Raw genomic sequence first — 119,296 nt, 5'->3', positions numbered from 1 at the left:
AAATTGTATTGGACCTTTAAGGCAGAAATGATACCCGTTCTGTACAATCTGTTCCAGAAAATAGAAACAGAGAGAATGCTTCCTGCCTCATTTTGAGGCCAGCGTGACCCTAATAAATCCAAACCCGGACAGAGAAAGAAGAAGAAAGGGAAACCGCAGATCACCACGGATCAGTACCTCTCTCGAGCATGAACGCAAAAATCCTCCCCGAAATATGAGCAAATCACACCCAGCGATGGATTACACTGCACCAAAGCATTCTATGCCTCTACCCGGTGGATTTGCTTCCGGGGCTGCAGATCGGTTCAGTATTTTAAAAATTAAAGACTGTAATTCACGCCTATGGGCTAAAAATCAACACATGACGTGACCTCATCAATGGATGCCGGAAGAGCATCTGACAAAACCCAACACACATTCCTGATGGAAACTCTCCAGAAACTGCAAAGACGGGGTAATCTTCAACTTGATCAAGCTCATCTACCGGAAAGCATACCGCTGACATCACACTTGAGGGTGAGAAACCACATGCTTCCCCCTTGAGAGCAGGAGCAAGGCAAGGATGTCCCCTGTCATCTCTCCTAGTCACCACCGTCCTGGAAGTCTAGGAAGGTGAAGGGAGACAAGGGAAGCAAAGGACATGTACGCGCTGGGAAGGAAGACATACAACTGTCCTCGTTCACACATGACGTGACTGTCTGCGGGGAAACCCGAGGAATTAACAAGAGGCCCCTGGAACGAGTAAGTGCTGACAACAAGGTTGCAGGAGCCAAGGGTGGCGCACAAAATCCGCTGCTTTCCTGCACACCAGCAGTGCCCTGTGGAATTCTGACGCTTAAAGCAACACCATTTACAGCAGCACCACAGAAATGGAAGCGTTCGGTGTACCTAACGGAACATGTACGCGGCGTCTGACGACAACCACAAAAGTAGGGTGAGAGGAATCAAAGATCTCCATGAGTGGAGAGGCGTCCCCTGCTCACCGATAGGAGCTCAATGCTGTTCAGAAGTCAGTTCCTCCCAACTTGACCTATCGATTCAAAGCAACCCCAGTTTAAATCCCAGCAAGTTATTTTCTCGATGTTGACAAACCCATTCTGAAGTTTACCGGAAGGCAAAAACCCAGAAGAGCCGACACCATACTGAAGGGAACAACAGCCTTGGAGGACTGACCCTGGGTGACTTACTCTCAAGCTCCAGTCATCAAGACAGCCTGGTGTTGACCACAGACCGGACAGATAGGTCAGTGGGACGGAACAGAGAGCCAGAAATACGTGCACACAAACATGGTCAACTAAGGAGCTAAGCCTGCTCAGTGGAGTGGAGTGTCTTTTCCAGAAACAGTGGTGGAACATCTGGACATGCGTAAATAAAAGGTGAGTCTAGACACAGGCCTTATGCCTTTCACAGAATTAGCTGAAAATTCATCGTAGACCTGCAAAACTCTCAACCTTGTCAAAGATAACAAGGGCGAAAACCTACATGAGCTTGGATTTGGCGACGATTTTTTAGCTGCAACATCATAAGCACCATCCATGAGAGAAAAAAGTCGATAAGTTGGACTTTATTTAAACTTTAAAATTTTACTCTGCTAAATATACTGTGAAGACAATGCAAAAACAAGCCACAGTTTAGGAGAAAATATTTCCTAAACATGTGCCTGATACGAGATAGCGTCCAAGATGCACAAGGAACTCTGAAAAGCCAACAATAAGAAAAACAACCCGGCGGGGGGTGGGGGTGGACAGCCCGGTGGCTCAGGCGGTTGGAGCGCCGCGCTCCTAACACCGAAGGCTGCCGCTTCAATTCCCACATGGGCCAGTGAGCAGCGCCCTCTGCAGCTAAGATGGTGAACAACAGTTCTCCCTGGAGCCGGGCTGCCCTGAGCAGCCACAGTTTGGTGTGGGCCGCCGTGTGCTGCGGTAGGCTCCTGTGTGCCGCCATGAGTGGCTGGTGGCCAGCAGCCATTGTGAGCGGTCGGCATCCGGCGAGAGCTGCCGTGAGCGGCCGACCGATGACTGGCGACCGACTGCCTCAGCGGCGGGGAGGCGGGGAGGGGGGGGGCGAGCGCAAGGCTCCTAATACCAGCGTGGGCCAGGGAGCTGTGCCCTACACAACTAGACTGAGAAACAAGGGCTTGAACCGGAGTGTGTGGGGGGGATGCGGGAGGAAGGGTGGGGGGAGAAAACAACCCAATTTTAAATCGGGCAGCATTTGAAACGATGCTTCACAGCATATGTCATTAGGAAAATGCCAATCCAAGCAACAATAAGCTATCAAGAGAATGGCTAAAACCCCAAACTCTGACAACGCCAAGTGCTGCCCAGGGTGTGCAGCCGCGGGAACTCCCACTCACGGTTTGGGGGGTGCAGATGGAGCAGCCACTTTGGAGGACAGTGTGGTGGCTTCTGACAGAACCCAACACACTCTCATCGTGAGATCCAGCAGTCGCGCTCTCTGGCATTTAGCCAAGTGAGTTGAACACTTATGTCCACCCAAAAACCTGCACACCGATATCTGCGGTAGATTTCTTCACCATTGGCAAAAACTGGGTGCAACCAAGATGTCTTTGAAGGGTGCACAGAATAATGGCCATACACTCATATGATAAAATAGTATTCCACAACAAAAAGAAAATGCCTATCTATCCACAAAAAGGCATGGGTGAGCCATAAATACACATTGCTAAGTGCTATAAGCTAGTGTGAATTGGCTGCATGCTATCTCGTTCCAAGTATGTGACATTCTAGGAAAGGGACAACTGACTACAGGGTAAGAAGGTGAGTGCTGGGGGGTGGCTGGATGGCTCAGCTGGTTAGAGCGCAAGCTCTGAACAAGGTTGCCGGTTCGATTTCCACATGGGTCAGTGAGCTGCGCCCTCCACAACTGGATTGAAGACAACGAGCTGCTGCTGAGCTGCTGGTTGGGCAGCCAGATGGCTCAGGTGCTTAGAGCACGAGCTCTCAACAACAAGGTTGCCGGTTCAATTCCCGCATGGGATGGTGGGCTGCGCCCCCTGCAACTAAAGATTGAAAACGGGGACTGGACTTGGAGCTGAGCTGCGCCCTCCACAACTAGATTGAAGGACGACTTGGAGCTGATGGGCCCTGGAGAAACACACTGTTTCCCAATATTCCACAATAAAATTTTTAAAAAATGAAGATGAGTGCTTGCCAGAGAATAGAGGGGCATGGGTGGGGTGGTTAGGTGAAGCATGAGGGGGTTTTTGGAGGATGAAACTATACTCCAGGGTGAGGATACTGGAATAATAGATACATCGCATTATGTACTTGTCCATAGCCACAGAACTTGACAACACAAATAGTGAGCCTTAATGAATGCAAATTTTTAAAAAATAATTTAGGAGGTCAGGGGGAATCCCAGGAAGGAATGTCCCCTCTGGCAAAAGAATGTCACTGTATTACACATGCTGGGTCACTGAGTGGCTAGGGAAAGGGGCCGACATCCGTCACCTGGGAATAAGTGGAGTCTGTAAGAAGAAAGGGAAGGGGAGTGTGCACAAGCCCTGTGCTCTAGTGGATGGAGATGTGTCCCACGGGGGCGTGGCTAGCAATGGTCATTCTGTCTTGTGTACTGAAACCAACAACTCAGGAAGTGGCTGGTGGATGGTGGGAACTAGGTTTGTCTCCGTCGGAGTGGGAGGCTACAGGTGAGCAAGAGGTGAGGTGAGGAAGGTCTGTGTGGTAATGATCAGAGCGGCAGCACGGAGAAGAGCTTGTGGTTAATGGATACACTGTTAGCAGAGAAATGCTTACAGGTCCCTGACCATGCACGTTTTGCCCACACACATTTATTTCTTTGCTTTGTCTGCTGGGAGGGCACAAAGAAACAACACCCCAGCAGCAATGAGTACACCTCTTCCCCAGAACTTGGTTTCTAAGACCACTCTCTAATACAAGGGAGGACCCAGAGCTCCTTGGGGAATTGGATGATTTTAGCACCAGGAAGGAAATGTACAGGATGAGCCTGGAGCATCTGTAATTCTAGAAAGCAAGGAGGTCCTCAACAAACAAACAAAGAACTGGAACCAAGGCTGGAACCATTTGAGCAACAAAATAAATAAATGGCAGTGAGTTATAACCCAAAGCATAAACACACATGTGCACATGCTGATAAATGACTAAATAAATGAATCAGCAGGGGAGAAGGGACAAATGTCCCATTGTGAGTAGGGTGCCATCAGGCTAGGCATCATCACTGGAAGTGACATGTATGGATGGCACTGGAGCAGGTCCTGACAACCCAGATAGGTTACATGAGGAGGTCCTGAACACACAGTGACAGGTAACTGTCCGCTGCCTTCAGCTTCCCAACCTGCACCCATGGTTTCATAGTGTGTGGGGGGGTCTCCTGTGACCCGCTGACTGGGAAGGAACAAAGGCAGACCAGTGACAGAGGCTCTGCACACGAGGACCTTTATAATCAGGTGGGCGGCACGACCCATTTCGTGGGCACGTCAGCCTCTTTCCCCAGCACTGCTGCCATCGGCCAGCAGGCTCAGGAGCCACGGCAGTGGGGCGGGGGGTGCCATAGCCTTGCGACCTGGACTCCGCCCACAGGGCCAGCTGGATGCAGTGGCTGTCAGGTGCTCAGCTGCCACGTGCAGAGCCTCACCCTGGCCCTGTCTTCTCCATGGGGTGGGGTGGATGGCCCTCCATTCTTACTATAGGGGACACTTGGGGTGTGGACCTACCTTCCTGCCTATGATGCTTCTGCCAAAACCACCATCGTGGCATTGCAGATGCTTTGTCCACCCTCACAGTGTCCCCAGGAGCTCGCTCCACCGCAGGTGAAGTGTGGCAGTGGGATCGTGCTTGTGGAGGTTGCGGGCCACACAGCTGGCCTGGCAGATGGTGGGAGGAATGGCAGTGTGGGGTTTAGACTAGCCTGGCGCCAGTGGGGTGGCGACCCCATGGAGCTGGGGTCATGCCCTCTGGGTGCAGTAGACGCTCCGAGTCGGTGATCCACAGCTTCTCCCACAGGGTTCCAGGTCTAGGTATCAGGAAATGGATGTGGCAGTGTTGCTGTCCCTAACAGTTCACTAGTAAAAAACTCTCTTCCTGTCCCACAGCTCTGGGCTCTGCAGACTGGAGTCAGATTCTGAGAGACAGGTGCTCTACAGTGACCAACTAACCTCATATGCCTGGGACTTCACGGGTTTCAAACTTCAAGTGCCACGTCCTAGGAATCCCCAGTCCTGGGCAAACCCGAGAGGGCTTCCACCTTGGGACACATTACACGGTAAGGTGAGGCTGCCCCATCAACTTTGGGCCCCTCACACCGGGGAATCGACAGGGTGGCTGTGCTGGCTGGGGTAACCAGTCCCAGATGGGAAAGCTGGGCTTTCATTGCAGAATGGGGCAAGGAGAAAGTCTGGAAGGCAGGAGGTCACCTAGGGTCTGTCTGAGTAGCCTCTGTCCCGGAGTAAATGCCAGTGGAAACTAGGACCACCAGACCCAGGCACAGCCCCCTCGGGAAGGAAGGTCTGAGTCACCCCACCAGAGAGAAGTGCGACCAGCTGAGGACAAAGGGAACATGGGATGGGCGGTGGGAGGTGGTGATGGGGGCCAGCTCCAGGCATGGCTGTAGGAGGGCCGGGTACCTCTCCTTAGCTTCCCAGGACAGCACTTACACTGCACTAAATTCTTCCCTCCCGGTTTCCTCTCCCCTTCTACCTACATAACACACTAATAACAGTGAGCCTTACATCTTAGCTTTGGTTCCTTAACTCTTCCAGAGCTTCGAGTCCAACACTCTTAGAGAGCATGTGACTCCGTCAGAATCCGTCACCCAAAGCTGGACAAAATGATGACTATAACTTTCCTTCAGTCTCGTCTGGAGCATTAGCTTGGGTTGGGTTGGGGTAGAGACGCCCTAGTTAGCAGAAGCGTGATTTTACCTGTTTTTATTTGGAAGTTAAATGTGATTTAAAATAAAGTGTGTGTGTGTGTGTCTGTGTGTGTGTATACGCACATTGGGTCATCAGGAGGGAGACTGTGCTGGGTGCGTCTTGTCAGCTTCAGCTGGAACTTGGGTGAAGTTGGGGAGGTGGAGTGAGGGGTGACCGTGGCCAGGAATGGTCGCAGACCCCAGCTGCTGGCCCTTAGGCCGACAGAGGCAATCACCTCGCCGTGGATCCATTTTCCAATGCTTGCTTTCTAAGATGTTTTTATCTCCGGTCAGGTGTCACTCCCCCAGAGTGACCACTCTATCAGGAGAGCCTCCCCTCCAGTCAGTCTATTCTGTTACCCCGTCTTATTTCCTTCACAGCACCTACCACTATCTGAAACAGCACGTTTTTAATCTCTGCTTAGAAAAATATCATCCCCATGAAAGGAGGGACCTTGTCTGTCTTATTTGTCACTGTGGCCTTTGGTCTCGGCTCACAAAGGCCCCAGGTGAAAACAGATTTGCTGAAAGAGTGGTTGCCCGACCAGAGGGGCACGCAAGATGCACACGCAGCAACGTGGGCGGACACATGTGAGCTGTGGAGAAGACACAGGCAACATTAGATTTATAGCACAATACTACGAATAAAATGTTTACAATACACACAACTCAATATATATTTTTAAAAACGTGCAGATAACATAATTATGGAAAGTGGACTGGAGGAGGGAAGGGGTGAGAATGGGAGGTGACAGGCAGGAAAGTTTGAAAAGATGCTGCTGAGGTATGCAGCAAAGATGACAGCATGACGTAAACAAAGGGACAAGGCCACCCAGATTCTCTGCCCCAACATTAAAATTAAAGGATGGAGGGGTGGTGTGGCAGGGTGAAAACAAGACTGCAATTTCCTGGACAATCCCAGGATGAGGTGGAATCCATGTCCCCTCATCAAAGATGGCTGGTCTGTGACAGCAGGTGACAGAATTGTGTGCAGTGACTCTCAGAGACCACTGCTGTAGGGTGCCCACGTCCAGGGGCTCTGGTTGGCCATCCACGCTTAGCCCAGCCTTCCCTACCAAGGCTGAACTCTCCAGATGACCCCCAGCCATTCATGTCTTCTCACCCGAGGCCCGTTGACATCAGGCAGCAGAGAAAAGCCGTTCTGTTGGGCCCCAAGCTCCTGACGCACAAAGCGTCATAAACATCATTCTGCAGCACTAATGCTGGGGCGATTTGTTACACAGCCAGAGCACACACACACAGGAGGGCAGGGGTGGAGAGGACAGGCAGGCTGCAGTGGGCAGAGGGGGACCAAGTGGGGCAAAGTGCATGGCCAACCCACACTCCCATCCTAAACTCATAGGAGCTGCTCCTCAGCCCCCACCTGGAACAGCTCCTCCTGCCCTTGTACCTGTGGAACTGCTCTCCATCTTCACTCCGCCCTCAGGGGACCACTTGCTGCCCGGCCCGCCTGGTAAGACCCTGACACCCCAAGCTAAGATCCTTTGGTGGCTCCTTGTCCTTCTCAAGGTGAAGCCATGTGCTTTTGACACTCTCCTCTGCCTGGCCTCTCACCAGCCTGTTGAACCTACACACACCAGCACCCCTCATTCCTCATCACCACCTACCCACACGTGGCTCTCCCCCAAACTTCCTCTTTCCTCCACTTTGAGCCCCATTCCTTCAGGTTGCATTGTTTTCAAGAGGCTTGTTCCAACTCCAAGACCAAGCTGTCCCCATCCTTCGGCCTTCCCCCCACATTCCCCAAGCCCCCAGTATTCCCCCATCACTCTGTTCCACGTGTCCACGCTGTCCCCCCCACGCATAGCCTGCACCGCCCACCGGCTCCATCCCTACCCACCCCCCACCGCACCCCTACCCCCGTCCCTGTCGCCGTGTCTCCCAGCGCTCCGCACCTCCCAGCCCCGTGTCCTGGCCTGTCCTCTCCCCACTTCGTCCTCACAGCAACTCGTGTTGCCGTGTCCTCTGTATCTCCCCTGTCCCTACGGCCTCCAGTGCACCCCCAACTGTGTTCCCGTGTCCTCGCTTCCCCGGTCCTTTGCACCTCCCCGTACTCGTCTCCCCTCCCCCCCATCCTCTGTCCTCCGCACGTCCTCATACCCTCCGCCCCCGGCCAGCGCCCCTCGCCCTCCGCGTCCCGGTCCTCCACACCTCTGCAAACCCTCCAACCCGGCATCCGCGTCCTCCTCCCTGCACATCCTGGGTTCCCGCGCCCCTGCGCGGCGCGGGTCGGCGCGCCCAGGTGGATGCGCGCGCGTTGCGTGGAGACGAGCGCCGGGCACACCCTAACACGTCGGCCCGCCTCCCGCGCGGCGGATTGGCTTCCCGCGGGCTGGCGGGGCCGGGATTGGCTCCCGCCGCGCGCCGGCCGGGCCCGTTTCACGGTGGGTAGCACCGCAGCGTGGATGCTGCTCGATCCCGCCGCGGCCCCCAGGAGCGTGGAGCCCGAGCGGCGGGGCGGGGCCGGGCGGGGGCACCGCCGGAGCCTCTCCGCCGCCCATCCCGGGCCCGCGGCCAAGGGCAGCCTGGGGTCGCGGCCGCAGTCGGTGGCCGCGGGCGGCGGACAAAGGGCCATGCGGGGCTCGGGGATGCAGCGCGGGGCGCGCGGGAGCCGGGGGCCGCAGCGGCGCCGCTGAGCGCGGCCCGGGGCGGGACAGGGCCGGCCGCGATGCCGTGGTTCCCGTTGAAGAAGATCCGCAAGCAGATCAAGCTGCTGCTCCTGCTGGTGCTGCTCACCTGCGCCGCGTGGCTCACGTACGTGCACCTGAACCTGGTGCGCCAGGGCCGCGCGCTGCGCCAGCGGCTGGGCTACGGGCGAGGTACAGGAGGGGGCGCGCGCCCTGGGGCGGGGGGCGGGGAGGACCCCGAGCAGCGCCGGTCAGGGCCCTCCCACTGCGCCCTGCTCTCGGCGTGGGCCAGACCCGCCCGCACACCCTGTCTGCCCTTCCCAGCTCGGTAATATTGGGGCAGGGGGCGCGGTTTGGCCCGGCCCGGACGCCCTATGATGTCACCAGTGACGAGCGCGACCCTCTTGGGGAGCGTCCCTGAACCTGAGTGGACTCGGGATCTGGCCTGGAGCCGGTAGTGACGGGGTTAATGGGGAGGGGGTCTCCTGGAGAGATCTCCGCCCCCACGCCCTGCGCGCTGGGATTTCCAGAGGCCAAGTCTGACTGCTGTCTCCATCACTCTCTTTGTACCTAGCAGAGCCTCAGTGTCCCCATCAGCTCTGGGGGAGGTACAGGGCGGTTGGGGGAGCTAACCGTGCAGTTGGAACGCTTCCTGGAGATGGTGCCCTAGGTGAACCTGGGATCGGGGACTGTGTGCTAGGTAGGCGTGGTGCTAGGGATCCAGCCCGGGGAGCCCTGAACTGCCTGGACTAAATTCCCAGGCACCCCTAGCTCACCCCAGTGCGGGCAGTGAACCCATGGAACAGATCAGGGCCCCGTGAGCACGGTGGGAAAGAGCCATGGGAGGTGTCCTGCCGCCTTAGCCAGGGGGATCTTGGATGTGGTGACCTTTGACACACAACATTTGGGGGAAGAGTGTCCCAACAGGAGGAACAGCATGATGAAAACCTGGGGTGCAAAGATGGGGGACAGAGTGCCTGGAACCTGGAAAGGAGGAACAGGAGAGAGGGAGACACCTCAGAGCAGGAAAGATCCCAGCTGGGCTGCCCCTGACCCTTATCAAGGAAGTGGAGTATCCTTAGGATGGGGGAGGGGTAGTCTTGCTTCCCAAAGACTCAGAAGGATGACTTTGACTCACAACACCTGGGGGGTCCGAACCTCCCTGTTCAGCCCCACCCATTCCCCACTTGCCAAAGCCCCTTTGCTTTCCCTCAATACCTGACACCTGGGGCTCCAGAGACCCCAGGCCAGGGGTCTGGGCTGGTCCCAACCCCCCAGAGTGCTCGCACCTCCCAGCTGCCACACCCTCAAGAGGCACCCAGCACTGCTCATTCCCTAAAAGAAGCCTCCGCCCTCCCCACCCCCACCCCCAGCTACCAGCAAATAAGGCAGGACCCCAGAGCGTGACTCAGTGACACAGAACAAAACCAGCCCCCCTCCTCAGACGCCTGTGTGGTTTTCTGAGCAACCACAGTCCTCCCCAACCTGACTTCCTGAGCAGTCAGGGAGCTGAACTCAGCAAATGGGAGGGGTGGAGGTGTGGGAACCCCACTTCTGAGCCCCCCTCTGGACCATTGGAGCTGGGAAACTGGTCACCTTGCCTGCACTGCTCAGGGTGCTGGAGATCAAGTCTCATATGGCACCTTCCAGGAGCTCCCCAGCTCCGGCTCTCAGCCCCCTTTCCTGGCCAGCCACCTGGACTCCCACAGGGCAGAGCAGCTGGACAGGCTGAGGCCTTCCTATCAGATCAGGGCTGTCCTCACTGCCACAGGAGTGAAGCAGGAGACCACCTTCCCTGTGCCAGCATCCTGTGCAGGCAGAGGTCCCCAAGGGAGACTTAGCTGGGAGGCAGGGAGCTGGTGTGGACCTTGTGCTGCCACTGAGCCCTGCCGGACCGTGGTGGCAGCCTGGGCTGGGCGCCGCCTGGAGGAGGCTGGTGGGGGTGAGCACCAAGGCCAGGGTGTGGGGATTTGGCTGGGAGCCTCCAGGATTCCCCTCCCAGCTGGGCAGAGGACAGTGCCTGGGGTAAGAACCCAGAACAAGTAGCAGGGGTATCACAGGGGGGAGACCATGGGCAGCCTCTCCCTGAGAGGAGGGCCCAGGACAGGTGTGTCACACAGGAACCCAGCTCCGGGGTCTGGATGTCGAAGCCCAGGCTTGACCCTGGGGCAGAGGGGCCTCCTGGGTGGGCTCAGATCCTGGGGAAGGGGTGTTCAGGTCCACAGCTTAGGAAGGAGGCCTGGGAAGTGGAGGGGGGAGGGGCATGGGGGTGGTCTGCTCCTGGCTAAGGGTTTTTGGGGCCACCAAGCACAGGGGACAGTCTCCCTCAGGGGCTGCCTGGGTCTCAGATCCTCCAGCAGCCAGACCACTGTGCTCATCTCTCCCCTGCCAAGGCTGGTGCCAGGGCTCCTGTGGTCCCAGATGCCAGCCTGAGGGGCAGCAGGGGTTACATGTGCCACACCTTGGGCTGGCTTAGCCTCCCACTACACCAGCACCACAAGCTCCAGCACTAACCCTTAGCTCTCAATTCTGGTAAGGGAGGCAGACACAAAACATTCCAGCGCCCAGGAAAATGCTGGGGGCACAGAGCAGTCCTAAGGAGCTTCCTGGAGGTGGAGCCACTGCAGAGGCTGGCCAGATGCGTGTGTGTGTGCTCGCATATATACTAACATGTGCACACACAAAACTGCTCCCTCACCAACCTGGACTGGGGAAAGCCAGGTAGAGGGCTCAGACAGGGGCTCCCCTACCACAGTGGGATGTCAGAGAAGGGCCAAGTGGAGAGGACTTGTGCAGCTGAAGGGTGGGCACCTGGCGGCACAGGGAGCGTAAAGGAGGAGACACCACTGGCCTTCCTGCTCCACCACAGCCATGTGGGAAGGGGGAGCCTGACCTCAGTAGCAGGACCTGTGGCTTTGGAGAGAGCATAGGCCCCGTCCCACCCCATGTGCCACCCACAGACGGTGAGAAGTTGACTGGAGTGACAGATGGCCGGGGTGTCCTGGCTGCACTGTCCACACAGAAGGCAGAGGACTCCAGTGAGAGCCATGAGGAGGAGCAGGCGGTGAGCAGGGCGGTGGGAGAGGCAGCCGTGTGGACTTTGTGAGTGGGGGCCCGGGATCAGCTGCAACAGGCACCGGCCCAGGCACAGGCAGATAGATGTCCTAGGTCTGCGTCAGGGTGGGCGTGGGTGTGATGTATGGCTCTGCCAGGGGCTGTGTCCCAGTGTGGTGTGTGTGGTTGTAAGATGCCCCCTCCCTGCCCTCACATTTCTCAGCTTTCACCCTGGCATCCTTTCTCTTCTGTAGCCAGGTCAGGACCCAAACATGCTGCTCTCTGGGAAGGTGGGAAGGCCTCCCCCGCTGAACCTCACCCATCAGGCGCCCCCATGGCGGGCTGAGGTGAGCTCTGCGCAGCCTGCAGTGGCTGGGGGGAGGGCGGGGTTTGTGCAGAAGATAAGGTCCCCCTCCCCCCCCCAGTACAAGGGCCAGGTCAACCTGCACGTGTTCGAGGACTGGTGCGGGGGCGCTGTGGGCCACCTGAGGAGGAACCTGCACTTCCCGCTGTTCCCTCACGTGAGTGTGGCGGCAGGGTGGGGCTGACCCTCCAGGGTGGACAGGGCTGTGCAGTGGGTGTTGACGTCAGAGGTTGCTGCCCGCAGACGCGTACCATTGTGAAGAAGTTGGCTGTGTCCCCCAAGTGGAAGAACTACGGACTCCGCATCTTTGGCTTCATTCATCCAGCGAGAGATGGTGCGGGGTTGGGGCCGGCGGGGGTGGGGCATCCTGAAGGACCCGCCCCCTGAGCCCCTGTCCTGTGGCCTAGGAGACGTCCAGTTCTCTGTGGCTTCGGATGACAACTCTGAGTTCTGGCTGAGCCCAAACGAGAGCCCCGCGGGTGCTCAGCTGGTGGCCTTTGTGGGCAAGGTACCCCCATTCCACAGCCCTGACCCCAGCTCCCAGCTCTGCCCTCCCACTCACCATCCACACCTCCCATCTGTCTTCACTGGGCGTCCTGCCGCCGAGGTCCCCTGCCCCCTCCAGTTCTTAGAAACTAGGACTGGATGGGGCTGGAACCCACAAGGAGAGAGGGAACCTCCCCTTCTGTATCGGGACCCAAACATGATACCTTCTGTATCGCCCCCCAGACTGGCTCAGAATGGACGGCACCTGGAGAATTCACCAAGTTCAGCTCCCAGGTGTCCAAGCCCAGACGGTGAGTGACTAGCAGGGTGTGTACATGAGTGTATTTGTGTGTCAGTGTATAGGTGACATCTTGCCCCACACACTAGAACACTGCACCCCCGCTGCCCGGCCACACTGCCATCCTAAGGGACCAGTCCTGAGCCCTCCACCTCCTCTGGGCTCTCCATCTGTTTGGGGTTCCTGGGGCATGGCGGGGCACGTCCCCCTGACTCCTTGTGTCCCCAGGCTCATGGCCTCCCGGAGGTACTACTTTGAGCTGCTGCACAAGCAGGATGACCGGGGCTCAGACCACGTGGAAGTGGGCGTGAGTGTGGCCCCCCCAACCTCGCCTGCCCTGCCCTCCCCCCCTCTGACTACTCCCTGCAGGACAATATGTGGACCCTGCCTCCACCCCCTTCCCCGCAGGAGCTTCTGGTCTAGTTGACAAAGCAGCTGCTCAGGGCAGGCCATGGCTGCTGGAAGCTCAGGGAAGCTTCCTCGAGGAAGCGGCCCTGGAGTAGTCTTGAGAAATGAGAGACATTCCCATGGAGGTCCAGTAGGGAGAGGATTTGGGGCGAGGGTGCAGAGGAATGGAAACACCCAGTCTTCCAGAACTCAGAGGTATCCAGTGGCCAGAGCAGGCAGAGCCTGCAATGCCACCTGGACAGCTGGGTTTCTCCTGAGAATGAGGTACTTGGATTTGCATTTCGGGAAAACCCTGTGGCCGCTGTGTGGAGAGAGCCTCGGGGGAGGCGGGAGTCTTTACAGGGCCCTGGGTCCCTGCACAGCGAGGTGGAAATGGAGGAAATGGCAGGGCAGACGGCTGGTGACTGCAGCGGGCCAAAGGTCCTCAACCCAGCCCTGTGGGATGTTGCACGTATATGGTGTGTGTGGTGGGTGTTACCCAAACTCTGCTTGGTGGAGGGTCCAGGATGGAGACCCAGGTTTGGAATGACCTTGCAGAAGCTGGGGGGAGGGGATAGCTGAGGTCCTAGGATGAGCTAGGAAGGAAAGAGGGCCGGGGACAGAGTCTGCAGAGACTGACAAGCAGCCACAGGAGTGGGTAAACGGAGGGGTTCCAGTGAGCTGAGATGGGGGCCTGGCTCTGGCCCTTGGAAGGCCAGCTGTGACTTCTAGGAGAGCAATGGCTGCAGAACCCCCCCAGGGAGCAGGTGGGGGTGGAAGCCATAACCAGCAGGTGAGGAAACACTCAGGATGTCAGGAAAGCCTTGAGGGGAGGATGGGGAGTCCTTACCTGCCACTGGGACCCCAGCCTTCTGGCCACCACCAGTTTCCCTGTTGCCCCCCGCCTCCCATCCACCCTCCGAACTTCTGGCATCCCTGAAGGGGTTTCCCCCACTAGTACCTCACCCTCAGAGCAGGCAAGACCCATTCCTCGTGTCCCAGCCATGTTCCTGCAGGAACCCAGACTTCGATCCTGACGGTGCTTTCCACCCCCCTCAGTGGCGAGCCTTCCTGCCCGGCCTGAAGTTCCAGGTCATAGGCTCCGCTCACCTCTCCCTGTACACAGGTGAGGAGCTAGTGCCTCTTTGGGGGGGGGGGGCTCCCGATGGTGGTCTCTTTGGGACAGTCTCCAGATGTGGGTGTGGAGGGGTGAAAAGGGGTCTGGACACTCCTGGGGAACCCACACATCCCACTGCCCCCAGATGAGTCCGCCCTGAAGATGGACCACGTCGCCCACGTCCCGCAGTCCCCAGCCAGCCACGTGGGTGGGCGTCTGCCGCAGGAGGAGCCCAGAGCCGACATGCTGAGGCCAGACCCCCGAGACACCTTCTTCCTCAGTGAGCAAGGGCCCGAGGGGGGCTGGGCGGGGCCATGGGCCGGCGCGCTGTGACCACCCCTCCCACAGCTCCTCGCCTGCAGCCTGCGAGTCTGGAGAATGTGCTGGAGCCCTGCGCCTACGCCCCCACCTACGTGGTCAAAGACTTTCCCATCGCGAGATACCAGGGACTGCAATTTGTAAGTGCCACCCGCCTATAGGGTCCCTGAGACCCAGGCCCTCCCACCCCAGGGTCCCCTGAACCCCTCCAGCCCCGCCCTGAGCTCTCTGCGCTGCCCCAGGTGTACCTGTCCTTCGTTTATCCCAATGACCACACGCGCCTCACTCACATGGAGACGGACAACAAGTGCTTCTACCGCGAGTCGCCGCTATACCTGGAAAGGTGGGTGGGGCTGCGCCCGAGGAGAGCGGGGCGGGGCCTCTGGGATCGGTCTCTGATGTCCCGCCCCTCCAGGTTTGGGTTCTATAAGTACATGAAAATGGACAAGGAGGAGGGGGAGGAAGATGAGCAGGTGCAGCACCGAGCCTTCCTCTTCCTCAACCCGGATGGTGAGTGTCCCCCCACTGCCCCCAGTCGGCGCCCACCTGGGCATGGAGGGCTTAACAGTGGGCGCTTCCCGCAGAATTCCTGGATGATGAGGACGAGGGGGAGCTGCTCGACAGTCTGGAGCCCACTCAGGCGGCCCTTGCGCAGAGCAGCACCCGACCCCTCGGCCTGGCCCGGGCGGCCCCCACTGAAGCCCCCACCGAGGCCGGAACCACCCCTGCCTTGCCCACGCCTCCCAGTCCCAGGCACCAACCCACCCCCAGGCGCTCCAGGGCACTGAGCTGGGCCGCCAGGGCCAGGGCCCCACGCCCCCTGCCCCTCTTCCTGGGCCGAGCCCCCCCTCCCCGCGTGGCAGCCCGGCAGCCACCCCCGAAAGTGTATGTGACACGGGTGCGGCCGGGCCTGCGGGTGTCTACCCGGGCACTGGCACCACTCAGCCCACGTGGCCCGCCCTGGTCACCCTTCCCGGGTGTCTTCCTGCGCCGGAGACCTCTGCCCAGGGTGCAGCTGCGGGCGCCCCCACGCCCACCCCAGTCTCGAAGCCGCAGGACCGGCGGCTCTCAGGCCACAGAGCTGAGGCCCCCAGCCCGGGCGCAGGCCACCCAGGGAAGCCGGGAGGACCAGGCACACCTGCTGGAACTCACAGCACCCACCGCGGACTTAAACTCGTCGTCTGAAACGGGGCCTGTGACCTCCTTCCTGAGCTTGTCTCAGGTGTCCAGGCCACAGCTGCCTGGGGAGGTGGAGGAGGAAGAGGAGGAGGAGGAGGAGGATGGGGCTCCGGGAGAGGAGGCCTTGTCAGAGGACAGCGAGGAGGCAGCTGGCCCGGCGCTCAGCCGCTGGCGCGAGGACGCCATTGACTGGCAGCGCACGTTCAGCGTGGGCGCCGTGGACTTCGAGCTGCTGCGCTCCGACTGGAATGACCTGCGCTGCAACGTGTCAGGGAACCTGCAGCTGCCCGAGGCTGAGGCAGTGGATGTGGTGGCTCAGTATATGGAGAGGCTAAACGCGCGCCATGGCGGGTATGGGGACGCATGGCAGGGGAGACCCTCAGACCTTCACCCCGGCTGGTCTGGGAGTGGCACACCCACCCCCTAGGGAAGTCTTCTCTCCTTTCTGGGCCTCCTTAGTGTCCAGGGACCCTGTCCAGTGCGAGGACCCTCACCTCCCACCCCAGGGCTGGCTCCACTATGCTGCACCTCCAAACCCCACCCTGTCACCTCAGACCTGGACCTAAACGATGACTCTGAGCCACCCAGGCCTCTCCTCCAGATAAACACACCCAAAGGTCATGCTAAGAGCCCCTAGATCCTTCCTCCTGACATTCTGCTGGATCTTCCTTGAGGGGTGTCCACCTGACTTGGGAGGGCGCAGCTTCTGTCCCATTGCCCCCAGTGGTCTCCCCCAGGTCGCAGGAATCCAGTCCCGTCTCCCCAAGCAGGTAGGGGGTAGAGAGTAGGGGCCCCAATTTGATCTCCAGGGAGGCACTGGGGGGTTCAGAGTTGTGCCAGCCTTGAAGGAGGGGCAGAACCTGCACTGACAGCAGTGACAAGCAAAGGCATTGGGACAGGAGGCCAGGGAGGCTGGTGGAGGACTGAGAAGGGAGGGTCGTGGCCCTGAAAGCCACACTCAGGACTCATTTTTCTTGCCTGCCATACAAGGTCTTGTGCAGGATAGGGGGTTGACTTGTTTGGGTTGAAGACAGGCATGCTGCTGCCTTGGAGGGGAGTGGTGGGAGGGGAGCCCCTGGGGACCGTGACTGAGGCTCGATGTGACCACAACGTGACCATGGCAGTGATGGGATGACCTGGACTGGGAGTGGGGGGGGATTTGATTCTAGGTGACAGAGGACAAGCCCGCCCTTGGTTCTGAGCTCCTGGAGAGCAGCTCAGCATCCCATGGGCACAAGGGGGGGTGTTCAGTGGAGTGGTCATGGCTGTGGCCCCATCTTCCCCGAGCAGTGCAAGGCTGTGGGTGGCCCCAAGGAATGAGAGTGTAGACAGACCCAGAGTGTTTGGGGCAGAAAGTCCAGGACTTTTGGGGAGAGCCTGGTGGGGACGGCAGGAGTCTGGAGCCCTGGGAGGTCACACGGGTAAGGGTAGGGGGCACTGGGTGCAAAGGGAGGGCCTGGTGCAGGAGGAAGACACCTTAGTCAAGGGCGGGGTCCTGTTTTCCCAGGATAATGAGAAGCCTCTCCTGAGGGCGCAGTGGAGGGGGAAAGTCAGGTTCTCAGCAGGGGCTGTGAGGGGCAGGCCAGGCGTCTTCTAACCTCAGGGATCAGGACAGCCCCTGGGCTAGTGCCAAGGGAGCCACCCAGGCTCTTACAAGGAACTGGGAGGATGGGGTCAAGCACGCCAGAAGGCCCCCCCAGGACAAAAATCCCACCGGAAAGGGAAGTGAGCTCCTGGAATGTGAGGAGCTGTTGAAGGCTGCAGTTAGAGACCGCCTTAAGATCCCAGAATGCCAGTTTAAGACACTGGAACCTTGTCAGTGTGTAATGGGTGCCACTGAAGGGTCTGAGCATGTCAGAAAGATGGCGGTGGACGAAGGCTGTGGAAGAAAACCTGAGAGGGCAGGAGAAGAGCACAGGGCCTGGGCTTGGACGTCTCCGGGCTTCCCTGGGAAGGGGATGAAGTGTGGGTCTGCCTTCTGCAAACCCCTGTGGGGCTTCCAGTGATGAGGGCAGTGCCTGGAGAACAGAGGGAGGGGGTATGCTCGCAGCCCTAGGAACTGACTCAACCTCTCCCAGGCGCTACGTGCTCTTGCGCATCGTGAATGTGGAGAAGCGCCGGGACTCCGCGCGCGGGAGCCGCTTCCTCCTGGAGCTGGAGCTACAGGAGCGCGGGGGCGGCCGCCTGCGCCTGTCCGAGTACGTCTTCCTGCGCCTGCCAGGAGCTCGCACCGGGGATGCGGACGGGGATGGAGAGAGTCCTGAGCCGGTTCCCACCGCCTCCACGCGCCCTGACGGCCGCCCGGGGCTCTGTCGGCCGCTGCGCCTGGCCTGGCGCCAGGACGTGATGGTACACTTCATCGTGCCAGGTGCGTGGGAGTGCTGGGGACCCGCACCTGGTTTGGGTGGGGGCCGCCCCAGGAGGCCCCCTGGGAAGGGGAGAGAGCGCCCCTGGCCCTGGACTGGGTACCGCTAGGTGCGGTGGGGGTGGTCTCAGTGGCCCCACCCTCCTCCAGTGAAGAACCAGGCGCGCTGGGTGGCACAGTTCCTGGCGGACATGGCCTTGCTGCACGCCCACACCGGGGACTCTCACTTCAGCGTCATCCTGGTGGACTTCGAGAGCGAGGACATGGATGTGGAGCAGGCCCTGCGAGCCGCGCGGCTGCCCCGGTACCGGCGCCCCGCCCTACCCCCACCTGGGGGGACCTGGCGCCGCTTCCCTCCTGGGGAGGTGTGTTTTCCTGCCCCGAGGGATCCGTACCTGTTCCCTCGCCCACAGGTACCAGTACCTGAGGAGAACCGGAAATTTTGAGCGCTCCGCAGGGTTGCAAGCTGGAGTGGACGCGGTGGAGGTGCGTGGGCAGGATGGCGCGGGAGGGTGGAGAGAGATGCTGGCTGAGGTAGGAACTCAGCTTAAGGAGGACAGGGCAGAGGGCGGCTCTTTGATCTCCCCGCGACCTCCAGGATGCCAGCAGCATCGTTTTTCTCTGTGACCTGCACATCCACTTTCCGGCCAACATTCTGGATGGCATCCGCAAGCACTGTGTGGAGGGCAAGCTGGCCTTTGCGCCTGTGGTCATGCGCCTGGCCTGCGGGAGCTCACCAGGGGACCCACACGGTAGTTCCCCATGCCCACCCCCACCCCACCCCAGTAGTGCCAGGAGTCCCACCAGTGCCAGGGTGAAATCTAGGCTCCCCGGAACCTCTCCCAAGCCCCAAGGTAGACCTGGGGCCCCATCAATGCCCCTATAATGCCTATCCCCCCCAGGGTGCCCAGGTTCCCCCCCAGGATCATGCCCAGCCACTAGGAACCTTGTCCATACCCCAGTCATGTGCAGGGCTCCTGGTTATGACTAACTTGGAAGGGTGAGCTCTGGGAGCCCCCTGATGATGGGACCTGCCCCAGACCCCTCTGAGGTCCGGGGGCCTCGCAGGACCTGGAGTCTGAGGGGCACCCTTTGCCCCCAGGTTACTGGGAGGTGAATGGCTTCGGCCTCTTTGGGATCTACAAGTCCGACTTTGAGCGCGTGGGAGGCATGAATACTGAGGAGTTCCGGGACCAGTGGGGCGGTGAGGACTGGGAGCTGCTGGACAGGTGACCACTCCCCCGCCACAGAGACTGAGACCTGTGTCCTCCTCCTCCAGGACCTGCAGGCCCCACTCCCCGAAGCCACATCCCGTCCCAGGGTCCTGCAGAACAGGGACAGTCCTTGAACCCGTCCTGCTCCCAGATTCCAGCAACCCAGTGGTGGCCCTGAGTCCCCATACTCCCACTGCACTCCTACAGTGGTGGAAGCCCTGACACCCCTAGCTCCTGGACTGGGGTCCTGACCACTTCCATCCCACTCTCCCCAGGAGGTTGCAGGCTCAGGGCAGCGCTGATCACCTCCCTCGCCCACCCAGGGCCCTGAGCACCCCACCCCCCACTCCCCAGGGTGCTGCAGGTTCAGGGTAGCACTGACTCCCTCTCCACCCAGGGTGCTGCAGGCGGGGCTGGAGGTGGAGCGGCTGCGCCTACGGAACTTCTACCACCACTACCACTCCCGGCGGGGCATGTGGGGTGCGCAGCGGGGCGCTCACAGCCGGAAGGGCTCCCGCACAGAGGGACCTTGAAGAAGGGCCACCCTGCCCAGCCCCGCCTGGTCCTGTACCTGCCCACTGAGGCCACCACCCCCTCCCCAGAGAGGCAGCCTTCATAGCGGGTCAGGCCCGGGCTCTGTCCCCACACTTTGTGTGATGATTTCTGTGAAATTTTGCCGTAGCGATGACATTGTTTTCAGGATTTCCAGGAGTTCTGTCTGTTCCGTTTTTTATTCAGAATGAAATGAAATGAAATATATTTTTTAGTTTTGACTCGCCATCTGCCTGGCTTTCTTAGGAGGACACAGATGGGCCTTGGCAATGGCCAGAGCCCTGTCCCCACGGGTGGCCCTGGGCACTGTCCCTACTCCTGATGCCCTTCCTGACTCACAGCTGCAGGTGCCACGCTGACCCCACCCCCAACCCCAAGACCACTGTCCCCTCCCTGTCCTGTCCCTTTGAGCGTCTGTTGAACCCCGTAGAGGAAGGGGCTTTGCGTCCTCCTCACCTCACTACCTGCACTTAGGTGCCACCAGACACGGCCAGTGCAGGGCCTTCTCACCTGTGAGCAAAGAACATTGGGCCATGTCCTTAGCCCTCTTCATGTGAAACCAGAACTTAGGTGTCAGTCCTACCCCGACCTCCTCAGAGGGGAAGGGGCGCTTGGCACCCTAGGTGGGGAGTGTCCAATAACGAGGTCCGGTGGGGGCTCATCAGTTAGATCTGAGTCGGCAGAAACAAAACCCGACTCAAACTAATTTAAACGCAAACCAGGGGCTTGTTTGACTTTTGCTCTTGTAGCTGGAAGTGCAGAGTGAAGAGGGCTCCTCAGAGAGTCTTGACCCAGAGGCTGGATGATGCTGGTGAGGACCAGCTCTGCTCTGGGGGTCACGGGAGGGAAGCTGGGACTCTGCCGGGTGCCTGCTTGTGTGAATTCCTTGTATCTGCTGTGGGATTTGTGATCTTACACTTCCGGAGGTCAGAAGTTCCTACAGTGCTGCGCTGCTCTGGAGGCTTCAGGATGCAATCTACTGCCTTTCCATGGGCCGCCTGGATTTCTTCTCATAGGCTCTTCCTCGGTCTTCAAAGCCAGCATCTTACCATTTTCATCCTCTCCTCCCCCATCTCTCTCTCACTGCTTCTTCTATTCTCACATCTTCTTCCTGCCTGACTCTTAGAAGGACTCCTATGATTGCCTTGGGCCCACCCAGGTAACCCAGGAGAGTCTCCCCATCTCAGTGAACATCCTTTCCTTAATCACAGCTGCAGAGTCCCTTTTGCCATGTAAGGTGACAGTCACAGGTCCAGGACTTAGGGCATGGACATGTTTGGAGTTGTCATTCACACTCAGTGGGGAGGCAGCATATCTGCCCAACAGCCCCAACAATCCTCTTGAGATTTACTCAAATTGTATTCTTAAGTCATACCTCACTTAGGTTCATGATCCAAGAACACAGAGCAGCAGGAAGGGTTTTGATGGACACTCCAATCCAGCCCCAAGAAGATTCTAGAGATGGCCCTGCTGGAAGGGACAGGGAAGAGGCATTCAGTTGTGGGGCTGTGATTAGAGCAGCCAGATGTTCACAGATGCTAAGTTAGCCGTGACATGTGGGCTTCACCACAAGTCCTGCTGGTCCATAGCGGACCCGTGCCCACAGGGCACAGGAAAGAACGAACATCCACAGAAAACTTCTGGGGCTAATCAGTTGCAGCAAGGTTGCAGGATACAAAGTTAATATACAAAAGCACATCCTTTCCTATATGCCAGCAATGAACAAGTGGAATTGGACATTTAAAACAATACTGTTTACATCAACACTGTAAAAAATTAAATACTTAGGCATAAATCTAAAAAAGTCTGAATAAGATCTATATGAGGAAAACAACAAAAGTCTGATGAAAGAATTAAAGAACTAAAGAAATGGAGGGATACCCCATGTTTGTCAATAGGAAGACTCAACATCGCCAAGATGTCAGTTCTTCCAAACGATCCACAGATTCAACGCAATCCTAATCAAAATCCCAGCACGTTATTTTGTGGATGTTGACAAACTGATTCTAAAGTTTCAATGGAGGCAAAAGACCCGGAACAGCCCACACAATATTGAAGGAGAATAAAGTTGGAGAACTGACATTACCAGTTGGACTGACACTACCACTACCCAAATTCAAGGCTGATTATAAAGCTACAGAAATCGAGACAGTGTGGTATTGATGAAAGAACAGACAACTAGGTCAGTGGAACAGCAATCAGAACCCGGAAATAGACCCACATAAGTACGGTCAGCTGATCTTTGACAAAGGAGCAAAGGTAATACAGTGGAGCAATGATAGTGTTTTCAACCAATGGTGCTGGGACAACGGGATATCCCCATGCAAAATAAAAAGAATCTAGATGCAAATCTTACACCTTTCATAGAAATTAACTCAAAAATGAATCACAGTCCTAAAAATAAAACACAAAACTATAAAAATTCTAGAAAATAACAGAAAACATAGATGACCTTGGGTATAGCAATGACTCAAACACAAAAGATGTGATACATGAAATAAATAATTGATCAGCTGGACTTCATAAAGTTGAAAACGTCAGCTCTGCAAAAGACAATGTCAAGAGAATGAGAAGACAAGCCACAGACTGGGAGAAAATATTTGTAAAACACACATTTGATGAATGTTACCCGAAGTACAAAAGAACTCTTAAAACTCAACAATAAGAAAACAAATAATCCAATTAAAAGATGGGCCAAAGACCTTACCAGACACCTCACCAAAAAAGATGTACAGACGGCAAACAGGTATATGAAAAGATGCTGCATATCATAAGTGGTAGGAGAAATGCAAATTAAAATGAAGAGACAGGGCTGGCCTGATGGCTCAGGCGGTTGGAGCTCCATGCTCCTAACACCAAAGGCTGCCGGTTCAATTCCCACATGGACCAGTGCCAGATGGCTCAGTTGGTTGGAGTGTGGGCTGTCAACTTCAAGATTGCCGGTTGGACTCCTCTACTGCCGCAAGGGATGGTGGGCTGTACCACCTGCAACTAAGATTGAAAATGGCAACTGGACTTAGAGCTGAGCTGCGCCGTCCACAACTAGACTGAAGGACAACTACTTGGAGCTGATGGGTCCTGGAAAAACACACTGTTCCCCAACATTCCCCAATAAAATTTATTTAAAAGAAGAAATAATATCTCCACACCTGGCTTGTACTGTAACTTCTGGAAACTTATTTAGCCTCACAGAGCCTCGCTTTCCCCATCTGTAAAGTGGAGATGTCAAAACTCCGCCCTCCTGGGGCCCAGAGGGTTAAGGACAGAGTATGACAAAGTATTTAGCATCTTCCTGGTTCACAGGCAGCCCTGGGTAAACGGTCCCTGGGACTCCTACTACTGCTTCTCTCAGGACCCCAGCGCAGGCATCCTGACAGAGGTGGCATCAGCTGACTCTCCTCCAGTGACAGGAACGCAACGCTGGGGACAGGGAGGCAGCTGCCAGGTCTCCGCCCTCCCTGCCCCCCACCTGGTCCACGCCACCACTTCCCCACCAGGCTCTCTGCTTTCTTTCATTCATTCTCCACAGAGAGGCTGTCACTCTTTTGAAACACAAATCTAGTTAATGGTGACTCCCCTGCTGCAAAGCCGCAAAGGAGTCCCATTGCTCCTCCCCCAAGCTCCTCCCATCGGCCCACCTAGCCTGGGTTCCAGCCACTCTATTCCATTTTGGGCCCTCCAGTGCAAAGCTGGTTCCTCTTTGGGGCCTCTGCCAGGCTCCTCCCTCTGTCTGGAGAGAAGTTAAAGGGACTCGGAGGCTCGCGCGGGCGCCACCATCCTGACAGGCATCAATCACTGCTTGTGGGTCGCTGGGTTCATGGTCTATGTCCCATGGGACCCCCCAAGCCCCCAGCAGGAGAGCTCCGGTGAGAAGCTACGTCTGTCTTTGTCACACACTTTCCCCAGAGAAGCGCCTGTGCACTGGAAGAGCTCAGTACCATTTGAGGAACCCACAGTGGGACTGAGGGGCAGATGGGTGTATGTGAAGGTGTGGGGGGAGAGTGGAGATGTGGATGAAAGGTACCACCCCGCTCCCTGGGACCAGTATCCCTTCTGCGTCACAGGTACCAGGCGGGAGGTGAATGGAAGGAGGTCGTGTTTGTCCCACCCAGAGTCCCCAAGGATTAGGGGCGGGGCCACCGGCGCAAACTCAGGTAGGCTCGGCTCCGTGGAGGAGGCCGGCACTGGGCCGGACTTGGCGGGAGCCCAAGACCATCCGAAGTATAAAGAGTTGCGAGCGTGGGCGCAGCACGAAGTGCTGACGGGCGGGGCTGGAGCCCAAGAGCCGAGAGGCCGCAAGTCCCGCGCCCCTGGGGGCCTCGCGAGCGAGTTGGCCCCCACACTTGGTCCCGCAACTCTTGCGGGAGCTGCGTGGTTCTATCTCCACCTCTGCAGGCTGTGTGGCCCCCGGGCGTCTACTTCTCGGTGCTCCAGCAGGCTTCTGAATTTTGTTTTGAATATTATTTTGCTGTTAACATCATCGAGTTTTTCCCCCCATTTTCTGCTCCTAATAGGCCCCTCCAGGCTCCCGATCACGGTGTGGAGGTGCCCTCTGTTCCCCTCCCACAGCTCCAGATCCCCTAAGCCCGCTCCTTCTATCCCTCCCCAACTTTGGCCCTGGGCCCTGAAGCCTCCCATTCCCCACTCTCTGCTCTTTATCCCCAACCCCTCTTTCAGAGACTTTTTTTTTTTTTAAAAGATTTTATTGGGGAAGGGGAACAGGACTTTATTGGGGAACTGTGTGTACTTCCAGGACTTTTTTCCAAGTCAAGTTGTTGTCCTTTCAATCTTAGTTGTGGAGGGTGCAGCTCAGCTCCAGGTCCAGTTGCCATTGCTAGTTGCAGGGGGCGCTGCCCACCATCCCTTGCGGGACTCGAGGAATTGAACTGGCAACCTTGTGGTTGAGAGCCCACTGGCCCATGTGCGAATCGAACCGGCAGCCTTCGGAGCTAGGAGCATGGAGCTCTAACCGCCTGAGCCATCGGGCTGGCCCCAGAGACATTTTTAACTGCCACCTGGGGTGGCCCCTCCTTCGGGAGGCACCGCAGCCCATCTGTTAGGCCCAGTAAGATAGAGGGGTATAAATGCCAACCTCCCCCTCTCGGGCCTCCCTATTCTTTTGGACTCCCCAGGGCAGAGTTCAGGCTCCCCCCAGGAAGAGAGTCGCTCACTTACCCTCAGAGGCCCTGGGGTTCCAGATTATCACCTAGATGGTACTCCAAAGCCACCTGGAGGATTAAATGCAGATTCCCAGGCCCTGCCTCACTAAGGGCCCTACCGTTTGTCTTCTAAGCTCCCGGGGTGATCCTGCTCCCTCTGCTACAGACCTGCCTCCTCCTGGAAACCCACCAGCAAGCCTTGCTGAATCCTCCAGCCCCCTCTCCACACACTGGATCTAGGGAGAGGAGGGAGGAGCAGAAACCTGGTGTTCAGGGGTGGTTGCTTTGGGGGGGGCGGGGTCAGTCGAGCTCTGAGTCGGACTGAGGGCAGTGGGCTCAGGTCCAGGCAATGGTGCTCACACTCACCCTACAGCAGTCAGAGGAAGTGCGTCCTGGATTCCAGGCATTCCTGGGACACTGAGGTAGGCAGGAGGTCCACCATGGGGAGGGGTCCACCTGTCCTTGAGGACGCTCATCACAGGTTTAGGACACCCACAGCCCTCCCTGCCAACAGGAGAGGGGAAGCACCACAACTGGCTCTGGGGACCCTGCAGGCTACTGAAAACTGCTCCCCAGGACTCCTCTCCCTCCCATGGCTGCTACCCCACCAAAACACCCCCCACGTGGGGCCTCCCCACAAGCCTGCTAGACCCAGGCCTGTAGCCTGTCTTCAACCATGTGCCAGGCTGGCCACCGAGGGCCCAGGTGCACCCCAAGTGGGCCTCCAGCAAAGGGCGGGTAGGCCCCAGGCCCTGGGCCAGGCGGCACCTCCAGGCTCGCTCAGCACCGCACAAACTTGTCTCCCAGGATTTTTCCACACAAAACCCGTCTCCCAGGAAAGCGACCGGTCTGATGAGCTGGGTGTTCGGGCGTTCCCACCCCGCCCTCAGGTGCCCCCACAGTTGTTTGTCCACAGTGAGACACCTTCCTGGATGAACTCACTGTGCCTGGGATGGAGCCCAGGATCCCTCAGCAGGCAGCAGTGGCCTCCAGGATGAGCTCTGGGGTCCCCAGTGTCCCGACCACTAACGGGGTAGGTCTCCACCGGGGCACCACCCCCTCCAGCCCAGGCTTCACCCTGACCTCTGATTTCCACCCATCAACCCCCTTTTCCCCACACTGACCCCACCCCTTCCTCACCCCAGGCCACCCCTTCCCCCATTCCCACCTGAGACCAAGTCCCTGCCAGGACTGACGCAGATTAAGGCACTTGTATTCAGGGGGAGGGGAGAGGGCGGTGGGTGTAGGGCCAACCGTGGGAGAAAGGCCTGGAGGCAGGCGGTAGGGAGAGAGCAGGCTGTGAGGTGGCTCACGGGTGACTTTCCGAAGGGAACCCAGAAGGTACACAAGTCCCCCACCCCTCCAGCCCTCCTGGGCTCAGCACTCAGCCCCATTCAGTACCAGGGGTCTCCTGCATCCATGCCGGGCCTACCAGGCCTACCCAGGAGGCCCAGAGCATGCAGGCCCAGCTGGGGGAGGGGCTCATGGAGACCTTCTGGGGCAAGCCTGGGCCTCTCCCTCACCCTCCACCCCCGACTCCAGCACCCCTTAGTCCCTGCTCTCCCGACTCTTGGGCTTTCCCCCAACACCCAGCTCCTGCCTCACCAGCTGAGGAGGGGGGCCCCTCTGAGTCAAGCCCCTGGGGCAGGTCTGCCTGCCCCAGTCCCCTCACAGCCCTGGTGAGCCCTGACTCATGTGCTGGGAAGGCTTCCCACCCCCATGGCCTGGGGGGCAGGAGCTTGGGAGGGGTACCAGAGAGGGTCCAGCCAGCCCTTCCAGACCTCTGCAGAGGCCACTTCCAGGGTCTTCAGGCTTGAGGTCTAAAGGGTCATACCCTAGGGGGTGAGATTCTGGGGTCTTGCAGGCACGAAGGACCAAATCAAGGGCTCCATAGGGCCTTGTTCCACCTTAAAGCTCCCCCCTCAGCCCTTTTTCCTCAGCCCTGACCTTTAGCACTGACCCCTGACTCTTAATAGTGGCTGTTGATAAGGACCCCTGCCTCAGGGATGGGCCCCTGGAGCTGCCTAGAATCCCCAGCCCCCAGAGAGGAAGAACCCTTCCCCTTCAGACTTCAGGAAGTGGCTGACTATAGGACAATGGGGCCTGGTTAGCCCACCCCTGCTCCAAAGGGCCCGGTGTGGCATTTACAGGCTAGGAACAAAGATGGGCCCGGACCCCTGCCGCCCTGTCCTGGGACAGACTGAAGGAAGGAGGGCCATGCGGCCTGTTCTTTCGCCCAAATTCCACCTTAAGCATGCCATGGCCCCTCCCTCCCACCTGGCCCAGGTGTCCCCGCCCCCAGGGCTGGGCAGGCCTCAGTCACCTGGCAGCTCTGGGCTCTGGGCGAGGCCAGCCAGGAGGGGACTTCTGGGGCCCGCAGGAAGAGTCAGTGAAGACAGTTCAGGCTGGAGGCAGCCGCAGCGACCCAGGCCAGGCGGCCCCAGCCCCACGCGCCTGCCGCCATGCAGGACGGTAACTTCCTGCTGTCGGCCCTGCAGCCGGAGGCCGGCGTGTGCTCCCTGGCGCTGCCCTCAGACCTGCAGCTGGACCGCCGGGGCACAGAGGGGCCAGAGGCCGAGCGTCTGCGAGCTGCCCGAGTCCAGGAGCAGGTCCGAGCCCGCCTCCTGCAGCTGGGCCAGCAGCCGAGGCACAACGGGACAGCTGAGCATGACGGTGTCTCTGGGACAGCCAGAGGTAGGCGGGTGTGGGCAGGGGGAGCACTGGGCAGGACACTGGGGATGGTGGTGGTGGGCAGAAGTGGCCTTAGTGGGTGTGGTGGTGCGAGGGCCAGAGGCCGCAGTGTGGATGGCTCAGGGGGTTCAGCCCTGACTCACCGAGGCCTGTAGTGAGTCACCCGCCCCGCCCCGCCCCACCGGGAGTGGGAGAAGCCAGGGTGGGGCCTCCCACCACCCCACAGGGACCCCAAGGTCCTCCTGGCTGAGCCTGGCTGGGCCCACCTGTCCCCTCAGCCCTGAGCCCCCGAAATGATTGGCACATGGCGGGCCAGCCAGGCCCATCTCTGGTGGCCAACCCGGAACATGCACACGTCCGGTCCCACATGACACAGGCTCACACACAGTCCCAGAGACAGGCAGACACACCCGTCAGTCCCAGTGAGACACAGACGCCCAGACTCCAGCGTCCCTCCCCACCCCCACGCCCCACGGGAATGAGCAGACAGGAACGGGAGGGGCGGGGTCTGGGAATCCTGGACGACAGCCACCCTCCTGCCACCCGCCTGCCCATCTGACCAGGGTCCCCTGCGGAATTGCAGGGGAGGTCCCGCTAGAGTGACCCAGATAGTGTGTGAGAACAGCGCGTGAGGGAGGGCCCCTCAGTGCCAGGCCGACCGCCCTGTGCAGGAATCCTGGCTCCACTGGTGTGTGTGAGTATATGCACGCATGTGAGTGTGTGTACTGTGTGTGCATGAGTGTTAATGCCATTTCCTCCCTTGCCAGGCCACAGTAACAGAGATCAAGGTTAGACAGTAAGATGAACCTCCCAGGATGTTGGCTGAGACCCCAGTCCACAGAGCTTCACATGAGGGTCAGCCAGCCTCGGGATGCCAGGGCAGCCTGGGTTCCTGGGTCCTCCCTGCTGGGCCTCAGTCTTGCTGATCGCCTAGTTGGCGCCTAGGGGTCATGGGGTGGTGGATGGACAGGGAGGGGTTAATTACCACCCTGGCCACCCTGCCAATTAGGGGAGGAAGTTATAATTTGGGGTGGGGGCGTGTCGCTCAGGCTGAGCCTCAGTAGCGTCAAAGGGTTAATAGCCCCTGCCCAGAAGCCTCATTAACCAGGGTGGGTCTGGGGCAGAGGCTGGGGGGGCCCTTCCCTTCACCCCACCAGAGTCCCTTTAGCTGAGCTGCTCTGCCCGGCCTTCTGGGAAGATGTGAGTCTTTGTCCCCACAGAAGTGGCCCCAGCAGGGACCCTGGCATCACCCGGGTGCCTACCCCACCCATCTGTACCACTGCTCTGCCTTGGTTTGGCCTTTACCTGTTATGTACCCATTGTCTGTCCAGCCACCCCTCTGACCAACCATAACCCACCCACCTGTCTGTCTACCCCATGTCACCCAGTTATCTGTCCACCATCCATCTGACCCTCCATCTTCCCTCCTTAACTGTCCCTTAACCCACCAGTCTGTGTGTCCAACCTTCCACCCATCCTCCCAACAACCAGGCCAGCCCACCCTCGTCTCCCCATCTCTCCACCTCTGTCCACTCACCACGGAGCTGAGCCACGCCAGTGCACTCCATTTGTGTGTGTGGCTGGAGGGGGTGGGTGTGGCTCTGCCAAGTGGGACAGGGGACTGCCCCTCAGGGCAGAGTGGTCCAGGGAGACTGTTCTTGGTGAGGAAAGCCCCCCTCCCATGTGAGCACAGCACAGGATGGGCTCCCAGGCGTTCAGTGTGGCTTCCTGGGAGAGGAGGCCAGACACTTCCCTGGCAGGGAGTGGAGACCTGATGCAGGAGTCCCTGGCACATTGCCCAGGGGCCAGGGAGGTCATCGGGGTGAGCACATGTGTCCCCTGGCATAGCTGGAGGAGCAGGGGGCTGTGGGAGAGGGACACTAGGGCTGACGTCAGCAGAGACAGACGAGGCAGTAGGAGGGACCAGGATCGAGAAGGGGAGGCAGGAGGCCAGTGTTTGGCCATCTGGCCCAGCCAGGCTACCACTATCCCTGTCCATAGGTGCATTCCGGGGCCAGTACCACACCCTGCAGACTGGTTTCAGCTCCCGCTCCCAGGGCCTGAGTGGGGACAGCACCTCGGTGAGTGACACCCACTCCAGCCAGGAGAGTCTGGGCTCTGTGGTCACATGGGGGAGGTCTTGGGGGAGGCTGGGGGCTCCGGGGTCAGGGATGGCCCTATCCTGCCAGGGCCATGCCTGACCCCGGCACCCCCTCACTGGCTTCCTGCCCTGCCCACAGACCTTCCGGCCCATCGCCAAGCCCACCTACAGCCCAGCCTCCTGGTCTTCCCGTTCAGCTGTGGACTTGAGCTGCAGTCGGAGGCTGAGCTCTGCCCACAACGGGGGCAGTGCCTTCGGGGCTATGGGATACGGGGGAGCCCAACCCGCCCTACCCATGCCCCCCCGGCCTGTGTCTTTCCACGAGCGCTGCGGCATAGGGAGCCGGGTGGACTATGACACCTTGTCCCTACGCTCACTGCGGCTGGGGCCCGGGGGCCTGGACGACCACTGCAGTGTGCTGTCAGACCATCTGGAGCCGGCCACCACCTATGAGCGCCAGACCAGCTCCAGTTCTGGCCGGGCAGGGGGCCTGGACTGGCCGGAGGCCGCTGAGGGACCGCCCATCCGCACCATCCGTGCTCCCGCCATGCGGACCCTGCAGCGGTTCCAGAGCAGCCACCGCAGCCGTGGGGGAGCTGGGGTGATGCCGGGGGGCATCCTGGAGCCCGTGACCCGAGCGCCATCCGTGCGCAGCCTCAGCCTCAGCCTGGGTGACTCTGGCCACCTGCCGGATGTGCGTGGGCTGGACAGCTACAGCGGCCACCGCACCCTGCAGAGACTCAGCAGCGGGTGAGCTTGGCCTGGCTCGGCATGGGAGGTGGGGTTCTGCCAGGGCCCTGACCCAGCCCCAGGGTCAGCCTGACCTTGGACCCCTGCCTCTGCAGCTTCGATGACATTGACCTGCCATCAGCAGTTAAGTACCTCATGGCCTCAGACCCGAACCTGCAGGTGTTGGGGGCAGCCTACATCCAGCACAAGTGCTACAGCGATGCAGTGGCCAAGAAGCAGGTGACTGCCTTGTGACACCCCTACTGGCCACCCTGATTGGCCCTCACCCCTTCCTGACCTCTAGTCCCTGACGACCCCTCCCTGATCCCCCAGCTGACTGAGCAGACCCCATCCTGCCCAGAGCCTTCTATGCAGAGGACAGGGGGCAGGGAATGGTTTGCATACATCTGTATACACCTGCACACATCTATAAATATCTGCACACCTCTGCATACCTCTGTACATACCTGCATACTTCTGCATACATCTATAGATACCTCCACACACCTGCACACATCTGTGTACATCTGCACACTTCTGCACACACCTGCACACCTGCATACATCTGTATACACCTGCACACATCTATAAATATCTGCATACCTCTGTACATACCTGCATACTTCTGCATACATCTATAGATACCTCCACACACCTGCACACATCTGTGTACATCTGCACACACCTGCACACCTGCATACATCTGTATACATCTGCACACCTCTGCACACACCTGCACACCTGCATACATCTGTATACACCTGCACACATCTATAAATACCCACACACCTCTGCATACACCTGCACACATCTATGTATACCTGCACACCTCTGCACACACCTGCATACATTTGCACACATCTGTATATACCTGCACACCTCTGCACACACCTGCACACCTGCATACATCTGTATACACCTGCACACATCTATAAATACCCACACACCTCTGCATACACCTGCACACATCTATATATACCTGCACACCTCTGCACACACCTGCATACATTTGCACACATCTGTATATACCTGCACACCTCTGCACACATCTACACACCTCTGCACACAGCTGCACACATCTATAAATACCCACACACCTCTGCATATACCTGCACACATCTATATATACCTGCACACCTCTGCACACACCTGCATACATTTGCACACATCTGTATATACCTGCACACCTCTGCACACATCTACACACCTCTGCACACAGCTGCACACCTGCATACATCTTATACACCTGCACACATCTATAAATACCCACACACCTCTGCATATACCTGCACACATCTATATATACCTGCACACCTCTGCACACACCTACACACCTCTGCACACAGCTGCATACATTTGTATGCAATTGCACACATTTACAGAGGGTGCCAAAAACATATATACACATCTTAAGACAGGAAAACTATTAAAATTGTAATACTCAATATATACCGGTAACAAAAGATGAACACAAGTACGTTTGACTTCTGCATTTACAAGAGGTGCTCAAAGTGGTTCCCATCAGCATCCAGACACTTCGGATTATGGCGAACTACTGCTTGAGCAATGTTGACCCAAGCGTCCACTTGTATATATATATATATATTTTTGTCACCTCCGGTATAGAAGTGTGCAGGTGTGTGCAGAGGTATGCAGATATATACAGATGTATGCAGGTATATATATAGAGGGTGCCAAAAACATGTATATACATTTTAAGAAAGGAAAAAGCTGTATTAAAATTACGCTGATGGTAACCACTTTGAGTACCTCTTGTAATTGCAGAAGTCAAACGTGACTTGTATTCATCTTTTGGTATCAGTATATATTGAGTATTACAATTTTAACATAGTATTTTCCTTTCTTTAAATGTGTATACCTTTTTTTGGCACCCTCTGTATATATACTTGCATATACCTGCACACATCTGTGTACATTTACACACCTCTGCACACACCTCTGCACACCTGCACACACCTGTGCTCACACCACATGCCTGTGTTGTCAGGCCCGCAGCCTCCTGGCTGTGCCCCGGCTGGTGAAGCTCTTCAACCACGCCAACCAGGAGGTGCAGCGCCACGCCACTGGCGCCATGCGTAACCTCATCTATGACAACGCGGACAATAAGCTAGCCTTGGTGGAGGAGAACGGCATCTTCGAGCTGCTGCGGACACTGCGCGAACAGGATGACGAGCTTCGCAAGAATGTCACAGGTGCCAGTCCTGCCTGTCCCCTGCCATCCCCATTCCTTCGCTCTGCCTTTCTGTCCCTTTCTCTCTTCTCTGTCTCTGTGTTTGTCCCTTCCTGTGCTGTCTCTTTCCTTGATCCCCACCATGACTCTTGGGGCCGGCCTCCAGTACCTGGGGCCCACGTCCCCAGGCTCCACTGCAGCCCCATGACCCTGCGGGTCACACTCTGGCTTTCCCCAGCGGGGTTCTGGGTGAGGCTCACAGTGTCAGGTGGAGCCCTGGGAGAGGTTAGGTACCTCCTCCCACCATCCCCAGAAGAGCCAGAGGGTGTCGGTGGGCTGTCCTGACCACGGCCTCGGCCCACCTGCCTCAGGGATCCTGTGGAACCTGTCCTCCAGCGACCACCTAAAGGACCGCCTGGCCCGAGACACGCTGGAGCAGCTCACAGACCTGGTGCTGAGTCCCCTCTCGGGGGCCGGGGGGCCACCCCTCATACAGCAGAACGCCTCTGAGGCCGAGATCTTCTACAATGCCACAGGCTTTCTCAGGTGCGCTGGGCAGGGGCCAGACCATGGCCATGGTGAACGAAAGAGCGGGTGCCGGGGACGTCTGAATGACAAGCAGAGCCAGCGAGGGGGCTGGGAGAAGTGGACAGACCAAGCAAGGCATGGGTGCTGATGCAGGAGTGGGACAAGTCGCCAGGTATTGCCTCCAGTTTGACATCGAGAGGCTCTGGGGGCTGCAGGTTCAGGTTTCATTAAATTAGAGACATGGTCTGACTTTCACAACCTCCTCGGGAGGCTTCCAGGAGAGGATGGAGATGGTCATGCAATGGGACCAGGGCCAGCAGTGTCCAGCAGGGACCTCAGGGGAAGCAGGGGAGGGGCAACGAAGGACCTCAGCCCTTGGGTTCCGGTCCCCGTGGGGGTGGGCTTTTCCCCGGGATCCCTGTGGGGGTCTCTGATCTGCCTCCACCCACAGGAACCTCAGCTCGGCCTCCCAGGCCACTCGCCAAAAGATGCGCGAGTGCCACGGGCTGGTGGACGCCTTGGTCACCTACATTAACCACGCCCTTGACGTGGGCAAGTGTGAGGACAAGGTGAGGGCCGTCAGGTGCGGAGGGGGCTTGGGGGGTGCGGCCTGTTCTGACGCAGCCCTCCCTCCGCAGAGCGTGGAGAACGCCGTGTGCGTGCTGAGGAACCTGTCCTACCGCCTGTATGACGAGATGCCGCCATCCGCCCTGCAGCGGCTGGAGGGCCGGGGTCGCAGAGATGTGGCCGGGGCGCCGTCGGGCGAGGTGGTGGGCTGCTTCACGCCGCAGAGCCGGCGGCTCCGAGAGGTGGGCACCGGCCTGGGCGGCGGGAGCAGGGGCCGGCCTGACCCTGGCTGACCCTCGCACCCTCTGTCCAGCTACCCCTCACAGCCGATGCCCTCACCTTTGCGGAGGTGTCTAAGGATCCCAAGGGCATGGAGTGGCTGTGGAGCCCCCAGATCGTGGGCCTGTACAACCGCCTGCTGCAGCGCTGTGAGCTCAACCGGCACACCACGGAGGCGGCCGCTGGGGCCCTGCAGAACATCACCGCCGGCGATCGCAGGGTGAGAGGGCCACACCTGGTCTCGTGCTGTGGTCACACGGGTGAATGGGGACGGCAGCCCCTGCTGCAGGAGTTTACTGTCTGTTGGGGGAGAGATAGTGGGACAAATGCAAACTCATGGATAAGCCAGAACATCAGAGGACCAGAGAATGATGGCCTCTGAGCTGGGCAGGAGGGACGAGAAAGGATTGGATGCCTGGGAGCAGCGAGGAGCGCGAGGTCAGCGTCCCAGATGGGATAGGCCTGGGGCCCTGAGATTTCAGGTTCTGCACTGGGTTTAAGGACAGGGGCCTGGGAGGTCTGAGCTGTGGGTGAGGGTGCGCTCTGGCCAGAGTCAGGTTTGGTGAGGCTTCTGACTGGGGTGCAGAGGCAGAGAGGCCAGTCGTGCCTCAGTTTCCCCACTGAGGACGCACGCAAAGAGGGTGCGCTGGCACCTGACCTGTTTTCAGCAGCCCTCTCCCACTTGCAGTGGGCAGGCGTGCTCAGCCGCCTGGCCCTGGAGCAGGAGCGTATCCTGAACCCTCTGTTGGACCGTGTTCGGACGGCTGACCACCACCAGCTGCGCTCGCTGACCGGCCTCATCCGAAACCTGTCTCGGAATGCCAGGAACAAGGACGAGATGTGTGAGTCAGGCGTCCTGCAGCCCGGGCTCTGCCCTCACCCCGCCCGGCGGGCTCGCCCCTGGATTTGGTCTTTATTGCTGCACAGCTGGGCTGGCTTCTGGCCAGCTGGAGCTGGGTGGACAGACAGGCAGGCACGCCAGCTCCCTGGGGCTGGGAGTGGGGCTGACACTGACCTCCTGGCCTCCGCAGCTACCAAGGTAGTGAGTCACCTGATTGAGAAGCTGCCGGGCAGCGTGGGTGAGAAGTCTGCCCCGGCCGACGTGCTGGTGAACATCATAGCTGTGCTCAACAACCTGGTGGTGGTCAGCCCCATCGCCGCCCGAGACCTGCTCTACTTTGACGGGCTCCGCAAACTGGTCTTCATCAAGAAGAAGCGGGACAGGTGAGGGCTCCCCCCGGCCTGCCCCGCCCCACCTTCTGGCAGTGCCTTCCCCTGCTGACCCCTGCCCCTGTCCCCCAAGCCCCGACAGTGAGAAGTCCTCCCGGGCAGCCTCCAGCCTCTTGGCCAATCTGTGGCAATACAACAAGCTCCACCGAGATTTCCGTGCGGTATGTTCTGGCAATCCAGGGCAGAGAGGGCCATGGGCCTGGGACCTGGGGGAAGGACATGGGGGAGGGACTCGGAAACCATGCAGAGCAGGAGACCCAGGGGGAGGGAAACTGGAACAAGGAGACCAGGGTCCACGCCAGCACCCCGGGGCGGGCATGGTGGGAAGCAGGCTGGCCCGAGGGCCCTCTCACTCAGCCCCCTCCACTGCAGAAGGGCTATCGAAAGGAGGACTTCCTGGGCCTGTAGGCGAGGCCTTCCTGGAGGAGAGTACGACTCGGCCCAGCCTCAGAGGGACGGCTCAGCACCGAGCTGCTTGTCGCCAGCCTGAAGGAGAAGGCTGATGGCCCAGGAGCAGCTCCTAGGAGCCTTGTGTATAACTTTGAAGGGCCTGGGTCACCAGGGAGAGGACATGGGATGGGGGCTTGCAGCTGGGGACGTGGCTTCAGCAGGGCAGGGAGAAGGGCAGGGCTTGAGGCTGCTCTGGTGCATGGGGTGGTGACCAGGTCACATGGGTAGAGGTGGGGCTGGCCAGGGCCAGCAGAGCCTCAGAACAGCCAGCGCTGAGAATAAAGGTGGTCGTGAACAGCAGCCACAGCCCCGCATGCTTCTTTGGCTGGCCTGACCCCCAGGGACTCCCCAATATCCCCAACCACAACCACACCTGCCTCTGGGCTCACACAGGCCTCTCTAGGTCAGGGAGGAGGAAGTGTCCATGAGGAGAGGGCTGGCCCAGAGTAGAGGAGATGGGGCACACAGCAGAGGCCTCAGTGCCACCCGAGGCACAATGCAGCAGAGCTGGGGGCTTTGTGCACAGGACTGACCACTCCTGAGACAACTGTGATGTGACCCCCTGGCCTTTGGTGCTGCCCCCTGGGCTATGCTCATGTGACAAATGCACCCAACACCTCTCTTTGCCCTGCCCCCCTGGGCTGACGGTGCTCTGACCAGGGCCTGTTACACTGTCCTTCTGAGGCTTGGAGTCCATTAGCTTTTGAGACCCCTCCCCCACCTCACAGAACCAGGCCACTTGGCTGTGAAGCCCCCACTGATATTTTCACAACAAAGGGCTTCTACAAAGCTCAGAACCTGAAGTCTCTAAGGGGACTCACCCAAGGACCTGTCTGGATCAGTGGGGGGCTGGGGACAGCCACAACCCTTAGCAAGGACACCTAAGGAGGCTATGGAAAGAGACATGCCTGAGCTGGATCAGGATGGAGAGAAGGAGAGTTTTAGTGGACAGCCAAATTTGGTGACCAGGTGGCTGTGAGGACGAGAAAAGAGAGGGGTCAAGAGCCCTGAGATGGAAGTGAGGGAGGGGTGCCCCACCCAGGACACTGTGTACCCTCTTTCTGACCCAGGAGAGGAGACTGAGGCCCAGGCAGGATCCAAAACGACTTTATTTTCTGGCACAAGGAAGGGCCACTCCCCTTCCCCGAGGGTCCCAGGGCTGCAGGCAGGCTGGGCTCCAGGTCCCACTCTCAGTTGTCCCTGGCATCCTGTGGCTCTGACACAGGTGGGGGGAGGGGGCTACATGTCGTCCTTGGACACCAGGCAGTAGAAGTCCGTGCGGGCGCTGTAGTTGCGGGAGCCAAGGTCCGAGACGTCCACCTCGCTACCCCGGCCCTCTCCGAGCGAGACCCCACTTGCACATGGTGGAGCTGACGGCTTCCCGAAGACAGGCCCTCGGACACCTGGGGAGGGAGGGGGTACCACCTGAAGCTGGGCTGCCCACAGCCAGCCTTCTGCTGGACTCACTCCCTGCTCACCCTCCTGGGCAGTGACAGTTGACGTCCTGGAAGCTCTCAGGCAGGCCTGAGGCCCAAGCGCCTCTGGGAAAGGGGTAGTGAGGGGGTTCTGGGAGGGTGAAGCCCATCCACCAACAGCAGGAAGGAGTCCCGGCCACCTGGGCCCCTTTCTGGGCTCTTCCGCCCTGTCAGCCCCCCTCCAGCCTGGCTGTTTTTCAGGGTCAAGGGTGGGCCCAGGTGGGCATACCCAGGTCCCCCTCGGGGTCGGGGTCGAGCTCCGGGTCCAGGGTACCACCCTCTGGAAGGCGGCCTCGCACAACCAGCATAGGGTCCTTGTCATCCTGCAGGCGGGTCTGGGGGTCCCCTTCCATCGCTCTGTACTGTACCTTCCGGGGCAGTGCCAGCTGGAGCTCCTTCCAAAAATCGGAGGAAGGCGTCTAGGGGCCAGGGTGAGGCAGTCAGCGCGTGTGAACACACGGGGACCCGGGGGGGATGCAAACACTAGTAGCCCCCCCCATCCCCATGGTCAACTGGCCCCAAGGAGCACACCTGGCAGTGCACGTTCACTGGCTCCTGGAACCTCAAAGGAGGCCCCTTCTCTGGGTACCACGCCACAGGACCCGCCCTGCCCCAGATCCCGCACCACCCTCCACACCACGGAGCCGGGCTTCCAGCGCAGCAGGGTCACCAGGTGGCGGTGCTGACGCAGCAGGTGCAGCGCAGGGTGCGAGGGATCGCGCCGCTGGCCTTCAAAGGTGATGAAGATGGGTCTGCGCGTGAGCTCCAGCAGCCGGCACAGGCCCTCCCTGCGGGGCGGGGCTGTCAGCGGGGTGCGGCACCCCGCCCCCCCGAACCCCGCACGGGACCTACCGAAAGCTGTGGCTGCACCAGGCCCGGCCGAGGAAGGCGTCCGACAGCACCACGATGAGACGCCGGCAGCGGCTCAAGTTTACTAGCAGGTCTGCGGAGGGCTCTGCGGGAACCGGGCATTGGCGGGGGCGGGGCCCGACGGGGGGCGGGACAAGAAGAGCGGGGACTGGACCGGAGGCGGGGCCCAGAGAGGGGCCACAGGGGCGGGGCGCGAGAAGAGGTGGGGTCCGACGAGAGAAGGGGGTTCTAGGGGCGGGGTCTGGGCCCGGGGAGGGCGGGGACGGGGAGGGGCACCGTGGTACCTGCACGCGGCAAGAGGTCGCGGTCGTCCAGGAAGAGCTTATAGCCCCGACACCGCTCCAGCTGCGGCTTCAGGATGAAGTTCACGAACTTCCGATCCTCAGGGCTGTCGCTGTAGGAGACGTAGGCGTCGTAGAGTTTCCCGTCTGCGGACAGCGGCGAGTCAGCGCGGCCGTTTTCCAGGCCCGGGCCGCCACCTACAGGCGCTGTCCTCTGGGGTCCTCTGCCCTCTCCAGACGCGCGCACATAGCCCAGGCCCGCCCCCCAGACGCACACCCCACCTCCAGGCCACACCTAGTCCCCTCCCCAGTCCAGGACTCCAGGTGGAACCCGGTCCCAGGATACAGGCCGCCTGCCCCCTTTCTGCGGACCCTGGCTCTGTGCCCTCCTGGGTTGCATGGAGTCCGCCTTTCCTGGAATGTGTGCTCACTGGAGTTCTCCAGGGCTGATGCCTCCTTATCGCCCCCGCCCAGGCTGAGCCTAGGGAAGCCCGGTGGTTGACTCGCGTCCCATTCACCCACTGCACGCACCGTTCACCTCCACCTCCCCGTACGTGTCCTGGTACCAGAGTAGCACGTTGAGTCGACACTTCACGTAGAACAGCGCGGCCAGAAGCAGGACCAGCAGGACCAGGAGTGAGGCCAGCACTGCGGCCAAGTGGCTCACCGGGCCTGGGGACAGCTGCAGCCTCAGCCACTGTACCCCCACCCAGCACCCTCCAGCCTCAAGGCGCCCCAGGTCCCTCCCCAGGCCTCCCTGCTCCCCACGAGCACAGTATACCCCCCTCACCAGCTCTCCAAAGAATGAAGGAAAAGGAGCTGACATTCTGGACCGAGCAGGTGAAGGCCCCATAGTCCTCAGCACTGGTCAGGTTGATACCCAGGACACTGGACACAAGCACCTCTGACAAGTTGGCCTTGACCCTGGGAAGACCAGGCCCACCCTCTCACCTGGGGCCCGAGAGCATCAGTGGACGCCCCAGAGCCCCATTTGTCTGGGATTCACCCGGAGAGGCTATAGATTTGAGCTTCCTGGGCAGCCCTCTGGCCATACGCTAAGAGAAATGGCAGAACCTAGAGTGAGAGTTGGTCTGTTTAGCGACAGTCACCCTAGCCTGGGCCCGGGTCCTGGGGGGTCCTCTGGCCAGTACCTCATTCAGGCCTTAGGACTCTGCAGGCACCCATGGCCCTGGGCAGTCTACAAAGTGAGTGTCTACAGGGGCTATCTGTCCCTAAGGTCACTGGCCCTCAGTCTGTGTCCAGAGTGGTACTCTGCCCAAGTCACTTCCCAGCCCCTGTCCAGGTGGTTACAGACCAGGGTGTAGGTATGAAAGGACACTACACTGGTCATTGGTACATCCAGGGTGGTCACTGGCCCTGGACTGCACGGTCTCTTACCAGGAGGCCTCATGGAGGTCATAGTGGCTTCCATTGTTCAGTGGCAGCCCATCTTTTAGCCACTGGACTGAGGGCAGGGGACAGTGGGGCCCAGAGACCACCCAGGCTGTGCAGTTCAGGCTGGCCACACTGCCCAAGGCAGGCCCCAAGACCTGGTTTCCAGAAGGGGAGAGGAAGTCAGGGGTCCTGTCGCAGACACCTGCAGAAAGAAGACCCAGTGGGTTAGCCAGGTCCAGGATGCCGGGCTGCCACTGTCAACAGATGATCTGTGGGCCAGGGAAAACACAGGACAGCCAGGGGCATGTGTTGTGGGTGGAGACGCCATGTTCTTCCCCAAGTCCCACGGAGGACAGGGCCCAGCATATGGCTGGTTGTCTACACAGAACATGAGCTCCACGTAAGTAGCCAGTCACTGCAGCCCTCACTCAGCCCTGCCCCCTCTTCTAGAAGGGCTGCAGCGAGTGTGGATACCAGTCGTTTGGGGAACTCGGGTGCTGGGCATGCCAGCACCTTACACCTGGGATGGGAGCCAGGGGTTCCAGGACCCCCTGCTGACCATGGCCAAGACTTCCCACCTCCCTGAGACCCAAACTTTCTCATCTTAAAATCGGGCTGAGGAGCATTATCAGGAAGTCAGAGAAGACAGCCATCATCTGGGAGGTCTGGTCCCCCAGCAACCCACATCTCCCTGCCCCACCCCCAGGGACCCTAGCAGCATCCACCTGCACGAGTTGGTCTGGAGGCCTTGGGCAGGAGAGGGCTCAGGGCCCATCCTAAGCATGGGGTTTGGACTGCGGGCCGTGGGGGAGGGGCGAGCAGAGCCCAGGCAACATGGCAGCCTGGAGCCAGTGAGGTGCAGGTGGCACTGGGGCCCGTGCCCATCCCTCTCTGACCCGTCTACCTGCCATGGTCTGTCCAGGGCCTCCTCGGGCAGGCTGGGCACGGTGCCACCCCTGGCTCCACGGGCTCCTCAGCCAAGCAGACTGGACCCCAAGGGCCAGGCAGAACTCACTCTCTGTCCTTGTGGTGGGTGAGTCAGGGTGCCAGGATGGGTCAGAGGCTGCCACCATCCCCAGGGAGCAAGTTAAACAAGAACAGGATGAGTTAACGTGTAACTTTGGCCACAGACAGCACTGTGCACTGGCTGCCTCTCGGATGCCAGCACAGCATCCCTCTGAGTACCTTACACAAGGGCTGGGAGGGGCCCTTGGCTGACCTTCACCTGCCCCAGGGCTACCATGATGGCCCAGGGTGGGACAGTGGGCCCACACCCCTGGGACCTTCATGAGGCCAGGAGGTGGCCTCTCCTGCGGCCTCCCGTGCCACCCTCCCTCTGCAGTCTGTTGCACACCAGCTCCTCCCCACACATGCCTGAACTAAGCTCCCACTTTGGCCCATGTGCACACAGGCACACTCCCACACCTGCATCACTGGTCCACACAGCTGGCACACCAGCACATACTTGGAACACTTCTCCAGAGGGACAGTCACGAGCCTCTGCACACCTCCCCCACACAATGAACCACCCTGGCACACACACAGCCTCATGTTGTTCCTCATGCTCTCACAGGCACATACACACAATGCACACACGTGTACACATATGCCACACATGTTGCGGGTCTCCCCTCAGCCAGGCCTGACTCCGAGGACAGGCCTCAGGCCAGGAAAGGCGTCAGAGGATGAGGACACAGGCTCATAACAGCAGTGGGCCGCTGCGGGAGGGCACAGTCACCTGGTTCCGGCTCTTTCCTCCCTGATGGGATGTTGGTCACTGAGGTGTGCTTGGGAGCAAACTCTGCTCAGCGGGGCCCCCAGCCCAGTCCCAAGCACCAAGACTGCTCTGGACGCATCTCCAAGCACGGTGAGGACCTGGCTTTTGTTTGTGTTTTAATCCGAACCTTCCGTAGCTTCCTGGCCTTGCAGTCACATCCTCTCCTAAACCTAAACCCCACCCAGGCACCCACCCCCCTCCCTGCAGGCAGGCGGGCAGTTGGTGGTTCTCGCTCCGCCCGCCCCGCCAGCCCCGCCTGCCCCCGCTCTTCCTGTAACTGAGTCAAGGGCTCCTTCCTCTGGGCCCGCCCCAGCCCACCAGGCACCGTGCTTCCCACGGCCAGACCTGGGTTGTGGGGGGAGGTTGCGGAGGGGCTGGGGCCCAGGGTAATGTGAGGGGGTCCTGGCAAGTAGACCCCCAGTCAGGGCTGTCCTGCACTGGGCAGTGTGGCCTGCTTTCTGCACACCCCGAACGATGCCACACCAGGGAAGTGAGGGAGTCTCCCTGTCGTCCCCCCTAAGTGAGCAGCCCGGATGAGTGTCTGATCTCTGACCTGCTAGGGTGAGAGGGGTCCTGTGGAAACTCCTGCCAATAATGGGGCCTTGAGCAGGGCTGTTTGGCCCCCTCCCTGTCCACCTCCCATGTGTAGCCCCCAAACTTGCAGTTGCAAGTGGGCTTTGTTATCATGTGGACCTTGGTTTCAGGCTGGGGTGGGAGGACAGTGCTGCCTTTTCCAGATAAGGAAGAAGAGGGCCTCTGCTCTGAGCCAGGTGGGGTCAGCCAGCTTTTCCAGTTGTCATCACCGACACCCCTCAGCCCCCAGACCAACCTAGGACTCTGCGCTCAGCAACAGGTGGCTGGTATCAGTGCCCACAGAAAGCAGTCCCTGTTCCTGGCCTCCCCACACAGGGCCACCAATGGGGCCTCCTCACTGCGTCAGCTAGCTTCCCTACATCCTTAATCCCACTTTGTCCCAGCACTGCCAACCCCACTGTGGTCCTCAAGAACCTTGGGTGAGGGTCCCAGAATTGGAATGAGGCCTCCTGGAGACAGGCCACAGCTGGTACTAGCCCCTCCTCCTGATGCCCTGTGACCAAAACCCACCCCCACCCCCATCCCCGGCGCAGTTACCTCCAGTGGTCAGCCACCAGCCTAGCCCAGGCGGGAACACCGCACCAGCTCTCCCCTGTCCTCCACCAGCCTCGCTGCCTCTCAAAGCTCCTGACATACTATGCACTGCTGTGTGCCCATGTGTGCCACCAGCTCCCAGCCACGACTGGGTGCCCCTCCCTGTGCTAACGTCCACCCTCACCCTCCCTCGCCCCCAGGCCCACTCTCCAAGGGGAGCAGAAAACCCCACATCGCATCAGGCACTCCAGCGAACAGCCTTTCCGAATACAAGCTCGTCCCCTGCACCGCCCAGCACCTTCGGCCCCACACCCCGTGGTCCCTAGAAAGCCCCGTTCCTCCAGCCTCAGGCCCGCGCGGTGGGGCTGCAGCCCCGAGCCTCACAGACGGCCCCCTGCCTCGCCGTCGGCTTTTCTGTTCTGCACCCCATAGTCTCCGAGCGTTTCCCCCACATCTGGGGTGCGCAGCCCTCTGCGCCCCGGACGTCTCTCCTGAAGGAAACAACGTGCATAAAAGGTTCCGTCGCGCTCTCCCCGGCCCACGACGCCCGCGTCTCTTTCGCCACACACCCCACATCCTGCGCTCCGCCTTCCGGGGTGGGGCCCGGCCTTACTACCCCCCACAACCAGGCGCGGTGAGCAGATAGTCGGGGGCGCGCGCGGGGGGCGGGTCGGATGGTGCGCAGACCTCGCTTAGCAGGCCGGGGACGCGCACGGGAGGCGGGAGCGCGCACGGAGGGCAGGCACGCGCAGGTGGCGCTAGCTGCGCCTGGCGACCCGTGTGCCTTGGTCCCGAACGTTTCTCGGCCTCCCCGCGCCGCCTTTGGAGGCCTCTGGTTTGGGATCCGGGATTGGGGCGTTGGTGGGAGTCCCTTCACGCCCCGGCACTCCCCCTCTCTCCTGTGCAAAGGTCACGAGGAAGCCACTGCCCTCGTCGGGCGGAGCGGAGCGCGAAGGCCCATGGGGCCGGGACGCGGACCAGCTCGGGCTTCCGGGCGACGCGGGCAGCCGGCATGACTCCGAGCCACTTCCTGCGGGACCGCGCCTGCCAAGGCCCGGAGGTTCCTCCGGGCAAGGTCCTCCCCTCCCGGGCCCCCAAGCTCCAGGCCTGGTTCGGACTCCTGGGAGTCGGCGACCTCCACTCAACCCCGTGGATCAGAGCTGTGACTGCCACTCACCTGCTGCCAAGACCTGGGGTTCGCGCGATCGCGTGAGCGTGGCGGCTCACCTAGGCCAGGTGCGCAGTGGCGACAGCCGCAGCGGCGGCGACAGGTGCAGCCCCGCCCAGCAGCCAGGGCCGAGGGCGGACCCAAGCGTCCCGCTTTGCGCCAAAGGCTGGCCTCAAGGCTGTCCTGGGTTCAGCTCCCGGTAGCTGCTGCCGGCAGACCTGGGGGCAGAGGCCAAACCGGCCCAACCAGCCCATAGAGTCTCCGTGCCCTGTTCACCCGGGACTCCTTGTTGATTTCACTGTCCCCTGGGGCACCTTTTGTGGTTCTGCCCCCCACTTCCTCTCCCTCTTCCTCCAGGAAGACTGCCTTGACTCCTGCCCCTAAACCCCACGTGCAGGGAGGGTAGGGGCCTCATAAGGCGCCCCTCACCTTCAGAAGCTCATGGAAACCCAGAGGGGGGCAAGGAGGCTACCACATCCAGACCTTTTCCCATCTGGACCTGTTTCCCATGTAGCCCAGAAGGCAGACACAATCCATCAGAGGTCCAAAAGTTGACACAAAGAGGTTTCATTTTATTATAAAAAGTTCTGCTGGCTGAGAGGAGCCAGAGAGGTGGGGCCAGGGCCCCCTGACACACCAGGATCTGGGGCCCAGAAGTTGGAGGCTCAGGAAACAGCTGGTTTTCCTGTGTTGTGACTTCATAAGAAGCCCCCTTCCCTTACAGCTGTATGGTGGTAGTGGTCACCCAGAGTTCAAATCAGGGTCATGCCAAGCCTGAGCCCTAACAGTTGGAGCAGGCTTCACACATCAGACAAGGGTGCTGCGCCCAGATGCCCCAAGCATACACGGGGCGCCCATATATACAGACTTGCTAGGATCTCTCATGTGCAAGGACCCATACACCCACATATATGTGGGCCTTCTTACAGTACCCCCCCCCATAACACACACACATGTACAGCCCTGGACAGTGGTGGGAGGTGGTGGTGGCGGTTCTGAATCTCGGCTCCTGGGCGCCAGTGACAGCTCTGGGTCCCCTAGACGGTTGTGCTCTTGGGGCTGGAGCTGGAGGTAGGAGTGGAGTTGGTGGTGGTCCCCTAGACCCAGCACCACCCTGCCCACCTCGGCCTCCCATACCACATCTTCTGGAATCTCTGGTACTTGTCCCGGAGTCTCTGGTACTTCTCCACCAGAACAGTGTTCTTCACTTTCTGAGGGACGTCAGGCACAAACCAAGCAGCTACGAGCTTGATGCACAAGGCCACGTGCTGGGGGTGGGACAGGGGCTGAGTGGGGGGGTTCAAGCAGGCTGAGGGGGGTTTTAGGGCCCGGGGGCCAGAAGAAGGGCTGGAGAGCGGCCCACCCTGAGGTGCCCAATTCTGGCCTACCTCAAACAGGATGAGGAAGGCCAGCCGGATGGCCAACAGGACCCAGAACTGCTCGGAGAAGTTGTGGTCCTGAGCATTGCGGTAGTCCCGGTACCTGGGGTGGGGAAGGACCAAGGTCAGGGGTCAGGAGTTCAGATGGCACCAATGGGGGAGGGGGGTTCCAAACCTGCACTCAGTGATGTGCTCTGAGCCCTTTATCTTGACAGAGTCATTGAAGTCCTTGGTGTAGAATACAGACAGACTGTGGTTGACGTAGCCTGTGAGGCAGCTGGCGGGGAAGAGGAGAGTGAGTCTGGGGGTGGGGGCTGAGGAGGGCGGAGAGGGCAGGGTGTGGCCCCTTCAGGTGTTTCCCTGGAGCTAAGTCCTGTCTGATGGGGCCATCACGGTGGAACACAACGAAGACCCCTCCATTCCCCAAAGACGGGCCATTGGGGGAGGCTGAAGGGACTGGGGATGAAACCAGCTGCCTTTCCTGCCAGGGGCTGAGGGGGCCATGCTGGTTGTGTCCACTTAGATGACAGCTGGTTCTGGGTCCTTAATACCCACTGGGTTTCCTGTCAGCACTCCTGGGTCTGCAAGTCAGTGCGGGAGGGCAGGGCCACCCCAGGCAATGCTGACAGCATCAAGGCTTCTCCTGGGCTCCCCTGGGCTGGGCTGTGGTTGGGCCATTTTCCCAGGGTTCCCTGGACAGTGTGAGATTCCCCAGGGCTGTGTGGCAGCAACCCCTTACTCGACTCCAGGGTGGGCCCCCTCTCGGCATGGGCCATATCGGTACTTGTACACCACTCGGGGGATGAACTCAGATGTGAAGGCGATGACCATCCCATTGGCAATGACCGCCAGCACGCCGATGGTCTTCAGCACCTGCAGCCAGGTCCCTGGGCCACAGCAGTGGAGTGAGGTGGTCTGGTTCCTCAAGCCATGACCACTGGTACAGCCCGTCCCACCTCCACCCATCCATCTCCCAAGGCTGGAAACCTGAATAATCCCAGGGTCTTGTCACACCTCTGCAAATGGCACCCCACTGCAGTCATGGGGCCAGGCTACTGATGAGGGGACCTGGGCCAAGGTGGACATAGCCCAGCCTCTGCTCTCCTGACCCCTTTGTCCTTGACATAGACGGGAACAGGCTCTGGTCCCTGTCCCGCTCTTCTGCTTGAACCCCTCAGCTGCCCCCAAGCCTGCTCCACCTCCTGGGTCCTCACCCCTGGTGGAACCCTTTAACCTGGGGCCCCTCGCAGGGCTCCGTCTCTGCCTATATGCATCACCCCATCCTCTCTGTTTGTCCCTGACACCTGTTCCTCTCAGTGAGGCCAGTCTAGTGACAGGCCACCTGCTCTCTGCCTGCCTCAGCTGCAGGGCCCTCCATCCCTCAGCTCCCCGTCCTCAGAGTCCAGCTTTTCTGCCTGGGCCCCCCAAGGAGGCTGCAGGCTCTTCAGCCACATCCTGGTGCGGAAGGGAGGGCCCTGCCTCTTTCTGGGACCTGAGCCCATCCCAGGCCCCCTCTTCGTAGATGGGGGTGCTTGGGGGCAGTCTGTTGGGTGAGGGGGCTGGCCTGGCCACCACTGCTTAGAGTGATTGTTTCAAATAGACTGGTGAGGTCCTAACACCCCTTACCACCCCTGCCCCGGGGCTGTGTGCCCCGCCCTGCGCAACCATCTCATTGGACCCCAGACCAACCGATGTCCTTGGCCTTGCGTGGCACGAGGCGCCTCTGCAGCCGGACCATCTTGATGGCGTCCAGGCGGATCTGCACGAGGTTGCTGAAGAGCGCGAGCAGCGGGGCCAGCGGAAAGGCGGCCACGAAGATGGTGGTGAAGCCGTACTGCATCACTGGGGTGGGGGTCGTCACCCTGAGCTCCCAGGCCCTCTGCCCCTCCAGCCCCCCAGCTTCGTCCGAACCCCCTCCCCCCAGACCCCGGTACCACCCCAGCGCCCACGCACTCATCTCCATGAACTCATCGAACAGGCTGAAGGTGTGGACCGGGTTCAGGTAATAGTTGTGCTTCCAGTCCCTCAGCTCCGGGTCTGAGGACTCACAGCCTGGCATTGAGCGGCACTTGTGGGCCAGCCATCTGTGAGTGATGAGAAGCAGGTGGGGACAGTGAGTGGTGCTGGGGATGGAGGGACCCCCGGAACTGCTGGCTCTGGGAGGTGGGGAGAAGGGCAGGGAATCAGGGAGGGGTCCGAGGTTCAGGTGCCCCGGGAAGGAGGGTGGTCCTCACGGCTTCAGATACTCTATGCAGTTGCTGAGCGTTTGTTTCAGACCCATGATGATGGCCATCTGCAGGAACAGGTCCATCATGCAGCCACTGAGATGGCACTGCGGGAGGGGCAGGGGCGGGAGGTCAGGCCTGGGAGGGAGGGCAGTTCAGGGACAGGGCAGCAAAGCGTACAGGACACACTGACCTCCTCCAGCTTCCACAAGCCCGCCAGGCGCACAGACTTCCCAGGGTGACCGTTGATCCTGGAAGGATGGTGAGGCTGAGGGCAGCACCTTGCCTTTGAAGGGGTGGGGGTGGAGCAGGACAGAAGGGGCAGTGGGGGGGTGTGAGGGCCTGGGGGGAGGGCAAGGAGCCTGCACTGCAGGTGAGCAGAGGCTTACGCCCCACACACGCACACACGGGGAAGGTCAGCTGATCACCAGCTCAGTCGTGCATTGTAGACAAGGCCTGTGAGGAGTGGCCTGTTTCCCCCCATGGAAACTGTGCACATAGGGTTACTTTGAGTTTAAGTCACCTGCTGTCCATAACATGATAAAAATATGAATTCTATTAAGCCAAAGGCTGGGCTCATGCCCAGTGGTGAAATCCTGGATGTACTCCTGTTCTAGTTTCTGATAGGTATTCAACAGGGTTCTAGAACAATATAAATTGGCAAAGGGAAAAATTCCTATTTTAGAAAATATGATCATGTACTCGGAAAACCAAAATATACCAACTAAAAATCTTGCATACATCAACTGACAGTGTTCAGAGGGAGCGGAATTGATAGCGAGGCCAACTCACTTCCTGGTGCCACACGACCCATGGGACACAGCAGAAGGTAGTCGGCCACACACACCAGCAAACACTGAAACGGCGGTAGTGAAGTTCACAAGAAATCGGTGGGCCCCATGTGCAGAAAACTAGAGCTACTAAAGAACATTAACAAAAGACGTGAATATAGAAACCTTATTCTTTGATGGGAAAAGTCAGGACTATGTTTGTGGGAGACAGAGTGAAGGGCCCCCAAAGATGACCACATGCTAATTCTTGCAGCCTATGACTATGTTACCTAACACAGCAGATGGCACCGAGGTTGCTACCAGCTGACCTAAGTGGGGAGCTTATCCTGGGTTATCCAAGTGGTCCCAGTGTGAGCACCAGGGTCCTTAAATGGGGAAGGGTGGGAGCCAGAGAAATGGCAGGATGAAAACTCAACTGCTGCTGCTGGCTTTGAAGATGGAGGAGGAAGGGGCCAGGCGTCAAGGGATTCAGATGGCCTCTAGAAGCTGAGAATGGCAGAACAGACACTCTCCTTGTGCCTCCAGACAGAACACAGCCCTCTGGCACCTTGGTTTCAGCCTGGTGAGGCCCGTTTTTGCTTTCTGGTCTACCCAACTGTACATTGCTTAAAGCCACGAAGCTGTGGTTATCTGTTACGGCAGCAACAGAAAATTAACCCAGTATCCATGTTGGTTCTCCCTAAAAAACTAGAATTCTACCACAATCTTAAGTAAAACTCCATAGAACTTTGATGCAGTTTGACAAAATGATTCTAAAGTTCACCTAGAATAATAAACGGGTAAATGACCATAAAAAAAGGAAAAGCAAGAAAGAAGAGTAAGGAGCAAGCACAGGCCCATCTGGCAATAAAGCACAACACACACAAAGATAAAATTTTTAAAAAGCCCAACACAGTGAGTCCTGGTCTTTTGGGAACAAAAAAACAGGCTTCCCTCTGCCCCTTGCAGCACAATAAATCCCTCATGAATCAAAAGATTCCAATGTTTAAAATGTTGAAACCATAAACATGTAAAGGAGATCACAGCTGAGTACCTTTTTAATTCTGAGGGAGCCTTTTGGAGCACGGCCTGCAAAACGGACACAATAAAGGAACACACAAATGGCATGACATAAAGAAGATGTGTCCCGGAATAATATGGGCTACTGGATAAGCATTCACGTCCTTTCCCCAGACCCACACACAATCAGGTGGTGTGTGGAGACAACCAGACTCTGCTGCCATCTGTTCCGCTCCTATTAACAGTGTGACGCTGAGGAGGTTTCTTCACCTCTCTGGGCCTTAGTCATCTCATCTGTAAAAGGGGGAGAAGAGACGCCCTACCCAATAGGGCTGTTGTGCAGCTTAGAATCGAACACGAAGCACTTAGAATGTGTGAGTGTGCAATGAGTGTGAGTTATTACAAAGACCTAGCCCATCTGCCCAGGAAAACCCAGCCCACCCTTTGTTCTCCAAGATAAATGGGGAGCTATGAATCTTCAGGTACAAGGAAGACCGGCTGTGCAAAAGAGAAGAACCACAGTGAAGAAACAGACACTGGACCCTTTAGGGAACAAGAGATAATTAGGGAACAGAAGAGAACTTAAAGAAGGAAAAATCCATTGATATCCTCAAGAAAAGACTGCATCTATAAAAACAAGAAAAAGATGCTACCGGGCCAGCCCGGTGGCTCAGGCGGTTAGAGCTCTGTGCTCCTAACTCCGAAGGCTGCCGGTTCGATTCCCACATGGGCCAGTGGGCTCTCAACCACAAGGTTGCCAGTTCAATTCGACTCCCGCAAGGGATGGTGGGCTCTGCCCCCTGCAACTAAGATTGAACACGGCACCCTGAGCTGAGCTGCCTCCCAGATGGCTCAGTTGGTGGGAGCGCGTCCTCTCAACCACAAGGTTGCTGGTTCGACTCCCACAAGGGATGGTGGGCTGCGCCCCCTGCAACTAGCAACAGCAACTGGACCTGGAGCTGAGCTGCGCCCTCCACAACTAAGACTGAAAGGACAACAACTTGACTTGTAATAAAGGCCTGGAAGTGTACACTGTTCCCCAATAAAGTCCTGTTCCCCTTTCCCAATAAAACCTTTAAAAAAAAGACTTGGAAATGAAGGCTTTAATTGTTAAAACAACTAGAGAGGCAAAAAGACAAAGTGAAGGAAATCTCCAGATGTTGACTATAAAGACAGAGGTGGAATATGTGAGAGAAAAGGTGAGAAACTCAGAGGACAAACCCAAGAGGACCAGAAGTTCCACAAAGAGACAGTGAAGGGAAGATTTTCTTTTTTTAACTGAGAGAAAATTATAAAAAGAAAAGAGAATTTAGTGCAGCTCAGCAGGATGGGGATTTTTCTTGGAAGGACAGAATAATTGACCAGCACAGTGCATGAAGAAAAGACTGAGCCCTAAATTGTTCCCCAGTTTAAAGAGAAGATCCAAAACTTCTAGAAGGAAAAAAACTAGGTCCACTAGAAAGGAACAGAAATCACATTTCCTGCACTTCTCCTCACCCCTTTGGCATGTTCAAAGACAGTGGAGCAATGCATTTAAAGTTCTAGAACGGAATATCGTTTTGAAGCTAGATTTCTGTATCCAGTTGTGTCAGCCGTACAAAGGAACAATCATGACATCTTTGGCCATACAAGAATTCAGAAAGCTCACCTCTCAGATATTTCCTTAGGTAAATGAAAGCCAAGAGCAAGAAAGAAGGCGGCTTGGGAATCCAGGAAGTGATGGTCTAGCCCGGGAAAGCAAAAAATACAGGAGGCACAGAGGGCAGCTGACCCAGTGCAGTGAGAAAAGTAGGGGGCTCCCAAGGAAGGGCCCTGGGAGGACAGAGACTCTGTACAATAGACAAGATGATAGACAGAGGCTGGTCAAGAAATATCTGCAAAGATGCCCGACTCTCACTGATAGTTTTCTTTAAGGCACCTTTAAAAACAAAAACCCTTTGCCCATCACCTCGATGGAGTGTGCAATAGAGTGCACAGTGGGTGGCTTTGTGGGTGAGCATGGCATTTTTGGAGGTCCCTTTAGCACTCTACCTAAATTCAGTGCTCTCCAATTGTCGATTAAAATGGCTGGCTGCTGACACCACCTACCAGGCATCACCTCGCAGATGAAGGGAATTGGATTGTAGGGTTGAGCCAGTGGTCATTGAGCCCTCACACTGTACCTTCCCCAGCTGGGCTACCAGTGCACAGACAAGTATCCCTCCTCCTCCAGGCAGGATACCAGGGATTCCCCTTCAGGGACCAACAGACATGCGGCTCAGATGAAAGCCACTGGAGTGTGCCTTTCTCAGTTATGGACAGGTGGCCAAGAATCGAGGACATCTAAGGAAAGTCTCTACATCAAAATCAGAGACCAATCCAAAAAAGAACATAAAAGAAAGCCAGAAGGAACAGAAGTGATGCTAGAGCAGGAGAAAAAGAGGCATCATCCTTGGGCAAGAACAGGCAGGGTGTGCCAGTGGCACGACCAGGTGGCCGTGAGGAACCTGTAGACGTCGAAAGGCATGCCCGGAACTTAGAACGCGAGCAGAAGTAAAACGTTCCAGTGCAAGGTTGGAAAAGAGTTGAGAGAAAACCCCCAAAGCTGGAACAAAACTGGGAGAAAAAAACAAAGGCAATTAGGTGGTCAATCCAGGAGATCCAATTTCCAAACAAAAAGAATTCCAGAAACGTCAGCAGAGGTTATCAAACACAAGATGCACAAAAATCCCTCAGAACCGAGGGCCCGAGGCTCGAGCCCAGCAACTGTGGCAGTTCCTTCTCATGGGACGCAACACACGGTGTGCTACGGCCAGGCCTGCCATATGGCTGAGAACTCAGCAGAGCACAGGCCCCGCTCCCTGCGGGAGCCGCCATTCCGGACAGACAGTGAACAAAGATGTGTGTGGTGTGTCCTGGGCAGCCAGATGAGGTGGAAGCCACGGAAGGGGACCCAGGTTGTTGCCCAGCCACGTGGAGGAGGGAGATTGGGGACGGGCTTGGGGTGCCTGCAGGACATCGGAGGGGGAATGGTGAGAGGCAGCTGGGGCTGTGAGCCTGGACTCCAGGGAGTGGTCTGGGCTGGAGACAGGAGTGAGTGAGTGTGTGTGTGTGTGTGTGTGTGTGTGTGTGTGAGACGGTGCCTAGGGTCACAAGAATGGGTGCTGGGGAGGGCATGGTGACATTTGTACTTTGGGAGAAGAGGAACAGCCAGCAGCGGGGAGGGGAACAACCAGTACCAAGCAGGGAGAAGCTGCAGGGGGAGACCCGAAACTGGATGTGATGGTGAGAGGATTATGTGACAGAAAGTGACAGCACATTTGTGATGGTGGAGGGAAAAGCAGTGAGGTGGGGGAGGGGTGGGGATGACTGGTGCGTGTTGAATGAAAAAGACCCTCCTAGACTCACAGCTGAGAAATTCAGAAGCCTGGGGACTTGAGAAGAGGTGCAGTCACAACTGCAATGTCGCATGACGTGGGAGGCAGCCAGGCGGAGGGCAGGGTGTCCGCGTAGAGGCCCAGCATGCTCAGGCCTCTGTCACGACGGAGCGCAGCACATCTGACCCCCACCTTCCCTCCCCAGGAAGCCACTGGGAAACCTGTGGTCCTACGTGGATGGAAGGGCCATCTTGTGTCTTTAGGCACAGCCCCGAGGGGAAGGGACAGACACCATGATGGCGTCCCCAAGGACAGGAAGGTCACGGCACCCTGATGTCTCTGAACAGACTGGAGGAGCTGAGATTTATTTTTTAAGTTCTGGTAGAGAGTTTGGGATCCACTGGCAACATGCGTGTACCTTACAAAATGTAATCAAACACACAGAACAAGTGGAGCAATGATTTTCTTCAGAAAAGATGAAAAACTGTATATTGATTGAACCAAAAAGGTTCACTTCACTAATTAGGAAAGTGAGGGCAAGTGTGTGCCCGTGTGTTATGTGGGGGTTCACCGAGTCGTAAAAATCAAAATTGGAAATAACCCACAGGTCTACCCACTGAAGTGCTTAGTGAGTTCCAGCACATCCCACAAGAGAATGCTCACGGGTGGTTTTAAATGAGGCCTCCCCAGTCACGCAGACAGGGAAGAGGCCTCAAGCATGTTTTCACATAAAAAGCGATAGTTGTTTCCAGGACAACCACTGTGTAAGTGTGTGCACGTTATGGGTGTAAAAACGTCTGGTCAGACCCACAGATGGTGACAGTGTCCCCTCGGGCAGGGGACTGCAGAGTGGGTGCTTAACCATGGGCTTCCTGTCCTGGGTTCCCACTTGTTCTGAGCCTGAATTATTTGAAAAATTAAAGAGCAGGCCTTCCCTCTTTTAGGGGGCAGAGTGGAGTTGGAGGGCGGCCCTCACCTGCCCAGGATGAAGGCGATGTAGATGAGGGAGGAGAAGTGGGCAAAGAACTGCAGCGTGAAGAACTTGATGGTGAACTTGCTCTCTTGCTCCGATAAGGTCCTGGGCTTCTCTGGAATGAGACGTGGGCTGTCCCTCGCCCATCCCTAACCCCATGACAGTCCCACGCCTGGCCTGGTCCTATTCTGACGGCTCAGAGACACCTGCAACCCTCACCTGTCTCCTAGGACGAGCCCCTGCCGTCTGGTGGGAGAGGTGATAGAGACAGCCCCCTGCCCCGACCCAGGCCACAGGTGCCCCAGCCTGGACTCCTCCCTCCGCCTCCCGCGTCTCCTTGGGAGCCAGGGCGAGGCTGTGGGCCCCTGCTCTCACCAAAGTCACAAAGCTTCAGAGCCACACGCTTGTTGGCCTGTGGGAGGGGAGACCGGAGGGCTCACTTTGGGCCTCAGCGGAGACAACCCCCCCCCGTCGCCCCTGCCCCTCCACTCCCTCACCCACCATGGTCATGATGGTGATGGTCACATAGTGCACCAGGGCCCCGGTCACCACCACAGCCGTGGTCACCTGCTCCTCCAGGAAGGGCAGGGCCGAGCTGCTGAAGAGGGCGGCAGCCAGGACGCGGTAGACCACCAGGATGTGGGCCATGCCGATCATGAAGCAGATCTGCAGAGGGGCAGTCAGGGCGAGGGGCCTTGGGGGGCTGTGCCCTGCCTGGTCTCCAGCCCCCCACAGACCCCAGGAGTACCATGAACAACGACAGGATGAGGATGATGGTGCTTCTCAGGTAGGAGTGCTCGTGCCGCTGGAGCTTGTAGTGAGGGTCATTAATGAGCTGGAGTGCCATTTCCTCCTGGGGAGGGCACCGGGAGGCCTCAGACACGGGACGCACATTTCACATGGGGACACATGCCTCAGACATGGTACACACACCTCAGACAAGGTACACATGCCTCTGACACAGGGACACATGCCTCAGACACAGTACACATGCCTCAGACACAGGGATACATGCCTCTGACACAGGGACACATGCTTCAGACATGGTACACACACCTCAGACACGGTACACATGCTTCTGATATGGGACACATGCCTCAGACACAGGGACATATGCTTCTGACATGGGACACATGCTTCTGACACATGACATGCCTCATGCATGGGTACACATCTCATATGGGGGACACATGCCTCAGACATGAGACACATACCTCTGACACGACACATGCTTTTGACATGGGACACATGCCTCAGACACAGGGACAAACATCTCACATGGGGACACACACCTGAGAAATAGGACACATGCCTCAGAAATAGGACACACGCCTCACACACAGGACACATGTCTCAGACACAGAGACATGCCTCAAATAGGGACACCCCCCCGACACAGGACACATGCCTCTGACATGGGGACACACATCTCACATGGGGACACACACCTCAGACACAAGACATAAACCTCAGACATGGGACACATGCTTCTGACACTGGACATATGCCTCAGACACGGGGACATGTCTCACATGAGGACACATGCCTCTGACACAGGGACACATGCCTCAGATACAGGACACACGTCTCACATGGGGACACATGCCACACATGGGGATACATGCCCGACACGGGGACACATGCCTCAGACACAGGACACACGCCTCAGACACGGCAAACCAGGTGTGGCCACACAGGGCTCTGGGAGAGATAGTCCTTGGCTGGGTCACCTGGCAGCATCTCACCTGGTCCTCATCCCACCCGTACAGGTCCCAGTGCAGCACCACTTTGGCTCGCTGCCGTTTCCAGATCTCCAGGAACACTGTGGCTGCAACAGGAGCCACGAGGGTGTCACACGTGTCCCGGGGAGTATCTGGGGTGGCCCTGGATCTCAGGTTGGCCCCCAGCTGCCCTCAGCCACTCACCCCATAGAGCCATGAAGATTGCAAACACCACGGTGCCCTCGTTGTCGAAGAGGTGGGTGAGCTGCGGAGAGGTGGGGGCGCAGGGGCTGGGGTCGGCCTCCTGTGCCTCATCCCCCACCCCCAGAGGTGCACCCTGCAGGGCCCGAGCCTCCCTTCCCCTCCTCTGAGTACAGGGGCACGGGCTTTCCCACGCACGAGCGGGGCCTGGCGGGGACCTCCAGGACAGCAAACCTTGGCAAAGGTGCAGGTGTCCGAGAGGCGCTGGTACCTGCGGCTGTGGTCGCCGCGAGGGCACATGAAGATGTCGTGGGCCTCACAGATCTCCTTGCTGGGGGTGCAAGGACCCGACTGGTGCGGCTCTTCCCTGCCGCCCGACCCCGCCCCTGCCGCCTGCCCGCTCCACCCCATCCCTGGCCCCGCCCCAGCCCCGCCCCTCCCCAGCCCTCCACCTGATCTGGCTGGCGTTAAACAGGGAGAAGCCGCTCAGGAAGGTGATGAGGCCGAACAGGGCGGCAGGTACCAGCATGTAGGTGTACCAACCGAGCCAGGCAAAGTACAGGGCCACCTTCTCACCAAAGTAGCACCTATGGGCAAAGCTGCCTCATCAGGGCCACCCCACAAGGGGTGACGTCTCTGGCCAGCGTCTGGGTGGGGGATGCCACATGTGGGGGGCAAGGAGTATCTGTATTGATGGTTTCAGTGTATCTAAGTGGGGCACACAGACACACCTATTTGCTTGGGGCACAGGTGTGTCTGTCCTTGGGTGCATAGGTATGTCTGTGGGGGGGTCCAGTGTCTGTGGGCACACAGGTGTGTACGTGGGGGCACATTGTGTCTTTGGGTGCATAGGTGTGTCTGCAGGGGCACATGTGTATATGGGGGCACAGGTGTCTGGGTGCATAGGTGTGACTGGGGGTATATTGCGTCTGTGGGTGCATAGGTGTGTCTGCAGGGGTACAGTGTCTGTGGGTGAATAGGTGTGTCTGCGGGAGTACAGGTATCTGCGCACACAGGTGTGTCTGTGGGGACACAGGTGTCTGTGGGTGCATAGGTGTGTGCAGGGGTACAGTGTGTCTGTGGGGGCACAGGTGTGTCTGTCCTTGGTGCATAGGTATTTCTGTGGATGATACAGTGTGTCTGCGGGGCACAGATGGGTCTCTGGGTCACACAGGTGTGTCTGTGGGCACACAGGGCATTTGTTTGGGGGCAGTATTACCTGATGTCATCAATGGGCTGCTTTTGGAACATGTTTCTCCACCGGGCCCATTTTGTCTTCAGGTCTCCCTCCCCCTAGACACAGGTGACTGACATTGAAAGCTTCCTCCCTCCACTCCCGCCCTCACGACCTCTCCCAGCAGGCCCATCCCTTACCTTGTGCAGGGGGAACTTGGCCTCAAAGACCCCTTTCTTTACCAAATCACCAAGTGTGTCTAAAAGTCACAGGAAGTCTTGGGTCAGAGGGGAGTAAGGGTGAGCGAGGACCCTGCCCCTATCTCCCCAGGTCAACGCCCCTCCTGGTGGGCCGCTACACGGGCCACCTGCCCACTCCGTCCTCACCACCAGCTGCCGTCGTGTTCTTTAGGACGAAGTGGACAATTCGGATTCTAGAACACAAGAGCTGGTTCAGGATGATTCGGTGTGACCTCAGTGGATCCCACCCTGTCTGGCCAGGTCCCAAGCCCCTCTCCATCCTGGAGGAGCCCACCTGCCTGACTGTCTAACCAGAGCCCAGAACCCAGGACTCATCTGGGAGCCCATCCCAGACCTCCTTAAATCCTCCCAGGGTCTAGCCACTCTGTCTCCAGGATGGAGCTCTCTCGGGGCCAGTCCCTCTACTCCCAGGACCCCAGACGTCTGGCCCAACCCCACCGCCCATCACACCTTCCACCTGGACCCCCCACACATCCAGAGCACACCCTGCACCTTATGTGCATGCATCCTCTTACACCCCTGGGGCCGTTTTGCCTATTCGGAAACTGAGGCTCAGACAGGCTGAGTAACTTGCCCAAGGTCACACAGCTAGGAAGTGGCACAACCGAGCATCTGACCACAGAGCCACACTCCTCTGGAACATCCTCCTGTGAGACGTGGGCCCCTGGAGGTCCCAGGGCACTCACCCCGGCCTGGCCCCCAGGCCCCATCAAGGTGCCTCTACGCATCGTCCTCCCCTTGCTCCTCCCCAAGACCGTCCAGCCCCCATTTTCCCCGGAGGCCTGTCTGCTGCCTGGAGTCCAGATGCCAGGAGTGTTTGTTGCCAGTCTTCACTGACAAGGTCCCAGCCGAGCTCGGAAGGCCTGGGATGAGCTGGGAAGGTGATGGAGGAGGAATGTGGGGAGGGCAGGCAGACCAGCATGTAGGGCTGGAGGGACGGTTAGTGGCAGAAGCAGGTGCTTGGAGGGGGAGGAGAAGTTGGGTGCCTGGGAGGCCAGGGACAGATGTCCGGGGAGGGGCATTCGGTCTGGAGTGAAGAGGTGGGGACCTGCATCCAGGTTCAGAGCCAGGATGGCTGGCTGGGAGGGTCCCCTTGGCCTCTTCAAATCCTGCACACCCTTTAAGTCTGGGAACATAGCCCCACGTGACTTTCAGAACACCTGAACAGGTGAGAACTGTCACTGTCCCTTTTCACAGGTATGGAAACTGCGGCACAGAGCTGTGAGGCCACGCTTGGGAGTCTCACCTGCTTGGACCTGGCACACGGTGGGCAGGGTGCCTCCTGGCCCAGCCTCTCACCTGGTGGTGGGTGGTATAGGGGTCAGCCTCTGTGTGGGGGCTTGATCCTCGGGCTCCAAGAGGAGTGTGCAGTACAGGTCGAAGATCCAGCTTTCAGCTCGGATCCCACAGAACACCTTCTTCTGGTCGTCCTTCACCTGGGGCAGAGCCTCATGGGACCCTGTCCTGCACCCCGGAACCCTTCCCGCATTGTCCACAGCCACTGGCCTGGCCCCTTCACCTTGGCGCAAAGCCACAGGCCACCTTTCCAGACACCTGCCCAGGACCCACCCGGCACCCGGCAGCCCCGGCCCTCAGCTGGCCCACCTCGTACTGGAAGCCCTTTCCCTTAAGGTTCTCCAGGAACTGAAGGTAGATATTCCTGCGCTCTCTGTCGGTGTGACGGTTGACCACAAGGACGTAATCCCACGGCTCAGAGGCCTCGGTCTGCAGGAAGGAGGTGTGGATCCAGGCCAGGGCTGGACGGCCTGTGCAGGGTGTGGGAGAGCGCGAGGGACCAGCCCAGGAGGGGCCGGTCCAGGCAGAGACTCACCTTACAAGTGTTGATCTCCATCAGTGGGAGACTGTCATTTTCGGGCTCCACCAGGATCTGGACGCTGTCTTCACCCTGTGGTGAGGGGCAGACGGAGGGTGGGGCTCATTGCTACCGCAGAGCATCCCCTGGGTCAGGTGCTCCACCTCCGAGGGGCTGAACACAAAGCTGGTGGGGAGGCAGGAAACCAAGTCAGGAATTCAAGGTGGGCTAGCTGTTCAGTGAGGGCCAGGAGGCGTGGGGCTGCACCACAAATTAGCAGCAAAGCTTTGTTTGGAAACACATACAAAGAGCTCCTGAAATCCGTCAGAACAGACAGACAGCCCAATTTAACATGGGCCAAAGGTGCAAACGGATTTCACAGAAGACGGGCACAGCAAGGTGAAGACACAGGAACCCCAGAAAGGTCAGGAAATGCAGGTCAGCGAGGCACCCCCTTCGACCCACTCAGGCACGGACACTTTCATAGTCTGACAGCGCCCGTGGACAGAACCTGTGTGTTGCTGTGGCACACACACTAGCGCATGAATTTGGGCAACAAAGCTGACCATCCTACAGCCTGGCCCGGCCATCCTGGGAGACCTGCACAGGGTGCTCACAGCAGCACATGTCACATCAAAATTGTGGAAATAACCCACTCCCATTGGTGGGTGGGGGATGAAGACACTGCTGTCCCCACACGGTGGCAGATCATGCAACAGAAACACAAAGAGGCCGCTACCTCACATGGGGCATTGGGGACCAACGTGACATGGGACTGACATTAGTAAAACTAAGTCTGATGAGAACCCACACAGGTAAGTGCTGCTGGCATGTCTGTGACAGACAGACACACAGATGCTGACAGTGGACAGAACCTTAGAGAGGAAATGGATATTAGCTTGGCCTCCAAGTCTCTCCCTGAGTATCATTAGTTATGTGGGAGAGGAATGAATGTCTCTCACATTCTTATCCCTGGGGGGGGGGGTGTGTGTGAAGCCTAACCCTCCTTGTTGTGTGTAGGCTGCACTGAGTGATGGGTGAAGAAAGTTTGGGAGGGCAAGGAGTCGCTTTCCAGAGGAGACTCCCGGCAGACACCCTACCCAGGCAGCGAAGGTCACGGTGATGTCACTTAGATGGCAGGGTGATTTGACAGTATGTGGTCCCCTCTCTAAAACCTATAGCCCTTCTCAGCATGAGAAGACATCAAAGGGACTTTCTCCAGACCTGAGCTGACCCACGAGGCAGATGACCAAGGACAAGGAGGGACACAGGGACCGTCCCAGATGGGAGGGGGCCAAGGAGACCTGACGACAAATGGCCTGTGGGATTCTGCAGTGACTGGGACAAGAAAAGACACAATGGGAAAGCTGGTGACATCGGAGTCAAGGTGGCTGTATTGGGCTCCTCATTTTGACCAGTGGCCCAGAGGATGGGGCACTGACTTCAGGGGACACGGGATGAGGGGCACAGAGAGCCCCCGCTGTCTCCAGAACTCTTTAGGAATCCTTACCAACGTGCTGAAGCTGCCCAAACTCTGAGGGCTGAGACAAAGTGACCCAGGGCCCCTACGCTGGGGGAGCCAGGTGGCTGAGGGGTGGGGGACCAGGGTAGTCAGAGCAGTCACTCAGGGGGAGCCTTGGGGCTGAGGTGCAGGGAGAGGATGCTGACTTTGGAGCCGAGAGCCCAGGGAATGCCCCTAGCCAACGTCACCTCCCGGCTCCAGCCTTGACCATGACAGCGTTGGCTCCATGGGACCCGATGCCACGCACCACATATTCTGTAGCCCCAGCACAGTGCTTAGCACGCTGTGTGTGCATGGGCGAGAGGGACCCCAGCCCAAGTACCAGTTGGCAGAGTCCCAGGGTGACACAGGGACCCCGGAGGGACAGAGACCTGCAGCATCCCAGGAGAAAAGGTGCGTGGAACCCTCGGGGCCGTGTCTATTGGAGTACGCCGCCTCATGCCAACTGCTGGCAGGTTTGGGCACTGCCAACCCCATCATGGCCCCCAAGCCCCACTCCTTCCATGGCCTGTGCCAGCCCCCCCCCCCCCCCGAGAGGCCCCAGCCCCTCTCCTGGCTCACAGCACTCACACCCCATCCCAGGAACCATCCTCACCATCCTGCCCACTGCTAGGACTTTGGCCCTGTTGGTCCCTCCACCTGCTATCCTGTCCTGTCTCCAGCCACATTCCTGCCAAGTTCAAGCCCGCCTCCTCCAGAAAGCCGGACTGGACTGCCCCAGCCAGTCTGCCCTAGAGGGCTGCCAGGTAAAGTACAGGCAGCCCAGTGACATTTGCATTTCATATAAACAACAGATACCTTTTAGTACAAGTATGTCCCACTTACTGTTATCGTGGAACACATTTGTCCTAAAAGGAATTATCTATGTGCAACTCAGTTTAACAGGTGTCTGTTTTTTATTTTGTTTGGCTAAAGCTGCAACCCTACTCCAACCTCCCCTCCCCACATGCTGGCTGCAGGATGGGCCTGGGTCTGCTCCCCTCTCTGTCTGTCACAGGAGCCAGGAACAGCATCAAGTCCAAGGGCAGAACCACAGGCACCAGGCGTCAGGCACCACAGGCACACGGAGACAGCCACATCTGTGCTCTATAGCGCAGTGCAGCTCCCACCCGGGCACTGGATCCTCACACCCGTCGGTCCGTGGGACTCACCCTGGCCCTCTGCTCTCCACTTTCCTAAAGTGACTGTTTTCCTCCTGCCCCATCTCCCTTCCCCCCACAGCACTCACCTCCTCCAGCTCGATCCAGGCACTCCCTGCTGTCCTACTGACAGCCCACAGACACCTGAACTCAGGTGTGGCTTGGACTACCTGAAACTTCTCCCCCGTCTTGGGCCAGAGGAGAAACCTGCCTTTCACAGACAGATTTGCAGAAAGGGGCAGGACTGAAGCACCTCTGTCTCAGGGAACAGAGTAAAGTCTCAGCTAGACAGGATGGGGGACACTTGTGTCCCCAACATCAGGTTCACGGATGGGGGGTACACACTCTCGGCACCAGGCTCTAAGGTCCCTATTGTTCTCCCTTCGGTCCTCCCAGCCCCAACATCCAGGCTCACCCACCAGCTCTGGACAAGAAAGACCCTCCCTCCCCATGGCTGGGAAGTCCTGCTTTTTGTGCTTCCCTTCCAGTTCGGTCTACAGGTCCCTATTGGGATCACCACCCAACTTCTGACCAGGCCTGGTCTGCCAGGCCACCTGGAACACACACGTGTGACATCACTCCAGCTGCACATGGATATGTGGGGGCCTCCCCCCACTATCCCTGAGGGCTCACATCACACCCCTGGGCACTCCTGACTGCTCCAAAAGCAGGGTGCAGTGTCATCATCCACAGAGGGGACATTCCTGCCTCGACCAAAGTGTCACCACTACCTCTGACCACCAACCCTGAGCAAGTCCCCACCAGGCTCTGCCTGCTCAGCTTCTGAAGCAGGGCGTCTGCCCCTCCCTCCCTCCCTGGCCCCTGTGACCCTCCATCCCTTCAACTCTCTCTCTGTCATCTGTCAATTCATCCTTTTGTGTGTCCGTCTGTCCATCCTTCCCCAGACACTCACTGATGCAGCAGCCCGCCCGGTGTGCAGCCCTGGTGGGCAGTGTGTGGTGTGAGTGGACAGAGGCCTGGAGGGACAGGCACCTACTGGGCAGGGCAGGTAGCCTGGGGCTTGGCCTTGTGGGGCAAGAGGTTGGCAGGAGGTGAAACGCAGGAGCAGCCTTCCCGGGAGAGGGAAACGTGTGTGGATAAGCCCTGAGGGGCAGTGTGCAATAGGTATCCAGGGACTCAGTACTCAGTACTTCCCAGGACTTGGTGCTCAGTACTCCCAGAGACTCAGAACTCAGCACCTTTAAGGCCTTGATAGTTACTCCTCCCAGCGGCTCAGTCCTCAGCACTTCAGCTTTGCACAAGCACAGAGCAAGAAGGGAGCTGCCAGGATGTGAGGCAGGGCACAGAGGACTGCTCAGGTGTCGGGAAGCTTGGATTTCAGTGGGGGGCAACGGGGAGTCCTGGGAGGGATGTGAGCTAGGGCAGGGCGCGCAGGTCTGGCTGTCTGCACCTGCATCTGTCCTTCAAAGGGTTGATTCTCTCACCTCAGCTGCCAGGCAATGCCTCCCCACCCACCCTGAACCAGCTCTCAGCCTCTCCTCCACCCCAGCACAGGCCGTCAGGGGAGCCTGGGGTCAGCCGAGGGGTGCCAGGACGCCAGAGCTAGCTCTGGAAGGGCTGAGGACGCCCTGGGCAGAGGTGGAGCAGGAGGCTGCTGCCTGGCCCACACCTGGGAGGGCCCTGGGAGGCCTGTGGGAGGCTGGTTTCGCTCTCCACCTGGCATGTGTCTCCTCCCAGCCCCGTGACCTCTTCCCCCACAGAGGGGACAATGGATGTCTTCCCAGATGTTGTCCAGCCCACCTTCCCAGGGCCCCCCACAGCCTCTGCTCTGTCCACCAGAATCAGAATCCAGCAGCCCACAGCTGCCCCCACCTCTGCCGGGGGAAGGAGCCCGGGGAACAGAGGGCCCAGCTGGCCTCCTGGGGCTCCCCAACCCAAGGCCGGCCCACGCTGGAGGCCATATCCCCCTCCCCTCAGATGCCAGCTGCTGATGACAGCTGCACAGTCTGGGGGTCCGACCCCCCAAGTCCTGGCTCAGGGACAGGGCTAGACATGTCCTTCCCATCCCGGCCCCACACACTCACTGGGGTGGCTAGGCTCCCTGAGGAATTCTATCCTCTGTGGGTCCCAAGGATGAAGAGTAAAGCCACCGCCTCCCCCAAACCCTCAGTGCTCTGCTGGGCACTGCCAGCCTCCCCTCAGCCTGGGCTCCAGCAATCCCACAGGCACTTTTCAGGTGAGGCGGGCGGGGCGGGCTGGAGGAGCTGCAGGTGTGGATCCAGCGCAGCGCGGGAGTCACCTGCATTCTGGCGCCCTCTGCGTCCCAGGGTCCCACGAGCAGAGGCGGTCGGTCGGTCGCGGCGCTGGCGGTACCGGAGTGTGGCTGAGGCGGCGGGGCGGGTCCTACCTAACTTCCGCGTGGGACTCACCTTCCTTCTCCTTCCCTCCCTCCCGCCACCGTCTCCTTCTCCGTTGGTCCCTCCGCCACCCAGCAGTTGGGGAGGAGTCAGCAGACCGCGCACAGGAAGGAGGCCACGCCCCTCCGCTGGTCCCCAAGGGCCTCCGACACCTTCCTGGGGACCCCGCCCCCACCTGAGGCCTTCGCCCTCACCTGCACAGGGAAGTTCCTGTAAGACGGGGTTAGACTGACAACCCCTCCCAGGGGGAAGCAAGAGCCACGTGATCCTCTCCATGACACCCCTCAGCTTCACTCTTCCTGACCCAGGACACACCTTCCCTGGTTTCCTCCAGCATCCAACCCTCCTTCGACCCCCCAAAGTCCAGAGTTGATTCCCTCAGAGGAAAAACTGGGGCACGGAGGGTTAAGGATGAGACTGGTGGGTGGTAAAAAACAAAAACAACAAACTGTCTTCTTCTTGCCCTGCTCTGCTTTGTGGCTACAACTGGTGGAGGGGGAGCTCTTGGGGTCTTGAGGATTTGGTGGCCCTGCTGGGCTGCACGGACCACTGAGGGGATGTCTCAACCACATCCTGTGCTCCCAGGGCAGCAGCTGGGAAGACCACCCTAGGGTGCTGTCCCGTGAGAGATAGCCAACTGTCCCCGCCTGGAGGTTTGTACCCAGGCTCAGAAAGCTGCTCTGAAGCTGAGGACACAGGGCAGGAGTCAGCAAGGCAAGACACCCAGAGACACTGAACAGCATGGGGCAGCTGGGGGCCCAGAGAGCACCCACAGTATCACGGGGGGTACCCACGGTGTCAGGGGGGCAGGGAGCACCCACAGTGTCATGGGGGTACCCATGTCATGGGGGCAGGGAGCACCCACAGTATCACGGGGGGTACCCATGGTGTCATGGGGGCAGGGAGCACCCAGTGTCATGGGGGGTACCCATGTCATGGGGGCAGGGAGCACCCACAGTATCACTGGGGGTACCCACGGTGTCAGGGGGGCAGGGAGCACCCACAGTATCACGGGGGGTACCCACAGTGTCAGGGGGGCAGGGAGCACCCACAGTGTCATGGGGGGTATCCATGTCATGGGGGCAGGGAGCACCCATGGTATTGGGGCGTAGACCCAGGGTTGACATGTTTGTACTGGATTCCCCTAGGGATAAAATGGTTCCACCCACATTTCTGCTTGGGGATCCCATGGCAGATCGTGACAGCAGCAGGGGCCAGGATGAACAGTGGGGCAGAGGGCCTGTGTGCCTCTGATGGAGCAGACTCATAGTGCACGGTGACTGGTGTGATGGCAGACCCCATGTGGTATGGCTGAGACAGGCTTGTGTACTTCTCTCTCCCATGAGTGAAGTCTGGATGGAGTGGCCAGTCCAGGACCAGTGACTAATTTGTTGCTTTACCCCTTTAAACACCTGGTCCCAGCACCTGGTGCGCAATGGCTGCTCAAGATCCAGGCATCGCTTGAATGACCGTAGGAGGAGGAAGGGATGAAGGAGGGGTGCTCCATCCCTCACATGGCCAGTCACATGGCCACACCGTACTGCAAGGAAGCCTGGGGAGCGTGATCACTTTTCCTAAGGAGGGAGAAGGGCGCTGGGGGCACCCAGCAGTCTGCCACAGGCCCGAGGGCCTCAAATGCCACGTTTGAGTTCAGGAAACAGTCAGTGAGGGCTGTGAGCATTATTCCACGTTACACACCAGCCCTTGGACTTTCCGCCTCCCCCCAGTCTCCAGCTGAACCTGCTCAGGAAATTCTGCATGTAATGTAGGGTCTCGGCTCCTGCTCCCCGCACAAGAACGCAGGATATGGTGAGGCCAAAAAGGAACACCCACAGAACCATAGATAGGGGAGTTATACCATTATACTCTCGCTGGCGGCTGGGTTGGACATACAGGAAGCAGGAGCCACACGATCCGCAATCTGCTGTGCGCTTCTCTTCCAACCAGCCAACCCCCTACTGTAGCCAGGGCAGTTATATTAGTGGCTAATGGCTAATAGGTAACAGCTGATGGCCACCCAGCCACAGCGGATGGCCATCTGATTACAGCTGATGGCCATCTGATAACTGAGCCAGCACCTTTCCACATGAGGCCGAGAGCCTGGAAACTGCTCTCTGGGACTCTGTCCCCACAGTGTGTCTACATTTTCATTCTTCTAGAACAATCTACCAGCAGCCTGACGTAGGCAGCAAGGATCTACACAGCTGCCCACCCTTTCAATGTCTTTACTCAGCATTCCCAATCTTATGGCTGCAGAAACACTGCTTTTTGTCCTGTCCTCCTCCCCGGGGCCTGAGTCTTCAGCCTGGGAGGAGGGGGAGGCATAGGCCTGGTCCCTCAAGGGGAATTGCTCCTCTGGAGAAGGATGGAAATAAGGGCAGATGTCATCTAGTCCTATCTGGAGATAAAACTGGACAGCTCTTTCAGAAAGCCATTCAGCCACAGGAATCAAAAGCCTTAAAATTGTTTACACTTTGGGCCATTAACTTTCTGTAAACTGCCCTAAGGAAAAAATCCAAAATAATGAAAAAATATATGAATATGTCCTTTGAGGCAAAAGTTGTGAACCACGTAGATTATCAATAAAAGGCAAATGTCTGAGCAAACGTGGTCTAGTCAGGTGCCGAGGAAGCAACCACTAAAAATTATGCTTTCAAAGAGTTTCTGAGAACATAGCAAGTGTTTATTTCATATGAAGTGAAAAAGCATAGATTACAAACAGGTGCACATTTTTCATCTCAACTAAGTTAATGCTTTAAAATACTGGAAGAGTAGATTTAATACTGGACATTTGCATTTGCTTCATGATGCGAACTGTGGATGGTGGAATTATGCTTTTCTCCCTTTAGTTGGCTTTTTTCAAATTTTGTACAGCAAACATACACCACTTTCATAAACCTTATTATTAAGGTTACTTATAATCATATGCAAAAATCTATTATTATGAACTTGGTTTCCCTGCATCAGCCTTACCTTTGCCTTGGTCGCCAACGCATCTTGTGAAGAAGCCATAGAGCTGGGCCAGCCCCTCACAGGCAGTGTGGCCTTGGCCACCCCGGCTGTTGGCAGAGAACTTCGGCCGAGGCCCACATGGGCCTCCTGCTCTTTCCTGTGGACCCTGGACCCTGCTGCTCTGCCCTTCTTCCACTCACTCCAGAGCCATGCATACCTGGTACCTGCTTCCCCAGGTCTGAGGACCATTCGGTTCTCCACTGTACATCAGGCCCTTTCCACTGGGGGGCTGTGGCCGACCCAAAGAGGAGTTAGGGTCATAAAGCCACCAGGAATGCCCAACTTCGATGCTCTGGATGTGTCACCGAGGACTCTTCTCAGAGGCAGCGGGGCCTCATGAGTTCCCTGCTGCTCCCTCCAACATCTCTGAGCCTAAAATTTTCATAGTTCCTGTCCTCTGTCTTAGGGAGCGGACAGCCCACGGTGCTGAATCAACAGCCCACCGACAGCCCGGTTGAACGCAATTTCTCCATCAACCCTGAGGCAACCCCCAGGTGGAAGGTGTGCATGTGGTGGGTGGAGTTGTCTGTAATCCACTCACCTTTACAGACTTACCACACCAGTGGAAATATCAGTGGCTGTTCCCTTACAATTTCACAGCTTTCTCTTCTTTCCCTGCAAGGATATTTTTTGAAGGCATTTCCGGCAATATTTTCATTGTTTGCCACCATGAACACATCCTGCAGGCCTAAGGGAACATTGGGATCTGAGGCCAGGCCACGCCCATGTGAGCTTTGACCGCGGTGTGGTTGCCGGGCACCAGCTAACTTTGAGGAAGGCCAGACCTGGACACTTTTAAAGCCCTTGCCTCGCTCTGAAGGCTTGGGGCTTCTGGGGGTCATCTCCGCGGCTGAGGAAGGTCAGGGCCTCTGCACCCTTCCCCTGGGAGAGGGACCTCCCAGTCCTGCAGCATGCGAATCCTCGCAAGTCACCCGCACTACGATGGACCATGTCCTCAAAGCACTCTGCTAACTCCTGTCACCTGCCATCCATAAACCACCGCCTTCCCAGAGGCCCACACCACTTCCCTGCGGCTGGTCTCCAAATCCTGCAGTGGACCTTCCCCACCCCGCGTGTCCGAGGGGGAGGGGTAAGCAAGGCTGCAGCTACCAGGATAAAGGACAGTGGTCAGGACAGGGACTGAGAAGGGATGAGACTCAGTATCGGGACCCAGGTGCAAAGCTGCAGGTGGAGGGCTCTCTGTGCAGTGTGGGGGAGGGCATTACGGGATTCAGGGGAGAGGCTCCTGGCTCCGAGGGAAGGAGCTGGGAGGAGGGGGCATGTGTGTGTGGGGATGGGCGACATTCCTGTGGCTCAGGTTCTTGGTGTCTAAACTAGAGATAAAAATAGAACCTAAGGGGATGTGAAGATAATAATAGTTAACTTTCGTAAAGCGTTGGGAACTCTCCTTAGCACAGGGCAGCTCCGCTGCCATTGCTAACACGTGGTCTGTTGGATGCTGGCCACCCCTCCATTCCAGCCCCGCCCCACCGGGCCCCACCCAGATGTCGCTCCGCCCCAAGGCACCGCTCCAGCGGTGTTGACTGGCCCCCCAGCCTCAGGTGCGCGAGACGGGGTGAGGGAGGGTCGCGTAGGTCTCCCTGCCTGACCTCTGCTCCCTGGAGAGGCCGCGGGGGACCTCGCTCTGCCTCCGGAGGAGGGCTCTGGGCACAGTTTGGGAGAAAGACCCATACCCAGTAATCAATCCTAGCAGCGCCAAGACGGCGCCCCGAACGTAAGCGTCACCAGTTGAGGTGGGAGAAGAGGGGCCCTGAAGGGTGGCTCCAGGCCCAGAGAGCAGAAAGACGCCTTGGGCCGGACCTGGCTCGCTCTGGGCACTTCTTGCTCATGGGTCCAGCATCACTTCCCAGGACAATGCTGGTCCCAGTGGGGGGCGGTCTGGATGGCTCAGTTGGTTAGAGTGGAGCTCTCAACAATAAGGTTGCCGGTTCAATTCCCGCATGCAATGGTGGGCTGCAACTAAGATGGAAAACGGCGGTGGATGCAAGATGGAAAACGGCGGTGGATGCAAAATGTCAGTCTGTGCAAGGCCAGTGCCCTGGGGACTCGTCCTGGTTACCCCAGTGTAGTTGGGTAATGCTGATCTCTTGACTCCCTGGGGCCTTCAGGATGGAGGCCAAAGTCCAGGCTTGGCCACCCTCTCCAGCCTCACCTCCAGTCACTTGCACCTGCATTGGAGGATGGCCACAGAGAAGCTGGCTGCCCAGGCCACCCTGGCGACCCTAGGTGGATGGGGCTGGAGCCCGGGACAGGGGGTGGGCCCAAGAACCTGTGGAGGGCAGCAGCAAGCTGGGGGAAGCCCCACAGCACACCAGCACATCTCCTAGAGTCAGTGTTTCCTGGTAGCCTGTTGGTCCCCAGCCTACTGGGAGGCTCCACAAAGTGGTCAGTGGCTGAGACTCAGGGTCACATCACAGTGAGACCCCATGATTGATAGGCTGGGCTGGGTGGAAGACAAATAATGTGGAAAACATATGCTTTTACACATATATTTTAACAGCTTTCTTTTTTTTTAAAGATTTTATTTGGGGAATGGGAACAGGATTTTATTGGGGAACAGTGTGTACTTCCAGGATTTTTCCAAGTCAAGTTGTTGTCCTTTCAATCCCAGTCGTGGAGGGCACAACTCAGCTCCAGATCCAGTTGCCTGTTGTTAGTCGCAGGGGGCCCAGCCCACCATCCCTTGTGGGAGTAGAACTGGTAACCTTGTGGTTGAGAGCCCACTGGCCCATGTGGGAATCGAACCAGCAGCCTTTGGCGTTAGGAGCATGGAGCTCCAACCGCCTGAGCCACCAGGCTGGCCCTTAACAGCTTTATTGATGTGTAATTCACATACCATACAATTTGCCCATTTAGAGTGGCAGCGTTCACAGACATGTGCCGCCATCAGCACAATTTAAGAACATTTTAATCGTCCTGAAAAGAAACCCAGGACCCTTTAGCAGTCACTCCCTGCCCCCCTTCCCCAACCTCTGGTGACCACTAAGGTATTTTCTGTCTCCATGGATTTGCCTCTTCTGGACATTTCATATAAATGGATCATATAATATGTGGTCTTTTGTGACTAGCTTCTTCCACTTAGCATATTTTCAGGGTTCACCCATGTTGTAGCCTGTGTCACAACTTCATTCCTTTTTATGGCCAAATAATTTCCCATTGAATGGACATACACATTTTGTGTATATCCATTCAACAGTAGATGGACATTACCTCCCTTCTCCCTTTTGGCTATTAGGAATAATGCTGCTGTGAAAATGAATGAAAGAAACCTCATTTAAAGTGAGTGAGGTGGCCTGAAGGGGGACCCCTCCACACTGCCACTGCAGGTCAACTACACACCCAACTGGAAAACACAGTCACACACCCTACAGACCCAACAGGAAAGGACACCTTGCATTCCCTGCAAGATGTGTCTCTACCGCCCCAGCAGGAGGAAGGAAGATTTTTCTCCTCACCCCGCGACAAGCCCTGCCAGTGGTCAAGCCCTGCCAGTGGTAACTCTAGCAACTCAGCCAATGACCAGCCATCACCACCCTGAACTCTCACTTTCCTCCAATGGACTTTAATTCAAAGCCCCCCCCACTTCCTTTTTCTCTGTAAAGTAAGGTTCCTCTCCTTTGTTTGCTGGACTTACCTATAGTTTTTGTGCATGCTTGCAATTCTCAGCTATTCCTGAATAAACCCACTTTGCTGGTAAAAATAACTGGCTGTTTGAACTCTTGTGTACAAGTTTTGTATGCACGTATGTTTTCATTTCTCTTGGGTAGATAGCTAGAAGGGGAATTGCTGGTCACATGGTAACTCTGTGTAACTGTTTGAGGAGTTGCCAGACTGTTTTTTCAAAGTGACTCAGGGATGCATGTTTTTGCAGGGCCGGTCTACATTAACAAATGGAGTCACCCCAATTCGGCATGTTCACACCATTCTGTCCACCCAATTTCAGGAGATTCCACCAAAGAACTACCACCATCCACCCTATAGGCTAGACTCTGGAGCTCCTGGTGGCATCTGGTCCATCGCTTGTGGGATAAAGGGTCGGGAAGCGCCCCAAAGGAGGACCGGCCGACTACACCGGGAAGGCGCTCCAGAAAAGCGCTGGCGAAGCTGGGGGTGCCAGGCTGGGGGCCAGGCTCCGGTCAGGCAGCCTGGGGAGGAGGGTCTACGGGAGCCCCTGTGTCCGGCGGTTTTGGAGAGACGCCACTCCACCCCGCCAGTCGGCTCCGGTTACCTAGCAACCAGGCGGCATCCTTCCCAGCAAGCACTGCATCTAACCCATGAGGTCGGAGACTACGAGGCCCAGCATGCCCCGCGGCCCAGGCGCGCGGACTACAAGTCCCACAACGCACCGCCCACCCTTTCCTCACCGCCCCCTTCCCCTACTCTCCTGAGACCCCGCCGGCGATCGCCGCGACCCCTTCCCGGCGCTCCCAGCGCCGTGCTGGCGCTTTATGCGTGTTTGGCACTTCTGATGTCCGCGGGTTCGGGAAAGCAGCGCTGGGCTGGCGAGTCCCAGGTGTGGCTCCTCTGCTCCATGGCTCTGTGACCTTGGTCTAGCCCTTCACCTGTCGGAGCTTCTCTGCTCATTTGTTGGCGAGAGAGACCCCGTTTGCTAGAAAGCATGCTTTATGGTAGGAAGCTTTGGCTTTTCTATGCTGGATGCTCAGTTCCTATCCAGCTGAATGACAGACAGTGCTGGCATTTGAGTCCTGTAGTAGGTACGTAGGCCCTGGAGATCAGAGAAGGAAGGTCACGTGCGTCATAGCAGGAGGAGTGCCACAGGGAAGCAGCCCTTCGGAGAGCCGAGCTGTGGGATTTGCCAGGAGATCTGATCAGAGAGTCGGGAGAGCCCGGTGGGAGTCATTGTCCTTCCCGGGGCAGGTGCCTTCACATGCTGAGAACCCTCATGATACATGTGTCTGGGGCCCAGCAGCGTCCTGCTTTGTGTTAGACTCAGGAGACATACGTGGCGATGGCAGGTGTGGGTGGGGGGCAGCCCAGTGTCTGGGCAAAGCCTGCGTCTTCCCTGTGGGTGCCACCAGCCCTGCTTTGGGGAGATAACACTGGGAGAGAGAGGGGGATGGGGTGCCTTGGCAACAGGGGTGTGGTCCCAGAGCTAGTGACCCCAGCAGTGTGGGATCATGCTGGACATGCGTGTGGGCGGGGCCTCTCCAGCCGTCCTGCTCGGGTCACATGCCTTCAGATTGCAGGATGGGGGGCACTGTCCTCTCAAGCCCAGGTGCTGACCCCTGGAGACTCAGGCCCTGGAGCACGGTGGCTGGACTTGCTTTCCTTGTTTCGAATTCACTCAACACACTTTTGGGGCCCCTACTGGGTGCCAGGTGCTGTTGTAGGGGATACAGCCAAGAGCTAGGCAGAGGGCTCAGTCCCCTAGCTGAGGGGTGCCGAGTGTCGCAGTGCCGCTGGAAGCCAGGGCGCGTACCCCTCCCCCTGTGCCGTGAGAGGCCAGTGCCCGTGTCTTTAGAAGCACAGAGCAGCAGTCCTGGACAGAGTCCCTGTCCACTGGGATGCTGGGCACTTGGGAGTGGGACCCACAGGTGCCAGCTGTACCTGAGCTTCCCTGGGAGGGGGACTGACGGGGACCAGGAAGGCTTTCCAGGAGGGGGTGCCACAGGGTTGGCTGGATTTAGGAACCTGCTTGGTGGGCCTCCCACGGGCTGGTGACAGGGCCTGTGCGTGCAGGTTTTTGCTGCATCGCGGGCCTCTCCCCTCACCTGTGCAGGTGACCAGATGCCTGCCTGGCGGAATTACTTTTACCTGCAGACTTAGCCACTTCCTTCTTTGCAGTCTTTACTCACTGACTTGCTACAACTTTAAAAGCTCTTATTTTTGTGTTTTAGAGAATTGTAATAACGAATGTTACAGCAAATTATAAAGACTAAAAGTGTATATTTGTGGAAATGACTCTGTGTTCCAAAATGACTCACAGGAACTTTTGCATGATTCAAAACCTTGCTTTTAAGGTTTTCCTTTTCAAAGAAGGTTGGGCTCCTTTGGGGGCCGGTGATTATGGTGTGGCGCCTACTATGTACATAGGCTTTAAGTTTCCCTGTTTCTACTTTTCAGCTGCAGGGCACGAGCTCGAATTCAGGCTTAGTCTGAGCCTTGCAGCCTGTGCTGGGCCCCCCCCTAACTGGGCCCAAGGGAGGGGACATGAGGACCGCAGGGTTCTGACATGGCTAGGACACTGCCGCTTCTGCTAACCATGGTTTGTTTCCCGTGGGGAACACCCAGAGTCCGCAGACGCAGAGGAGCAGTGAGAAACTGTGCCCGGTGACGTTGTCTGAAAATTGTGTGGGAGATGCTTTGAGACCTGATGCCCTGGAGAGGGGCCACTGACGTGCCTGTGGCCTGTAGATGGAAGATGGGCAGGTCGCCCGGGTCAGGGACCAGGTGGGCGGTTGGCTGTATGTTCTGGGAACGCTTGTGTGCTTGGTCTTACGACACTGACACTCAGGGAGCACTCCTGGTGACTCACGGGGCACTGCTGTCAGCATTCGTCTTACAGCAGCCGTGAGAGTATGGGGGGCTGTTCTAGATGCCCCAGGTCCTGGAAGATGCCGAATCAGTCGTCGTGGGCTAGGGGCTTGCCAGCTTTGCCCACATCTGGGAAGCATCGCTCACCAGCTGATGCCTTCTTAGGTCATGCGGGTCAGCGGGCTGGAAAGGTCAGTGTCATGGCCCTGCGCCCCTTGCACACGCGGGACAGGCCCTCTGGTCCTGTGCTTCCAATTTCCCGGCCGCGCCTCCGTGTTTTCTCTGACAGGTTTGGCAGGCCCGTCTTGCTGCCCACTTGGCATCAGGAGTATGATCATTTCTAGGAGGGACTGTCAACTGGGTATTTTCCACTCATGGCAGGGAGCCAGCTGTCCTCACACCCTTGCCCTTGCTGAGTGACTGAAGTCACAGGGTTTACGGCTGCTCTTTTCCTGTGCCCGGATCACAGGACCCAGACCTTCCCCGGAGTTATCCATTAGCCATAAACCAAAGGGTGCACTTGTCTTCCTGGCCCCAGGCGGGTGGAGCCACTGCCAGTTCTGGCGTCCGGGAGGCACGAGCATGTCTGCCTGTGCAGTGTCCCACACTGCCCTAAGCGTCCCTCTGTTACTGCCACACGTGTAGAAGTGGGGCTGTGTGCCAGACAAGGGAACCTTTTGTTTTCACCAAACTTACAAGGTACTATTTTTCTTTTCTACACCAGACTTGCAAGTTTGCACTTCTACTCATTTTAAAGATGGGGGAACACAGTCTGAGTGGCGAATAAAGCCGCTCAAGGTCACAAACCAAGTGAGTGGCAAAGCCGATACTGGATCCATGGTTTTTCCGCTGTGCCATGCCTCCTCTCCAAGCAGGAAACTTAAATTTAACAGTGAAACCTGGACAGAGAGCACGGGCCACAGCCAGTGCCAGGGCCTGGGAGTGACAGTGGCTGGGTGCCGCCTCCCCTGGGACTCTGTCACCTCCAGCTGTGTGTTAAAGTGCTTCAAGGGGCCGTTTTGTCTTAATGACAGCAGTATGTCTACACGTGCAATTATTTCTTCTTGTGTGAGATCAGGCCGACTGTTTTCTCCTCGCCCAAGTGCTGTGACAGTGACTATGTCGGGAGGTGCTCAGAGAACTATGAATGAGGTGCCTTCTGAACATCTCCGTGGGGCAGCCCAGAAAATGTGTAGAGCGATTTAAAAATTTTTTGTTAGGAAAGCAACTTTATTTATTTACCTTTTGACCCCCGTCACCCATTTCTCCCACCCCCGACCCCTGCCACCCCGCCTCTGGCAACCCCCAACCTGTTCTCAGTATATGAGTTTGTTTGTTGCTTGTTTTTAGGTTCCACAGAGGTGAGATCATACAGGTACTTGTCTCACTGTCGGGCTTATTTCACTCAGCATAACGCCCTCAAGGTCCATCGTCGTTGTGGAAAATGGCAGGATTTATCTTTGTTATGGCTGAGTAATACTCCATTGTACATCTGTACCATGTCTTGGCTGCTGTGAATGTGCCACAGGGAACAGAACATGCGGGTGCAGATATATGAGTATTTTCGAGTTAGGGTTTCTGTTTGTTTGTCTTTCAGATAAATACCCAGAAGTGGAATTTCTGGGTCACAAGGTGGTTCTGTCTTTAATTTCTGTTTTCTTTCTTTTTTTTTAAACACTTTCTTTTTTCTTTCCCCTTTCTTTCCACCACCCATTCAAGCCGTTGTTTCTCAGTCTGTTGGCCACTCACAGCAGCTCATGGAAGCCCATGGCAGCACTCAGCAGCCCGTGGCAGTTCATGCCGACCACCAGCTGCTCACGGCAGCCCAGCTCCAAGGAGAGACATTGTTCACAATCTTAACTATAGAGGGTGCAGCTCACTGGCCCATGTGGGGATTGAACCAGCGACCTCGGCATTAGGAGCACGATGCTCCAACCACCTGAGCCACTGGACCAGCCCCTGTCTTTAATTTCTTGAGGAAGCTCCATACTGTTTTCCATAGCGGCTGCACCAATTTGCAGTCCCACCAGCAGTGGGTGCGAGGGTCCCTTTTCCTCTACGGCCTCGCCAGCTCTTGTCATCTGTTGTCTTCATGACAGCTGTCCTGACAGGTGCCAGGTGGGGTCTCAGTGTGGTTTGGGTTTGCATGTCCATGATGCTCACTGATGCTGACCAGTGTGTACGTGTTGGCCCTCTCTTCTCTGGAAAAACGTCTGTTCAGATCTGCCCATGTTTTAATCTGATTGTTAGTTTTTTTTGCTGTTGAGTTGTATGGGTTCTTTATAGCTTTTGGATATTAGCCACTTATCAGATGTATGATTTGCAAATATTTTCTCCTACTCGGTAGGCTGCCTTTTCTTTTTGTTGAGGGCTTCCTTTGTGCAAGGGAGGAGGCCTTTTGAAAGATGGATTTCATTCTAATTTAATAACAGAGGTCTTACTCTCCAGTAGCACCTGATTCTAGCAGCCTGAAGCCTGTCTTGCTCCGAAACTGTGCTGCCCAGGCCCTCCCTGTGGGTCCTTTACCCTCTGCCCTTTCCGGCCCCCACAGGACAGACGGGACCCTTCTTACTCCTTCTGCTACCCCAGGACCAGCGGGGGGTGGTTTGTGTGACATGTGAACATGGATATCAGGGACAAAGGGTGGTCTTTACTCTTCAGACAGTCCTGTGTTTTGGGAGCATGGAAAGATACAGGACCAGAGCTGCCCTGGGCTCCTCAGGGAGTGTGTCTTGGCTGGGCCACCTAAAGAGACTAAGGAGGGTCACTGTGTTGTGGAAAGTAATGTTAAAGAAACCAGGGGGTGGAGCCGTTTCTTAGGACGCAGGGCAGATGGCTTTCCCGCGTCCCCTCAGCGTGTGTGCTGCGTGTGTTTCCCAGTGCGGGGCGGGAGGGGCCTGAGGGAGCGTGTGCAGTGGCTGGTGGCCCTGAAGTGGTGTGGATGGGTGGGTCCTGGGCCCATCTGTCTCCTGGCTTCCCTGGGACCAGCGGGACCACATCGTATTCTCGCAGACACTCATCGGTGTGAGAACCCTCCAGGCGGGCACTGGGTCCCGGGACAGTCCTGTCTCCCTGGTGGACACCTCCGTCCAGGTGCTCCTGTGCGCCCAGCCCACTGTTGGTCAGCGTGTTGGGACCCGAGCCCTGTGACCCATCCCGCCTGGTTGGAGGAGGCCGCACACAGCCCCGGGTCTGTGCTTGCTCATGGGGTACTTGGGAAATCTGCACCCTCGGAGACGCTGCCCGCCGCGTCCCAGGGCTGCTGGCGATGGAAGTTGGGCCCAGGGGCTCCCACTCCTTCCTCGTCTGGGTCTCTGGGAGGGCCTTCTCGAAGGCCTGTGGGACCGGTCGTGCTCTGGGCCTGCCTCCCAGCTTCCCGGGGCCCTGCCCTCCCAGCACACTTTCCTGGGTCCAGCCCTTGCACCCAGCGGTCGTTTCCTAATTTTTAGGAGGGACTGTCAACTGGGTATTTTCCACTCATGGCAGGGAGCCAGCTGTCCTCACACCCTTGCCCTTGCTGAGTGACTGAAGTCACAGGGTTTACGGCTGCTCTTTTCCTGTGCCCGGATCACAGGACCCAGACCTTCCCGGAGTTATCCATTAGCCATAAACCAAAGGGTGCACTTGTCTTCCTGGCCCCAGGCGGGTGGAGCCACTGCCAGTTCTGGCGTCCGGGAGGCACGAGCATGTCTGCCTGTGCAGTGTCCCACACTGCCCTAAGCGTCCCTCTGTTACTGCCACACGTGTAGAAGTGGGGCTGTGTGCCAGACAAGGGAACCTTTTGTTTTCACCAAACTTACAAGGTACTATTTTTCTTTTCTACACCAGACTTGCAAGTTTGCACTTCTACTCATTTTAAAGATGGGGGAACACAGTCTGAGTGGCGAATAAAGCCGCTCAAGGTCACAAACCAAGTGAGTGGCAAAGCCGATACTGGATCCATGGTTTTTCCGCTGTGCCATGCCTCCTCTCCAAGCAGGAAACTTAAATTTAACAGTGAAACCTGGACAGAAAGCACGGGCCACAGCCAGTGCCAGGGCCTGGGAGTGACAGTGGCTGGGTGCCGCCTCCCCTGGGACTCTGTCACCTCCAGCTGTGTGTTAAAGTGCTTCAAGGGGCCGTTTTGTCTTAATGACAGCAGTATGTCTACACGTGCAATTATTTCTTCTTGTGTGAGATCAGGCCGACTGTTTTCTCCTCGCCCAAGTGCTGTGACAGTGACTATGTCGGGAGGTGCTCAGAGAACTATGAATGAGGTGCCTTCTGAACATCTCCGTGGGGCAGCCCAGAAAATGTGTAGAGCGATTTAAAAATTTTTTGTTAGGAAAGCAACTTTATTTATTTACCTTTTGACCCCCGTCACCCATTTCTCCCACCCCCGACCCCTGCCACCCCGCCTCTGGCAACCCCCAACCTGTTCTCAGTATATGAGTTTGTTTGTTGCTTGTTTTTAGGTTCCACAGAGGTGAGATCATACAGGTACTTGTCTCACTGTCGGGCTTATTTCACTCAGCATAACGCCCTCAAGGTCCATCGTCGTTGTGGAAAATGGCAGGATTTATCTTTGTTATGGCTGAGTAATACTCCATTGTACATCTGTACCATGTCTTGGCTGCTGTGAATGTGCCACAGGGAACAGAACATGCGGGTGCAGATATATGAGTATTTTCGAGTTAGGGTTTCTGTTTGTTTGTCTTTCAGATAAATACCCAGAAGTGGAATTTCTGGGTCACAAGGTGGTTCTGTCTTTAATTTCTGTTTTCTTTTTTTTAAACACTTTCTTTTTCTTTCCCTTTCTTTCCACCACCCATTCAAGCCGTTGTTTCTCAGTCTGTTGGCCACTCACAGCAGCTCATGGAAGCCCATGGCAGCACTCAGCAGCCCGTGGCAGTTCATGCCGACCACCAGCTGCTCACGGCAGCCCAGCTCCAAGGAGAGACATTGTTCACAATCTTAACTATAGAGGGTGCAGCTCACTGGCCCATGTGGGGATTGAACCAGCGACCTCGGCATTAGGAGCACGATGCTCCAACCACCTGAGCCACTGGACCAGCCCCTGTCTTTAATTTCTTGAGGAAGCTCCATACTGTTTTCCATAGCGGCTGCACCAATTTGCAGTCCCACCAGCAGTGGGTGCGAGGGTCCCTTTTCCTCTACGGCCTCGCCAGCTCTTGTCATCTGTTGTCTTCATGACAGCTGTCCTGACAGGTGCCAGGTGGGGTCTCAGTGTGGTTTGGGTTTGCATGTCCATGATGCTCACTGACGCTGACCAGTGTGTACGTGTTGGCCCTCTCTTCTCTGGAAAAACGTCTGTTCAGATCTGCCCATGTTTTAATCTGATTGTTAGTTTTTTTTGCTGTTGAGTTGTATGGGTTCTTTATAGCTTTTGGATATTAGCCACTTATCAGATGTATGATTTGCAAATATTTTCTCCTACTCGGTAGGCTGCCTTTTCTTTTTGTTGAGGGCTTCCTTTGTGCAAGGGAGGAGGCCTTTTGAAAGATGGATTTCATCCTAATTTAATAACAGAGATCTTACTCTCCAGTAGCACCTGATTCTAGCAGCCTGAAGCCTGTCTTGCTCCGAAACTGTGCTGCCCAGGCCCTCCCTGTGGGTCCTTTACCCTCTGCCCTTTCCGGCCCCCACAGGACAGACGGGACCCTTCTTACTCCTTCTGCTACCCCAGGGCCAGCGGGGGGTGGTTTGTGTGACATGTGAACATGGATATCAGGGACAAAGGGTGGTCTTTACTCTTCAGACAGTCCTGTGTTTTGGGAGCATGGAAAGATACAGGACCAGAGCTGCCCTGGGCTCCTCAGGGAGCGTGTCTTGGCTGGGCCACCTAAAGAAACTAAGGAGGGTCACTGTGTTGTGGAAAGTAATGTTAAAGAAACCAGGGGGTGGAGCCGTTTCTTAGGACGCAGGGCAGATGGCTTTCCCGCGTCCCCTCAGCGTGTGTGCTGCGTGTGTTTCCCAGTGCGGGGCGGGAGGGGCCTGAGGGAGCGTGTGCAGTGGCTGGTGGCCCTGAAGTGGTGTGGATGGGTGGGTCCTGGGCCCATCTGTCTCCTGGCTTCCCTGGGACCAGCGGGACCACATCGTATTCTCGCAGACACTCATCGGTGTGAGAACCCTCCAGGCGGGCACTGGGTCCCGGGACAGTCCTGTCTCCCTGGTGGACACCTCCGTCCAGGTGCTCCTGTGCGCCCAGCCCACTGTTGGTCAGCGTGTTGGGACCCGAGCCCTGTGACCCATCCCGCCTGGTTGGAGGAGGCCGCACACAGCCCCGGGTCTGTGCTTGCTCATGGGGTACTTGGGAAATCTGCACCCTCGGAGACGCTGCCCGCCGCGTCCCAGGGCTGCTGGCGATGGAAGTTGGGCCCAGGGGCTCCCACTCCTTCCTCGTCTGGGTCTCTGGGAGGGCCTTCTCGAAGGCCTGTGGGACCGGTCGTGCTCTGGGCCTGCCTCCCAGCTTCCCGGGGCCCTGCCCTCCCAGCACACTTTCCTGGGTCCAGCCCTTGCACCCAGCGGTCGTTTCCTAATTTTTTGGAGTCTTTACTTTGAAGCCACTGTACACTAATAGTGACTCCGGAGGGCATTCAATTCCGTGAGCTTTGGCACATGGGTCCCTGTAACTGCCTCCCCTGATGAGGACAGGTGTTCCTCGCGCGACTCGTCCCACACGGCAGCCTGTGCACCTTTGCTCCTGCCCAGTGAGTGGCATTCCTGTGTGACAGTCTGTCTTTCAGGTGGTGCTGTCGGTCCTTGCATGTAGCTGCTGCCATGCTTGCACTCAGGTGGCCAGTCTCCGTCCCTTTCCCACCTCGTTGGCTTGTGTCCACTTTAGCTGGCGGCTTGTTTTTCTGTTATGTCCACGGTGTCTGCAGTGATGCTCCTGGGCTTCCCCTGCCCCAGCATCACAGCTTGGCTGCACCAGGTCCGCGTGGATCCGCCCAGCCTGCCCCCAGCTGTGGGCTGTGCCGGCCCTGCCCGTGTCCCAGCAGCTGGGGTCACACGTGCTGTACAGAGCTCAGCGGAGGGCAGGCAGTTTCTCTGCTTGGCTTTGCTCTTTCCTCGTTCCTGGTGGGTTGGCGTCCTTCTTGCCTCCTCTTCCGTCTGTTTGGGGAACTCCTTACAACGCCGGAGCAGGCCTGCTGGCACCGGGCCCTGTCACGACTCCTCCGTCCGAGAATGTGTAGATCTGGAGGGTGTTTTGCTGGCTATAGACTCCTTCACACCTACTTGGAAGCATCTCGTTTACAGATGAGAACACTGAGGCTCGGAAATGTTGCGTCGTCTGTCCAAGCACCTGCCGGGTGCTGGGCCGGGCGGCCCGGGCTTGTCTCAGCATGGGCTCTGCGTGCCCTGCGGTCCTGGGGCCAGACGGGTGTGGGCCTTCCTCCCCCAGCAGGCCCCAAAGGCCAAGCCAGAGTGGGGGGACAGAAGGGATTGGAGCCCAGCCCCTCTCCGCCGACAGCCGCCTCCGCCAGCTCTCCCGCGTGAACCGCACATCGGGTGCATGTCTTCTCCCTTTTGGTCCCGGTGTCCCTTCTCCTCTCCCCCTTTCTTTGGCTGTGGTCCTCGCCAATCTCTCAGATGTGGTCCTTGATTGAATCGCGAGGCTGCTCATCTCAGCGTAACCTCGCCGAGTTGGCCAACTGCCCTGTCACTCTGACGGCAGACGGCAGTGCAGGGGCTTGCCCTGGTGTCGTCTGAGCGCAGCAGCCTGCCTCTGCTGGGAGCTCGGCGCCCTTCCCACCCAGCCAGTGACTCCCTCTGCATTCTCTGCGTCGGAGGCCATGTGCCCGGGTGGTGACTGTGCTTCCTGTGCTCTGACGCTTCTGTGTTTGGTTCCAGGCGCGCACACACCTTAACCGTGCTCTTCATCCTCACCTGTGTGCTTGGCTACGTGACTCTGCTGGAAGAGACGCCTCAGGACACGGCCTACAACACCAAGAGGTAACCAGGCCCCCAGCCCAGTGGGCAGGAGGCGTGGCGGGTCGCTGTGGGCCCTCGCTGTGCTCAGGCTGCTCTTCCACTTCCCTGGGACCCTCGAGGGGACCGTCTGTCCTGTAACCTGCAGCCCACGCTGTGTTTGCGCACGAGACCAGAATGTGCTGTGGCAGATCCAGGGACAGGACCTAAAGAGGGGTTGTGGTCACCAGTTCCGACATGGGAGGGACAAGCGGGGCTCCCACAGCCCCCGAGTGTCCTGCCCCGTAACTCAGTGCTGACACGGTCCACCCGTGACTGCGTCAGATCCCGCAGGGGAAGGGCTCAGTCCCACAAGCCCCCCGCACCCCCCAAGTCCACGTCATCGCCTGGGCTTCAGACCGACTGCTGTAGATCGGAGGTTCCAGGACCCTCCGTGGGTTCGATTCATTTGCTGGAGTGGCTCCCAGAACTCAGGAACCTCACTGGGTCGCTGGTTTATGGGAAGAGGCTGTAACAGGACGACCGTCGGCCGAGATGCCGAGATGCCTGGGGCCAGGTGTGCGGAGGGGCCTGGAGCTTCCCTGCCCTCTCCAGGCGCCGCCCTCCCTACACCTCCTGTTCTGCCCACCAGAAGCCCTCGAAACCACGTCCTTCCGGGCTTTACGGGGGCTGCAGTGCGCAGGTGCAATTGATTAACTCTGGCCACTGGCGATTGGACTCAACCTCCTGGAAGTTAGGGATAGAGGTGGGGTGGGGCCGAGAGCCCTCCTGGCGACCAGTCCCCCTCCTTTGGGGCTTTCACTTCATTCATGTAACGGAAGACCCTTTACTGCTTATCACAGGAAATCCCAAGGCTTTAGGGCCTCTGTGCCAGAAAGGGGAACAAAGACCCAGTATCTGTGTCTCATTATTAATCAGTGTCACTCAGCCTGTGAGTTTGTGTCTGGGGGTGTGTGGGTCTCTGTGATGGCCGGTGATGGTCCCCTGTCAGCGAGCATTGTTGTACGCGCTGTTGATACTAACGCTTTTGGAAAATTTAAACCCGCTTCAGACATGAGATGACTGTCAGGCAGATGATCTCGGGTCAGGAGTGTGGAGACTGTCTTTTTATGTCAGCTCCAGACAGAGAGTAGGCAGGTCGTGCCCTTGGCCTGAGCTGTCCCTGCTTGTAGGAGGCTGGGACAGTGAGCACAAAGGGTGACCGGCTGGCACAGCAGGGACCTGAGCCCTCCCTGCGGAGCCCCAGTGCACGTGCACTGAAGGAAGGTTCAGGGGCTCCCGGCCCTTCCCTTCTCTGAAGTTCCGTGATTTCGGGACCCTGGGCTCCTCGTAGCTCATGTCTCTGGTCCTCGCCCACCTCGGGGGCACGGAGGAGCCGCCCCCTGGCCCTGTGATTCTGCTGCTGGTGCCTGGGACAGGCCCCCAGCTTCTCCCTGGGAGCCTCCAGGGCCGCAGCGATGCCGCCACTTTTCATGGGCCATCCTCGTGGGTGTATGGGTTGCTGTGCTCGGTCATTCTCCCCCAAGACTCCAGCTGGACCTGCAGCCCCGTGCCCCCCCCCCCCATGTGCTGGCAGCTCCCGTCTGTGCTGAGGCACTCCTGGGGCAACCCCCGCTCAGCCTTGCCAGGATCTGGGAGAGGCCGCTGGGCCTGACTTATTAGTGTCATGTCAGAGCTTTTAATGCCCTCAGGGAGGCCTCTTGCATAGAAAATACTTTCTACAGCTTATGCTTATTTTCAAAAATTAACACTATGTTGTTAAAAATTTAGGAAATAGGTTTGTTTTCCTTCAGCTTTCAATTTCGGCTTGTGTGTCATTGTTCTTTTTATGAGTCTAACAAGTTCTGTCACTTGTTGGGGGGGCGGGGTGGGTTTCGTTTTCTTCTTAAGTCAGCTTTATCAATGACAATTTCGTGTGACACGTATCTGGTTACAGTGCACAGCTCAGTGAGTGTCCACAAACACACCTGCCTGCCAGCACTGAGGGGACCCCACCATCTGCCCTCACGCTGACCAAGGCACCCGCTGACCTGTCACCACAGGGCCTCCGGCCCTTTGTGCAGTTTTGTAGTGTGGCCGTCCATCCAGCAGGCGCCCTGTGCCTCGCGTCCTCACTCGGCATGACGGCTTGTGACATCTGTGTTGTATGTCAGTGGTCAGGCTCCCTGCCAGGCAGTGTCCCGCCATGTGGATACAGCCCACGTCATTGATCCACGTACTGCTGGTGACACTTGGGACGCCCATGTATGTGTATAAATACACGTGCATATATAAATGATACTGTTAATGAAAGACAAGCCGCAGACTGGTAAGGAATATTTGAAAATATCTGAGAAAGGACTTGTAGCCAAAATATGCAAAGAACTCTTTTTTTTTTTAATTTACCTTTTTAAAAAAAAATTTTGTTTGGGAGCAGTGTGTTTTTCCAGGGCCCATTAGCTCCAAGTCGTTGTCCTTCAATCTAGTTGTGGAGGGTGCAGCTCAGCTCCAAGTCCAGTCGCAGTTTTCAATCTTAATTGCAGGGGGCGCAGCCCACCATCCCATGCGGGAATTGAACCAGCAACCTTGTTGTTGAGAGCTCGCGCTCTAACCAACTGAGCCATCCTGCGGCCCCTCCAGCAGCTCAGTAGCAGCTCGTTGTCTTCAATATAGTTGTGGAGGGTGCAGCTCACTGGCCCATGTGGGAATCAAACCCGCGACATTGGTGTTATGAATACTGTGCTTTAACCAACTGAGCCACCCGGCCATCCTGCAAAGAACTCTTAAAGCTCAACAGTAAGAAAACAAACAATACAATTAAAAAGTAGGCAGAAGGTCTGAACAGACACTTCACCAGGAGAGATACACAGATGGAAAATAAGCCCATGGAAGATGCTTAGCATCATTTGTCATCAGGGAGGTGCCAGTTAACAATGGGACACCACTACACAGGTGGTTAAAAAACACACAGCTCCCAGTGCTGGGAGGACGTGGAGCACCGGGAACTCCCACCTCCTGCTGGAAGAGCAGACGGTGCAGTTTCATCCTCTCACAGAACCAAACACACAGTCACCTGCGAACCATCAATCGTGCTCTTTCGTATTTACCCAAAGGAGCTGAAAACGGAGGTCCACCCACAAACCTGCACATGGGTGTTTACAGCAGCTTTGTTCGTAACTGCTGAAACTTGGAAGTCACCAAGACGTCCTTCAGCAGGTGATGGATAAACTGTGGGACATCCTGTGGGGAAGGAAGAAACTGTCCTCTACCCTCCTAGGTTCTTTCAGCCAATCTAGTAATTTATATGAGACCGATCAGACTAACAAGAAAAACAACCAAATTTAATTACATGTTCACATTTGGGAACCCCACATACACGCAAGGCTCACAGACGGGGGACAGGAGGGGACATAGTGAGCAAAGCATGAGGAAGACGTCATTGCAGACAATGAGAAGAGCAGATGCTCGTAGTCAGATGCCGCACTGCCCTGTGGACAGGTCGCAGAGAGCTGTGTCTGGCAAGCCCGCTGATTTAAATTCCTCAGGGAGTGGTCAGGGACGTGATCACCCTCAGCCCAGAACAGCTGCATGCCAGAGTGGGGACCCTGTTCCGAAGGTCCTCAGCCCTGCCCACTAGACTCCCCAAGAAGGGTTACATTCCAGAAGACAGGCTGATGGCTGCTCCAGATCCCGGTCCGCCAGCCTCCGTCCTGAGAGCAGGTTGGCTCAGTTCGACAGCTGTGTCCCACTTCGGAGGCGGTGGTGCAGGTGGTCCCTGAGGGAGGCCCCTGGTGCAAGCACCCAGGTGTTGAATAGCACGCATCTCTGCGGAAAAAGAAAACCAGCCAGTGGCTAGAGCGGACTGTCACCCAGTTTCTGGGTTCTGGAGGCATGATTCACGGAGGCTTCTGGGTGTGTGTCTCGAAGCTCCCTCAGGTGGCATGGGGCAGGCAAGGGGAGTCGGACAGCTGCTCCTGCTGTGCGGTTGGAATGGCTCTGGTGACTGCAGCAGGCACGAGGATTGTCGGCAGGTGAGCTATCAGGCGTCCCGCACTCACCTGCTGAACTGGGAAAGGGCAGTTTTAGTTCCCAGTGATTCCAGTCAAAGGGTGGGAGAACAGTGTTCGAGAGCCAAGCCAGGTGTTGGACAGAGCGAGAAGAATCAGCATCCACTCATTTACAGGTGGGAACAAAAACCCCAGGAGGCCGTGAGCAGCACTAGACTTGTATCTACAAAGTGCATAACTGAAACATAAGATTTCTCTCTAAACTACCCCCATTTTTACCAAAGATAGCTGAGTTAGGATTAACTTGTTTGCAGAGTCAATGTGGGTTCCCTGAACCTGGCCTGCTATTTCACAGGAGCCGCTGGCATGGTAACCCACCGTCCGGGCTCTTACACCTGCTCTGCCGGGACCGCTCACAAGGAGTCTCAGCTTGGGCCTGAAAAGGCCTCTTGAGGCCAGAAAGGCCAAGGCGCAAAGACTTGCCTTTGGGCTTCGCCTGCAGTGCCCGCGTGTTCGAGTGAGCCCCTCTCTTCTCGGGGTCCCCAGAGTATCTCGAGGTTCCCACACCTGCCAAGAACTGACGTCTGTGCCAGCACAGCGAGGCTGCTGGGAACATGCAAGCGGGGTGGCGGGGTGTCTCCAAGGCTTTTGTTGGCTTCCAGAAGTCAGCCTTAGCTGTAGTTCCTGAAAGCCAGCTGCTCACATCTGAGTCTGGGCAGCCCTCCAGCCAAAGCCTGGCATCTAACCAGCTTCCAGTTGTGTCCTGTTACAGGAGAGCGGGGTTGTAGGGAACGTACGTAGATAATAATATTGCCATGAAAATAAGGGTGCTCATGGAGGGTTTCTGAATTCTGGAGAGGTCCAATAAGGAGAGAAAGACAAATGTTTCAATTCTGCCTTCAAAGGTGTAATTTACCAAATTGCTCCAAGTCATAGCTAGCGTAAGAGAAAATTTTCCTGATATCTAGAAAACCAAAAACTAAACAACCAGCAATATTTCAAACAAAAAGTCACAAAAATTGTAATCGTGTCATCAGCTCCTTCAGTCCTGTGTTAAGGTTCGTTCTTGAATCCGGCTTTTCTGTTCTCTTGACCTTGCCTATTGGTAGAGGGTGACTGGCGAAGATAATTGCAGGAAGTTGGCAAGACTTTCGGTCACGGATCGGGTGGTTTGCCCGGTGGAGTGGTGCCTCCATCACTGCAGATTGTGGAAGGTGTGTCCCAAGTGGAAAGCACCTTTTCTAAGTCTCTGTGTCACTGTGAGGGCATCAGCCTTGGGATAGGGGACGGCTTCCAGCCATCTAGAAGGTGTGCAGACTACACCAGAGCAGCCGGTAACCCACACTGAGTGGTCGTGGAGCGAAGTGCAGCTTGAGTGCAGTGGCGTGGAGCAGGGGTGCAGAGGCAGAGGCACAGCGTGTGCCAGGGAGCCCAGAAACCGGACCGGCGTGGGTTCCAGTTGCCCAACTGGGACTTAATTTACAGCCATTGTCTACCCATCTTAGGAGCGGACTACTGCCATGTTCCAAGGGCATCCAGACGACAAAAGACTGGCACCAGGTTCGAAAAGGAAGGGACCTTTTGGCAGAAGCAGAGTGGGCTTCGTCCTCGCGTGCCACAATCTATAGCTTTGTCGCTGACACCTTTGCAGGAAAGTAAGCAAGGGCATTTCAGATAGATGCTCGCTGTCAGTATTGAGATGATTCGGTTTTCGTACACAATCAAAGACCCGATTAAGACAGCGTAAGAACAGGAAATTATTTTGATGAGACATGAAATCTTTGCTGTCTGGGCAGAAAGCTTCCCACAGTGTCTTACCGGGAGCAGAGCAGTGGTACAGGAAACCTCTGTCCTTTCAGCACATGGAAGGGTATCGAGTTTTTGTGCCCCTAATATGAAAGCTTGTTCTTTGAAACCCTTCATTCAGTCTTATCCAGCTTGATCGCACGTAGAATTCTCCCTCAAGATTTCTTTTCCATCAACTTTTACAACTTTCTTTGTCCCTTTTAGTTTGTCTCTTGTTCTCATACTCATTCAGCAATAACCAGGACAGAATTTCATTTCCCTTAACAAAAACACATCTCCATACCTCATGCCTCTTTTCAAAGCCACAACATACCCTATTTTTCCTGTGTACACAGTTGTTTTCCCTATTGTTATTTGTAGCTTTAATTACGTATACCGTGTTTCCCCGAAAATAAGACCTGGCCAGACCATCAGCTCTAATGCGTCTTTTGGAGCAAAACTTAATCTAAGACCCGGCCTTATTTTAATATATAAGACCGGGTATAATAATAGTAATAGAATAGTGGGTCTTATATTAATTTTTGCTCCGAAAGATGCATTAGAGCTGATGGTCCGGCTAGGTCTTATTTTCGGGGAAACATGGTATTAGAATCCTTAACCTTTAGAAACTTTAATTTCTGGGGAAAACAGTACGAAGTAAGCAGTGTGAATTGTCTGGCACATCAGTATTGTTTAGATCAATTAACTTATAAATACATCCCATAATTTTAGGAATATATGCTTTTCCATAGTATGGTCTCTCAATGAGGAACAAGACATGTTTACTAAGAGACCCAAATATTAGTTCCTCTGTGGTAAGAAGCCAAAGATAAATCTATGTTCAGTAATTAATGCGTTATTGTTTTATCTTATTTGGAAATACTCTGGATATTCTTTGAATTTCCATCATTTAATTTAGCTAGCAAAACTAAAGTTTCAAAGAGATTTAGGAAACCATTTTCAAGTACACATGAAATGTAATTATTGATAAAGAGTTCACCTGAAAAAGCTCTATTGTACTTAACATTTATTTAATTTACTTGCTCTTAACAATTACGTTTAGGTTACTTATGAGAATTTAATCAACCTAAGTTATTTTTCTTCTTGACAAATTTTGCAGCACAGGTAACATGAATTTATTTGACTTGTAAACCCAGGTGGAATGAAAGTATTATACTAAATGATGGTAACTCCACAGACATCCCTTTTTAACCAAACCAAAACTCAGACCAGCTCCACAGTATCAAACATTTCTCAGATCATGTGATCCTGAAAAGCATTTGGGTTAGTTTCTATTATATTTTTGAGAATTTTTATGTAAGTGCTTGTTTGTTTAAGGCATTTAATTAGAGCTCTTTTACAAATTAGCAATGTCATCGCAGGTAGAAACCACCACACAACCACACATGGACGTACAGACAGATGCCTTCGTTTTAAAATCACTGTCAGACGGGTAATACATTAACCTCAGATGGTTAAGGCATTTTATAATTAATATTTGTGGGGAAGACAATTAAAATTTGCGTGTATCCTGGCAAGGGAGTCTTGGGCCAGAGAAGCAGTTTGTGTTTTCAGAAAGACCCCAGTCTCCCATTTTTTTCCTTCAGTCTTAGGAAGCGGAGCTGATAAAGCTAGGTGGGTTGGGACTGCCCCCAGAGCTGTATTTCTGGTCTCGCAAAGATTTGTAAGATAAGGACATTGCCCAGCTTCCCAAGGAGTTGGGTTGTAACCTACATACGTGACAGCATAGGTTGACCTACCGGTCTAACTGCATCACCCCTAACCTTCTTCCCTCTGGCGACATAGCTTCGCTGTAGCTTAGGGAGGGGTCTTTAAGAGATCCCCGTCAGGTTGTGAGTCCTCTGCTTGGCTTCCTACTCTACCAAATTTCCGACCAAGAAGTTATTGCGTCCTTTCAGCTATCTTGAAAGGTTTCAGTCAGGACAAACAGTGTTTCTGGTGGCCTTAAACAATTGCATGGACCCAGGAGGGTGCCGACGGCATTGCTTTCAGTCACCCCTCTGATGGCCAAAAGGAGGAACTGAGGGCCTGCACGCCTCTGGCAGGCAGCAGCCACGGGGTGAGCGCGCAGCCGGTTGAAGGGTGGCACCCGTGAGGTTTTGCTTCCCTCTCACTGGGCTCAGGAGGCAATCCATTCACAGGAGCTTGCGGCCCCCCTGGGTTTTTGGAGTCTCTGACGGTGGTCCTTCCATTCGCCCTCGACCCCGCAGAGGGCCACCTGGACGGGTGACGGCAGCCCCACAGCCTCCTCGGTATCTCTTATCTCTGATTGTCCCTTCGGCCTGCGCAACAAAGCTTTCAATGAAGCTATTAGAAAACCTTTGAAAAAGTCTTACATTCCTAACTGGAGCCTCCAGTAGGACTTTATCATTGGGTTTTGGTTTTACATTGTTTACGGCCAGTGTCCCATAAAACATACAGGTAAATCGACATGACTTTTTTTTAACATACAGCCTTTTTAAACATTCCAATTTCCATACTCTTTCCCAACCTTACGTTTCCATATTCTTTTAACCTAATCGTAGCCATGAGTCCAGGCCACACCAGTGGGTCTTGGTACCACAGTTCACGAGTTCCCATACCAAGGAGTCCTGGACATTTCTCTCTTCTCTCCCCTGGCCATGTTTCCCACTCTTGAGTCAGAAGGCTTTGGGTCCCAGCGAGGGGTCAGCCAAGGCCCTGGTCCTTTCGTCAGCCTTTAAGTTCGTTACGCGACCTGGCTGCTAGTCGGGTTTCTTCTAATCTCTGCCTTAACGGCTTTTTAAATTTCTCCAAACGGAGGTAAATAGAGCAGGCTTTACCGGTGACATTGGAAGACTGACGGGTCCCTTTGGCCCAAGCTTTGGGGGTGCTGTGTGAGAACCTTCTGAACCCGTCAGTGTCTGTTCTGTTTATGCCATTTCTTGGTCACCATCTGGACTCCCACCCTGTCCGGTGAGTGCTGTGCCACTTCCCTTTCTGTTTCCTCTTTGTTCTGCTCCTGGCGATGTTTCCTTTACTCACCTTATTTCTTAATACCCTTTACAATTTTTTCACTTTTTTGGGACAAGTCTCTTGATTCTCCCTTCAGCCTTTCCACGTCCTCTTATTAATTTACCTGATGTTTTCACTGGCTCCTGTAAGACCCGGAAGGGAGGGAAGCAGAGACAGAGTATTCAGTAAGGCTTCCCCAGCTGGTTCTTGTTTGTAAGGCTCGTAGTTATATTTCTTTATGTTCATTTTTTAATAATTTGGTCTCTCTAGGTACCAGTAAAACTGCTGTTATGGTATGAGCTCTAAAAAATTTCCAATTTAGAAGTTTTTATAGTTGAAGGATCTGTGTCTGGGCAGTGACAGTAGGATCTGTTCATCTCAACAGCAATTCAAACCAATAAGCCTTTTTATGGAACTACCTGGAAGTGACCTCCTGGGCTTGGAATAAATTTGTACCATGGACGCAGACAGTGCAGCCTCTGGGGCCCAGAAATTTACTCCCCAAAATGGAGACAGCACAGACCTTCATCACCCAGGTGGTCAGGATGGTGGGGTGCATGTGGTTTAACCAGTCTCACAAAACTGTCCGGTGCTCCAGCCACGAACCCACCAATTTGTGGCCCCGGGCCGGAGTGACTGCGCTGGGATGTGTCCAGCACTAACGGGACGAAGGCTGAGACAACAGAGGGCCCTTATGGCCGGGACCCCTCATGACACTTTCTCCTGGGAGCTGGCATGGCTGGACAGAGCCACATTGGGAACCCAAGCTTATCTCACTGGCCACCAGGTGCACCACAGAAAGTGCACCTGGCTGATGGTGGGGACCGGAGAGGATTAGCTTCCTCGGTCACAAAGCCAAGCTCCCGGGACACAGAATGAGAAGGAAAGAAATACCTCATGGGTTTTTAGATGGGGACCCATAGCCAAGTTTGTCTCCGCAGACGGCGGTCTGGAGAGAACTCCTTAACTCCCCAGCCTGTGGGACCGGCTCCAACGACAGGCTTATAGGAGCCTGTGCCTGTATTCTGTCCCCATGATAGTTCCTTCTCAGGACAAAGGACATGCAAGACACAGGGAAAAAAGAACATCTCTGGGAGGAAAGAATAAAGAAAACCCTAGAGTCTCTAGGTGCAAGAAGTTAGCTGCACAAATATTTTTCCTGCCGATCTAAATTCAGAAGAGACAAAGGTCTCTCAACCACTTATAGCTCCTACCCATCCCCGCAGACAGAGACCAGGAGACTTATAAGGTGAGAATGCTCGCCTGCAGCTCCTGTGACATGGCCCTGACCTCCAGCTGCAGCAGTCCAGGGAGCTGGCCGGGTCCCAGTGAGTGTCCCTGGCTGGCTTGCCAAACTGGGGGCGGGAAAATAACTTTCCTCCCGCCTTCCAAGTTCTTCTGGCTGGACTAATCAAATTGACATGAGACAGATTAGCAGGAGAAAATGACCAAATTTATTACATATGTACACACGGGATTCCACAAGATGAGACCCTGTGAGGTGGCTGACGTGCGGCACGTACAGTGTCCAGTGCACAGCCCAGGTGGAGGGGTCTTCTCCCTCGGTGGTGCTGCCCCGGGCGGTTGGAGTTGCAGTGGGGGTTGCTGAGGCCGTGGTGCTGGAGTTGGCCTGGCCAGCCCTCCCTGCTGTCGAGTCACCCAGCTCTGCCCCCGAAGCCCAACTTCCAACCGCCCTGCCTCACTGGGGTCTGGGGCTGTGACTGCAGTGGGCGTCCTGGGTGTCCCGCCTCCTGCCTGGGAGAAGCTGGCTTGGACCTGCGCTCACGCACACTGAGGGCTGTTTGTTCTTTATTTGCAGAGGTATTGTGGCCAGTATTTTGGTTTTCTTATGTTTTGGAGTCACACAAGCTAAAGACGGGCCATTTTCCAGACCTCATCCAGGTAACTTGCCCTTTCTTTTTCCGTGTGTGCCCGCGTGGCGGTTCTGTTCTGAGCGGTCACTCTGTCTGTGGTGCTGGGTGTGGATGTCCTGCCCTTCCCTCTTCCTGGCCCCTTCCTGGCGGGCCCACACTGTGGTCATCTGAAGAGGGTGAGGGGTGCGTTTTGAAGTTACCTGGAAGCTCCCCCTCTTTCAGCCGCTAGAGTTTTTTCTGACCCTCTCAGCCACTCTGCTCCTTCCCGGCCCTGCAGCTGTCTGGGTTAGGGGCGCTCTCCAGACCCAGGCGCCCCAGGAGTGTCCAGTGGGCTCGAGCAGGTGGCTGGGCCACAGGCCGGGAGGCGTCTGCCCTGCCTGTAAGTTCTCCTGCCTCTGTCCCCCACCCCTCGAAGTTATGGGAAGTTCTAACCAACCCCGGGACCTCAGCTGGACGGCGTGCTCGGACTGCCGCTCCCCCCCCAGCCCCCGGCCCAGCCTCACTGGGGCCAGGGCGTGGTCTTCCCAAAGGGTCACAACTTAGTAACATGATTCTTTTCTGTCTCAGTAGGGGTGTGTATTTCTTGTAGAAAATTTGGAAAATACAAAAAATGTTATTAAGTAAAAATAAAAACTACTCACAAAAAAAGAACCAGTTAAGTTTTGATGTGTTTGTATGCGTGTACACATACATAACTTTAAAAAATTGGAATCGTATGTGTGGGTTTATATCATGCATTTTCCACTTCAGGTCTAACACAAGCGTTTCTTTATTTTTTTATTTCACAGCTGGTTTTAATGGCTGCTTGTTTAGCCATCATTGGAATGTACTACAGTTAATTTAACCAACTCCGTATGATTGTATATTTAGGGGTTTCCAATTTTATGGTGAATTTTCACACAGAGCTCGGTGTGTACACACCTGGTGATTCATTTAACAGAGTCCTGGGAGGAAAGTGGCGGGTACAGAGCGTGAACAGGCACATGGGAGAGATTACTGGATTGCCCTCCAGAAGGGATGTGTCCGCAGGCCGCAGGGGACGCAGTGGGTGCCCTGAGCAGTGTGGGGGCCCCTCCATGGCCTCACCGGCCACTCTGCCCTTTTAGTGCCTGTTGGGGGCATGGGTGCTGGATGGTACGTTCCCGGTCCCTGGCCATGGGCAGTGGTGAGCTTCCCGAGCTGCAGGGCACAGCCCATGCCGGGGGCGGGGGGCCCTGAGTGCAGAGCTGCAGGACCACCTGTGTCTCTCAGTCTTCTGCATGTCCAGGCTTTCCTCAGAAGGGCCTGGACTCCTAACCAGAGCAAGGAAAAAGTGAGGAAGTAGTACAGAAACCACCAGAATCACAGTGGAAACCCAGGTGCAGTTCAGTTTGTTGAATGGATTTGGGACGAAGAGTAAGAGCTGCTGGAAGCTCAGCCGGAGCGGGTTGTAGCTGAAGGCACCTGGTCGTACCAGGTGCTGGACGCAGCTTGAGCCGGACAGACAGGGCCCTGCCGGGCCAGACTGGCCAGCGGGCAGCTGCTTGTCCCGGCAGATGGCCCCTCGGCTCTGTCCAGTCTGCGATGCTGGTCATCTCTGAGCCGTCTGAGTGTTAAGCCAGGTCCCCTGTGCAGAGGGCAGCGTGACATTTCTGAGCCCTGCTCTGCACTTCTTTCAGTTTAGTTGCTTTGTGTAAACTCCACGTTTCCTTGCCAGTCTCTGATGTAGTTCACGTGGGGAGCCCATCGGCTCCCAAGCGGCTTGTGGTTGGCAGGACATCCTCCAACTTCTCAAGTCAGCTTACAGTGGAATTGAGTCCGTGGTCAGCGCTGCACACCCAGACGAATGGCGAGGAGGATCTTCTGGCCCACAGAGGGTGCGCAGGGGTCCTTATGCCGAAACGTGTGTTGTCCAAGAGAAAGGCGTCCACTCAATGTGCACGTCCATCTGGCGGGAGGGTGCCGGGGCCTCGAGATGCTCAGAGTCGATGTTTAGGAAGAACATGGGGGGCGTCGCATATTGGATCTAGGAACCAGCCCCAGGAGTCGCAGAGAGTGGAGATCCTGGGGGTGTGAATGTGTGGGGAGGGCCTGCTGGGAACTGGGGGCGTGGGCAGGTCTGGGCCCTGGTGGGCGATGCAGGGAGAGTGACAGATTCCAAGATTGCCCACCTTTCTCTCGGGGTGGGGCGCAGGGCCTGCTCCGGCGACAGGCAGCGATGGGGGAAGAGACAGTGCAGTCTCAGGCGCCGTCTCCGATCCCCTGGGACTGATATGTGAGCGCACCTGCGGCTGGGGCGGCCCCACTGCCAACGGGCCGGGCACTGACTGGACAGCAGCCTTGGAGTTGAGGGCGACCCGAGTTAGTTCACCACAAGCCTTTGGACCAGGGAGGACTTTCTAAGCTTCCCGCCTTCGAGCTGTTTCTCTTGAAGAATAAGTTTTTCACCTCAGCTGCTTATCCGGTGTGTAGAACTATGTTAGCAAATCTCCCTAAGAACGCACCACGTTTGTGTTTCTTGCCTGTGCCAGGCAGCTTTGTCATGAATCTCCATGGCTGTTTTCCCATCAGTACATGAGGCATAGTTCCCTGAGGGTGCTGGGTTGGCCCTCGGACTCATGGGGACACCCTGTGCAGTGAGCTGCTGCTGAGAGAGATGCGACGTCGGGCGTTGGTACCCCCTCCTACCCTCAGCTGACTTACCGTCCTCCGGTCTGCTTCCCTGGCTGCAGGAAGATTTTCCTAGAACAACCATGGCCCAGCTTGCGGTCTCCTGGTCCAGGGTCTTAGAAGTTTGTGAGCACCACCTTTTTTATTCAAGGTGAATTCGTTTTTAATAGTAGGCTGGTGACTTTTCTTACAGACATAAGCTAAGGGAAAATGGATACCTTGGCCTTTATTAAGTAGGATTATCAAGATTCTTAGAAGGTAAAAGTTATCATTTGCGTTTTAGACTAGTTTTAGACTTCTCCTGTTATATCTCGTCCCCCAGTGAAAAGCTGAGCTTGGCATGTGAGGGTGTGAAAGCAGGTGGTACAGAGGAGTCCTGGCTGATAAAGCAATTTTGAGGGTTGAGTTCTTTCCCCCCGGCCGTATCGAGATATAGTTGACGCAGGACATTGTGAAAGTGTAAGGTGTACAGGGTGATGTGATGTGTGTGCAGGTGGTGAAGTGACCACCACAGTAGGGTTAGTTAACACCTCCGTCACCTCTTAACAGTTGCAGGCTTGTTTTGTTTGGTGGTGAGGACATTCAAGCGCTACTCTCATTGACTTTCAAGCATGTAATCAGTGTTGTAATATAGTGACCAGGACAAGTTCCTGAGTGTGCTGGTTGGAATTGAAGATAGTTTCCTAAAACAAATCGCCGTGACCAAATTGGGTTTAATCCCAGTAATTCAGGGCTGGTTTAACATTAGGAAGTGTGGTAATGTAATTCATCACATTAATACTAAGGAAAAACATTGATTGTCTCAAATGCAGGAAAATAAAATTTCATACTCACTCAAGATAAAAACTTAGCATACTGGAATTAAAAGATTTTCTTAACATGATCAAAGGTATCCACCAAAAACCTACTGCAAACCTATCTCTTGTGGAAGGTGAGGAGCGTTGCTAGTAAATACAGGACAGGCGTGTTTGCTGTCACTGCTTCTGGGCCACAGTTTATGAGCCTCCTGGGCCGCTGCAGTGAGGCAAGAAAAAGAAAAGATTTAAAGACTGAAGGGAAGAAAAGGAAAGAAAACGCACTCAGGGAGAAACTGTGCTCCTTTCTGAGTTAGGTCTTGCTTTATAAAGTCTCTCTGCTGGGGACTGAGAGGGGCCCGGAACAGGTGGCACACGTGTCTAGGAGCCACATGGCCAGGATTCCGTGCGAGACGGACTTTGCCGGGAACAGCGGCCTGGGCTCCTAATGCTGTGTGCTCTGTGTCTTTGTAGCGTACTGGAGGTTTTGGCTGTGCGTCAGTGTGGTCTACGAACTGTTTCTCATCTTCATCCTCTTCCAGGTAAGTGGCTTTTCTTGGTGGGGTAAACTGGGGGAATTTAGGTGATGATGTGGCCCGCAGGTAAGTGAAAGGTGACTGAGAAGGTTTTGAATGTCAGCCCCTCCAGAGCTTGGGAGGGGACTTTCTGTGGAAAAAAGGACAAACTTTATACAAGTGAACAACTTGCAAAATGGAGAAACACAGCCTCTGGGAGAAATCTAAAGTGTGTCCTGGAGACAAAGGGGAGGGTGCCTTTTATAAAGTTCCCACCCTGGTTCCTGATTGGTCTGCCACTGTGACTGGTCAGAAGCTCCGATTGGGCATGGCAGGTCTCAGCCTATTGGTCAAAAGACCATACCAGGAACTCCCTTATTAGGGTCGCTCAGACAGTGGGAGCACAGTGCAGGAGCTTGAAGGCTCAGTCTGTATCTCTACCCTGAAATGTGGATTGTGTGAGAGGCAGGCATCTGTCAGCAACGGCCGCTAGACTCTGGTTATGAACTTGAGCTTCATTAACCACTGGGAGTCCTTCTTGGCAGATATATGCCTTCTTTGGGTCCACAGAAGCAAGACTGGACCAACAAAAGTGGGCAAGAGGTTGTGAGGGGGCCGTCCAGGAAGATGCGTTTGTCGGAAGACTCACCCTCCAGCAGAATCTGTTGTAAGCGTGGAGCACAGTGGGCCTGGACCTCTGGTGCCGGGTGTCTGTGTGGGCCCTGCCCTGATGGTCTGGCTCAGGCGAGCTGGGCAGGGCCGAGCGGGGCAGACAGGTTCAGGGGTGGATGCCTGGTAGGCTACCTTCGCTTTGAGTGGCAGGTGCTCCAGATCTGGGCAGGGGCCACACCTGGGGAGAGAAGCACGTCTGACCCCACGACACAGGTGCTCTGAGGGTTTGAGGTGGACCCAGGGCCAATCCTCACTGGGTTTCTTTTTCTGTTTTTTTTGTTTTGTGGTTGGCCAGTTATGGCTTGGTGTGCTTTTTCTCTCTTCTGGCACACTTTCCTGGAGATGGCCGGTGCAGCTTGGAAGCTTGCCTCCTTAGTAAGTGTTGGATCAGGATTTGTGGTCAGTAATGTCCATTTTAGTAATATCCCTTGTTCTGCTTAATTTAGTGAACACACATTTCGATAGTGATCTTTAGTTTACAAAGTACTTTCCTATTTACAACCTCAGAACTGTCGGTGTGTGGCTGGTGGTTTATCATCAGAGGGTAAATTTTACTTTTTTAGGGCAGGTGTATAGGTGTGTGAACTTTAATAGGTTTATATTTGTGTAAACATCACAGTTAGGACACAGGACAGTCCCATCCCCCCAAACTCCCTCGTGTTAGCCCTTTAGAGTCGTATGACCCCTGGCAACCACTGATTTGTTCCCCTCCATCACCAGTTCTGTCTTCGAGAATCTCCTACAAACAGAACTGTACGCGACCTTTGATGCCTCTGAAACTCACCAAGCTTGTGTTGTCAACACTCCGCTACTGTTTGTTGCCAAGCGGTCTTGGTGGCATGGACGTGCCACAGTGTGTCCATTCGCCAGATGCTGAGTCATTTGAGTTGTTTCTAGTTTGGGGCTGTTGTGAACAGAGCTGCTGTCACCCTGCCCCGTCCGTGTGCGCCTGGGCTGCTGTCTCTGGGGCAGCTGCTGCGTCTGTGACAGCTGTGCCTAGACCTTATGGTGCTGCCACACAGCTCCCAGAGGGCTGGGCCACAGCGTTCCCAGCAGCCCTGTGAGACCCGGGCGTCTCACATCCTGGTCAGCACCTGGGACTGTCAGAATTTTCATTTCAACCACTGTTAATGGGAGCAGCATCTTAGCCAGTTGTGATTCACGTTCCTCCAATGGCTGATCACGTCAACCAGCTTCTGTGTGTTTATTAGCTGTGCAAACATCCCCTTGGTCAGGTCATTTGCCTTTTTAAAAAATTGGCTTAGTGGTGTTCAGTTATGACAGCTTTTTATATAGTCCCGGTACAAGGTTGTTTGTGAGATGTGTGATCTGCAAACGTTTCCTCCAAGGCTGGCTTGTCCTGCATTCATGAAGCCATAGTCATTCGTTCCTTTCTGGCTGGCGGTTCTGATGTCGTGTGTAAGGTTTCTTTGTCTGCCATGGCCATGTTCCTAAGATGTTCTCCTCTATTTTCTTCTGAAAGTTTCATAGTTGTAGATTTTACATTTAGATCTCAATTTTGAGGGTTTTTTAAAAATACCTTGTTTTGAAATAATTCTAGATTCACAAGAAGTTGTAAAAACTTGTACAGGGAGGCCCCGTGTGCCCTTCTTCCAGTTCCCCGGTGGTCACACGGCATACAGACAGGACAGCACTGATCCAGGAAGCTGGTCTGTGCACAGTTACCACGTGTCACCAGTTTATATGGACACGCACACGTGTAAGAGTTCTGTGCAGTTCTGTTTTCATGAGAAAATTGTTTTAATGAAAATCTTAGGCAGTGCTGAATTCGGAAGTTCCACTTAGATGCAGCAAACACGGATGTGATGCGAAGCAACTCTGGTCTTTTCCATAAATTGGATAAGGTTTCAGTTTGACAGCACATCGTAATCCTTAAAGCAGCCCTCCTCCAATTTCAGTGTGGTCCTCTATAATTTCAAAGAAGCCAGGCTAGAATGAGCTGTAGAGGTTTTGTTTTTAAGAGTATATTGAGTGACGGACGGCAGTTACGTGAGGTGATCAGAACAGAGGCGCACATAGCTCGGGCTCAGCACGTCATGTAGGCAGAACGCTGATGCCGTAATGACCCCTGTGCTCCCCAGTCTCACTAAGACTGCTGGCGACTCTAGAGGGTGAACAGGTGGTTTCTCCCAGCCCAGCCTGTACATAACTTGTTATTGCCCGATCTCTGCTGAAGCCTGTGGTGCAGCCAGCTGCCTCCAGGTACGTAAATGCTCCTGCCTGGAAGGAACTGCAGCTTTGTTCATGTTGGAGCAGAGGGAACGTGACACTAAAAGTTTAGGTCAAAATCCTATAGAAAACTGAGTTGTACAGGGACTTAGGTTCAGACCATTTTGAGTTTGTGAGCTTTAAGGTAATAACATCTTTTCAGAGACCGTGGCATATAAAGAATCCACTGACACTGCACGTTACAAACAAGTTAAGAGCAGAAAAAGATCTTGTGACCAAAGTGGGGAGGACGGTATGCAAATATTTACAAAAAAGGTTGAGGATGAAGGAGTGTTCACAGGATGCTAAAGCTGCTCATCTGCAGCCGTGACGAGGCCCCTTTGAGCTCCCAGAACCTGGCTTTCTTCTCCTTTCATTCTGGCTCATGTTTCTTCCGCTGCTCCTCCTGGGCCTGGAGACAGGCTATTTGTAAGTCTTCTTGTGGAAGCTGACTGTTCACACTCTCACTCAGATTTGTTTTCTTGAGATGGTCCCCATGGTTTCAGTTTTCCTCTGTGTGGCTCACAGTTGAGGGGACGAGACAGACTTGTGTTGGGATCAGACGCTGGCTCCTCTGGGAGGCCAGGGTCTGTGCTGCTTCAGCTGTCACCTTGGGAAGGGTGAGAACTGTGGTCTGAACTGTGTGTCCCAAGCACAGCCTGGCCTTTGGGATACTTCCAGACACGGTCCACGTGGAGGCTTTCTGGCTGGAGTCTCAGTCGGTGGGCGCTTAATGCACCTTCCCTGTAGTGCTGGCGGACACCCTCACACCCATGTTAGTTGCTGAGAGAGTGGAGCTCTGGACTGACCCTCCACACACAGTGCGGTGGCCTGCAGCGCCAGGCCGGCCTTGCACGTTGCTGGCCGAGGCAGGACACGCCACAGTGTCTTCCCTGGAGACACACTGGAGTTGCCAGCTCTCCCTTAGGACGACGGGCAGCTGCTTCAGCTTACTGCGTAGATTGTGGTGGTCAGAATGTTTCTTTTTTCTCCCAGTATATGGATCAGTGGACTCCATTTCCTTAAAACGAGCCTCATGAAGTGTCTTAACATTGGGAGTAGTGCTTGGCGGTCTGTCGTGTTTTCTAGCTGTGGAAAACTCATCTGTGTGGCGAGACTGCTGTCTTCCCCAAGGCGCCTGTGGCCCCTCGTTACCAGTCAGCGCATGTCCCCGACCACACTGCTTCCTCACGTCCTGGGAAGGAGCGTCTGCAGCAGCCCCGAGAGCCTAGTGTTCCTGCTTTTCTTGGTTCTGGACCTCAGTGGGCTCACTGTTTGTGCCCCTGAGTGACCCTGCAGTTTGGCACAGGTGCTGGCTTCAGTTCGGCGCACACACTTCCCTTCGTCTGGGGGTCGGGGCTCCTGTGGGCTGTTCTGTGCATCTGCACGGCAGTGCCACCGTTTTACACTCAGCCGCAGGCTCAGGGCTTGGCTGTCCCCACAGCCTCGCGAGCCCCTGTTACTTTTCGTTTGGATGGCAGCCGTGCTGATGGGCGAGGGGTGCTGGTTGGACGCGCTGATGGCTGCTGTGTCCAGCCCCTTCTCGTGTGCTCACTGGCCATCTGCATGAGTTTTGGAAGACCAGCTTTTGTCTTGATTTTTTATGGTCAGTATTTTATTTATTTAAAATAAAACTTGTATTTAAAAACAGGTTTATGAAATTGCAAAGTGATCATAGCGTTCCCATAAGTCCTGCGCCCAGCTTCCCCTGGTATGACATCTGACATGAATGTGACTCATTTGTTACAACTAAGCGACATCCACACCTCATTGTTAGCTAAAGTCCATACTTTCAGATTCGCTCTCTTTCTCCTGATGCCCCTCTTGAGCCCGAGATTCCCACAGAACCTTTAGTGCTCACGTCTCCAGGCCCCTCTGGGCTGGGAGAGTTACCGCAGTCCCCCTGTGGTGACCTGGATAGTGCTGAGGACTGGCCGGCGGTGGGGGGGTTGGGGGGAGGGGGGGCAGAGTGCTGCGCCCCCAGCGGGCAGTGAGCCCAGGACGTGTGTGTCCTCCCACTGCTCCTTGTCGCTGGTTTTGGTCCCGCGTGTGCTCTTGCGTTTATTGCCACAGGAGTTCAGGATTACCTTTTCCACTTCTGCAACGAGAGTAGGTGGGGTGCTGGCTGGGCCACGTAGGGTCGTGTCTGGCAGGACTGTCTTCCTGTCTGTGAACACAGGATGTCTTCACGTTTGTTTATGTCTTTAGTTTCTGCCATAACGTATTGTAGTTTTCAGAGTATGTGTTTGCACTCCTGAGGATTTTATTCTCTGTGACGTCCTGTAAGTGGGACTGTTCTCTTAGTTCCCTTTTTGGTTTGCTCGTTATTAGGGCGTAGAAACTCTGCTTATTTCTGAGCATCGATTGTGTGTCTGTGAGTTCACTGCACTTGCTTATTGGAAGAGTTGCTGCTGTTTGGCGGGTTTCTGCGTGTTCCCTGGGTCCTGGGTCACGTCATGTGCACACGCAGAGGGTTCTGCCTCTTCCTCCCCGAGCTGGCGCCTTTCCTTCTTTTTCGTGCTTTGTTGTCCAGCTGGAACTGGCGCAGTCGGCCGAGCCGGCGAGGGCGGGCAGGCTCGAGTCCCCGCCTGCAGGGGAAGCTTCCCGTCCGTCACCGCGGAGCACGGTGTTAGCTGTGGTAGGTGCCCCTCGGCCAATGGAGGAAGCGCTCCTCGGTTCCTAACCTGTTGAGTGTTTTTTATCCTGAACGGGTGTTGGATTTTGTCCAATGCTTTGTCGGCATCCATTGGGGCGATCGTGTGGGTTTTCCTGTTATTAATAGGAAGTATTTGGAACCCAGTCGGCATCACTGGTGTAAAGCCCACTCGGTCGTGGCGACCGACCCGCTTTCTTTGCTGCCGGACAGTTCTCTGGTGTTCTGCCGAGGCTCTGCACGTGTATGCACGAGAGACGCCGTCTGCCGTCTCCCTGCAATGACCTGGGGTTTGGTATCATGGTTAATTGGGATTTGTCTGGCGTTTTTCTCGGGAGCTGACTGGGATTGCGGTCGTGTGGTCAACATAATCCCTCAGTGTCGAAGCCCCTTGAGCCCTGGCTGGGGTGTCAGGTCCCTTCCCTGGGTGCTCTCGGGAGGCAGGTCCCTCGGTACCTTCCTGGATGGGGGTCGTCAGCACATGGTTTGGAGTTCTGGACGCTCGTTACCGAGTTCAGTTCTTCGTTTACAGTGTGACTAATGGGTGTCTGTGCTGCACTTCGGTTTACAAACCACCACCTCACTGATTTCGTTGCTCACGTCACTTTGGCCATTGGGAGCTCTCAGTTGGCTTCTGTGTGCCTCGCATGCCCCCATCTTTGTGGCTTCTTGGTATTTTGGTTTGTTTTGTCTTGTATTTTGAGCACTCCCTTTTTTCTGGCACCAGAAGCCGCTCCAGGCCCATTGTGGGCATTTATTGCCAGCCCTGTGACCAGCTTTCTCTCCCAGGAGCCCTGGTCCTTTATGGGACGTGGTCTTAGGGACTGAGACCTGGACGCTGCCCGGGGGGGTGGGGGGTTGAGGCTTTGAGGCCACTCAGCTGCCCTCTCCCCCCACCCCACCCCACCCCGCAGGGACGTGTGTGCCCTGACCGCAGTGTCTGCACGGATCTATAAGCACACTTATTCGCTCTCACGCCCTCCTTCCCCAGGCTGCGGCCTTATTCAGGGGAGCTGTCAGCGAGGCGGGCCCTGTAGCTGGAGTGAGAGTTCACGGTCTTGACCTCTGGGGCCGTGGCTGGGTCTGGAGCTGGCTCCTTGGGTCACATCGGCTCTCAGGTGCCCAGCTACAGACTGCTTCTGTTTGTCCAGTTTTTTGTTTAAAAGGTTTGAGTGTCTGAGAATCTGACCCCCCGGTGACCTGGTCGACTGACTCAGGAATGCAGCCTTTATAACCCTCAGACCCTGTGATCACCAAAACACAAGTGGGTGACTTCAGTTATTAACCCTGTCACAGTCTGAGGGTCACTTCCCAGAGACCCCAAGACAGAGATGGGGCCCTCAGTCATGTGATAAGATGCAGGTCTGAGTGTTACCTGCCCGCCCAGCCTGGCGCCTCCTCCCCTTTGTCCCTTGGCTGCTACTTGGGGTGGGGGTTGGGGGGACAGGGTCCTGCTGATGGGTGCGTGGGACCCCCTCCTGGTGGACAGGCAGCCCCAGCTGGTGGCCAGAGGGGCCTAGAGGGAGGAGTGAGGCTGTGTCTGCTGGGGGTCGTCCTCCTCCATAGGTGCCATCCCAGGAGTGGTTGGCTAGTGCTGGGGTCTGCGTGTCTGGGAACGGCTGTCCTGACGTCGTGTGAAGTGTGTCACACAGACGTGGGGAAGGGGGCAGCGACACCATGGTCTTGTGGGGGTGTGGAGCGTCACCTGGGACTTGGGACTCCCCCGGTCTTCTGGGCCCCGCATGGGGGAAAGGTGTGCTGCACACACGGTTGGTGGAGGTTTCTGCGCAGCACAAACCCCGCGTGTGCCGCTGGCGGTGACTCCCTGGGTGCCCTTGCAGACTGTCCAGGACGGCCGCCAGTTTCTGAAGTATGTTGACCCCAGGCTGGGGGTCCCGCTGCCGGAGAGGGACTATGGGGGGAACTGCCTCATCTACGATGCAGACAATGAGACTGACCCCTTCCACAACGTCTGGGTAAGGACGGGCCCAAGAGCCCCCGCCCAGAAGGGGGTGGCCGGCCAGCGCCACCTCTCAGAAGCGGCTAAGGATTGGGATGGGTGCTACCGTGCTGTGGGTGCTCTGGACCCTGAGGCACTGCACACTGCATGGTGGTGGCGGGTCCCCGCTGGGCCCTGCTCTCCTTGGCCGTCAGGGTGTGTCGTGCACACATGGTCCGACAGCATGTGTACGAGACCCCAGCATTGTCCCTCAGAGAGGCTCTGGGGGTGCCCCTGGGGCCTAGAGTTGGGTGGGAGCTGGCCCCAGCCATGTGCATGGGGGGCTAGGGACATCACACAACCTGGTCCTGGGCAGGGCTGTCACAGGGGTGGGGCGTGTATGAGGCCTGCATCCTGTCGCCCACAGGACAAGCTGGACGGCTTTGTACCTGCACACTTTCTTGGCTGGTACCTGAAGGTAAGGTGACCTGATTGTCGGACGGGATACCCTCGTTTTCAGGCCCGCCCTGGGGACTGGGGCTGTTTTCCCGGCCACAGGTTGGTGGTCTGAGTGGAGTGGGCAAGGGCCTGGGGGCCAGGGCAAGACGAGCAAGCTGTTTAGAGGGTTTGTAAAACCACTGGGGCCCCTGACCTGTGCTTGACCTGGGCATGGTGGTGGCCCATGAGGGGCCCCACGAGTTTTCCACCATTGTGCCGTCCTGCTCCTGAGTGAGCGAGCCTGCGGCCCCCACCTGGCACGCCTTCTAGTGGACACACCTGAAAGTCTTAAATCGAGGCTGCTGGGGCAGCTGCCCACCCACTGAGCGTCACTTACCGGGGTGGTGGGCATTAGGCTGGATGGGGCTGACCCGCAGTGGGCATCCCCGTTGGTCCCCCGGCCCGCAGACCCTGATGATCCGCGACTGGTGGACGTGCACGATCGTGAGTGTGATGTTCGAGTTCCTGGAGTACAGCCTGGAGCACCAGCTGCCCAACTTCAGCGAGTGCTGGTGGGACCACGTAGGTGCTGGCCACGCCCATCGGGGCGGGAGCCACGCCCACTGGGTGGGCGTGGTCTCAGCGCCCCCCCCTTTACCCAGGCCCACTCTGTCCTTGGGGAGAGGGACATGGGTGCAGGGTCCCCTCAGATGAGGCATGACAGAGCTGGTGGTATACCGGCGCTTGCCTCCCGCCCCCAGTGGATCATGGACGTGCTCATCTGCAACGGGCTGGGCATCTACTGCGGCATGAAGACCCTCGAGTGGCTGTCCCTCAAGACATACAAGTGGCAGGGCCTCTGGAACATTCCGACCTACAAGTACGCTTTCCTCGCCGCCCTTCTCTGTGGGGCCCGGGCATCTGTGTGGGGCCTGGAGGTGGCCCCTGAGGTCCAGGCCAGGCTCCACATGACACGTCTTTGGGGAGGAGGGTGACAGGCGAGGATTTTTCCTCCTATAATCTCCATCTGCGATCTGACCCGTGGGAACCCCTCCAAGGCCCCTGGTGGCCAGAGGGCAGTCTGTCCCTTTTCGGAAGGCCGCCCTGCTCACGAAGTGGGTGCGGGTGCTCTGTCATTTCTACTTGGATTTAAAAGACAGGAACAGTCCAGGAAAAGACGTGGGTGTCACTGGGGAGTGGGGCCCTCTGGGGGCATGGGCCGGGCACGGAGCTCAGCGCCCTGGCTGAGCACCCGTCTGGCCCCCAGGGGCAAGATGAAGAGGATTGCCTTCCAGTTCACGCCCTACAGCTGGGTGCGCTTTGAGTGGAAGCCCGCCTCCAGCCTGCGCCGCTGGCTGGCCGTGTGTGGCATCATCCTGGTGGTAAGGCGGCCGGTCTCCTGCGCGCGGCCCGCGGGGGCAGGGCCCGGGGGGCAGGGCCCGTGCCCACTGGTCTGTGTCCCCCAGTTTCTTTTGGCAGAGCTGAACACCTTCTACCTGAAGTTTGTGCTGTGGCTGCCCCCCGAGCACTACCTAGTCCTGCTGCGGCTGGTGTTCTTCGTGAACGTGGGTGGCGTGGCCATGCGGGAGATCTACGACTTCATGGATGACCCGTGAGTCCAGGGGCGGGCAGGACAGGGGTGGGGGTGGGGGCGGGGCCCGGGCCCCCTCAGCTGTGCCCTCCCTTCCCTCTGCAGGAAGCCACACAAGAAGCTGGGCCAGCAGGCTTGGCTGGTGGCCGCCATCACCGCCACGGAGCTGCTCATTGTGGTCAAGTACGACCCACACACGCTTACGCTGTCCCTGCCCTTCTACATCGCCCAGTGCTGGACGCTCGGCTCCGTGCTGGTGTTCACCTGGACCGTCTGGCGCTTCTTCCTGCGGTGAGCGCCAGGGCCCCAGAGGAGCGGCCACACCATGTCCCGGGGTGGGTCTGAGAGGCGCCTGGGTCCTGCGTGGTTCTGTTCTGGCCGTGCAGGCCTGCTGGGGGTGACACGCCCTGCTGCCCCCAGGGACATCACCCTGCGGTACAAGGAGACACGGCGGCAGAAGCAGCAGAGTGGTGGTGACAAGGGCAGCGCCGAGGGCAATACGGACGGGACCCTGCCTGGGCCGGATGCGCCCACCGGGCCAGTGGAGGCTGAGAGGGAGGGGGCGCTGGCTCTGGACTGACGCTGCCCCTCGCTGCCGCCAGGGGCCTGGGCCTGCTGTCCCTTCGTCCTGTGATTCCTGCCAGGAGCCTGCCCTCGTGGTGTTTCCGTGCGCACAGTGGGGCTCTGAGGAGGGCGTGAAGGAGACCCTGACCCGGGTTGGTGTATGTGTGTGGCATGTGTGCGTGCGTGTACATGTTGCATGTGTGTGCACGTGTGCGTGCTTGTGTGCACATGTGTGTGGCGTGTGTGCGCACGTACACATCTGTGCTCCATGCTGGCTCCTGAGACTTCTCAGGCTGGTAGGCATGGCCGGGGCTTGCCCTGGGTTCCCTGGGTCCCCTTTCTGTATGGTTGGCCCACACCAAGCCCTGGGGGCCAGACGGCCTGGCCCTTTCTCCCCACTGGCCCCCAGTGGCCCCTTGGCCACACGTGTCAATGACAGTGACCCACGGATACCCGAGATGGTGGAGACGGTGTGCACCGGAGCTGCAGCCCTGAGCCATTTCCTCAGAAGCCTTCCTCAAACTCAGCTAACCTGGAGGGCGTGTGGACAGGGCAAACGTCACCGGGGGTACTAGGTCAGGAACTCCAAGGCCTGGTGCCCTTGGTCGGGAAGAGGGGTCGTGGGGTCTCTGGCCCGAGTTGGTCATCTCCATGAGCAAACAGAACAAATAAATCGAATCGACGATGGCCTGCAGCTCTCATCCTTGCTGCCCCAACCTCTACCCTGCCCCATGCTCGCCTCCCCGGGGACGTCGCCCAGAGGGGCGGGAGAGTCCAGTGGGCAGGACTGGGCGGGCAGCCAGCCAGTGGGGCTTGAGAGTCGCCACGTTCCCGCCACCTGCTGCGTTAGTACACTTGGCGGTGCATGGGAGGCGGGCGCCTGGGGGGCTGGTTCTAGTTGGGGTGGCGATGGACCCTGAAAAAGTCAGCCGCAAGTGAAAAGTGCCCTGAATTCCCAAATCCCCATCCCGGCTGAGGGTGCTCCCTGCCCCCTCTCACCCAGAAGAGGGTGAGCCTGGCCAGTCCTGGGGCGGGGCCCAGCTCTGCCTCTTGGAGGACCCTGCCCTCAAACCTAGAGGATGTGAGCATGGGCCATGGAGTACCTGTGTGCCCCCCACTGCCTGAACCCTGGGGAGGGCGGCTGCAGACGGCGATCTCTGCCCCCAGTCAGTTTGTCTCCCTTGAGGCTCCATTGCCCTCCAGGCCGCCCTCACTTTGGGGGTGCCCGATCAGCTGGGCGTTGCCTGTGGAGTGACCGGGCCTCAGCCTGCCCCCCAGAGGCTCGCTGTGTTCTCACCGCCGAGTTAGCTGTGGTCTCTAAAAGCTGCTACCCATCGGCAACGCAGGGACGCTCTCCATGTGTCCGGTGCCCTCAGCTCCACCCGCAGTGTGTCCCCCCGTGGATGAGTGTCATGGGCCGGTGGCTGTGGTGCCTGGCTCCCAGTCACCACTCTGGGTCCCCACCTCCCTCCTTCCCTGCCTCCCTCCTCTGGGTGGTGGTGACCCACAGCCAGCGTGCTGCGTCCCTTGCTCCCCTTGTCCCAGGTTTGGCCCCTGGGCAGTCTGTGGGTCTCAGCACCCATGGTTTCCGGCTCAAGCCGTTCCAGGCTCACTTTGTACATTTCCTGCCCAGACTGGGGTCACCATTCATTCCTCCAAGGACCCTTGGCTCCTTGCACGGAGGGGTCACAATTAGAGGCCAAACTCTGGGCACTTGGAAAGGCTGTGCAGCAGTGAGCTGGAAGTGCCTCTGCAAGCTGCTTGTGCCCCACGGGTCCCTTGGTTGTGCCAGTCAGGACAGGTCACCTGTGTCGGCAAGATGAGGCCAGCTAGATTCCAGGGTGGACCCTGCCCTCCCATCCAGAGGGCTGTGGGCTCTGCCTGCCAGGAGTGCGTCTGGGTCCAGCCATTTGGAGGCTGCAGGAGCGGCCGTGCCCAGGGAGCAGCTCACAGCAGGGGCTTGTAGCACATGGGCTGTTGGCCAGCTGCTGACCGATGCCAGGCTGGGTCATGGTGAGCCAGGCTCCTGAGGGCTGAATGCCCGGTGTCCTATGGGCCCTCCCTCCCAAACCTTGAAGAACTGAATGCTTTGTGGCTGCCAGGACTAGGCCTGGGTCCTGCCAGCCAGTTGGGGGCTCGGCCCAGACGGTTACTTTAAGCAGCTAAGTCTGTGGCGGTCTTGGGCAGCAGGACTGCTCCTAAAGGCATCACACCTCCGATACGGGAGCAGGGACCCCACAAGGAAGGACAGGGACCCTCCTGCCCAAAAAGTGCTTTAATAATTAAAAAGTGTCCAAAAGGTTCTTACAGGTTAAAGCGATTCTCCAGTCAAAGCTAAGACAGTGGAGTGAGAGCCCTGGGAGCTGGCCAGCCCCCTCCGTGGGGCAAGGCCGGGCCTCAGTAGACGATCTTCAGGCCGGGCTTGCTCTCCTCCAGGGCCCGCAGGCGGTCATCCGTGTGCTCCGACACGTAGATGTCGAAGAGACTGTGCAGAGGGCAGGCAGGGAGTGGGCCGGGGCCTCGGCCGTGCCCCCCACCCCTGCCATCCCGCCAGGCCACACCGCCCGCCAAGCCACTTACACCAGCTTTTCCAGGGTGCAGCTGGGCTGCTGGAGGCTCTCGGCCAGCTGCAGGACACCTGGGTCGCTCATACAGTTGTTGCTGACGTCCAGCTGGCGGAGGCTGTGGTTGGTCAGCAGGAGAGCTGCGAGGCTGCTGCAGCCGCTGTTGGTCACCTCGCAGTCCCCCAGCCTGGGTGGAGAGCAGGGCAGAGGTCGGGACAGGGCACACCCCCAGGCTGCCACTGACTGGCCAAGCGGCCTGGGCCACACCGCCATGCCACAGAGCCCGGAGACATCTGCCCGTGGCACACCAAGCCCTGGGGACGGCGCTGTGCCCCACACCTCAGCCTGAGTATCTGGGTTTCCCAGTGGCCCCGGATGGACCATGAAGGTGGGAAGTGCATACAGAGCTCCCTGCAGGTGGCACAGCAGTCATATCCTGGACTTAGGGTCCCAGCCTCCTCTGGCAGAAGGTGGGCACCCAGGGGCCTTCTGGAAAAGACAGTGTTCAGTGCCAGGCGAGGACAACAGGAGGAAGATGGCCTTCCCCACTCCTTGCTTCTTCACCACCCGAGAGCCGAGCCCGTGGGTTGGGCAGAGGAGGCAGCCAGAGGCCAAGGGCAAAGCTGTGGGGCGGAGGGTGATGGGATGCGTGGAGCGCACAAAGGCTTCCGCCCAAGGAGAGGCCATGGGGACAGGCTAAAGAAAGGAGCTGGGGGACCTTCGGGCTCAGCCTGCAGGGCCAGGCTCAGGGCTGCCCATCCCCACACCCCAACCTGTGCTCCATCCAGGGTGCCAGGTGTCACTGGAAAGCCACCAGTGAGAGGCACAGAACACAGAAAATTTGTGACAGGCAGCAGAAATGCAAGCCATGGAGAGAGCAAAGCAAGGCCTGGTCTGGGAGACCTAACCGTGGCTTCCTGAGGGCTCCAGGAGGAAACCACCATCAGAGGGACGACACTTCTCAGCATGACCAAGTGTCTGCTCAGATAATGAGCCAGGACCCCCATCTGCAAAGAACACTGAACCCCAGAACACGACCGCCCCAGAGAAAGCTGGTGATGCAAAGGGCCCCAATGGGTGAGGCTCAGCACAGTGGGGTCCACGTCCTCCCTCCGAGCTCATTCTGGAAGCACTAGAGACGGCAGTTAACCAAAGCAGAGGGACGCTGCAAGGACATGCGGGAGGAGGAAGGCGCAGGACCGTGACCGTGGGGAGGGCCTCATGGGGAGCACGCTCACCAGAGCTCCCGTAGCGTGGTGCCCGGCTGGCTCAGGCCAGTGCACAGCTCCTGCACGCCGTCGTCCCCCAGCTTGTTGCTGCCCAGCTGCAGCTCCAGCAGACAAGTGTTCCGTGCCAGCATGGTGCTGAAGTGCTGGCAGCAGGCGGCCGTGAAGCTACAGGACTTCACCCTGTGGACACGGACACAGAGGACTGCGGCCCCCGCCTCTGAGTACCCCCAGCCCCACCCTCCCAGGACACCGGCGCCTTCCCACTTTCCAGGGACACCCCACTTTGACAGCCCCTCCTTACTCCTGCCTTGCTCCCAAGTGTAGCAGCCGACCTAGGTCCTCGGCCCCTGGCACGGTCCCCACTGGGCCCCGGTCTCCCTCCTCACACAGGTCCCCTCGGGCACTTTCATCCCTGGCTACTGCCGGGCTGCACTCACCACAGGGACTCCAGGCGGCAGCTGGGCTCCAGCAGGGTGTCACACAGCAGCCGGGCACCCTCGTCCCCCACCTCGTTCCCAGCCATACTGAGCTCCTTCAGGCTTTCCTTGGTCCTGAGGACGCGGCAGAGGTGTCTGCAGCCGCTGGCTGTGATGTCACACTCCCAGAGCCTGTGGGGGGGACACGTCACTGCAGGCCACCAGGGGCAATGCCAGCCCAGTGTCAACACAGTTAGTGACAATCGTGACCACTGCTCATGCTACCCGGCCACTCTTAGGCCCCTTGCCTGGCCACAGCCCCGGGAGGGAGCAGGGAGGGCGGGCCAGTCAAATGGCGGGTGCAGGGCTACTCGGGATTTCTGCGGCCACCTGCCCAGAGGCCCACTCACCACAGGGTCTTGAGCCGGGAGCTGGGGCTCAGCAGCCCGGGGCACAGCTCCGCGATGCCCGTGTCACCCAACTTGTTGTTGCCCAGGTACAGCTCGCGCAGCGAGGCCTTGGAGGCCACGATGCCGCACAGGTCCTGGCAGTTGGCCGAAGTGAGGCCACAGCTCTCCAGCCTGGGGGCATAGGGGGCACTGTGGGACGGGGAGCCCCATGCCGCCCCGATCCCCGCCCTGCCCCCACAGGCCCCACGCTTACTTGAGCGACTCCAGCGGGCAGGTGGAGGCCGCCAGGCCCTGGCACAGGGCCCGCACGCCGGCCTCGCCCAGCTCGTTGCTGTTCACCATCAGCTCCTTCAAGTCCCGCTTGGTCTTGAGCACCTCGGCCAGGGCCTCGCAGCTGGCGGCCGTCAGGTTGCAGTACTCCACCCTGGGGACAGGCGGGCAGGCGGTCAGCCTCCTCCAGACCCGTCCCGGCCGAGGGCACCTGTCTGGTCTCCTGTGGCCTGTGGCGGCGAGGCCCATGGACACCGGAGGGGCTGCTGGGCAGTGACAGCACAGCAGTGCCCGGACTCTCCTGGGTCGCCCCTGACCACCAGCGCCCCCCAAGCGTTGGAGTCACTGGACCCAGGACACAAACGCTGGGCCTCCTCAGTGGGCCTCCTGGATCAGCCTCCTTACTCCATTGCTGAGTCCATCTTGTGTTCACGGTGGCCAGGCCGTCCCACAGTCAAGTGCGGGATCACAGGCCAGTTGCCAGCTCCTTTCAGGGGGCCACAGCCCCAGTGTCACCAAAGAGGAACATATGTAGGTCCCCGAGAGCCCCTCCTCCAAGCTCCCTGCAGCCCATGTGTTGGGAGGGGGCTTGCCCAGGGCAGGCCCTCCCCCAAATCCCGAGGGGCAGGTGGGTGCAGGGCTGTGGGCGGGCGTGGTGGGGCACACTCACTGCAGCTTCTCGATGTGGCACTGGGGGTCCAGGAGCCCTTTGCAGAGGAGCTGCAGGCCCGCATCCCCCAGCGGGTTGTAACTGAGGTACAGCTCACGCAGGGTGGGCAGAGAGCGCAGCACGTCAGGCAGGGTCCCACAGCCGGCCTCCGTCAGGCAGCAGTTCTGGAGGCTGTCAGGGCAGCACATGGCGTCATGGGCTGCCACGCCCCACATCATAGGCACGCCACCGTGCAGGGGGGCCCAGGGTGGAAGGTGAGGGGTCACTGTGCTGACCCGGGCTAAGGCGGGAGCCCAGCGCCGGTGGCTCACCTGAGCGTCTGGATCTTGCAGGCGGGGTTGTGCAGACCCTGCAGCAGCACACGCAGGCCCCCATCCCCCAGCTCGTTGTTGCAGAGGTCCAGCTCGGTCAGGGCGGGGTTGCCTCGGAGCGCAGAGCTCATGTCCTGGCATCGTGCCTCCGTGATGCCACAGTCAACAAGCCTGCGGACAGGACACCCAGACGATCATGTCGGTCACACAGCAGGTTGTGATGGCTGGGGCGCCCAGCGCTCTCCACACCTGACCAACGCCAAAGCCCTGGCCAGTCTCCAGGGAGGGACTCGGTCAGCACAGCCAGGCCTGCAAGGAGCAGCGTGGGCAGCGTGACCCGGTAAAACAGAGTCCACCCAGCTGCGTGGGAGATGGAGTCAACATGGGGTCGGGGGACAAATGAAAAATGGCAAGGAGTAAAGACACTAAAACCCCCAGTCAGACCAAGGCCTAGTCGTGACCATTCTGGCAACACCCCCTGAGGGAGGCCAACGTCAGGAGGCGACACTGAACAGAAAAGGACACGAGCAGAGTCAAGGCACATCACCCAACATGTTTACCAGTTCCAAAGGGCAAAACAGTCCTGGAGAAGCGGCAGACGCCACCTAACAGGTGGTCACGTGACAGCAGTGACCATATAGCCCACAGCACCGTATTCCACATAGGACACGGCATCTTTTCTGTGTGTTCTCGCCAAAAATATGTGACTCAGCCACAAGAAGACATCAGAGGGACTTTCTCCAGACCTGAGCTGACCCATGAGGCAGATGACCAAGGACAAAGAGGGACACAGGGACCGTCCCAGATGGGAGGGGGCCAAGGAGACCTGACGACAAATGGCCCGTGGGATCCTGCACTGACTGGAACAGGAAAGGACACAGTGGGAAAGCTGGTGATATCGGAGTCAAGGTGGCTGTACTGGGCTCCTCATTTTCACCAGTGGCCCAGGCGATGGGGCACTGACTTCAGGGGACATGGGACGAGGGGCACAGGGAGCCCCCAAAGCATCTTCGTAACTCTTCTGTGAACCTCAGTCTATTTCCAACAAGTTTAAGATAAGCAGGCAGCTATCTGTTGTGAAGCCTGAGGAACTGCTGTGTGTGAGAACAGGCAGCGAAGGGACAGGCCACGCCTGCACGCAGCCACCTGACATGATTGCGGCCCTGAGGAAGGAGCCGAGCCAGAGACCCGGGCCGGCCGCTCCGCCCACCTGGGAACAGGCTCACACTTTTACATGGTTGGGTAAAATACAAGAATAACCTTTCACACCACGTGACACAGAGTCTACATTGTGTGTCCACGAGCTGAGAGCTTTCAGAGCCCAGCACGCCCACTCGTGGGCCCCCAGCCCACCAGCAACCCTGCAAGGACCTGGGCAAGGGCGTCTCTACCTGACCACCTGCTGCTGCTGCATCAGAGGCAGGAGCTCCCTCCACTGGTCGTCACTCAGCTGCTCGTAGTGGATGTCCACACTCATGATGAGAGAGGCGGAGCTTTCTAGGTGGAAGACGAGAGGGGGAGGAGTGAGCCAACCGCTCTCAAGTCTGAGAAGCCAGAGGTCCAGCAGGCGGGCTGGGAGCAGGTGAAAGGCCCTAACCTCACCAGGGACCGGCCGGAGCCTGAAGACACCTGAGGCCCTGAAGGTAGGGCTGGGAGAAGAGCCCTGGGTGCTGAGATGCAGGGAGCTGGCTTTCATTCAGGAGCTGCAGAAAGCCCTGGAAGTGATGCGATTTGAGCTGCCCTTTAAAATGGCCCTGCCCAACAGGATGACTCAGCCCCATGTGAGGTCCTGGCTCCCTGAGACCCCCGGGTTCCTGAGAACAGTGCCTCACATGTTTGTGTGCCAGCCTGGCACTGCCTGGCTTTGCTGAATGGAGCCCACAGAGGGGAGAGTGGCCCAGGCCAAGGCTCCACTTCCACTCCTGGGTGCCGGCCAGCAGGCAAATTCATGTTTGCAGGTCCCAGCAGATGGGCCTGCTGAAACGGGTGAGGGCATCTGGGACTGGCCATGTCACCCAACTGTCACACAGAGGAGTTGTCTACCCAACCCACAGCCAGAGCATGTGAGCGAAAGCGTACCCGCCCCTGCTGGGAGCCCAGGGTGTGGTCACCCAAACCCTGACTCAGAATCCTCAGTCATGGACCGGCCTGCTGATGCTGAGCCCTCCCGGGCCCAGGCTTCACCAGACATTGGGGTGTCCCCTGGTTGGGCCTTTGGGCCAGGAAGGCACTTCTTAATTTCTGGGGCTCAATGATCCCTTTGAGAACCCCATGAAAACACGCAACATCGCCCAAAAGATGCCCCGGTTAAAGGCCCCTAATCTAAACCTGGACAAGCACATTTCAGGCCCACCGCCTCACTGGGAGTCAGTCCCCCAGCTGGGCTGCTTCCTAGGGTCCCAAGTCGGGGGTCCAGGAGCAGAACAACGCCCCTAATCAGTGGTTTCAAGTGTGACAACGAGCAGCTCAGCAGGACCTGCCCTGAGGGCAGGAGATGGGATTGGGCCTTCACCGGGGCAGCGCCCACGACCTATGTCCGCCGGGAGCAAGGTAGCCCTGGACCGCAGGTTACCTCTGCGAGGCGCGGGGAACAGCCGGGAGCGAACGGGGGTCCGCGCGAGGCCGCCCAGGGCCGCCGCCGCCCTCCGCGCCGGCCCGAGGCTCCGCGTGTTTCCGGGTGGCCTCGGGCTGGGGTCGGCGCGGTCACTCTAGGAAGAAACGGGCCGCGCTCAGACGGCGCTCGGACAGGGTCCCCGGCGCCCGGCCGCGCCCTTCTCGGGCCCCAGAACACGCCCGCAGTGTCGCCCGAGTTCGCCCGCTCCGCCAGGGGGCGCCGCAGAAGGTCCCCCGCGGCCTGGCCCGCTCGGACCCCAGGACCCTCGAACCCCAGGAACCCCAGAACCTGCAACTCACCTCGCGCCGCGCCGCCGCAAACCCGACCAGCTGCTGCGGCCTGGACTGGGGGCGGGGCCGCCGGGCGGGGCGGGGTCCCGGCGGGGCGGCGGCACTGGCCCCGGGGCGGGCCTGTCCCAGCGGCTCTTTCCGAGACGCGCGCCGAGCCGTCGCCTCTAATTAAGAGTCGCCGCATTCCGGGGAGCCCAGCGTCAAGCTCCGCGTCCACATCTGATTTCCCACTTGCTGGCCCCGATTGGCCTTGCGGCCTTGTCGGCCAGAACAGGCAGGGCACCGGCCAGCTCGCCAAGAGGGGCGCAGGCGCGCGTGGGGGGCGACCCCCGCCGAGGCCGCGGCGCGTCTCGCTTCCTGCGCCTCCTCCCGGCAGCAGGCCGGTTCCGGGGCAGAAACAAAATGCCTGACGCTTCTTTGCTACCAGACTGGAAGTGGGAGAGACTGGCGAGTGTTTGTTGTGGACGTGCTGACGTGGGTGAGACTGTAATCAGCCAGGCTGTTGGGAGCGCGAGTTGGCTTCTGTAAAACACGCACGCACCCCTTTCTACGTATCAGTCAAGAGCCCTATTCATGTATGAACGCAGGAGACACGTTCAGAACGTCTTTTCGCAGCCTTCTGTAACTGCCCAAACCTGGAAACAACCTAATGTCTATAAGCAGGAAATGGTTAAATAATGTGTAACACATCCGTACTCTGCCAGTTAACAAAACTGTACTGACACGGACGACCCTGGAGGGTGCACTGCTTCATGTTTTAAACTTGCACATCAGGACGTGGAGCATTACGCTTGAAAACCTCTTGAGGTGGGCACTGCCTTAGCAGGTCACCTCCGCGGGCGCCCAGAGCTGCCGCGAGTGTCTGCCAAGCGGCTGCAGTTACTTATTCAAGAGCGTCCCCTCCTGAGTTGTGCACTTGTTAGAACAGGGATGTTCCACGAGTCCCCATCACGCAGGAATCCATCGATTCAACCCACGGCTACTGGTCACCTGCTGTGTGCCAGGCACAGCTCTCGGGCTGTATCGGCGGGCGAAGCAGGGCACAGGCCTCAGCCCGCCCTCGTGGAGCTCAAGCTCGAGTGACGAAGGGAACGCAAAACTAAATTAATCGGATTTAGAATGCGGGACGTGCAAGGGGGGAAATAACGCAGGATGAAAGGGAATCCGGATGCCGGAGTGGCGGGGCAGGGGCAGGCAGGGCCCCGCACAGCGACAGCGTGCTGGCTGGGCGGGCGACTGGGATCTCCCCCACCAGCGTCGCAGTGCTCCCGGCGGACCTGGCCTAATCTTCGTGGCCGCCAGGGGGCAGCACAGTGCGGACGTGGGATGAGGACCCCACCGGTTGCCGGGGTCGTCGGTTCTTTGCGGGAATAAAGTGAAGTGTGACCCAACTGGGACAGTAGCTTGCTGGACACCAACAAACAAGGGGATCAGGGCGGACCTCACGACTGCGCTGGGAAAGACCTACCGATCGCGGACCACGCAAGCGCAGACAACGTCTCCGCGCCGGACTCCCAGCGTGCCTCGGGAGTAGGCTTGGTGGCGGGTGCGCACGCGCGGAGGCGCACTCGGGCGCTCTGACGTCCTCCGGGCGCGCCGACGTCCGCTGGGCGGCGCTGCGGCCTCAGCCTGCGCGGCCCCACCTCGCTGCGCCGGCCCGGGTGGCCTGGTGCCCACAGTCCCTGCGCCTACCCGCCTTCGCCCCGCCTCACGAGCGCCCGTCTAGCCGGGGCAGCAGGGCCGCAGCAGCAGCCGGCCCACGTCCGCAGACGACCCCACCGAGGCCGGCGCTGGTAAGGGCTGACCCCAGGCCGGCCGGCCGGCGGACGGGCGCACGGGCTGTCGGACTGCGGGAGTGACTGACCTCGAGACGACGGCGGACTGTCACTGGCCTGCAACCAGGAGGGAGACGGCCACTTACGACGGGGGATGGAGCGCGCCTAGCGGGGCGAGGGCCGCCGGGTCGCAGCCAGCGGTGGGGGCGCGGTCTGGTCGGCGGAGGCTGGACCTCGCGCGGGGCGGGCGCCGGCTCTGCGGCGCGGAGCTGTGGGTTTCGGCGCGCCCACGTGGCGGTGGGGCGGGCCAGGCGGGGCCCTCCCGGTTTCGCGCGCGGCTGCGCTGGGACTGATGCACCGACGGGCGCGTGCGGTGAGCGGGCCGCGGATGTGGACGTGGTGAGGACGCGGCCTCCGGGCTTGAGCTCGCCCCTCGGGGCCGGGTCGTGGCGTGAACGCGGCGGGCAGGGCCTGGGCTCCGTGACTTGGAGCCAAGTCTTAGTCTAGGTCTCAAGCTTCTGCACAACAGCCGTAGGGCTGGAGAGAAATGTACTGTGACAGACAGGTGGACAGACGTGATTTTGCAGGAAAGAGTCAACGTTATTCATTACGGCAACATTTGTAATCTGAGTCATGCTTCATCCCGTAACGTTGTCAGTGACTGTTGACAGTTGTCTTCCTAAGTGCACCCATTCAGTGTTTACTGAGGAGCGCCTTTGTGCTGGGCTGTGTTGTAGGTGCTGAGGGTTCGACATTGAGCAGAACAGTTAGAAACCCTGAAGAATACCTTCCGTCGAGTACTGCATTTGCTGTATGTAAGTTTGCTGGTGATGGATTCTCCCCGTTTTTGTTTCTCTGAAAAATTTCTCTGTGTGTCCCCTGTTTTTGAAGGACATTTTTACTGGGTATAGAATTACAGGTTTGCAGTTATTTCTGTCAGCACTCTGAGGATGTTATTCCATTGTTTTCTGACTTCCATACTTTCTGTCAGTCTTATTGTTGCTCCTTTGAAGATGGCTTGTCTTCCTGGCTGCTTTAAAGATTTTCTCTTTATTTTCAGTCAGCAGTTCTATACAGCAGTCCCCCCCTTACCCACGGTTTCACTTTCTGTCCTTTCAGTTACCTGTGATGAACCATGGTCCAAAAATATTAAATGAAAATTCCAGAAATAAGCAAGTCATAAGTTTTAAGTTGTGGGCTGTTCTAATCTTGTTCTGCCCCTCCCAGGATGTGAATCATTCCCTTTGTCTGGTGTCTCTGTGCTGTAAACACCCCCTGCCCATTAGCCACTTAGTGGCCTTTGCAGTTATAAGATCGACTGTTACAGTATCGCATTGCTTGTGTTTAACCCTTATTTTACTTAATAATGGTCCAAAGCGTAAGACTAGTAATGCTGGGAATTCAGATGTGCCAAAGGAAGGCCATAAAATGCTTCCTTTAAGTGAAAAGGTGAGTGCAGTATAAGCTATTTTGAGAGAGAGGAAGACCACATTCATACAACTTTTATTACAGTATATTATAATTCTATTTTATTATTAGTTATTGTTATTCATGTCTTTCTGTATCTAATTTATAAATTAAACTTTATCATGGGTATATGTGTGTAGGAAAAAACAGTGTATATAGGGCTCAGTACTGTCTGTGACTTCAGGAGTCCACTGAGGGCCTTGGAATGGATCCCCTGAAGATAAGCGACACTGCTGTACTTTGCCTGGATGTATTTTTCCTTGCATTTATCCTTCTCGATGCTCGTGGTGCTTCTAGAACCTGTAGGTATCTTTTTTCAGTTTGGGGAAATTCGCAGGTCTTCTTTCTTTAGATATGTGGGATTCCCACTCTCTTTCTGCTCTTCATCTGGAACTCCAATTAAAAATATGCTTGGCCTTTTTCACTGTATCCCGCATGTCTCCTCTGCTCTTTACTAGATTTTATATCCTTTTGATTCTATTTCGTTCTAATTTTTCTGACCTGCCTTCTAGTTCACTAATTCTCCTTTATCTCTATCTAATCTGCTGTCAATTCCATTTATTGAGTCCTTAAATTTAGTTTTTCTGTTTCAGAATTTTCATTTATTTGTTTGTTTTTGTTTCCAGGTCTCCCCCCTCCCTAAATTTGTGAATCACGTCTTTTGGCTCCTTGAGTACATTAAGTGTAGTTATTTTAAAGTCTTTGTCTGATCGCTCCATTATCTGCATCCCTGTTGGGTCTATTGCCTGTTCTCTTTCATCGCATCTTACCTCCTGGCATGCCTGACTACTTTTTATTGGTGAGTGTTGCACGTTTTATGTTTAGGAAATCAGAGAATTTGATGATTGGACGATGCACTGGATGATGTTCTCTTCTTCCACAGCAGACGGCTGGCTTAGGCACACTAGCAATCACAGCATCTTAATCCTGACGGGGTTGGGATCACTTAAGTCCAGCTTCAGTTCTTACTGGGGCTGGTCTCTTTCCTGCTTACTCTTTCTCTGGGGTGTAGCTCTTCCAGGATCCAACCCATAGCCTGTGGAACTTACAGGGGGCCCAGCCTCCTCACACAGGCCTTGAAATCCACTCTTCTCTTGCAGCCCTGGGAATCTGTAGAAAGTTCTGGTCAGCTTCTCAGCCTCGCAGCTACTGCTTTCTGATTCAGCAGATGCTTCTGGTGATTCGCCTCGGACTGAGCCCTCTTCTGGGTGTTAGCCTCACAATTCCTCACTGCCTTGGTAGCAGTTCTAGTAGGCGTATGGGGTTTTGTCTTAATACTGTGCCCGGCTCGTTAG

General features: G+C 57.2%; 6 protein-coding genes across 26 annotated transcripts; 3 read left to right on the top strand and 3 right to left on the bottom strand.

Moving 5' to 3' along the window:
- The first annotated feature begins 8,370 nt into the window (after nucleotides 1-8,370).
- On the top strand, nucleotides 8,371-23,007 carry B4GALNT4 (beta-1,4-N-acetyl-galactosaminyltransferase 4). 6 transcript variants are annotated; one of them, XM_074337037.1, is made up of 20 exons: nucleotides 8,372-8,685; nucleotides 11,519-11,622; nucleotides 11,871-11,959; nucleotides 12,038-12,133; nucleotides 12,220-12,310; nucleotides 12,384-12,484; nucleotides 12,706-12,773; nucleotides 12,989-13,067; nucleotides 14,207-14,273; nucleotides 14,410-14,544; nucleotides 14,613-14,722; nucleotides 14,825-14,925; nucleotides 14,998-15,092; nucleotides 15,167-16,112; nucleotides 17,840-18,129; nucleotides 18,277-18,430; nucleotides 18,540-18,612; nucleotides 18,725-18,878; nucleotides 19,229-19,355; nucleotides 20,642-23,007. In XM_074337037.1, the coding sequence occupies exons 3-20, from the start codon at nucleotides 11,885-11,887 to the stop codon at nucleotides 21,009-21,011; spliced, it is 3,132 nt and encodes a 1,043-aa protein (XP_074193138.1). In that variant the 5' UTR covers nucleotides 8,372-8,685; nucleotides 11,519-11,622; nucleotides 11,871-11,884; the 3' UTR covers nucleotides 21,012-23,007. The 6 variants fall into 6 exon arrangements, 5 of the variants coding, with proteins under 5 accessions (XP_074193138.1, XP_074193135.1, XP_074193134.1 ...); XM_074337034.1 differs by having other exon boundaries at nucleotides 11,867-11,959; XM_074337033.1 differs by having other exon boundaries at nucleotides 8,372-8,750; nucleotides 11,867-11,959.
- Nucleotides 23,008-27,373: 4,366 nt separating this feature from the next.
- Nucleotides 27,374-36,117, top strand: PKP3 (plakophilin 3). Its single transcript, XM_074337032.1, has 13 exons — nucleotides 27,374-27,745; nucleotides 29,744-29,823; nucleotides 29,983-30,593; nucleotides 30,689-30,812; nucleotides 32,581-32,785; nucleotides 33,135-33,309; nucleotides 33,743-33,860; nucleotides 33,930-34,100; nucleotides 34,172-34,357; nucleotides 34,826-34,979; nucleotides 35,169-35,361; nucleotides 35,441-35,528; nucleotides 35,740-36,117. The coding sequence occupies exons 1-13, from the start codon at nucleotides 27,514-27,516 to the stop codon at nucleotides 35,773-35,775; spliced, it is 2,373 nt and encodes a 790-aa protein (XP_074193133.1). The 5' UTR covers nucleotides 27,374-27,513; the 3' UTR covers nucleotides 35,776-36,117.
- A 791-nt stretch (nucleotides 36,118-36,908) lies between these two features.
- On the bottom strand, nucleotides 36,909-44,060 carry SIGIRR (single Ig and TIR domain containing). 12 transcript variants are annotated; one of them, XM_074337025.1, is made up of 10 exons: nucleotides 43,921-44,060; nucleotides 40,743-40,901; nucleotides 39,842-40,040; nucleotides 39,234-39,367; nucleotides 38,975-39,115; nucleotides 38,447-38,590; nucleotides 38,145-38,247; nucleotides 37,921-38,080; nucleotides 37,522-37,711; nucleotides 36,909-37,220 (listed from the first exon to the last, which is right to left on the bottom strand). In XM_074337025.1, the coding sequence occupies exons 2-10, from the start codon at nucleotides 40,747-40,749 to the stop codon at nucleotides 37,057-37,059; spliced, it is 1,242 nt and encodes a 413-aa protein (XP_074193126.1). In that variant the 5' UTR covers nucleotides 40,750-40,901; nucleotides 43,921-44,060; the 3' UTR covers nucleotides 36,909-37,056. The 12 variants fall into 12 exon arrangements, 9 of the variants coding, with proteins under 9 accessions (XP_074193126.1, XP_074193130.1, XP_074193127.1 ...); XM_074337029.1 differs by having other exon boundaries at nucleotides 37,930-38,080; XM_074337026.1 differs by lacking the exon at nucleotides 43,921-44,060 and adding an exon at nucleotides 43,431-43,886.
- Nucleotides 44,061-44,462: 402 nt separating this feature from the next.
- On the bottom strand, nucleotides 44,463-63,898 carry ANO9 (anoctamin 9). Its single transcript, XM_074337019.1, has 24 exons — nucleotides 63,725-63,898; nucleotides 58,822-58,896; nucleotides 58,596-58,715; nucleotides 58,290-58,426; nucleotides 57,117-57,163; nucleotides 56,931-56,989; nucleotides 56,776-56,849; nucleotides 56,009-56,143; nucleotides 55,791-55,887; nucleotides 55,560-55,620; nucleotides 55,380-55,462; nucleotides 54,383-54,487; nucleotides 54,136-54,300; nucleotides 54,010-54,046; nucleotides 53,638-53,749; nucleotides 47,709-47,766; nucleotides 47,525-47,622; nucleotides 47,244-47,374; nucleotides 46,980-47,132; nucleotides 46,030-46,177; nucleotides 45,466-45,567; nucleotides 45,300-45,393; nucleotides 45,049-45,179; nucleotides 44,463-44,976 (listed from the first exon to the last, which is right to left on the bottom strand). Exons 1-24 carry the CDS (start codon nucleotides 63,728-63,730, stop codon nucleotides 44,949-44,951), a joined length of 2,256 nt encoding a protein of 751 aa, XP_074193120.1. The 5' UTR covers nucleotides 63,731-63,898; the 3' UTR covers nucleotides 44,463-44,948.
- Nucleotides 58,401-106,672, top strand: PTDSS2 (phosphatidylserine synthase 2). 2 transcript variants are annotated; one of them, XM_074337031.1, is made up of 11 exons: nucleotides 58,401-58,414; nucleotides 81,225-81,326; nucleotides 95,859-95,926; nucleotides 103,295-103,429; nucleotides 103,820-103,870; nucleotides 104,299-104,412; nucleotides 104,592-104,710; nucleotides 105,098-105,212; nucleotides 105,297-105,442; nucleotides 105,527-105,712; nucleotides 105,842-106,672. In XM_074337031.1, exons 6-11 carry the CDS (start codon nucleotides 104,305-104,307, stop codon nucleotides 105,999-106,001), a joined length of 834 nt encoding a protein of 277 aa, XP_074193132.1. In that variant the 5' UTR covers nucleotides 58,401-58,414; nucleotides 81,225-81,326; nucleotides 95,859-95,926; nucleotides 103,295-103,429; nucleotides 103,820-103,870; nucleotides 104,299-104,304; the 3' UTR covers nucleotides 106,002-106,672. The 2 variants fall into 2 exon arrangements, with proteins under 2 accessions (XP_074193132.1, XP_074193131.1); XM_074337030.1 differs by lacking the exon at nucleotides 58,401-58,414 and adding an exon at nucleotides 91,887-91,969.
- A 1,570-nt stretch (nucleotides 106,673-108,242) lies between these two features.
- RNH1 (ribonuclease/angiogenin inhibitor 1) lies at nucleotides 108,243-116,805 on the bottom strand. 4 transcript variants are annotated; one of them, XM_074337015.1, is made up of 11 exons: nucleotides 114,769-115,076; nucleotides 114,428-114,563; nucleotides 113,247-113,352; nucleotides 111,856-112,026; nucleotides 111,545-111,715; nucleotides 110,858-111,028; nucleotides 110,605-110,775; nucleotides 110,216-110,386; nucleotides 109,788-109,958; nucleotides 108,566-108,736; nucleotides 108,243-108,470 (listed from the first exon to the last, which is right to left on the bottom strand). In XM_074337015.1, exons 3-11 carry the CDS (start codon nucleotides 113,330-113,332, stop codon nucleotides 108,383-108,385), a joined length of 1,371 nt encoding a protein of 456 aa, XP_074193116.1. In that variant the 5' UTR covers nucleotides 113,333-113,352; nucleotides 114,428-114,563; nucleotides 114,769-115,076; the 3' UTR covers nucleotides 108,243-108,382. The 4 variants fall into 4 exon arrangements, with proteins under 4 accessions (XP_074193116.1, XP_074193117.1, XP_019570336.2 ...); XM_074337016.1 differs by lacking the exons at nucleotides 114,428-114,563; nucleotides 114,769-115,076 and adding an exon at nucleotides 116,228-116,805; XM_019714777.2 differs by lacking the exons at nucleotides 114,428-114,563; nucleotides 114,769-115,076 and adding an exon at nucleotides 116,624-116,794.
- Between the last annotated feature and the right edge of the window lie 2,491 nt (nucleotides 116,806-119,296).

Source organism: Rhinolophus sinicus, linkage group LG06, assembly GCF_036562045.2.
Source record: "Rhinolophus sinicus isolate RSC01 linkage group LG06, ASM3656204v1, whole genome shotgun sequence".
NCBI lineage: Eukaryota > Metazoa > Chordata > Mammalia > Chiroptera > Rhinolophidae > Rhinolophus > Rhinolophus sinicus.
This window is presented reverse-complemented; position numbering and strand designations above follow the sequence as displayed.

Excerpts from the sequence above, each read along its gene's own strand:
- PKP3 (XM_074337032.1), top strand. The coding sequence starts at position 27,514 with ATGCAGGACGGTAACTTCCTGCTGTCGGCCCTGCAGCCGGAGGCCGGC. Across the intron at positions 27,746-29,743 it reads TGTCTCTGGGACAGCCAGAG|GTGCATTCCGGGGCCAGTAC; the intron begins GTAGGCGGGTGT and ends CCCTGTCCATAG. Across the intron at positions 30,813-32,580 it reads ATGCAGTGGCCAAGAAGCAG|GCCCGCAGCCTCCTGGCTGT; the intron begins GTGACTGCCTTG and ends CTGTGTTGTCAG.
- PTDSS2 (XM_074337031.1), top strand. The coding sequence starts at position 104,305 with ATGATCCGCGACTGGTGGACGTGCACGATCGTGAGTGTGATGTTCGAG. Across the intron at positions 105,213-105,296 it reads TGTGTGGCATCATCCTGGTG|TTTCTTTTGGCAGAGCTGAA; the intron begins GTAAGGCGGCCG and ends TGTGTCCCCCAG. Across the intron at positions 105,443-105,526 it reads TACGACTTCATGGATGACCC|GAAGCCACACAAGAAGCTGG; the intron begins GTGAGTCCAGGG and ends TTCCCTCTGCAG.
- SIGIRR (XM_074337020.1), bottom strand. The coding sequence starts at position 41,127 with ATGAAGGTCCCAGGGGTGTGGGCCCACTGTCCCACCCTGGGCCATCAT. Across the intron at positions 39,368-39,841 it reads GACCTCCATGAGGCCTCCTG|GGTCAAGGCCAACTTGTCAG; the intron begins GTAAGAGACCGT and ends TGGTCTTCCCAG. Across the intron at positions 38,591-38,974 it reads CGGGGAGGTGGAGGTGAACG|ACGGGAAACTCTACGACGCC; the intron begins GTGCGTGCAGTG and ends CGCTGTCCGCAG.
- B4GALNT4 (XM_074337033.1), top strand. The coding sequence starts at position 8,600 with ATGCCGTGGTTCCCGTTGAAGAAGATCCGCAAGCAGATCAAGCTGCTG. Across the intron at positions 12,774-12,988 it reads CAGGTGTCCAAGCCCAGACG|GCTCATGGCCTCCCGGAGGT; the intron begins GTGAGTGACTAG and ends TTGTGTCCCCAG. Across the intron at positions 14,723-14,824 it reads GATACCAGGGACTGCAATTT|GTGTACCTGTCCTTCGTTTA; the intron begins GTAAGTGCCACC and ends GCGCTGCCCCAG.
- RNH1 (XM_074337017.1), bottom strand. The coding sequence starts at position 114,943 with ATGCGGCGACTCTTAATTAGAGGCGACGGCTCGGCGCGCGTCTCGGAA. Across the intron at positions 110,387-110,604 it reads TCCCGGCTCAAGACCCTGTG|GCTCTGGGAGTGTGACATCA; the intron begins GTGAGTGGGCCT and ends TCCCCCCCACAG. Across the intron at positions 109,959-110,215 it reads TGCCGCCTGGAGTCCCTGTG|GGTGAAGTCCTGTAGCTTCA; the intron begins GTGAGTGCAGCC and ends CCGTGTCCACAG.
- ANO9 (XM_074337019.1), bottom strand. Across the intron at positions 56,850-56,930 it reads CCAAGTTCCCCCTGCACAAG|GGGGAGGGAGACCTGAAGAC; the intron begins GTAAGGGATGGG and ends ACCTGTGTCTAG. Across the intron at positions 47,133-47,243 it reads CGATGAGTTCATGGAGATGA|TGATGCAGTACGGCTTCACC; the intron begins GTGCGTGGGCGC and ends CCCCCACCCCAG.